Source organism: Sorex araneus, chromosome 5, assembly GCF_027595985.1.
Source record: "Sorex araneus isolate mSorAra2 chromosome 5, mSorAra2.pri, whole genome shotgun sequence".
In the NCBI taxonomy this organism is placed as follows: Eukaryota; Metazoa; Chordata; class Mammalia; order Eulipotyphla; family Soricidae; genus Sorex; species Sorex araneus.
In genome coordinates, this window is record NC_073306.1 from 21,308,164 (window position 1) to 21,445,771 (window position 137,608).

The following is a 137,608-nucleotide window of genomic DNA, read 5'->3' on the forward strand; positions in this document are numbered from 1 at the left end:
TCCTCAGGTATCAGGAGTCCCTTTGCTTGGGGACTGTCTCCTCCCTTTCCCAGCCTGCTGCTGGCTGCCTTCCATGCCACGCTCAAGAGGGCAGGCAAACAGCTGGACTGGCTACTGACCCTGCGTGGTCATTTCTGTGTAAGCCCTGAGTGCTGTCAGGTGTGGGCCTAAGCAATAACAACAAGAAAGACGGATCATTGTAGGACCTGTCTACAGGACAATACTTGGGCCAGAAGTACAGTTAGGAGTCAGACTGTCTTCCTGCTTTAAACGAAGGTGTGGGTTCAGCAACATGAAGGAGGAGAATCCCTGAGCTGAGGTGCAGCACTGTTGAACACAAATCAAAGAAAATTCTTATGTTTTCACAGACATGAGGAATTCAAATTTTTTCTTCTCTATTAGAATTTATTGGGGCGGAAGCAATAGTACAGTGAGTAAGTTGTTTGCCTTGCACGTGGCTAACCCGGGTTTGATCCCCGGCATCCCATATGGTCCCCCAAGGACCTCCAGCAGTAATTCCTGACTGCAGAGCCAGGAGTAAGCTCTGAGCACTGTCAGGTGCGGCCCCAAAACCAAAATAATGAGCACTGTAGCACTGTAGCACCGTCGGACCATTGTTCTTCGATTTGCTTGAGCAGGCACCAGTAATATCTCCATTGTGGGACTTGTTGTTACTGTTTTTGGCATATCAAATATGCCACGGGTAGCTTGCCAGCCTCTGCCATGCGGGTGGGATACTCTTCCATAGCTTGCCAGGCTCTTCAAGAGGGATGGAGGAATCGAACCCAGGTCAGCCATGTGCAAGGCAAATGCCCTACCCGCTGTGCTATCGCTCCAGTCCAAAACCAAAATAATAATAAAAACAAAATAACTTTATTTCATGTCAGTTTTATTATCAGATCTTTAAGTAAAACCCAGTCTTGGTTTTAAGACTGCTTTATTTGCAGTTTTGATAGCAAATCAAAACTGTTACTTTGTTTAATGGGCAATTGAGTCAATACTATAATTGTATAGGTTTTTTTAATCTTTTAAGTTCCGTGAGACAAAACTAACAAGGAATTAAAAATCTAAGAAAAAAATCTAGTTGGTTGGTGAAAAGGAGAGGAAGCATGAAAAATCTTAGAAAAGCTAAGGCATCCCATAATAATTACTTTCTGACTTTATGGGAAAAGAAGTGCCTATAAATCAGGCTTGTTTCAGCACATTAAAGCTTCATGGAAAGCTTTGTCACTAAGAAGAAATGTCTGGTCTTCTTAATGCATGTGTGAATAACAATGTGCGTATCCTAAAATTGTTTCGAAATCCTGAAGACTGATAAATTCTGATTAGCTCTGGGTATTATATGTCACAACTGAACAAACTTACTTACCAACTGTACTGTAATAAGATATTTAATTATGAGCATTCTAAGACCTTTCGCATTTGTAGAATTGCTCGAATGCCTTATGTTTGCCGAAAGCTGTGGAGGAAAGTCTCTGACAGATATGCCAGAGTGAAGGCTGGTCATGGAAGTGAAATTAATTATTCAGAGCTTTTGAAAAATATGTACAAACTTTAAAAATTGCAGGAGAGGAGCTGGAGCGATAGTTCAGTGGGTAGTTTTCTTTGCATGCCGCCAATCTGAGATCAACCCCTGGCATCCCATATGTTCCCCCAAGCCTGTCAGGACTAATCCCTGAGTGCAGAGCCAGGAGTAAGCCCTGAGCACCACTAGGTTAGCCCAAAAACAAATCAAAAAATTGCATGAGATAGAGAGTTTCCACACAAGACAGAATAGATGATTGATAAAAATGAAAAGGCTCTTGAAATACAAAAACCTGTTAAATTATGTCTTGTCATAAGTAAAACTGAAACATTAATTATTTTCTCTTCCTGACATCTTTAGTGTTTTTAATATTTCATGGCAATGTCTTGTTTGCATAAACACAGGAAGACAATCTTGTCTTTGTAATGAATCATGTGGAGACTCATATTTCAGGGACTTTGCCTGAAATGTCAGGGACTTTTTTCTATCAAGTTGTTCACTTTACATTTATGACATTTAATATTCCAACACCAGTGTCACCACCATTACACTTCCCACCACCGTATTTCGAACATCCCCACCCCACCACCCCAAAGCCTGTCCCCAAAGCCAGACCTAAACAATTAATTTTGCTATGAATAATCTATTAGAAATAACCCAAAGAGTTTCAATAGAGGAGATTAACCTGAAGCCATTAAGCCCTTGTCTTGGTACATCAGTGGTGTAGAATATGAGATGTCGTGCACCCCAGGAATTTAGCTGTGACTATGGTAGCTCATGATTAAGTTCTGGAGGTTTTTGGCCGCTGGGGCTCTATTGGGGCATTTGGGGGACTCACCTGCCGCCCCCCTCCCAGTTGCCCCAGATGAGAGAGTGAGAGAGTCTGGCTCGGGGCCTGGAGGCATCTTTGTGTTTTTTTTTTTTGTTTTTTTTTTGCTTTTTGTGTCACACCTGGCGATGCACAGGGGTTACTCCTGGCTCTGCACTCAGGAATTACCCCTGGCCGTGCTCAGGGGACCATATGGGATGCCGGGATTTGAACCCGGGTCGGCCGCATGCAAGGCAAATGCTCTACCCACTGTGCTATCTCTCCAGCCCCATCTTTGCAGTGTTTTGCTAGTGTTACTCTCTTCCTGTCAGGGTCTGTCCCCTCACTTTCCCCGCCTGATGCTGGCTGCCTTCCATGCCACTCTCAAGAGGGCAGAGAAACCGCTGGACTGTCTACTGACCATGTGTGGTCACTTCTGTGTAAGCCCTGAGTACTGTCAGGTGTGGGCCTAAAGAATAGCAAAAAAAAGACTGATCATCTCAGGACTTGTCTTACAGGTCAAGACTTGGGCAAAAGTTCAGTTAGGAGCCAGACTGTTTTTCCGTTTCAAATGGTTTAGTTAAGATTAACCTCAGTGAAGAAGAAAGGGCTCCAGCATGCTTGCAGGGTAACAAAGAAACCCCTTGAACAATTTGAAACCTCAAGGATTAGGTCATAAGTAAAAGGGGAGCCGGCGGAGGAACCCAGGTGTGCGGGACCCGGGCTGAGATCTCCAACGCTGCTCAGATCGGGACTCGGCCTCCCAGATCCTCCATTTTCTAGTAGCTAGGCAGTCACACCCAGATCCTCCATTTTCTAGTAGCTAGGCAGTCACACCCAGAGACTGCCCCCGGTGCCATGTAATCCCATCAATGGCCAACATCCAGAGACTATAAAACCAAGCTCCCGGAAGTGACATCTAATAGCCTAGTTCTCCCTCTTGGAGAACCTGACAAGCTACAGGGAGTCCATTGCCCACTTGGGAGAGCCTGGCAAGCTCCCCGTGGTGTACTGATATCCAAAACACAGTAACAGATATATACATACCTCTCGGAGAGCCCGGCAAGCTACTGAGAGTATTCCGCCCACACGGCAGAGCCTGACAAACTCCCCGTGGCATATTCAATATGCCAAAAACAGTAACAATAGGTCTCATTCCCCTGACCCTGAAAGAGCCCCCAATAGTTGGGAAAGACGAGTAAGGAGAGGCTGCTAAAATCTCAGGGCCAAGTGTAATAGAGACATTACTGGTGCCCGCTCGAATAAATTGACGAACAATGGGATGACAGTGATACAGTGAAGGATTAGATCATTAACCCCCAAATAATATGCTGCCATTGGATCCTGATGGTAAATAATATTTTCCATCAGGATCAGAGCAATAGTACAGGTAGGGCATTTTGCCTTGCACGTGACCGTTCACAGTGGCGAGGTATACTGTGGATTGCACTGGAGGGCTCGCTTGGTCCAGAGCAGGTTGCTCTGCAGCTCTGACTTTGACCTGGGAGAGTCTGAGGGTTTGAAAGGCATACTCATAAAAAAAAAAGTAGGACGAGAGCAATAATACAGTGGGTAAGGTACTTGCTTTGCACATGGCCGACCCAGGTTTGATCCCCAGCATCCAATATAGTCCCCCAGCACCGCCAGGAATAATTCCTGAGTGCAGAGCCAGGACTTATCCCTGAGCATCACTGGGTGTGGCCCCCAAAAGAAAACAAGGTATAGTTGAGAGGCTGGAAAGATAAAACAGCAGGTCGGGTGCTTGACTTATATGCAGCCAAGATAGGTTCAATTCCCAGCACCACATATAGTTCCCTGAGCCCTGCCAGAAGTGATCCCTGAGCACAGAGCCAGGAGTAAGCCCTGAGCACAGCTGGGTGTGGCTCGAGATCTCTCTCTTTCTTTCCCCCCTCAAAAAGATATCATTGGGGGGCTGGAGCGATAGCACAGAGGGTAGGGCATTTGCCTTGCACGCGGCCGACCCGGGTTCGATTCCCAGCATCCCATATGGTCCCCTGAGCACCGCCAGGGGTAATTCCTGAGTGCAGAGCCAGGAGGAACCCCTGTGCATCGCCGGGTGTGACGAAAAAAAAAATGTATCATTGGTAGAAATATCTTATGATAAAGGCTCTAATCAGACAGATGAAATATGATGCATCTCTTATCTCCAAAACCGAATAGGGTTCTTTGGGGTTAAGTAATGGACAATACTAGTCAGTAGAGCCCAATTGTGAGAAAGAAAAGGGATCTGACTCCTGAACTATGACTGTTCTTCCTGTGTTTATGCAAGAAAGAATCTGGCTAAGTTTCTTAGAAGTAGGTAATCTATTACTGTGATTATTTAGTGGATTAGCAGTGAAGGAAGAGAGAAAATGGGGCTTTAGCAACATGCCTTCTGTGAGGGCAGAATATGTGGTTAGCCCCAGATCCCTGGTCCCTGCCTGGAGTGATGGCTGAGGCCCTGTTCCACCAGAAAAAAATCTCTCTCCTCTCCTAGAGTTGCCTCCTTCTTCTCCCAAGCTTTCTTTTCCCTTTTTGGGGGAGAAGCATTAAGGAGTATTTGAGCCACACCTACTGTGTTCAGGAGTTACTCCTGGCAGCCATTACAATAGCTAAGTTTGGGTAAGTTTTGATGTAGCAGATAGAGATCATTCATTTCTTAATATTGCTATGAGATCCACCTACTCTGACAACAGCCAAACTCCAGAACTTATCTCAGCCAACTCATGTGAAATAATGGAGGAAAAGGGCACCCCGGAAGAGCTAACCACTGTGCTTCAATGACCAGGACACTCTTTTTACTCACTCTCCTAGTTGTCTCGAAATGTCCAACCCCTCCACTAGGGAGAGATACAATGCACACCTTGAGCCCTGCCGTCCAGCCTTCCCTGTCCTGGAAAATAGTCTTTTTGGGATTTCTGGCACTTAATCCAACCCAGCAGAATCTTGCACGGCAGAGCCTGGCAAGCTACCCGTGGCGTATTTGATATGCCAAAAACAGTAACAATAATGGGCCTCATTTCCCCGACCCTGAACGCAACAGGGACAAATGGCGACGTTACTGGTGCCCACACAAGCAAATTGATGAGCAACAGGATGACAGTGACACAGTGAAACCTACCCAGAAGTCCCATATCTACTTCCTGAGATTAAAGATGCTGTAAATCTGAGGTGGGACTAGGGAATACCCTGACACGCTCTAAAAGCCATTCTAAAAGCCATTCTGGGGAGGATCATTCTCTATTTGAGGGAGGAGAGTACGAACAGGGAGGTGCTCAGGGATTACTCCTGGCTCTACACTCAGGGATCACTCCTGTAGGGGGTCAGGGGACCATATGTGGTGCTGGGAATCAAATCCAAGCATGCGAGGACAGGAGCAATAGTACAGCGGGTAGGGCATTTGCCTTGCACATGACCAACCCAAGTTCGATCCCCGGCATCCCATGTGGTACCCAGAGCACTGTCAGGAATAATTCCTGAGTGCAGAACCAGGAGTAACCCCTGAACTTCAGTGGGTGTGACCCAAAAAGCGGGGTATGGTGGGGGGGATATGATCCTTGCATTCAAGGCAAGTGCTCTTCCCGCTGTCCCTTGCGGTACCAGCTCTTGGCCCGCCAGGCTTTCAAACACAGCAGCCCCCACCTCACCCTCCATCCCTGGAGAAATCACAACTGAGCCTGCCGCCATCCAAAGGACTCCGTGGTCCTCTTGAGGAGATGTCACAAATGGAGATGCCTTTGTTGTGGAGGCTCCCTTCCCTCCTCTGGGAGCGACTTTCATGGATGCAATCAGCAACTAGAAAAAAGGATTCTCAGGAGATATTTCCAAAGTTCCAGAGGAATCCCAGGCTCTAACACCCTCTTTGGAGGTAGCCTGTGTAGACGTGCAATTTGGTCTAATTGTTGCACCACTGAAAAGAAAGGGAGGATTAGCATAGCTTACCCAGGCTAACCTACACGGGCCCGAGCCAAAGAGCCCCAGAAGGCAGACCCTAATAACCGTGGGGTTGATCTCGGTGCCTCGAGCTGCCCAGATGGGGACTGGCAAGGCTGTGGGGACAGGAGACTGAGGGACCATATGATTACCAGCTTAGTGGTGGAGCCAAAAAATATGCTTTGTTTAAGCTGCTCATTATAGTAAGTTAGAGGAAGTCATGTAAGAAGGTTGAGGATTCAGTCCTCTTCCTGAATAACAGAAGCAATGAGGAAGTATGCAAACACGGACCCTCACTGGGAGCCAGAGAGAGGCATCATGGTTTCTCATTTCAGGAATCAATATGCCCCTGATCACTTGGATCACTTGTCATCCCGTTGCTCATCGATTTGCCAGAGCGGGCGCCAGTAACGTCTCCCATTCATCCCTGTCACGTGCCTGTGTAGCCCAATGGCATCTGCTCACTCCAGGAACAGGAAGAGCCTCAAACCATTCGTTCAAGGTCTTGACAAAGAAGGCTGACCATCTCTCAGGCGTTCTTTTGACGTCCCATAGAATCTAGTCGGTAACAGCTCTAGTCCAGCGGTCGTCTCCAAATCGCATTATGTGTCCAGTCCATCTGATTTTTGACGCCTTGGCAAACGAGACAGCATCCCTGATTCTCAATAATCAATGTAAGGAGGAAAATCCAAAAGTCAGCTAGCTCTGGGACCCCCAAGCACCGCTGAACCTGCTTATTGATCTTGCTTTGGGTATATTTAACAATAGAGAACATGTGAAGAAAATGAGGAACCCAAAGCAGTGGGTTTAAGCAGCAGTAGCAAGACCAAATGATAATAGCGACTGCAGTGAGCGGTGCCCTGTGCTCCCCCGAGAGCCTGCCCTAGTTGCACAAAGGGAGGCCATTGGGGAAGGGTCTCCCAAGTCACAGCGAGGGGTCAGCTCAAGCTCTGTCCCTAAGCCACTCTACACGAAGACTGAGGTCACATCCAGCAATATACTCTGATCGTCATTACAGCAGCTAAGTTTGGGTAACCTTTCGTGTAGCAGTTAAGGTTGTTCCTTTATTAATGCAATCCACCTACTCTAATGATAGTTAAATTCCAGAACTCAGTCAACTTGTGTGCAATAATGGGGGTTAAAAAGTTAGCTTTTACACCATATGCAGTGCCGGGGATAGAATGAGGGTCTCCCACTGTACTCTCTGGGCCTTCGAGAGGATCATTCTTTTTTTCTTCTCTTGCTTTTTGGGTCACACCCAGTGATGCTCAGGGGTTACTCCTGGCTCTGCACTCAGGAATTACTCCTGGCAGTGCTCAGGGGGCCATATAGGATGCCAGGATCGAACCTGGGTCAGCAGTGTGCAAGCCAAACCCCTACCCACTGTACTATCGCTCCAGCCCCAGTGAGGATAATTCTTTAAAAAAAAAAAAAAAAAAAAAGCCTACCCACACAGATAGCAATCTCTCACTAAGCCAGAAGCAAGGACAGGCTGCTGCTCAGAATAGCCCAGGGGCCGTTAGTACCTGGTCAGCACCCTTGCAATAAGCCCAATTTTCCAAGAAATGAGCCGAGCGGTGAGTACAGGCTAGTGCCCTGACCGTGGAGCAGCCAATGGCGCCGTCTTGCTGTGCATGGCCTGTGTCTTCCCTGCCCAACAGTCCATGGCTGCAGTCTTTTCCCTTGCCCCTTCCTGTACAACGCACTGTTTTAAATCCCAGGCAGCGTCCATAGCACTTGACGTAAAAGAGGAAAGAAGCAATTGATTTTACATCCCTCTGCTCTCTTACTCCCAGTTCTTTTTTGTCTTTCAATGAACAAACTCTTACTCTAACAAGACAAGTTCATCTAGATGATCCTTCCCCAGGGCTTTAAAGAGAAACCCTAGCTTTTAGGAAAGGATTTCGAGAGTTACAGCTTGAAAATGAAGCCGCATTCCAATACATAGGTGGTATTCCTTTTTGTTTGTTTGTTTGTTTTTGTTTGGGGGCCATACCTGGCTGTGTTCCTGGTTTATTCCTAGCTCTGTGCTCAGAGATCTCTCCTGGAAATGCTCAGGGGGTGGTATGTATTGCTGGGGATCAAACTCAGGTCGGTCACATGCAAAGAAAGTGCCGTACCCTCTGTGTTATCTCTCTGATCATATAGATGATATTCTAACTTGCAGTCCAAAATCAAGAAACTTCTAAATATTACATTTTGGGGGGAGGACAAGGATCAAGAACCTTCCCATAAACAGTCTAACAAGAAGTTAAATATTGGATCCAAAGATATAGTACAGGAGGGAAGGCACTTGCCTTGCACACAGCTGACCCAGGTTCCATCCCTGGCACCATATATAGTTCCCCAAGTACCTTAGAAGTGATGCTTGAACCTAGACCCAGGTGTAACTCCCGCCAAGAGTTGAATATTTATGATATATACATAGGCCTAAGGTCACTCACTATCCAGTGACCCCAGGGAAGCCAATTTCAAACTCATGGCACCTCAAGCAAAAATGCAGCTGAGAAGTTTGGGGGGACTGACAGGATTGTGTAGAATTTGCACCCCCAACTATCGCCTTATAGTCAAACCTTTAGTTCTTGTTACCTGTTTTCTCATCCCCTCAGTGCAAACTCCAGTTTATACACCATTGTAACATGGTAGCTATTCTCAACGGAGAAAATTTACATTATATTCACATTTTCAAAATACCAGAATGGGGGCTGGAGTGATAGCACAGCAGGTAGAGCATTTGCCTTGCACGTGGCCTACTTGAGTTCAATTCCCAGCATCCCATATGGTCCCCCAAGTACCGCCAGGGGGAATTCCTGAGTGCAGAGCCAGGAGTAACCCCTGTGCAATGCCGGGTGTGACCCAAAAATAAAAAAGAAAAATACCAGAACATCTGTCTTTGATAAGGAAATGGTCGTTTCTAACATCCTGACTGACCAGGGAAAATGCAAAACCCTTGCTCTGTGCTCAGATCTTTGTCTGAAGACAGACTCCATTCTGGGTATAAGGACGCAGGAAATAAGAGATGAAGAACTTGGGTGAGGCCTTGAGGAAGAGCAGGACCTGAGAGCACCTGCCTTGTGAGTGTACGGCCCCAAGTTCATGTCCCGAGGGCCCGTGTGCGAGGGTAAGATCCTGGCAGCTCTGCTGTCTGCAGTCCCCGGCGATGCAGGCCAATGTCCGGCCCCCGGCGGCCACTTTGTGGAGTGTATAAGTATCACAGGGGTGAGACACCCCCCCCCCCGTGAGCACCGTGACCATAACCTGTGTGCCCCAACTAAAGAACACAACCCTCTGTGAGCGCACGAGCCAGTACCACAGCTCAGGGCTCCCAGCCCTCGGTGGGCTCCATCCATGGCCAAGTGCGGAAGCCCTGTGACTGGGGTGCTGCCCCCTGGAATAGCACAATGGAGTGTGGGAGCACACTGCCAGGTGTGTGTGTAATAAGCCCCCCACCCCTCACTGCAACAACAGCTAAGTGAAGTGGGAGTGAGGAGGGACCGAGAAAGAACCTGGGTTGGAGACTGACCAGTCGTACACAGGTGAAGGCACTTGACTATATGCAGCCAAAGCAAATACAAATCCTGGTACTACGTATGGTTCCTTGAGCACCACCATGAGTGATCCCTGAGCACAGAGGTGGGAGGAAGCCCTGAGCACCGCTGGGTGTGGACCCTACCACCAAAAATTTATTTTGAGAGACACACTGTGAATCCCAGAGGGCAGCAGCTCGCTGGAGTTCTCTCTGGACCCCGTACCGAGCCAATTCCACCAGGGCACCTCAGATGGAGCGGGTGTGCCCTCTCTGCCCACTCCAGGTGAAACCCCAGTGGCCACATGCTTCCAGAAGAAAATCCCAGGTATGTGGGTTCAGAGACTAAGACTCCAGGCCACAAGGCAGGAGTGGAGATGGGCCGGCCCTTCCATCTCTGCACCCCGCTTGGGGTCCTGGCTGTCAGACCCACGATCTGCCTCTGGGCGCCATCTCAGTGCACCAACAGCCTTGATGCGGAGACTCCCAAATGAATCTCAAAATGGATTAGCTCCCTACAGAGATGTCTCTGGACCCCAGTCATTTACAATTTTAGAATTCCAGAAGCAAGCGGCCACAAAAGCGGCCACCTGACCTCTCATGATATTCATAATAAGCGATAGAAAATAAATGATCTAGCATCTGTCCCTGGCAGGCAGGCTGGAACAGGGGTGGGGAAGTTCAAAATAATGGTGGTGGGAAGGTGTAATGGTGGTGGATTGGTGTTGAAATATTGAATGTAATCAATTAATGTGAACAACCTTATGAAAATAAAATTTATTTTTAAAAACAAAAAAGATAAATAAAACCAAAATTTATCGTGAAAAAGAAAGCACTTGAGCGATGGACCTTAGCAAATGTTGGTCTGGTCACTTCCTGCGGACGCAGCAGTCACCAAGGGACTGGAAGATGAACAGCCCAGAGCCTGGAAAGGAAGTGCTTCTCTTTTATTAAAAGAACACTTGGCAAACTCACCAACCTTCTACCCAATTTCATCCCCAAGTTGGCATGTAGTATATGTTTTAGGGGAACAGCTTCACACCTCTCCCAAATGTGTTGTCACCCCTCCACACCCCTCCCAACCCTCTCCTTCCCCTCTGATAAATAGCCACGGCTCTGCAGTCAGAGCCCACGTGCCCGTTTCCGTTTCATCTTGAGCAGTTCTTACCCCATCGTGGCCTACCTGACACCCACTTACTCTTCAGGTTGCAGATTAAATACCTTGAGCAAATGGCTGCTTCTTCCCTCATCAAGATCTTGTGAAATGCAGATTATGAGCTAGGGAGCTGGTTCAAAGGACTGGGGTGAGTGTTTTGCATGTGGAAGTCCTGTGTTCAAGTCCTGGCACCCCACGCCCCCCCCCCACTCCAGGACCTTCAGGGCTAGCACCCCCTAGCACCAGCAGGTCCAGGCACTGAGCCAAGGTGGCGCTGTCCCTGGAGTGGCCCCCATGGCCCCTGAGCACTGCTTTGGAGACCCCCAAACAAACGAACAAAATGCAGGTTCTGATTCAGTGGGTCTGGGGCAGTCTGGGAGTCTGCATTTCTACCAAGCTCTCACAGGGCGCTGTCTGCCCAAAGGCCCCACCCTGGGCTGAACCCAGGGACCTTCTGCTTCCCCGTCTGCCTGCACCCAGGGTGGAGTGACCCTAACTGCCACCGGGAGTCTATGTCCCGGGGCCTTTCCCAGGCCTTGCAAGTGTTTTGACATCGAAACATCAAAAGTGGGTGGAAAAACCTGGCACACCGAAACATTACACAGACAGAGTGATCTGGGTGCAACGTTGGGGGTGACCAGGGTGACAAATCCTGCTGCACCGGGGTTCCTAAGAGGCGATGTCTATCTTGCCATTTTATCTCTGGAACCTGGCAGAGGTGCTGACTTGGAGTACAAAATAGGTTCAAAGTCCCTGCCGCGGCTCTTTGATTCTCCAACCTGATTCTAAAGGTCTCTGCATGCGCGCGCGCGCGCACACACACACACACACACACACACACACACACTCACTCTCTCTCTCTGTCTCTCTCTCTCTCTAACGGTCTCTGTAAGCGCACGCACGCACATACACACACACACTCTAAAGGTCTCTGAGTGCACACATGCGCACACACACACTCTAAAGGTCTCCATGAGCACACTCAGGCACACACACACACACACAGAGTAAAGGTCTCCATGAGCACACGCATGCACACACACATACACACCATTTAAACAGGAACACACGCTGGTGGTCTCTGTGTCAAGGGCCCATTCCAACCACTCTCTAGATGCTCGTCAGAGAGTTCACGGCCTATTATTCCTATTATTCACGGTCCTTGAAGGAGACCATTGATCAATGGGATCTGCCCTCCAGGCCACTGCTCCACAGGTGCTGGCCAACCTGAGTGCAGAGAAGACAGACTGCGAGCCCTGCCCCGCGCATGAGCAGGAGCCTCGAGGTTCCGCACAGGTGCTGGAACACAGTGGCCGCGACTCCCACAGCTGGTCCAGACCTGCGCTTAGTCCTTCCTACCCCCAGGTCACTGGCTGCTGGGCAGCCCGGCAGTGGGAAGGAGCACACGGCTGAGCTTCTTTCAGACTGTTCTTTTGGGAAGGAGGGAGGCTGAGAACCACCCAGCAGCGCTCAGGGGCTATTCCTGGCTCTGTGGTCAGGAGTGAGCCCTGGCAGTGCTCGGGATCCAAACTGGGGTGGGCTGCACGGGCAGCCTGCACCTCAGCCCCGGTGCTGCCTCTCCCCAGGGCGAGCGGTTCCTAAACAAAGTACTTGGGAATGCGCTGAGAAAAATAACCCCGCCAAGTGGCACCCACAGCGACAGCGTCTGAAATTCCTCCCGTCTAAACAATCATGAGACAACATGGTGCTGTAGGTGCCTGGAGAAGCTGCTATTCTTACAACCTGCGGGGAGCATTTTGGGAGAGCAACTTGGCATAGGTTTTTTTTTTTTTTTTTGCTTTTTGGGTCACACCCAGCGATGCTCAGGGGTTACTCCTGGCTTTGCACTCAGGAATTACTCCTGGCGGTGCTTGGGGGACCATATGGGATGCCGGGGATCGAACCCAGGTCGGCTGTGTGCAAGACAAACGCCCTACCCGCTGTGCTATCGCTCCGGCCCCAACTTGGCATAGGTTTTTAAATATAAAAAGAAATATTATGGAGAGGACATAGGGATGTAGAGCGGGGAGGACTCTTGCCTTGCATGAATCCAACTGGGGTTTGATATCCAGCATTCCATATAGTCCCCCAATATCACACACACACACACACACACACACACACACACACACACACACACACACACACACACACCCGCCACCCAGCACAGAGCTAGGAGTAATCCCTGAGTACTGCCAGGTGTGGCTCAAAAATCAAACAAAAAAAAAATTATGGAGAGAAAGAATGCTGCTCCCTTGATGTTCTTCTAAGGGTGCTTGGGTGGGGCAGGCTCTCCCCGGGAGGCTGCACCTAATTACCCCCCACCCGCAGCCCAGGGCTGCACCACCAACTCCCCGCACACTAGACATTAGGGGTTCAGCACAGGAAGTGAGGGTGTGGCGCTCAAGCATCCACCCCACCCTACTTCTCTTCTGTCCCCTCTCCGCTCAACCTTTATTCTCTGCCTGGCTGAGAAGTGTCGCCTCTGTCTAGTCGTTCAAGCAAAACATCCAAAACTCCTCTTGGACATCTCTCGTCTCTTTCCTGTCTTACCCCTTGATCTCTCCGTGTCTCCGACTCTCTCTCCGGCTCTATCTGTCTCTGACCTTTCACGTCCTTTCCATTTCTACCTGTGCCGTCTCAGTTTTGTAACTACCGTAGTTTTGTAACCTCATCACTTCTCACCAGATCGTTTTTTTTTTTCTTTTTGGCACCACTTGGAAGTGCCTAGGGCTTATTCCCACGTTGCTGTTGAGGGGTGACTCCCTGTGGTGCTCAGGGGACCATGTGATGCTGGGGATAGACCCTAGGGGTCCAGCATGCAAGGATACACTTCCGACTGTTGAATTCACCTGAATTTTTGTCATTTATGTCCTACCTGGTCTCAGTCCTGCTCACTGATTCTTTCTCTTTCTGCAACCAAAGTGATCATCCCCAAAGGTACGAATGATGACAGTTCTCTCTTCTGAAATACGCCAGTGTGTTCCCTGTTTGCAGGGCACACCATAAACTCCTTTGTTACCCAGTATCACACCCACCTTGTTCTGTTTAGGGTTTATGCCCCTGGCATTCACCTCCTGGAAGACTGCTTAGTCCTCACTCCATCTGGGAAGCCCTCCAGGATTGTACATGAATCATCTCTAGATGATTCCATGGGACGGGGTGGGAGGCAAAAATCAACATTTTGGCCAACATTCTGATCTGGAACATTTTCAGATAAAATTTGAAAAAAAATCCATTCTAAAACCAACATTTTATATTGGTGGTGTTTAACACAATAATGCAAGGAGCAGATTCAAATGTCGGCAGGAGACTTACCTGTTCACCTAAGATTTTTGATCAGGCACGTCACTTAACCTCTTCAAATGTGAAAGTCTCCATGTGTGAAAACGAAATACAGAATTGAGTGTCAGAAAGATAGCATGGGGTAAAGGTGCTTGCTTTATATACAGCTAACCCCAGTGCAATCTCTGGCACAGCATATGACCCCTCAACCATGGCCAGGAGTGATCCCTGAGCACGAAGCCAGGAGTACTGCTTGGGTCCAACCCTGTGCTCCCCAATAAAACCCCACAAAAATCATAGTTCTTTTTGAACTACCCTAGAACAGTGTAGAAGTACTATACAAATACAAGAAAGTGCATTTTGTTAGAACTCTGATATTTTTTGAGCTCCCGAATAAAGCAACGTCTTTATATTCATTAGGCTCTAGTTTTTAAGAAAGAAATGGGGACTCACATTTGTTGGTGATTGCTACATAGTCAAACTATAAAAGGGATTTTCCCCCTCCAGGTTCTTTTTCTCCCTCCCTTCTTTTCCCCCCTCTGTTGATGTTGTTGTAATGACGGGGGCGGCACACAGGTTCAGTTAGGGTGCTGGCACATTTGGTTGTTGTGCTTGCTGGAGTCACAGGTCAAGTTGTGGTGTTTGCACACTTGGCCATGGCACTCGCTGGTCACTGTACGCTTTAGTTGTGGTGTTCACACATGAGCCCAGGTGAACAGGAGGTCACATCCCTTAGTCATGGGCTTGTACACACATGGCTGTGGGGGAGGTTGAAATCACAGACAGTAAGGGGCTGGGGCAATAGCACAGCAGGTCTGGTGTTTGCTTTGCACACGCCCAAATCAGGTTCGATCCCTGGCATCCCCTATGGTTCCCCAAGTCCCTCCAAAAGTGATCCCCAAACACTGAGTCAGCCCTAAGCACAGTCAGGTGTGACCCCAAAACCAAAAGAAAAAAGAAAGAAAAAATCAGACAGAAACATAATAAATTTCTGGACAGTAAGACTGCTGGGAACAGACAGTGCGACTGTCAGACCCAAGCTTGAGGATGACACTAGGGCTTGACTTGAGGGGATCAAACTCTCAGCCTCAAGCCTTCAGGAAGGTGCCCTGGCCACTGTGTTGTCTTCTGGCCTTTGTAAAAGAGAGTTTTTGTGGAGACATAGTAGAGCAGCTAAGGTGCTTACCTTACATGGAGCCAACCCATGTTTGAGTCCTGGTGCCATATAAGGTCCCCTGAGCACTGCCAGGAGTCATCTGTAAGCACAGAGACAGAAGTAAAACCTGAGTACAGTCACAAGGGGCCAATTTTAAACCCCTGTCCTAGCCAAAAAAAAAAAATTTGTTTATTCAATGTGCCAAAAACAGTAACAACAAGTCTCACAATGGAGATGTTATTGGTGCCTGCTCGAGCAAATCGATGAACAATGGGATAACAGTGCTACAGTGCTAATTTTCAGTTAACCTGAGAACTTGTTAACTGAAACATCCTACTCCTCAGCATTCTGCTTGAGTTTTTGTGTAGTGTACATTTACTAACAAGAAGGTAATTTTATTAGTAGGAATTCTGTCAAAAGACATTTCCTTGATTTAGACAAAACTTAATGGTCTCAACAGTCACAGAGTTGTGGGAAATATTTGCAACTCATATATCTGATAAGGAATTAATACCATATATAACCATTAAAACAACAGAAAAAATAAGGAATGGTCATATTATCTCAGTGAATATTTCTCCAAAGAAGCTAAATGGTCAACAAGACATGAAATAATGCTCAGCATCACTCATTTTTAGGGAAATATAAATCAAAACCATAGTGAGATGTCTCCCTACATCCATTCAATAGTTATAATAAAAAAAGAAATTAAACAAGTAGTGGTGAGGATGTGGACAAATGGGAACTCATAGGTACCATCGGGAGGGATGTAAAATAGTATAACCTCTGTAGAAAACAGCATGAGGGCTGGAGCGATAGCACAGCAGGTAGGGCATTTGCCTTGCACGCGGCCGACCTGGGTTTGATTCCCAGCATCCCATATGGTCCCCTGAGCACCGCCAGGAGTAATTCCTGAGTGCATGAACCAGGAGTAACCCCTGTGCATTGCCAGGTATGATCCCCATTTGAAAGGCAGAGAGTAGAGTAAGTTGGACACTTGCCTTGAGGCAGTCAATCTGTGTTTGATCCCTGACATCCGTGCCCTGATCATAGTCCAGAAAGATCTCTCGGTACAGAATCAGGAGCAAACCTTGAACACAGTTGGGCAGCCCCCCCCCGAAAACAAACAAAAAGAATCACCAGATGAACTAATAATTCCAATTCTGGGTACCTACTCACAGGAATTGAAAGTCGGGTCTTGAGAAAAGCTCTTCGTACACCACATCCTAGTAGCATAATGAGATGGAAAAGCAATCCAGGTGCTCGGGATCAATGAATGGATGGACACAGTGTTCTACATTCAGTTGCCAAAGCCTGAAATATTTCATTTCAGAGCAAAAAAAAAAGAATCATTCTAGATTCTTCCGGGCTCTTTCTGTTTAACCTAGGTTGCCTATCTTTCAGTTGTTTGGGGGGCCACACTCAAGCATGTGGGGGGCTTCTATGTGCAAAGCCATGTGCTCGGTCATTGGGCCATTGGGCTGTCTTCCGGCTTTTCTAGAGGCTCCACGAATGAACATCAGAAGGATGGGGATAATTCAGGAGAAACGCATTAATGATACATACACTTCTTGTACCCAGCAGAGAGACCCAGCAAAGCTGAGTAATTCATTCACATGACAACAGACAGGTTAAAGCAAGCTTAGCGCAGAGGATCATGGGAAGAAGGAAGGCCAATTAGGAAGGTATAAGCACAAGAAACAGAGGTGGGCAGATGTGAGTTCTTCTGGGGGGAATGGGTGGGATGTTAGGCCAAAACCCAGGGCACAGGGCTTTCTCCTGTCAGGGATCACTCATGGCAGTACTTGGGGACCATAGGTGGTGCCAAGAAATCAAACCTGGGTTGGCTGTATGCAACAGGGAAGCACCTGAACCCTTGCACTATCTCTCAGACCCACAGATTTAAGTTCTGCCTTCTCCACTAATTAGATCTGCCCTGCTGCAGTGGGGCAGACACCTGTTAAGGAGATGTTTATTACGTGTAAATATCTTTTACAAGATAATCTCCACGCTATCTCCAGGGCCCTTCCCATAAAATTAACCTTTTGCCAAAGACATATTTTAGACCGGCAGTTTTGCTCGCCTACAACAGAAAGATAAGCACTTTCACTGTGCGTTAATTAAAAAATAAAACCAAGCAATTGACCCAACACAAGGTTATTGATTTGCTTGCCTAGATAATAGCAACCCAAAGGACTGAGATTGATGGAAAAAGAAAAAATATATAAATAGCCAGAGATACAAGAGTGAGGGGAAGGGAGCCTATGGTGTATTAAACAATTGTCTGAGCACTTTTCATTCTCTTCTGAGAGTCGGGCCCTAAAAATTAGTTTTATCTCCTTCTTGGGGGCTTGCTTCTCTGAGTGCTTTCCACTGCTTCCACCACAGACATGAAACATTGTAGTCCGATGCTAAATTTTGGATGAAAATTATTCTCCAGATCCCTCTTAGCCCAGTAAGACTCAGAATCACTCTGCTTTAAAAGCAAGACTCTCTAAGATAGTTTACTCACTTGAACTCAGACCCTCAGGGGACAGGAATGTTCCATGGAGGCTCTACTTTTTAGGCTTTCAGTGTCCTATCTAGATTGGGGATTTTTCTTTGATTTATTAATTTTAGGCCACAACGGGTGGTACTCAGGCTTACATCTGGGTTCTATTCCCAGGGGGACCGTATGCGTTGCTGAGGGCCTAAATCAGGACTTGACTGAGTGCAAGGCAAGTACCCTAAGCCCTCTGCTTTCTCTCTGGGCCGGTAACTGGAGTTTCTTTTTATTTTGTTTGTTTTTAATTTGGGCCACACCCGGCAGTCTTTAGGGCTTACCTTGGCTCTGCGCTCAGGGATCACTCCTGGCGAGGGGCTTGGGGAACTGTATGCATGATAGGGATTGAACCCGGGTTGTCTGCGTGCGAGACAAACGCCCTACCCTTTGTCCTATCAATAACTGGGGTTTCTTCAGGTCAAATGATAAACAAATCTATACCTGTTAATATTCAATAGCTATTTTAACCCAACATATCAAAACATTTCATTTCAATATGGAATACACAAAAAAATAACCCCCCTAAACTTTAAGTTCTTTTTCCCTTGGCTTTTTTTTTTTTTTGTACTAAATCTTTGAAATCCAGGAGCTGCTTCAGTCGTAAAGGGCCTCTCAGTTTGAACTGCCGTGTCTGGGAACCCAGAACTGCTGCTTAAAGAGACAGGACAGGTCTGGACGGTCTGATTTTGAAGTCCAACGCAAACAGCCTCCTACTATTTGAACTTGGATCACTATTAAATATTTGAGCTGCTGACTCCCTTCTTCATTCCTCCCTGGGTGAACACACGTTATTGTGTCTACCAGGCCACCCGACAGGAGGCTCGAAACTGGGAAGACATAGTTTGCCCCGGAGCCCGGCCTGCGGGGGTGAGAGGCACATAACGAGACACATAAAATAATGGGACAGCGGCACGGCATTGCTGCATGATTTTACGAGCAACTGAAAGCGGAAGGAGGTGCCATACATGGAGATTGAGACTTGGCCCGGCGCAGGGTCCCAGGCTGAGCAACAAGCTCTGAGCAGGACTGAAATCGGGGGAGGCGACTTCTGTAAGAGCACAGAAAGGAGGAGAGGGGGGCCCTAGGGAGCCCTCCAGAGGGCACGTGAAGGCAAGGATGACAGCAAGGGCAGTACAGAGGTGGCAAGGCTCGGGCATCGCTTCTTCCGTGTTATAAGTGGCAGCCTGGAGGCAGAACCGAGGTCCAAGGCGGAGGACCCTGAATTAAGCGAGGAGGCTTTTGCTGCAAACCTTCCCTGCTCAGGGCGGGACAGGCCACGTGGCCTTTGTCACCAGCTCACCCCAGGACTGGAAATCCCGCCTGGCACAGGGAGGGACACCCCACCCATCCCACCCCTGCCCCCGGCATGTCCACAAAAGGCTCGTCCCTTCCTGCCCCTCTAGTCTCCCCGCCTCGACAGAGTGGCCGAGGGGGACCGGCCAAAGAAGTGACACTCCTAAAGTGCCCTCGAGGTCAGGGCCAGGAGGCTCCAACCTTGGGCGACACCAAGCCATCCCCTCCCCCCGCTCCGTGGGGGTTCCTGGGTGCCCACCACCGCCCCCCCAGCCCTGGGACCGACCAGAAAGCATGCAGAGGGGACAAGCGGGCCCCGAGCGGCCAGCCCCAGGGCCACCAGGGCCGGACTTCCACGCCCACCCCCGCGCGCCCGGGATCCTCGGTCAAGGTTCGGGAGGACCGCCCGAGGTCCGGGGGCGCCCCCACCCCTCGGGGAGGAAGGGGCACGCGCGGCCGCCCGCCGACCGCGCCCGTCCGGGTGGGGCGGCCCGCGCCCCGCGGAGCCGAGCTGACCCCAGCGGAGCCCGGGTCCCGGGCCGCCCCCTCCCTCCGCGCGCGTCGGCACGGAGCAGGGGAGGGCGGAGCCGCCCGGCCCGGCGCAGCCAATAAGAATAGCGGGTTCCTGGTCCGATCCCCGGCGCGGCTCGCCATTGGCCGCCGGCCGGGTCTCGGCCCACCGAACCTTCGCGACCTGCGCCAATCGCGAGGCGGCGAGGCGACCCCCCGGGCCGCGGCGGGCGGCGGCGGCGGTGACAGGCCAGGGCAGCCGGCGGCCCCCTCGGCAGCGCGGCCCCAGCCATGGAGCCCGCCGTGTCGCTGGCCGTGTGCGCGCTGCTCTTCCTGCTCTGGGTGCGCGTCAAGGGGCTGGAGTTCGTGCTCATCCACCAGCGCTGGGTGTTCGTGTGCCTCTTCCTGCTGCCGCTCTCGCTCATCTTCGACATCTACTACTACGTGCGCGCCTGGGTGGTCTTCCGGCTGAGCAGCGCGCCGCGCCTGCACGAGCAGCGCGTGCGGGACATCCAGAAGCAGGTGAGCGCGCCTAGCGGTGCCGGGCCGCGGGGGGCGCCGCCGCCGGGGGATGCGCGCCGCGCCGCGCCGCGCCGGACCCCCCTCCCCCGCCGCCCCGGGGCCGGGGACTTTCCCGGGGAGGGCCCGGCGCCCGCCGCGGGGGGCTGGGGGGGGCTTCTCAGGGGACTCCACGCCTCTCTCCGCGAAGTTTCGGGAGTGCTCACGCCGTGCGCCGAGCCCGGGCTGGGAAGCAGAGGGTCCCGGAGGGAGGGGACCCGTACGCCGGGAGCACCCACCGGACCCGGGCTGTTTGCAGGGAGGGCTTCCGGGAGGTGGAGCTGGCCCCCCCACCCCCACCCCCCCGGGGAAAGGGCGGCGGAGAAGGTGGGAAAGTCTAGGTGGGGGTGGGGGGCGCTGGAGCTGGGAGTTCGCGCCTCGCGCAGACCAGAGGTGGAGGGAAGAAGGTGGCACCTGGCTGGGCTGGCAGAGCCTGGCATCTGGGCCAGTCCGGGAGCTCCCTGCTGGACCCGGCCCCGGGAGCCCCCCCATCTTCTCCTCCCTCTCTCCAGCGACCCCGAGCCGCTGCCCCCGTCCCCACTGTGAGAGGGAGAGAGAGGGGGGACCCTCTTTTCACGCACACGCGCGCGGTGCCGTGGGCTGGCCGGCGCGGGCATTGGGTCCTGGCATTTGCTGGGCTCCCCCTGCCCGCGGCTTAGGTTCCGCTCCGCCTGGTGTCGGGTTGCAGAGAGCTTCTGTTTCCGGCTGCCACCCTCCCGCAGGTGTAAGTTCTGAGCCCCAGCCCCGTGTGAGGCCGGATGTGGCCATGTTCTGAAGATCCCAGGCTCCTCCAAGGATGGCTCAGCCCGGCCGCCCCCGCCCCCTGCCCCTTCCCCACCTTCCCATGGCATAGTCTCAAAGGTGCCTGGATCCACGGCCCCGGGCTTGGCTGGCCATGGTCAGGGCCCCCGACCCTGCCCAGGGCCCCTCTTCCTTCCTAGTTCCATCCACACGGATTCTGCTTCTCTGCTCACCTGCTGGGCCCGAATGGGGGCTGGGGTCCCACTCAGCCCTGGAGCCCGGGGCCCGGCCAGGGAGTGCTTAAAGTTGCCTAAAACTCAGCCAGAGGGTTCAGGGCGGACAGTTCGGGCAGGGCCTGTGCCTCCAGTGTCCGCTGCTTCTGACCTTCACGCGATGAGCCTTAGGTCTGGAACCTGTCCCCAGGGGGGAGAGTTAAGACTCGGACCGTAAGTCCTGGGCCCTCACAGTGCGGCTGGGGGGTGAGCTAGGAAACCGGGCGAGCTAGGAAACCGGACGAGCTCGGTGTCCGAGCCTGAGCACTCTCGTTTCTTCCCGTCCATCTCTGTCCCACCGTCTGTCCATCCACCTGCAGTTCTGGTTCTGTTGCCTCACACCCGGCTGCTGTAATAGCCGCTGACTAATCGCCCTTTTCCTGGGCCCTCCCCGCCTCCCCGTGGCTTGTGCCTGTCACAGAGGCCACTCTCCGCAGCCTCGCCTCTCCCTCCCCGAAATCTCGGCCAGTTCTCTTGGGAATCCCGTGGCGTTGGGGTGTCTGCGTTCCCTTCGCGTGCCTCGCCCTCCGGCCTGAATGCGGCACCCCCCCACCGCCCGCCCGGTGCATCACCCGCCCCTCGGGACTGCAGAGCTGGCGGGGGTGAGACCTGCTCGGTCATGCCACCTCACTGCTCATCGCGTCGCCCATTACTCACCGGAACCCTCACCCCCGGGTCCCCCCCTGCTCCGGGGCACCCTTGGCTGTGGGGAAATCCTTCCCCTGCACGCTTTTCCAGGTGAGCTCAGTGCACAAGCAGTTAGAAACGCAACTGGTAGGGCGAGAGCGGCTTCAGGAACTGGGGTCCCGTGAGATCCGGCCCCTCTCCCTGCCTCCGTCTCTCCGGGGCTCGGCCTTCCCTGGGTGGGGGGCTTCGCTCTCTGGGAGGCCGTCTGCAGGTGGGGGCCCAGCAAAGCAGCTTAGCAGCCCCCCCAGAGGGTCAGAGCGTCCTCGGGAACTGCCCTATGAACAGAGGTTTGGAAGCAGGTGACAGAGACCCGAGGGCGCTAGGTCACAGCTGTCCCTCCCCACCTCCCTCGTGGCTGTCCTGCCGTCCACTGATGCTCCGTGTTTGGTGCTCCAGCCAGTTCCAGCAGTGGCTTTACAAAACCTCTTCTTCCACCCTCCTGGCCCCTTTCCTTCCTCTCCGGGTGACACTTGAGTTAATGTGAACCAACACTTAGAGCAGGCCAGGCTGTTAGTCTGAGGATTGCGGCTGTAAGCCCCTCTCCTGCCGAACGTGGCTCTGGGCTGGGCTGTGCCCTCCCCTTAGTTTCATGACTTCGAACACGATATTTTTGCCTCTGGGTCTCTGATCCACAAAAGGAGGCCGGTCACCCAGACTTCTCGGGGTGTAATGAGCATTACTTTACACAGGGGACGAAAGAGACTTGGCGCATGGGACACACCGAGTAAGTAAGTGATTATCGCTTGATCCCTCATCTAGCTGTTATTCCCAGGACAAATCTTTTCCGGAACTTTCCACTTAGAGGGAATGGATTCAAAGCGCTTTCATCCTGTGTCCTAGTTCTTCCCTTTGCGGCGCAGTAACACTTTGCCTCTTCTTTGGACCTCGCTGCCGGGAGGAAATTGCAGGGGGACAGGCCCGAGCCTGGACGGATGCAGCAGTTCGGCCCCCTCGGCTGAGGACACGCAGGGCTGGAGGCTGGCTGCTCCGGGCTCTCGGCTCAACTCGCCCCAACTCTGTCCTCGGGCTGCAGGTGCGGGAATGGAAGGAGCAGGGCAGCAAGACCTTCATGTGCACGGGCCGGCCCGGCTGGCTCACCGTCTCGCTGCGCGTGGGGAAGTACAAGAAGACGCACAAAAACATCATGATCAACCTGATGGACATTCTGGAGGTGGACACCAAGAAACAGGTGAGAGGCGCCGGCGGCAGGCGGGGCTGGCCCTGGCGCAGGACGCACACTGGGAGGTGGTCTTAGCCAGCTCGAGGCAGTGGTGGTCACACCCGGGGGCCCAGGTCTTTGCAGAAGCTTCTGCCCCCCGGTCCCACCTTCCAGAACCTCAGTGGTCGCCCCATCTCACGGATGGGCAGATCAAGAGTTCATGGGGATTCTTGGGCTGTTAGCAGTTCCATAGGGAGGGGAGAGGGATGGGGAAACTGGGGAGAGGGAGGGAGAGAGAGAGAGAGAGAGAGAGAGAGTCGGTCTGTAGTACAGGGGTTAAGGCACTTAATCTTACACACGATTGACCCTGGTTTTGATCCCAAGCACTTCATATGGTCCCCTGAGCACCATCAGATGCGGTCCAACCCCCTCCTGACCCCTAACCCCCAGCGGAAAGGAAGAGTGAGCCTGTTGACCCCTTCTTGGAAACATTGAGCTGTGGCGGTGGCTCGGCCAGCCCTGCTCCCCGCGCCCTAGGGACACCTCTCAGCCGCGGAACTGTGCCTCACTTAGACACATCTCGTCGTCCCGATCCTGGAAGCCTGGCCTTAGGAACAGGAAGCAGGCTTAAAGCAAAGGCGACACAGGGAAATTGTAGCGTGGATTTCCTTTTTTCAAAATTACAGCTTTGCTTCTGCTTGCTTCTGGAGGGGTGGGGAGGACAGGTGTTGGGACCACACCCACCAGTGCTCGAGTGGTACTCCTCCCTGTTCTGTGCTCAGGGATCACCCTGGGTGGTCTTGGGGAGCCCCGAGGTGCTGGGGAGTCTACCCTGAGCCTCCAGCGTGCAAAACGTGTGCTCGGCCCGTTGAACTCTGTCTCCTGCCCGTCCAGCCACTCCACGCCAACACCGCATTCCGTAGAAGAGAGTCCTTAAATCAAGGACGGCCTCGTGGTGGGTTTGGTTAGGAAGCCCTGGTCAGCCTGCCCGGCCTCTGGGCCTGCCTTCCCCCTCCCCTAAACTGCCCCGTTGACATCCGTTTGGTCTGTGAGCTGTGTATCAGGTGTACGATCTGACAGGAATGCGCCGGGGACACTGTGCCTGCAATCTAGCCCGGGAATCGAGGCGGTCACCTCCGAGCTTCCTTCCCGTGCCCAGGCCCCTCCCTGCTGCTCCCCTCCACGTCCCTGGGCAAGCTGTGGCCTGCTTTGGTCACTCTGCATTAGTGCATGTCAAGCACCTTGCACAAATCAGATCATGCAGGACACACTCCTTTTTTGACTTCTTTCCTTCGCCTAATTATTTTGGGATTAATCTGTGCAGAGGCACGTATGGGGGAAGGGGGGGGGAACCATGGCTGGGAAGTTTTCCCTTGTGTAACGGTATCAGATTATTTTTCCTCTCACCCTCTTGGCCGCCACGTGGGTTATGCCTGGCTTAGGGCTGTCACAAGTAGCGTGGCTGGAACACTGGGGCACATGCTCGGAGACGCTTGCTTCGCTTCTGCCTCAGCGCGCAGGGTGAGGGGGCTGGATGGTGTGGTAGGCGTGTGGTTAACTCTAAGGACCTGCCAGGTGCTCTCCCAAAGTGGCTGAAGATTTTCTGTTCCCAGGAATTGCTGTGCCGGCCATTCCCCGTGTGGTAAATGTGCCCGGTCCTCCACTGAGCCAGTGGCCTCACTCGCCTTTCCCCAGTGGCTCACAATGTTGAGCTCCTCCTCTTGTGTCTCTTTACCTTGGGTATTGTTTCTTGTTCACTTGCTTGTGGTTGTGTTGGGGCCACACCTGGTGGTGCTCAGTGCTCAGGGGGATCCATGTCGTGCCAGGGATAGAACCCGGGGCCTCCTGTGCACCTGGCATTGATCCACCTGCCTGGCAGAGTGCCTGTTCACGTCTTTTGCCGGCATTTTTGGGGAGGTAGGGGAGAGATTTGGGTCATGGCTGGCAGTGCTCAGGGATCACCCTGGAGTGCCCAGAGGACCATATGGGGTGCTGGTGATAGAACCCAGCTCGACTGCATGCAAGGCAAGCGCCCCACCCTCTGTACTACCTGTCTGGCCTCCCCACTTTATTATATCCTTCCTTCCTTCCTTCCTTCCTTCCTTCCTTCCTTCCTTCCTTCCTTCCTTCCTTCCTTCCTTCCTTCCTTCCTTCCTTCCTTCCCTCCCTCCCTCCTTCCTTCCTTCCTTCCTTTCTTCCCTCTTTCCTTCCTTCCTTCCCTCCTTCCTCCCTCCCTTCCTCCCTCCCTTCCTCCCTCCCTTCCTTCCTTCCTTCCTTCCTTCCTTCCTTCCTTCCTTCCTTCCTTCTTTCCTCCTTTCCTTTTTTCCTTCCTTCCTCTTTTCCTTTCTTTCTTCCTTCCTACCTTCCTTCCTCTTTTTGTCTCTTTCTCCTCTGTCTCTCTTTCTCTGTCTCTTTCTCTGTCTCTGTCTATCTCTCTGTGTCTCTTTCTTTCTCCTTTCAGGAATTGAACTGGGTCAGCTGCGTGCAAGGCAGGCCCCTATACCGTACGAGGTTTCTGGTCTTTGCTTTTCCATCGGTGATTGAGAAGGACATTGGCAGTCTGCCTATGATTGTGGATTTTGTTTATATATCTTGCAGGGCTGTCAAGGTTTGAAGCTATGTTATTAATGTCCTCTGAGTTAGTCAATCCCTTTATCATGATGAAGTGACATTTTTATTCCTAGTTATATTTTTTGCTTGGGAAATTTACTTTTGATAAAGCTATTCCCACTTTCTTTTGATGTGTAATCTTGTGATGTCTTTTTCCATTCTCTGAGCTTTGATCTATGTGGATCATTATATTTAAAGTGTATTTCTTTGCATGTGACCAGCCGTGTGCATGGCAAGTGCCCTGCCCACTGTCCTATCTCTCTGGCCCAGCTTTCTATTTTCCCCATTTGTTCTCTGTTTTCTTCTTTTTTTTCCCCTCTCTATCTTTTCTAATTACTGAGCAAGTTCTGATTTCATTTTAATTCTGTGGCTGGCTTATTAGCCAGAGCTCTTTGTTATGCTGGCAGCTGTTTTAGGTTTTATAATAAAGAATCATCACTGTGTAGGGGCAGGGGACAGGGTTTGGCACATCCAGCGGTGCTCAGGGCCTACTCCTGGCTCTGCACGGAAGTGCTCCCACCAGTGCTTGGGGGACAATATATAGTGCTGGGGATCAAGCCCCGCTCACTGCGTTTAAAACAAGAGCTTCACCCCCCCACTACCTCTCTTGCCATCTCGGTTTGCTTTTGCTTGTTCTTGTTTGGGGGCCGTACCTGGTGAGGGTCAAAGGTTACTCCTGACTCTGCACTCTGGAATCACTCCTGGTGTGCTCGGGGGAGCCTATGGGGTACAAGGCGGACGCCCCACCCACTGCACTCCCTCCAGCCCCAGTCTGCTTTTTTTATTTGTTTGTTTGTTTTGCTTTTTGGGTCACACCTGGCGATGCTCAGGGGTTACTCCTGGCAGTGCTCGGGGGATTTGGGATGCTGGGAATTGAACCCGGGTCGGCCGCGTGCAAGGCAAACGCCCTACCCGCTGTGCTATCTCTCCAGCCCCCGCAGTCTGCTTTTAAGTGGGATTCTCTCGGGTGTCCTGATCACCACACTTCCTCCAGGTGGGCAGACAGTCTCATACCGAGCAGCTCTCCGGACACCCGCTGCGTGTCCTGCTCAGTTCTGAAAGTGCTTTCTGGGGGGAGCTTTAGTGTTCCCGGGTTAGCGCTCCGTGAGACTGCCCCGCCCCACCGTCCACCCCCACGAACCCCAGTGTTGACATGGTCGTGACAGACCGACCAGAGCGTGTGCGCTGCTGTGACCTCCTTTGGACTTTACACAGCCGGGGGAAGTTCAGCCGCTGGCGCATCACCACCTCAGCAAGTCCGATTGGTTGGCTGGAGCGACTCCCGGAACTCAGGGAGACCAGCACCCACGTGCTGCCTGAGAATGACGGTGTGATGAAGGGTCCAGGCCAGCCTGTAGGCGAAGGTCGAGGGGCGAGCGTGGACTGCTGGTCCTCCCCGGGCCCGTGGCTCTCCCCAGACCCTCCCTTCTCTGCCAGCCTGGAACTGGCACCAGCCCCTGACACGTGGCCGTCGATGGAGGCGTGCGGCTCTCTGACACTGTGTGCAGGGCCCAGAGAGAGAGCAGGGGTGAGGCGCTTGTCTGGCATGTGACCAAGCCCCAGCTGGATCCCTGCCCCCACGTACGGCAGCCCCTGAGGAAGACGGGGCGGGAGCCCTGGGCAGCGCCAGGGTTTTCCCAGCACCTCGCAGCAAAGCACCGTCTTCAGGCTGCCTTCTCTCTAGGGAGAACGGAGGTTACGGGCTGAAGACCCCCAAGTTTCTGATCCTGGTTCATTCAGCCGTTCGCCGGGACCCAGCGTGACCCAGCGGGCCCCCCAGAGTCGCCTCGTTAGAACAGGACACTCGTACAGGAGCAGATTCTAAGGGTCTCCGCAGCCCTCTGCCAAGGGTCAGAGAGCTGGTGTTAAACCAAGGACCTGGCGAGCTGTCGAGGGTGTTAGGGGCCCGGCGCGGGGGCCAGGCCGGCGTGGCTGCCAGCAGCTCGGAGATGACCCTGGTGGGGTTTGGTTAAGGTACTTGCAGTAGGGGCCGGAGCCATAGCACAGCGGGTCAGGTGTTGGCTTGCGTGGCACACCGCCAACCCAGGTTCAATCCCTGGCATCCCACCCGGTCTCCCAGCACCACCAGGAGTACTCCTGAGTGCAGAGCCAGGAATAACCCCTGAGCATCACCAGGTATTGTGAACAGAAAGGAGTCCCCCCACTCCACCCCTGCCCCCGAAAAGGATATTTACAATAGTAGACTTCCTTTTCTCTCTTCTCTTGGTGCTTCCATTGCCAGATGTATTGATTCGTATTCTTATCTGTGTGTGTACGTGTATATTATGAATTTGCACTTCTATATAAATTCACTTGTATAAGTCCACCACTGCATTATAATTTGATTCATAAGTTGTCTTTCAAAATAATGACAAGAGTCTTACTGATGGCCGGGAGTTCCCTCTCTTGATTATCACACAGGTCTACCTTTCTAGTCGTCTTCCTTCTGCAGGAAGGAACGGTGCGTTTCCTTGGACAGTCTTGCATAGTGGGTCAGCCGGGGCCCCCAGCACTGCCGGGCATGGCCCCCAGAGGTGGCCCCCATACTCCCTGGCACACGGGTGCTGTTTTATCAGCACGGGTGGATGTTTCTTTTTGTTGGCAGTTGGACGTTCTTGCTTCTGCGTGCGGGTAACACCCCTGTCACTTCAGCTCCTGTGCCTTTTACCTTGCTGGGTGCTGGGAGCTTCAATTCCTTGAAGTCCTGAGCTTTGCTGTGGGAGCCTGCGGAGCCCCCCGGTGGGGCAATGTTAGGTCCTGTTGGGTCTTGATGTTTCAGGTGGTTTTGGAATTCAGACTGGTCACTGCCGGGGTCCAGGCCCGGCCGCTCACAGCACACTGCGGTGTCCACTCTGCTGCGACCTGTGAGGGTTCCCAGTCTGGCTCAGGGGAGCTGAGGCGGGGGCCCCCTGTCAGCCTTCCTGGGGGCTCTTGCTTGGCCTCCCCGTCAGATAAGGCCCTTGTGCGTCTGCCCTGCTCTCCTCCATTCATCTTGCAAGGCTGAGACGAAACACTGGCAGAGCCAGAGCCAGGGACTTTGGCCGTCACGAAAGACGGTGAGATGTTCTAGAGAAAGGCTCTACAGACCGGGGGCCGGCCTGCATGCAGGGCCAGGAGTGACACCTAAGCTCCTGCTGCCACATGTATAGATCTGTACTCATACCTATCTACGTGCCTATGTTTATAGTATAAGTTTGTTTTTATATATAAATTTGCATTTATAAGTTCCACTACATTATAATTTTATTCTTTTATAAGTTGTCTTTCGAAATAATGATAAAATTTTTATATACTGCCTGCATGGGTGGGGGCGGGGGACGGTTTGCAGGGGACACCCTCGGGGTCAGCAGGTTCCAGTAGGGCACAACTTGAATGCGCTGGAGTTCCTGTTCCCCGTGCCGCAGCTCTCTGCCTCAGAGTCCTGGTGTCAGAAATAGGCGGCTTGGAGACGCCTCTATTAGGCCCAGAAACCTCCTGTGACCCGTGTCTTTCTTCTCGTGCCACTAGATCGTCCGAGTGGAGCCCTTGGTGACCATGGGTCAGGTGACTGCCCTGCTGACCTCCATTGGCTGGACCCTGCCTGTGCTGCCCGAGCTGGATGACCTCACAGTGGGTGAGGACCGACTGGCCCAGGAGCAGCGCTGGGCACCTGGGTTCCCCCGCTGGTTGGCTCGGGGCTCGCTTCTCTGCCGTTTGGGGACGGGACAGGCCCAGCCTCTACTGGCCAACCCAGAGAGGGGCGCTCGTTGCCTGCCCATGAGTGCCGGCAGGTGACACCCGCCTTTATTTGTCCCCTGGCTGCATCCTTTGCTCCAGTCCTGCCCTCGGGACACGCTGGTCTCTCTGTGCTCCCAGGGAATTCTTGGTCCCCAAAGTCTTACTCTGCAAGGGAGGTGCCCTCGGATCCCATAGTCGTTCCCTCGGGACACGGCCACCCCACCTTCCGTGGCTCTCCCTCTTTTCCGTTGGTGGTTGGTCCACCCCTGGCAGTGCTCAGGGGCTGCTCCAGGCTGGGGGCTGGGGAGTTCCCGGGGTCCGTGGGGAACTGTGCATGTCCGGGGATTGAACCGGGGCCGTCGGCCTGCAGAGCCCACGCTGCTCCACCCTTCCGGCTGCCTGTCAGAGCGCGTGCACCCAGATTCCTAGGGGCACCTGGCCAGCGGGGACAGTGTCGGTGCCACCAGTGGGTCTTCCGCCTGTCACACTCCCCTCAAGGCCCCTGGTCCGCTCCGGCTCCCCAGACCCCCAGAGACCAGCTGTCCCGAGGGCAGGGTCTGTCTCTGCTGGCCCCCTGGGTGTGCCCTTTCCCCTCCTGCCCGAGCCCCCAGCTCAGCGACACATGTTGTCTCTGCAGGGGGCCTGATCATGGGCACTGGCATCGAGTCATCGTCCCACAGGTTCGGCCTGTTCCAGCACATCTGCACGGCCTACGAGCTGGTCCTGGCAGACGGCAGCTTCGTGCGCTGCACGCCCGTGAGTTCCGAGTCGGGGTGGGGGGACCCCATCAGCCTGCCCGGGGGTCAGGGCGGTTCTCCTAGGAGCTGCTTTCAGGGCAGGGATGGCAGGAACCGTAGGGGCTCAGGGGCTATGCCCAGTACTGTCAGAGACAGTCAGAGCTTCAGGCACAGGTGAGGGGTGTTTCCTTTTTGTTCAGGGGGCTGGAGCAATAGCACAGCAGGTAGGGCGTTTGCCTTGCACGCAGCCGACCCGGGTTCAATTCCCAGCGTCCCATATGGTCCCCTGAGCACCATCAGGAGTAAGTCCTGAGTGTGGAGCCAGGAGTAACCCCTGTGCATTGCCAGGTGTGACCCAAAAAGAAAAAAATAAAGAAGGGAGGGAGGGAGGGAGGGCTCAGGCTAGGGTGCACGGGGTATTTTATTGTTCCCTGAAAATGGGGAGGTGGGTCTAGTAAGGCTGGGCCCCACAGGCTAAACTCTTAAGAGGGACTGCTTCGGAGGAGTGAAGGACAAGGAGGCATTTCCCCCCCAGGGAGCAGCAGGGCGGAGCCTTGAAGTCAGGGCGGGTCTCGTCTTGTCCTTCCAGCTCTTCTAGGACGGGCGGGTGGCGGGGCCTGTTCAGGAATCCCCGGGAGGAGGGAGGGGCTGTGGTCCTGGACGGGGCCGGGTGCAGAGTCGCGTTGGTTCAGTGCATTTGCCTCACCTCCAGCCTGTGGGTTAGCAGGTGGCTGACGTCCAAGAAGCACCTGCCGGGCCTCCTCTGGGTACCCCAGCCCCCCTGGCCGTGGTGCTCTGGGGACCACGTCTACTGTTTCAGAGACTCCTGGGCTGTGGCGGCACTGACCGCTCCCTGCCCTCCCCGGCCCACCCGCTCCTGTTCTCGCGGGGCTTTATGGGGACCAGAGTCGCAGCCCTAGGGGCCGGGTGGAAAGTGGTGTCCGTTTCCAGGACTAGTTCCAGTGCAAGAAAGCGATGGAGAGAATGGGTTGGGGAGCAGGGGAGGTGCCATGGGGGGACCAGGTGAGGGGCTGTAGGGGCACTGAGTCTGACGCTCGGCATCTGGCCTGATCCCCGAGCACCACTGCTGGCCCTCAGGGAACCCTCGGGGAGCTGCACTGTTCTCACCTGCTCTGTGAAGGCGAGGTAGGGTGTGGCCACCAGAGACAGAAGTCTCAGTTGCGTTTCAGTGTCCCTTTGGCCCTCCATGCCGATTTAGGGCCTGCCTCTCCTTCCTTTTGGTGGGTCTTTTTTTTCTTCTTCCCTTATATTTTTTTTTTGGTGGGGGGTCATACCCGGCGATGCTCAGGGGTTACTCCTCACTTCGCACTCAGGAATTGCTCCTGGAGGTGCTCGGGGGACCATATGGGATGCCGGGGATCGAACCCGGGGTCGGCTGCGTGCAAGGCAGTCGTCCTACCCTATGCTATTGCACTGGCCCCCGTTGGCGGAGGGGGAAGGAGGGTCAGTGTCTGACTGGGCACGTGGAGGTCACAGCGGGAGGACTCCCCAGGAGCACCATCAGTCGGCCTCCGGGGTGGGTGACGGGGCAGGTCAGCCTGGCGATGGGGCCCGGCGTTCACGCTCTGACACGTGTCGCCCCTCCCCACCCCCCCAACAGTCAGAAAACTCCGACCTGTTCTATGCCGTGCCCTGGTCCTGCGGCACCCTGGGCTTCCTGGTGGCCGCCGAGATCCGCATCATCCCCGCCAAGAAGTACGTCCGGCTGCGGCTGGTGCCCGTGCGGGGCCTGGAGGAGATCTGCGAGCAGTTCACGCGCGAGTCCCAGCGGCCGGAGAACCACTTCGTGGAGGGCCTGCTCTACTCCCTGGACGAGGCCGTCATCATGACGGGGGTCCTCACGGACGAGGTCGAGCCCAGCAAGGTGAGGTACCGGCGGCGGCGGCGGCATGGCGTGCCGGGGAAGGGGGGGCCTGCCGGAGCTGCCTGGGGCAGTGTGGCCGCATCGGCAGCCCCATCCCCGCCGGGCCCAAGCCTCCCGCGAGGGGCCTCATGTATCGGCACCTCAGCCCCCTTATTTCATGTGCTGACCTCGGCGCGACACTGCAGCATTCACGGGCGCCGGCCAGAAGTCCCCGAGTCTCAGTTTCTGCGGGCCGTGTTCCCCGAGCTCCCGTGGCTGCCTGCACGGGCCTGTCTTCCCCCTCCGCCACCTGGCCCCTCCCCGATCCCCATTTTTGGAAACTGAGGCTCCCAGCGATCATGTGAACCTCTGCGAGACGACACAGCCTAGATCTGGATTGTAGGTTGCTTCTGGTCCTGCCTTCAGAATCCAGAACAGGCCTGGGGTGGGGGTCAGGCCAGGCAGGCAGTGGCAGAGTGGCGGGCCCCTGGCGCCCAGAGCCAGACCAGAATCCAGACCACGCCCAGCCCAGCCTCAGTGATTTCCTCCACGCGGGGAGGACGAGCTTATTGCGAGGGACTCACGGGTGTAAACAAGTAGAAGCAAAGAAAAGACCACCGGCACCCAGGGTCTAGAGCCAGCCGTGGCTGAGGTGTTTGGTCTCCTGATTTTCTCTTTGAGCCATGAGCCATGATTTTTTTTTTTTTTTTTTGCTTTTCGGGTCACACCCGGCAATGCACAGGGGTTACTCCTGGCTGTACACTCAGGAATTACTCCTGGCGGTGCTCAGGGGACCGTATGGGATGCTGGGAATCGAACCCGGGTTGGCCGCATGCAAGGCAAACGCTGTGCTATCACTCCAGCCCCAAGCCATGAATTTTTTTCTTCAAGTTTATAAATTCTAAAATACGGAACCTGAGCGATACAGCAGGTATAGCAGGCCCAGTGCTGCTTGCGCGTGGCCAACCTGGGTTCAATCCCCGGCATCCCATAGGGTCCCCTGAGCCCACCAGGAGTGATCCCTGAGCACCAAGTCCGACGGGCACTTTCCAGGTACTTGCTGGATACCTACCTACTTCGTTTTTAAATCGGAAGGGAGGAGGGACAGGGCTCGGAGGTACGCCGCCTCTCGTGAGTGTGTGAGGCTGTGTGTGAGCCCCAGCATTAAAATTGCAACGGAGTTGAAATCCCCTAACACCATCCCCTCTCCTCTAAGGAAATGGGGCCCGCAGGGAGGGGCTTCTAAGGCCACACAGCTGGCGCGGGGCACTTGAGGTAGGGGCCCGACTCCAGGTTTTATGGCCTTTGTGTCAGCTTCCAGGATCTGTCACCCCCGGACGGGGAGGGCGCCCCCTTTCCTGGCGCTGCCCGGCCCCCACTGCCACCCTGGCCCCTCGCACCGAGGCAGGGATGCTGAGCCAGAGGAGTTCCCTGGGGCAAACCCTCCGCAGCTGCCGGGGCCGGTGAACTGAAGGCGAGGCCGAGCGGAATCAGCGTCCCCTGGGCCATCTGCTCTTCTGGATTTACAGTCAGGAGTCGGACTGTGCACCATGGTGTTTTGATGGGGGAAGATCCCTCTCAGACGGGGCTTAGCAGGCCTTCAGGGCTGCACCCCACCACACACGGGGAACCAGGTTTTGTTGAGGATCAAAGCGGGGTCAGCCCCGGCAAGTACCTTAAGCCGGCTGCTCCAGCCCATTTTTGTTTGTTGTTCTGAGGGCCACACCCGGCCGTGCTCAGGGCTGACTCCTGGAGGGGCTCAGGGGACCACACGGGCTCCTGAGGCTGGAACCCAGGTCAGCCGCACGCGAGGCAAGCGCCTTGCCCCTGTCGTGTCCCTCCATCCCTGGACAGCTTTTTTCGTGCCTTAGCCCCGGTTTGGTAGATTCTTCAGGGACCAAAGCCTGACCCAGAGGCCGTCACGGGCAACACTGCGGCGCGGGTGCGGGCCCCAGACTGGACCCCCGGGCATCTGGAGGAGTGAGGCCTGCTCGCGGGAGGTGCCTTTCGCGAGCACATCGAGGAGTCCTTTTCTTCCTTGCTTGGCAGAAGACCTGGGAATTCCGCCCGTGTGCCAGGCCCCGCAGGGGGTTCTGGGTGGGGGGGGCTTCGGGCAGGGGCCCAGCACTGGGATGTGGCTTTCCTGGTGCTGGAACCAGAACTGAGGGGCCCTCCTGCTTCCCCCACCCGGGACAGAGATGCCCTCCAGGTGCACGGCGCCCCCTTGGCCCCTGGCACGGAGGCCCCGCATGGGCCCAGGGACATGAGGCTCGCCAGGTGTCCCCGAGTCTCGATTGCATGGGCCGCGGGGCCGCTGGGGTGCGGGTTTCTGTCAGGTGTCGCTCAGCGGGCAGGGGCCCGCGTGGTGTCGTTGCCTGGCCGGCGTGCTGCACGCTGAAATTGAGCCGGGCACACGGCTCTTCAGCTCCAGTTTCCACCCTGTGTGCCCGCCGGCCTCCCTCCACTCCCTCCCACGCTTGCTGCGCGCCCACTGCGGGATCGCACCAGCCCAGTAAAACTCGGGGGCCACCCCAGGCCTGTGACGTGACGCGGTGCCTGGGCCCCGGCCCTGTGCGTGTCATATCTGATGGGCACAAACAACTCCCTCGAAGTATTTCTGTCTCTCGCCAGCTACAGAGATGAGTACTCAGGCTGAGAGCACATGAAAGTCTAGTGAATGTGTATCTGTGCACGTACATTAATCATAGCCTCCTGCTATTATTGCTATTTTAAAACACTTAATTTGCATTTGGAAATTAAACTGGGCTGGAGTGATAGCACAGCGGGTAGGGTGTTTGCCTTGCACACGGCTGACCCGGGTTCGATTCCTCTGCCCCTGTCAGAAAGCCCGGCACGCTACCGAGAGTATCCTGCCCGCATGGCAGAGCCTGTCATGCTACCCGTGGCGGATTCAATATGCCAAAAACAGTAACAACAAGTCTCACCATGGAGACGTTACTGGTGCCCGCTCGAGCAAATCGATGAGCAGTGGGATGCCAGTGACAGTGCCCAGTTAGGAACAGAGAGTGGCCTGCAGCGGTCACCCGGCTAGTGAGGAAGGGGCTGGGGAAGCCCCAGACACCCTGGGCAGGTGTCCAGACCACCCAGGACCGAGAAGGTCTGGGGTCAGCAAGACCTTGGCCAGGGAGATGACGATGGGGCCGGGCGAGGGGAGGAAGAGCACTTTCCAGTGCCAGAGGAACAGGCTGCCCCTGCTGGACGGGGTGACCGTGCCCCCGTGATGCTGGGGTTCTCGCACGGAGAGGGAGCAGCAGTCGGGACCAGGGTCACCCTGGAGCTAGCCAGGGGGGTGGGTTTCTTCCCGCCTCGCCCCACGCCTCCACCCTCCGCCCCGCCCCAGCACAGCAGGCCTGCCAATCCCTCAGAGGTGCTGACGGACAGGAGCGCTTTGAAGAGCGGAGCGGCCGGCCGGGACCCAGACGGCCGCCGTATCGCCGTTACAGTCTGCTGGCCGCCGGCCGCGCGGACACAGTGAGCTGACACAATGGCCCTGTCATTCCAGCTGAACAGCATTGGCAATTACTACAAGCCCTGGTTCTTCAAGCACGTGGAGAACTACCTGAAGACCAACCGCGAGGGCCTGGAGTACATTCCCCTGAGGCACTACTACCACCGGCACACGCGCAGCATCTTCTGGGAGCTCCAGGTGAGCTCGGGTTTCCGGGGACGGGTGGGGCCTCCCGGCCGGGCGGCCAAGTGCACAGCCACGCGCTTCCCTGAGGGCAGAGACTCCCGGCCCTGCCTGCCTGCCTGGGGAGGAAGCTTCGCTCCTTGTCGGGAAGTGGGGTGCCGGGCCAGCCAGGCTGGGGACAGGGACTGTTCCAGGCCAGACGGGACCTGGCCAGGCCAGCGGGGAAGGGCTGTGAGAACAAGGAAAGGAGGTGACTGACCAGTCACTGGCGGCGGAGCTCCAAGCAGGCAGGGCCAGTGCAGGGGGGAGCAGTGATATCTTAAATCGGGGCTATGGAGGGCCTCTCAGGGGCGACGTGACGGCAGGGAGCAAACGTGCAGAGGGCAGACGCAGTGCCAAAGCCTGGGTCCACAAATGGGTTCTTTTTCTGGTGTGGGAAACCAGTGGCAGATCAGTAAAATGTTGGTTTAAAAAAAATGGTGGTTATTTTTTTTTTTTTTTTTTGAGGTGGCTTAAAATAAGCCATTTTGGTTCAGGGCCCACTGCTGGCAGTGTGTCCGGGAACCAGGCCATGCCAGGTTTAACAGGGCAGCCACGTACCAGGCAAACACCTTCACCCTTACACTAACTCTTCGGCCCCTGACATGAGCCATTTGAAAGCCAACAGTCCAGCAGTATTTGGGATGCTCACCATGTTCCCGTCATTCTGCCACTTCATTTTCTTGTTTATTTTTGGGCCATACACGCATGGCTGTGCTCAGGGCCGACTCCTGGCTCTGCGCTCAGGGATCACTCCTGGCGGTGCTCGGGAGACCATAAGAGATGCCAGGGATCGAGCCTGGGGCCGGCCATTTGCAAAGCAAGCGCCCTTGCCACTGTGCTGTCGCTCCGGCCCGAATGCTGCCCCTTCTGCCCAGTTCCAGGAGGTTTTAATCTCTCTCAGGAACCCCTGTGTCCTTTCATTAATAGTTCCCCCCCCCACTCCACCTGTCCTTGGCAGCGGAGATTGGCTTTGGTCGCTGGGGTTGCCTGTCGTGGACCTTTCACATCAGGAGACCCAAAGAGTATGTGACTCTTGTGTCTGGCTTTTCACTAAGCGTGATTGGGGGCAGGGGGAGGCTTGGGTGCACACCTGGTGGTGCTCAGGGGCTCCTCCTGGCTCTCTGTTCAGGAGGGGACCCCCCGGTGGTACTCAAGGCACGAACTTGGTGCTGGGGATTGACTCAGAGCCAGCCAGCATGCAGGCGCCTTCCAGCCCCTGAGTTTAATGTTCTCAGGGTCCACCCACCCTGGCGTGTGTCAGCACAGGTCACAGGTGACACAGGTCCCTTTCTGATGCTTCCGGTCAGGGTGGACCCGTAAGCAGTGGGGTTGCAGAGGGCTGTGCCGCAGTGCCCACGCATGAAGCAGACGGGCCGTCTCAGCTGATGGAGATGGCCGTATGGCATTTGCGTGTCGTCTGTATGAGATGCTTCTCAGCACATCTCCCCAGCAGCGCCAGCACCTTCCTGGGTGCTTCATTCCTTCCTGGGGTCGGGTCAGTGCTCCGGGGTCTGGGCACATGCCATACGATGCTCCACTCGGCTGTTAATAAGCGTTTGGGCAGATGCCACCTCGAGTGAACATCCGTGCGGGATTATTCAGGAACTCCTTTTCCCTAGCTGGGGGCACGTGCCCGGTGTAGGGTTGCAGCGCTCCGTGACAGTTCTGTGTCTGACTTACTGGGGCACCGCCCAGCCGTCTTTCCATGTCGCAGCCCCAACAGCAGCACGTGGGAATTCCCTTTCTCTACTTTCTTGTCAACGCTTTGCTGCTTGGTTCGTTGTGTTTTTGTTTGGTGGTGGTGGTGATGGTTTGGGGGTTGGGCGTGGGAGGGGGGCGTTGGGTCACACCCAGTGGTGCTAGGGGCTCCCTGCTCTGTGCCCGGGAACTGCTCCCAGCGGTGGTCGGAAGACCTCACAGTGCCGGGCATTCCGCCCGGGTCTCTGGCATGTGAGGCTCATCTCTGCGCTGCCCACTGGGCTCTCCCCAGTCCTCCGTTGGGTTGTTAATGCTGCCCCAGTGGGCGAAGGGCTGCTCACGGTGCTTTTGATTTGCATTTTTCCAATGACTAGTGAGGTGAAGCATCCTTTATATGCTTGCTCACCGTTGGCGGGCTGGTTTCTGTTTTTCTGAGTAGTATCTGTTCAGATCCTTTGCCTCAGTGCAGTCGAGCTGTTTCTCCTTGTTTGTTTTTGTGGAGGTTTTTTAGTTTTTGTTTTTCTTAGTGAATCACCATGATACAGTTACAAAGCTTTCATGTTTGAGTTTTAGTCATACAATGATCGAACACCCATCCCTCCACCAGTGCACATTCTCCACCATCAATGTCCCCAGTGTCTGCCCCTCTCCTTGTTGCTGACTTCTCTGTTTTCTTTCTTACTCTGGATACGTCACTGTATCACTGTCATCCCGTTGCTCATCGATTTGCTCGAGCGGGCACCAGTACGTCTCCATTGTGAGACTAGTTGTTACTGTTTTTGGCATATCGAATACACCACGGGGAGCTTGCCAGACTATGCCATGTGGGTGAGATACTCTTGGTAGCTTGCCGGGCTCTCCGAGAGAGACAGAGGAATTGAACCTGGGTTGGCTGCATGCAAGGAATAAAGCCCTACCTGCTGTGCTATCACTCCAGCCCCTGGATACATGATTTGCAATTTTTTTTTTACTTCACATATTCTCTTTGCACTTTTTTTCTTTCCATTTGCCTGGGGCTGGAGGCTTGGGGGGATCGTAATGGGCCCCCCTCCGCCCCCCGCATCAAAGCTTCTGTCGCAGCCCTTTGAACTGTCTCTCCAGCCCTTTTTTGCCTTCTTGGTTCTCTGATGCACTAAAGCCTTCAGCTTTGAGGAGGTCTGGTTCATGCCTTTACCTCTCCTAGTCCTGTGCTGCTTGTGTTGTGTCTAATAATCTCGCTAAAATGCAGCACACGTGGTGATGTGCTTCCTTGTCCTGCTAAGAGCTCTCGTGGCTTTATTTCTGTTTCCGTGGTCAGCGCTGTTTCCGTGGTCAGCGCGCCTCTCACGGAGCCTTGGGAGCAGCGGTGGGCGCGAGGGGCCGGCTCCTTTGTCTGTCACAGGTCAGGAGTGGGCTCTGCTCGGGAAAGTCAAGGATCTGGATTTAGTTTTGAAATTCCACAAGGGTAGCTGTTGGCCTAGGTGGAGAGCAGACGGCCGTACGGGGCGGGGATGAGTGGGAGGGCAGAGGGAAGGAGACGCTGGCATCTGGAACAGGCCGGGAGGGAGGACAGACCGTCAGGCGGGGAAGCCCCCTGACAGCTGAGCCTCAGCGCAGCCCACCCGGGGGCAGGATTTCAAGGCTCGGAGCCCGGGCAATTGGGTGGCTGGCGGTGCCAGTGGCTGCGGTGAGCGTGGGGAGGAAAATGGGAAGATTGTTCTGGAACATGTGGCTTAGAGGTGCCTTAGACCCGGATGGTGGGACTCAGCCCGGTGAGAAAGGAAGGCTTGGGCCCAGTTTGTTGGGTTGTTTTTTTTGGGGGGGGGGTTCCAGGGGAGGGCTCACCCAGCAGTGCTCAGGATTTACACTCTACGCTCAGGGGTCACTCCTGGCCACACTTGGGGGACCATCCGGATTCCTGGGGTTTGAACCGGCTCGGCCTCGTGCAGGGCTGCCCTCTCGCCTGCCACTCCCACCCTGTTCCGTAGAACAGCACGGTCCCTGGGCCCGCCTTGGGAGAGGTACACAGCCATCAGAACAGAATCCAGGGGCGGCTGGGCACTGGAGACAAAGGGCAGGGGGAGAGGAGAGCAGGGCCAAGGGTGCGGTGCTCCCTGGTTGTCACCATCCTTCGCATGGGGGCCGGGGAGAACCTTGGGTCCCTCGGTGCAAGATGGGACAGGACAGGGCAGGGTTTACGACCCCACTTCCTGAGCCCGAGACTTCGGAAGGGATGTGGTTCCAGAGGCTGCTTAGGGGACCAAAGGGCTGTTTTTAGGGGGGAACGCAAGCGGCTTTTAAACAGAAGCAGAGCAGTGCCGTGTGGCTCACGACAGACCAGTCAGACCCGACGCAGGGGCCCCCTTCCTCCTGAGGGGCGGGTGCAGGAGGCCGGCAGCATGCACGTAGCAAGGGGGCGGGAGGAAACGGCGCCGACTCTCAAGCCAGAATCGGTTCCAGCTGTGCTCACTGTTCGGGTTTCCACTTCCCGGGGGTGCATCTCAGCTCACCGCACATAGGAACACACAAGGCGCGTGCAGAAGGCACACTCGGGGGCCATCTGGGAGGAACCTCAGTGTCCACTGGGGTGGGGCCCAGCCACCGTCAGCACGCAGCCCACCTGCATGGCAGAGGGACACAGTGCAGAGTGGCAGTGTCTGGGGGGAGCAGTGGGGTCGGAGCTGCGGGAACTCGGGCCGGAGGGAAGTGAGGCCCAAGGCGGAAAGGTGGCCCCGCCTGTCTGGACTCCAGCCACTGTCCGCAGGAGACAGCAGAAGCTCTTCCTCACCCTGGCCCACGAGACACAGGGGCCGTGGCTCCGAGCACCTCCCGGGAGCCCGGGGCTAAGTCTGCTCGGTCTGTGACCTCGGCCACTCAGCCGCAGCTCCAGGTCCCTTCTGACCCGCTCAGGCAGCTGCTCCTTCCCTGGGGCCAAGTGCCAGTTCCCAGCCGAGGGACCTGAGCCCAGGGAGCAAAGCAACTGCCCGAGGCCCTCAGGGCCGAGAATCCAGCCCATTCCGACCCGGGAGAGTCCCGGGTTCCGCCGGCCTGGTCCCTGCTCTCCATCACCGGCTTGGTGTCTTGCAGGACATCATCCCCTTCGGCAACAACCCCGTCTTCCGCTACCTCTTCGGCTGGATGGTGCCCCCCAAGATCTCCCTTCTGAAGCTGACCCAGGGCGAGACCCTGCGCAAGCTGTACGAGCAGCACCACGTGGTCCAGGACATGCTGGTGCCCATGAAGTGTCTGCAGCAGGCCCTGCACACCTTCCACAACGACATCCACGTGAGCGTGGGGCGGGGCCTGGAGGGAGAGGGGCGGGGCTTGGTGAAAGCACGGGGCGGGGTCTGGAGGGAGGGGGCGGGACTTAGTAGAAGCGTGGGGCGGGGCCTGGAGGGAGAGGGCGGGGCTTGGTGGACGCGTGGGGCGGGGCCTGGCACAGGCCTGCTCCCTAGTGCCATGGACATGCGTGCCTGCCCGGCCCCATCTCAGTTTAGGGGTCTGTGAGCAACCCGAGGGTGGGGAATGGCGGCAGAGCCTCCCCTTAGGCCAGTGTCTTGCTCTGGGCCTGAGGGCAGTGGGGAGGGGGTGCTTGGATCAGTCACCCGTATCCACCTTCCTCCCCCTGCTCCCTCCAGGTCTACCCCATCTGGCTCTGCCCGTTCATCCTGCCCAGCCAGCCAGGCCTGGTGCACCCCAAAGGAGACGAGACCGAGCTCTACGTGGACATTGGCGCCTACGGGGAGCCGCGCGTGAAGCACTTTGAAGCCAGGTCGTGCATGAGGCAGTTGGAGAAGTTCGTCCGCAGCGTGCACGGGTCAGTGGCCAGCGGATGGTACAGGACACCCCACTCCCACCCCCGGACTCTGCTCCAGGGAGGAAGCGGGAAAGGCTGGAGCAATAGTACAGTGGGTAGAGCTTGCATGCGGCCAGCCCGGGTTGGGATCCCCCGAGCACTGCCGGGAATAACCCCTGACCTCAGACCCAGGAGTAAGCCCTGAGCATCACTGGGCGTGACCCCAAAAACAATTCTTTTTTAAATGAAATGCAGTACCACCTGCCTGAACTCAGTCCCGGGGGTGTTGGACCAAGCCAGCCTGCCAAGGCTGCAGCCGCGTGGGGTCCGTGGGGGGACGCGGGGCAGTGAGTGAGCCCTCCGCCGCGCCCCGCAGGTTCCAGATGCTCTACGCCGACTGCTACATGAACCGGGAGGAGTTCTGGGAGATGTTTGACGGCTCCTTGTACCACAAGCTCCGGGAGCAGCTGGGCTGCCAGGACGCCTTCCCCGAGGTGTACGACAAGATCTGCAAGGCTGCGAGGCACTGAGCCGGAGCCCCCCAAGAGACACGGAGCCGTGGGGGGCCTCCCCGGGCCCATCTTCCCTTCACTCAGGCTTGGCCACTCCCCCAGACCCACACGTCTCCCACATCCCTCCCAGGCTGCCCCCGGCTTTCCCGGCTGTCGGGGACCGGACACAGGAACTCGAGTCCGGCTCATGCTCCGGGCCGCTCTGGGCGTCTCCCGCCCGCCCCCGTCTGCTGAAGGAGGGGTGTGGACGCTTGCCCGCTGAGGGCAGGGGCCTCAGAGCCCTGCCCACAACTACTCTCCGCTCAACTGACAACAGTGCACTGGACGCAGGCTCTCGTCCCCTGGCCCAGGTTTGGCTGAAACGATGAAAGGGCCGGCCCGGAGTTGCTCGCCATGACTTGGGTCTACCGGAGGAGCCCGCAGGGGGGAGGACAGAGGCGCCTCTGCATGGCCGAGGCTTCAGGGGGGGCGACGGGTGGGGACGGCTTGCCGGGCCATGCCAAAGTCCTCGCAGCCGCCCTCAGAGGCCTGCCCCCTCCTCCTCCTGCGCCCAGCGGCGCTGGGGGCCGGGACGCCCGGCGGGGTGCACCGGGCTTTCTGCTCCGAGTCCCATCCCTGCCGTGCTGCCGCCTTACCTCTCACCCCTTCCCCTCCCCCACTCGCGCGTGTGGTGGGCGTCCACACCACGCAGGCACCACGTGAGTCGGGTCCGAGAGGGCCCCCCGGGGGCTGGAAGGAAGGCATCAGTTGGTCTCGCGCCCCCCCCTCCCCGCCCCCTCTCCCCCTCCCCCGGCTGTAGTTCATTTCAGTGCCTTACAAATCCGAAGCTCAGAGAAAGTTCGCTCCCTTCCCCTTCCAAAGGGAAGGGGCCCGCCCTTCCTCTCCCCGCCTGTGAAAGCCGGGAGCTGCCCGCGCGGAGAGCTGGGGTGCCACGCGCCCCGGGTGTCAGGAAGCCCCTGCACTGCTGCCCAGGGACCGAGTCTCTCCTGAACTGCCCTTTCCCGCTGGGACTCACCGGCTGTCTCGGACCCTGGCGTGCAGTCTCACCATCGCGGGGGCAGCCGCAGTTACCCCTCGGAGCTTGTCTGTACCTTCACAAGGCCCCCTGCCAGGACTGAGGCCAGAACCTCCCGGAGGGCCACGCGGCCTCCCCACCCTGCCGGCCGGGCCCCCGAGTCTGGGCCTGGCCCGCAGGCTGGCCTCACGCCTGGCACTCGGGTAGGGCCGGCACCCCGGCCCGTTTCCCTGGCCGCAGGGCCGGGGGGTGGTGAGACGAAACCTCAGGGTCTTGCTCCTCTCGGATGTGGTGCGTCCCCCGGCCGTGCGCTTCCTGCTCGGGCTGACCTCATGATTCTGCTGTGTAGAGGAATGGTTAGTCCCGGTGACAGGCCCAGCGCCAAGGCTCCAGCCCAAGCCGAGGAGAGGGTGGCCCTGGATGCCAGCCTCTCCTGCCTCCGCGCCCCCCGCCCGCACGGGCCGCCCCCAGGAGCTGTGGCCTGGGCTCCGGCCTCGGCGTGCCCAGAGGCAGCTTTTCTGCGCCGTCCTGTCCCCAGCCCTGGGGGACCGATTGTGCAGCCCCCTGCAGAGCCCCCACTTCTGGGCTGCCCGGAGGGTCCCACGGGGCAGGACAGCAGCAGGCTCTGGGTGGGGGGGGCGACCTTGGCCACTGTGGTCCCTTTCCCCATCCCCCCCACCGGGGCCGAGGAAAAAGGCCCGAGTCCCGCTCTCCCTGCTGGGCGCCGTGCCTGCCCCCCGGAGCACTTCACGTCCCTGCGGCTGTGTGGCTGCTGCTTGTGTAAAATAAAAGTGTGACCTGGACGTCGTCTTGGTCAGTGCTTGCCCCGGGGGCCTCAGGTGTGCGTGTGGCTTGGGATGGGCCTCCAGTGCAGCCACTACCCTTCTACCTTCATTTGCATCCTGGCCAGTAGAGGGGTGGGTCTGGCCTGGTCACCACGTGATCCAGTGGAGGTGTGACCATAATCTCAGGGGAACAGGGGAGAAGCGGGAAACCGGAGCTTGACCTGGGTGACTGAGTCACGTGTGGGACATGCTGTTCGAAGCCCCACGTTGAGAGTCAAGAGCTAGGGCTGGGGGGTGGAGTGATAGCACAGCAGGTAGGGCGTTTGCCTTGCACTCAACCGACCCGGGTTCGATTCCCAGCATCCCATATGGTCCCCTGAGCACCGCCAGGAGTGATTCCTGAGTGCAGAGCCAGGAATAACCTCTGTGCGTCGCCGGGTGTGACCCAAAAAAAAAAAAAGCAAGAAAATATATAAAAAGCTAGGGCTGGGGCCAGAGAAACGAGGTACCTTGCACACTCCTGAGGACTGCCAGGAGTGGTCCCTGAGCACAGCTGCGTGCAACCCTAACACCAAAACACAAATAAGGGCTGTCATCCTGACTCTGCCATTTGTACGTGACCCCCAAGACGAGATACTGGAGATGGAGCATTGCCTCTGGTTCCCACCAGGACAGCCACATGCAAACTGAGGAGGGCTCTCGCCAGAAACCAGGCCCACCAGCACTGTGAACTTGGACTTCTAGTCTCCAGAACAGAAATAAATGCCTAGGCCCCCGTCTACGGTCATTTGGTGTACAGTCTATAAAGATTGTTGGATATCGTGGGATCAGAGGGATCCCAGAGGAGTCCTGCCGAGGCCAGAGCGAGTTCAATGGGGAGGGGGTTTACAGTGCACACAGCGGACCCTGGTTTGATCCCCGGCATCCCACGTGGCTCCCCGAGCGAGCCAGGAGTGACTCCTGCGCGTGGAGCCGCCTGAGAACCACCAGGTGTGGCCCAAGATTTTAAAGCAAGTTTTCCAAAGGCCGAATCACGCCTGCATGTCCCCCCTTACTCCATGGAGCTCCCGAAGAAACAGGCACAGTATCTGTTTTTTTTTTTTTTTTCAGGGTTGGGTTGTGTCGATTTGGGCCGCACCCTGAGTGGCTCCCTCCAGCTCTGCACTCAGGACTCACTCCCCGCCGAGCTGCCTGGGGTGTAACTCGTGTCAGCCCCGTGCAATGTAGACATCTTACCCCTGTACTGTCTCCCCAGCCCAGGCTTGGTTTGGTTTGGTTTGGTTTTTTAAATAGGGCATTGTGAGGGCCAGATGGTACAGCAGGTAGGGTGCTTGTCTTGCACACATTCGGCCTGGGGCTCAATCCCCAGCCCTCGTAGGGTCCAGAACCCAACTAGGAGTGATGCCTAAATGCAGAACCAGGAGTAAGCCCTGAGTACAGTCAGTACACGCCCCCCCAACACCCCCAAAGTGCTCCAAGTAATGTTTTTGTCTAGACATGTTCTAGGCTCTCTGTCTCCCTCCCTCTTTCCCTCTCCCCCACCCCTTATCGTCTCATAGTGCCCTATTTTTTTTTTTTTGAGATAGGGGTCACACCTGACAGTGCTCATTGCTCACTCCTGGCTGTGCATTCAGGCATCACTCCTGAAGAGGGCCCAGGGGGTCACATGGGGTGCCTGGACTGGACCCTCATCAGCTGCTTGCAAGGCCAGCGCCCTCCCTGCTGAACTACGCACCCCGGAGCACCTTCTACTGTAAGGTGCCTTGCTGCTGAGAGTTTGACTCGGGAGCCTTCAGCTTACAACAGCGACACTGGGACACATGCAGTGAAAAATAAATAAATAAATAATCACATTTTGCACTGTGGGTTTAGACCTTTCCCAAGGCTAGTGAGTGGCTGGGCCATGGTTGCGAGCCCCCGTTTCCCAGCACCACCCCGTCATGAGCAGACACGCCCCGCCCGCGCCAGGCTGTCTGGAGAGAGGAAAGGCTGACTCCCCTGCAGCCGCCCTCCCAGCCTCCCCCCTCAGCTGCCAACAGTCCTCAGGCCCCGCGCCTCCCCGCCCAGGCAAGCTCCTGGTTTCTGCCTTCGGTTCAGTCTTTAGGAAACTTCCTGAGTGATTCAACCCTCCTTTGGAAAGCAGGCTTCGTGCGAGATGAGCTGCCCAGCAGTAGCCCTGTACGCGTGTCCTGAGCCTGCTTTAGGGTAGGTCCGGTATACTAAATATATTTCCTTGGGCTGGAGCAATAGCACAGCAAACATAGGGCGTTTGCCTTGCACGTGACCAACCCGGGTTCGATTCCCAGCATCCCATATGGTCCCCTGAGCACCTCCAAGGTTGATTCCTGAATGCAGAGCCAGGAGTAACCCCTGAGCATCGTCGGGTGTGACCCAAAAAGAAAAGAATAGATAGATAGATAGATAGATAGATAGATAGATAGATAGATAGATAGATAGATAGATAGATGTCCTGTTTATTTTTGTTGTTTGTTTTTAAGCCTTTGGGTCACACCCGGGTGCCTAGGGCTTTCCCTGGCTCAGGGGTCACTCCTGACTGGGCTCAGGGGCCATAGGGGGTGTCGGGGATCAAAGGCAGGTCAGCAGCATGCAAGGCAAGCGCCTTACCCTATGCAGACGGTTCCTACAGGCATTTCAGTTATGATGAAGTCACTGGGATCTAACACCATCCTTAGTCCAAGGAAGGTCTATACTTAATTCCTGACACCGAGCACCTTTGGAATTTCCTGGGTGTCTTTAGCTTGCTGCTGTTCTTGTTGTACCAAAGGGCCTCTACCTACCGGTGCTGGCGGAGCCATTCCAGGCAGTCTGGACTCGTGCCAGCTGTTGGTGCTACCGTTTGAGTCACATCCCAGCTCATCTTTAGTTTTAACAAGAGAACTTGAAGTGGGCCCTGGAGACTGAGGTGGGGGCTGGAGGCAGGATCTTGAAATCCCAAAGCTTGGATTTTTCAGCCATCTCTCCTCCAGGGATGGAGTTAGGGATTAGTTGTGTGTACTCGAGGAACGTGTGATAATAGTCTGGTAGTGTGGGGTCGGGCGGGCTTACAGGAATGTGGACACGTCCATGTCCAGAAAAGGGGACACACCCCAACTCCCTGATAACAAACATCCAAAATAAGTGAGGCATTCATTCACTATTGAAAGCATATAAAATCTCTCAGCAAGCTAGGAGGAGCATACACACCTTTCTTTTTTTTTAATTAAAATTTTTATTAGCGAATCACTGTGAGGTACAATTACAGACTTAACAACTTTTCATGCTTGTGTTTCAGTCATACAATGATCAAGTACCCATCCCTCCACCAGTGCCCATTCTCCTCCACTGATGATCCCAGTATCCCTCCCTCCCCCCCACCCAATCCCTCTCACCCCACCCCACCTCTGTGGCAGGGCATTCCCTTTTGTTCTCTCTCTCCTTTTCGATGTTGTGGTTTGCAATAGAGGTATTGAGTGACCATCGTGTTTGATTTACAGTCTACTTTCAGCACGTATCTCCCCAGCAGGTCCTTGAACCACACTTTACCTGCTGTTCCCTTCTCTATCTGAGTAGCCTTTTCCTCCAGCATGTGAGGCCAGCTTCCAGGCTGTGGAGCCAACCTCCTGGTACTTACCTCTACTATTCTTGGGTGCTAGTCTCCCATTCTGTTACTTTATATTCCACAGATGAGCGCAATCTCTCTATGTCTGTCTCTCTTTTTTTCTTTTTTTTTTTTTGCTTTTATTTTTTTTGGGGGGTCACACCTGGCGATGCACAGGGGCTACTCCTGGCTCATGCACTCAGGAATTACCCCTGGCGGTGCTCGGGGGACCATATGGGATGCTGGGAGTCGAACCCGGGTCGGCTGCGTGCAAGGCAAACGCCCTACGAGCTGTGCTATTGCTCCAGCCCCTCTCTCTCTCTTTTTGATTCATTTCTACTTAGCACGATACTTTCCATGTTGATCCACTTATATGCAAAGGTCATGACTTCATCTTTTCTAAACCTTTCTTAATCTATAAGAGAGCACCCACGAGTGAGTGCTGGCCACAGTGAGCCTTTTGGGCCATGCACATGGTCTGTCTCTCTGCACCAAACTGTTCCTCAGGTGGACACGTAGAGAGCTGTGGGCAAACAGCAGAGGGAGGCTCGCCAGAGCATGGAATAATATCTCTCCGTTTACTTAGGTCTGAAACTTCTCCCAGTCATCTTTTGTGGGCTTTTTTGGTTTTTATTTGGGGGCAATGATCAGGGGTTACTGCTGGCTCTGCACTCGGGAATCCTGGCGGTGCTCTGGGCATTGACATAGGGGATGCCGGGGATCAAAACTGGGTCAGCCGCAGTGCCAGGCAAGCCCCCTACCTGCTGTGCTATCACTCCAGCCCCTCATAAGAGTTTGGTTTTTTTTTTTTTTTTTTTGCTTTTTTGGGTCACACCCAGCATTGCTCAGGGGTTACTCCTGGCTCTGCACTCAGGAATTACTCCTGGCGGTGCTTGGGAAACCATATGGGATGCTGGAAGTCGAACCCGGGTTGGCCGCGTGCAAGGCAACTGCCCTATCCGCTGTGCTATCGCTCCAGCCCCAGTTTTTTTTTTTTTTAATAGCTTTTAGTGTACAGATCTCAAACATCTTTTATGGTAAGCATTTCCTTATTTTGGTGTCTCATAAACAGGATTTTAAAATTTCTGCTATCTGGCTGCTAGTATTGTGGTTGATTTTGGCATGTCAACCTTATTTCCTAAAACTTTGCTAACCTAGTTTCCACATAGTTTGAGTCCTAAGTTTTCCTGAGGGTTTGTTTGTTTCTTTGTTTGTTTTTGCGTGAACATATAAACAGCGAGTAGACAGTTTAGAGCCTCCTGACGGGAGTGGATGTGACTGCTTTCCGTCAGGATCTGAAGCATTGAGTATCATCATGTGGGTTTCATGCCTGCGGCCCTGGTGCTCAGTGTCCCTTGCTCTAGAAAGCACATCAACCTGCCATCCTATCTCCTTTGTCCTGGACAAGATGTGAATAAAAGCTCAGGCCGTGGTGACCAAGCCCAGACCTATCTCGGGGCTCCATGGGAGAGGGGGTGCCCACAGGCCTGGCCCCAGGGCTGAGCTGGTTGTCCCGGCAGCTGCACTTTGCCTAGAGATCAGCAACCTCCCCTCTCCCCACCCCCAGAATGCAGCCCTGCCCAGTTCCCCTGGACGGAAGTGGAATGTTCCAGAAGCTGCCTTGTGACAAATGCTGTGCTCTGCCACCTCCTTCTGGATTTTATTTTATTTTATTTTTTGCTTTTTGGGTCACACCCAGCGATGCTCAGGGGTAACTCCTGGCTTTGCACTCAGGAATTACTCCTGGCAGTGCTTGGGGGACCATATGGGATGCCGGGGATCAAACCCGGGTCGGCCGCATGCAAGGCAAACGCCCTACCCGCTGTGCTATCGCTCCGGCCCCCTCCTTCTGGATTTTAATGAGCGGGAAGTCAAGCACTTTGGCCCTAGAGTCGAACATGAGAGCGTCCTTCACCCCTTCCCTCGCCCGCCTCTCCATCTGGACTCAACGCGAGGTCGCCAGACCCTCGCCAGAACAACCCCCAGCTGGCCCCACCCAAGTGTGAGGGACGACAGGGGTCTTCGGCACACACTCTCCTCTGCTGAGCAGTTCCACAAGTCTTTTCTTCGTCATCCTCTCCCAGCCCACCCCTTTCCTACCCTCCCATCCCCAGACGTGTCTTCAGGCGTTGGGGCATCCGGTATCGGCCACTCGGGCTGGGCTCGGGCTGCATGGGTCAACCGCAGGTTCTGAACTGTGATCCACGGTGGGAAGGCACCTCCCCGCGGAGAAGGGCGTGATCCGTTCCCTTTAAAGAGACAGAGAGAGGGCTGGAGTGATAGCACAGTGGGTAGGGCGTTTGCCTTGCACGCGGCCAACCCGGGTTCGATTCCCAGCATCCCATATGGTTCCCTGAGCACTGCCAGGAATAACTCCTGAGCATCGCCAGGTGTGACCCAAAAAGCAAATAAATAAATAAATAAATAAATAAATAAATAAATAAATAAATAAAGTTTAAAAAAAAATAGAGAGAGAGAACATGAAACATGGTCCCTTGGAAGGGCTCCCACCGGTTTCTTCATTGGGTCAAAGGTGATGAAGAAACATTATAACCTCTCAGTATGTGTATTGCAAACCATAACGCCCAGAAGAACAGAGACAGAGACAGACAAAGAGAGCGGGGGAGGGAGAAAGAGAGAAAGAGAGAAAGGGAGAGAAAGAGAGAGAGAAGTGCCTGCCATAGAGACGGGCTGTGGAGAGGGTGGCGGGAGGGAAACTGGGGTCCTTGGTGGTGGGAAATAGACACTGGCGGAGGGATGGCTGTTGCAACACTGTGTGACTGAAACCTGACCATGAACAGCTTTGTGACTGTATCTCACGGTGATTCAATTAAAATATAATTTAAAAAGTAACGACCAAAAGTGATCACACACATACATACACACGCATGCACGCACGCACGCACGCACGCACGCACGCAAGGTTTCCCCCACAGAACAACCCCCTCCTAAGGAGACACTTGCCTTGCTTGGCTCACCAGCTGGAGCCTCTACTTTGCCTGTTTGGCAGGCAAAATCAGGTACAGTATCCCAGTGCCCGAAAGATGCAGCCTGACTGAGAGGGGGACCAGGTCGGAGCAGTGGGGAGCTTGTCTGAGGGCCCCTGAATGCAGTCAGGGCTAGAATTCCAGGCCCGAGCCCCAGCCTCAGCTCCTGCCTTCCCCGCTGCTGCGACTCTGTGCTTGGCTGGGCGCCTCGGGGTCCTCTGGGCCCCCCCAGGCTGCATGGGAACATGCATCTCACTCAGGTGTGCGTCCAGCGGTGCGACCGGTCAGCATGCTACACCCTTGTGCTTATGTAGGGCCTGTCTTCCCCACCGAGGCGTAAAGCCGGGGAAGGCAGAACCCTGGTTCTCTATCTGCGTGGGCTCTGCACCCAGGCGCTCCCTCAGGACAGCTGTGAGCAGAAGGCAGGGAGGGGGAGGCTCACCGGGGCAGGGGCACACGAGACAGCCTCTGCTGGTGGTCTCGTGCCTCTGGCTCGTCTCTGCCCCCGCCCCCTGCCGCCCTGGCCTGAGACGGTGCCTGGGACCACAGAGAGAAATGTCCAGCCCCTTCCCCTCCCCGCTACACCACAGAGCACTGGACTTTTTCGTTTGGTTTATTGGCGTTCCGGCTACGCCTGAGCACCTGCTCAGGCCTCAGGGCTGCTGGTGTTATTTATTTATTTTTATTATTATTTTTTTTGCACCAGTAATGTCTCCATTGTGAGACTTGGTACTGTTTTTGGCATATTGAATACGCCATGGGTAGCTTGCCAGGTTCTCCGAGAGGGGCAGAGGAATTGAACCCGGGTCAGTCGCATGCAAGGCAAATGCCCTACCTTCTGTGCTATAACTCCAGCCCATGTTTCAATTTTACATATGTGTGTGAAGGCAGGCTGTAGTCTTTATATACATACATATGTATACGTATATATATATATCTTTTCTACCCAACTTTTATTTCCTGGTTCCATATCTAATTTGCTGTTGTTATTTAGACGGGACACACCCGCAGGTGCTGAGGGTAGGTGCCATAGGGTGCCCAGGATCACACCCAGGGCCCCCGCACATCCAACCACGTCCCTAATACCCCTGGAGCTACCCCTCGGTCCTCTAAGTAGGGTTTGCTTTGGTTTTTGTTTTTGTTTGGGGATTTTTTTTTTTTTTTTGCTTTTTGGGTTGCACCTAGCGATGCACAGGGGTTACTCCTGGCTCTGCACTCAGGAATTACCCCTGGCAGTGCTCAGGGGACCATATGGGATGCTGGGAATCGAACCCGGGTCGGCTGTGTGCAAGGCAAATGCCCTACCCGCTGTGCTATCACTCCAGCCCCTATTTGGGGATTTTTGTTTGGTTGGTTGGATTTGGGTCACACCCAAAGGTACTCAGGACTTTACTCCTGGCTCTGTGCCCAAGGGTCACTCCTGGTGGGCTTGGGGGACCAAATGGAAATTCAGGGATCGAACCTGGGTCAGTTGCATGCCAGGCCTTATCCTGTGTACTATCTCCCTGCCCCTCAGAGTATTAGCTTCTACTGAACCCCTTCGACTGGGAGAAAAGTTTGACAAAACACATATGTGATAAGAAATGTATGTTGGGCTGCAGCGAGAGCACAGCGGGTAGGTAGGGTTTGCCTTGCACGCAGCTGACCCGGGTTCGATTCCCAGCATCCCATATGGTCCCCCGAGCACCGCCAGGGGTAATTTCTGAGTGCATGAGCCAGGAGTAACCCCTGTTACGGGTATGACCCAAAAAGAAAAAAAAAAGAAATGTATGTTCAGAACACATAAATAACTCTCAAAACTTAACACAAGAAAATGGTTTCAGGGGCCAGGGCGAAAGCTGAGAGCTGAAGCGCACGCCCGGCGTGTACCTGGCTCCATATCTGATGCCTGGCGCTGAGCACTGCTCCGTGTGGCCAAAACAGAACGAAAGGAAAGAAAATCAAGTGTTGCTGCCCACCACCTTTTCTTTTTTTGTTTATGATTTGGGGCCACAACCAGTGATGCTCAGGGGTTACTCCTGGCTCTCCGCTCAGGAATCACTCCTGACAGTGCTCAGGACACCATCTGGATGCCAGGGATCGAACCCCGGGCCAGCGCACGCAAGGCCAGCGCCCTATCTATCCATTGTACTCTCTCTCCCGCCCTGGCCACTGTTCTAAGGAAACCCCCCAAACTGGTGCAGGAGGAGGACACAGGATTTACTTTGATCCTAATGGGATCTAAAAGCTGGTTTGCTCTGAGCAATCTGATCCCTGGCATCTGGGGGTCATGCCCTTGCCAACGTCAGAAGGACTGACTCTGGCATGCCTTGGCGTTTCTGAAATGGCTGTGAGGACAGCCTCTCTGCCTGGGTGGCGGGAAAGGACTGTCTGCTCTCTTCTTCCCTCAGCTTTGCAGCAGCCTCTGGGGGCAGCGGAACCGGTCCACAGTGATCCCACATCAGGCATCCCCAGGGGTGTGTGTGTGAGCATTCAGCACCTCTAGGGTCCTTTTCCTTACCAGGAGCTTTTTTGGACGGTTGGTTGGTTGGTTGGTTGGTTGGTTGGTTGGTTGGTTGGTTGGTGTGGGGGCCATGCCCAGCGATGTTCAGGAATTACTCCTGGCTCTGTGCTCAGGGATCATCTGGGGTGCTGGGAATCGAACCCAGGTCCGCCGCGTGCAAGGCAAGTGCCCTCCCTGCTGTGCTATTGCTCTGGCCCCTCTTACCAGGAGCATCTCACACGTCCCCCGCGCCCTCTGTGTGTCAGGCGGCTCCGAGAGGTGACCTGACGGACCCCACCTCGCACAGCCCAGGCATGGCAGAGCCCGGCTGGATGCTCCATCCCGCAGCCCCGCGACACTCACTGCAGGAATCTGTCCCAGAGCGGGTCCGAGGGGTAGCGCTGGCACTTGCTCAGGTACAGGGATCGGTAGCGCTGCCGGTGGTCCTTGGTCTCCATCAGCCACATGTTGAGGTAGCGGCCCACGCCCACCGGGTTCTGCACGGGACAGAGGGCAGGGCGAGGCAGGCTTCACACCTCACCTCACCCCTCCTCGGACCCCAGGCCTCCCCGCACCCCGAGATCGATTCCATCTGTTGAGGGTTCAGTGTGTTCAGCCAAAAAGAACCTCTCTCCCAGCCCCCGGCCCCCGGGACGTCAGAGTAGCCGTAGGGGGAATTGCGGGTGAGTGGTGTGGTGGGGAAGATCATGTCTGTTTGGGGGAGGGGGGAGAGTTTGGGGGTCACATCTGGCGATGCTCAGGGGTCCCTCCTGACTCTGCACTCGGGAATGACTCCTGGTGGTGCTTGGGGGACCCTATGGGATGCTGGAAATCGAACCCAGGTCGGCCACGTGCAAGGCAAACGCCCTCCCCACCGAACTAACGCTCCAGCCCCCAGTCGTGTCTCTCTAAGAGGAACTCCAAGTCGAGAGGGGAAGGCAGAGAACGGACAGGAGTGACGGGATGGAGCCCAGGAGCCGCCACAAAGCCCGTCCCCAGGCTGCAGAGTGGAGGGGTCAGGCCACGCCAGACCTCAGAGCTCTGGCCTGGGTTGAAGGGTGTTTCTGCTGTTCCACCTTAGCGAACACCATGAGAGGGACACCCACCCCCAGGTCCTGGGCCCAGGAGAACAGCAGGACGGCAGGACAAGAATCACCCCCATCTGCAGAGCACTGCTACAGGGCAGGCGTGAGGCTGACAGTAAAAGTACGTGGGTTTAACAATGCAGGTACACAGGGTTAACAAGGCAGGTATGGGGTTAACGAGGCAGGTGTGGGGTTAACAAGGCAGGTACAGGGGGTTAACAAGGCAGGTGTGGGGTTAACAAGGCAGGTACAGGGGGTTAACAAGGCAGTGTGGGGTTAATAAGGCAGGTGTGTGTGTTGCAAACAATAATGCATAAGAGGAAAAGGAGAGAGAGCAAGAAGGAAAGTATGCCATAGAGGGAGGCTGGGGCTAGCGGGTGAGGGGTGGGGGATGGCGGTGGGGAAACAGGGGACTCTGGTGGTGGGAAATGTACACTGGAGGAGGGATGGGGGCTGCATCATTGATGACTGAAACCCAATTATGAACAGCTTTGTAATGGTCTATTTCAAGGATACCCAATTTAGAAAATGTAAAAAAAATAAAAGTAATGTGGCGTTGATGCCAGCTTACGCAGCTTAATCAATGGCTGAATAAATAGCAGTACTCCTACATGGGGCTGGAGTGGGTAGGACATTTGCCTTGCATGTCGCTGACCCGGGTTCGATTCCTTCGTGCCTCTCGGAGATCCTGGCAAGCTACCGAGAGTATCCCGCCCGCACGGCAGAGCCTGGCAAGTCACCTGCGGCATATTCGATATGCCAAAAACAGTAACAAGTCTCACAATGGAGACGTTACTGGTGCCCGCTCGAGCAAATCAATAAACAACAGGAGGACAGTGCTACAGTGCTACAGTGTATTTATGTATGTTTATGTGTGTGTGGACTGAGGGATAGCACAGTGGGTAGGGCTGGTGACAGTGATACAGTGATACTCTTACATTAAAAAGAAAATGCAGGTGTGGAGCTAACGAAACAGGTACATGGACCAACAATGCAGGTACACGGAAATGTGCATTTGGGGACCAGGTCCCACTGGGGCCCGAGCTGGCCTGGCCCTGCCCTCTGCCTGTCCACAAGGCAGGAAAGGTGGGCTGGGGCGACAGCCTGAGCTCCTCGGCCAGGTGTGGGGCTGCCCTCACCAAACCTCCCCGCCCCCCACTCACCCAGGCTCCCATTGTCGTCTGCGAGGCCTTCGGGCGCTGGGAGACGAACAGGAAGGGCGGGTGGCTGACCTTCTTCTTGGGCTCAGGGGGAGGCCACGTGCCGGGCCCGGGCGTGGCCTGCAGGGAAGGAAGGTGGCAGCCGTGGGCACAGGGCTCCAGCCTGGAGGCGCCTGGCACCGGGCAGCTGCCCTCCCGGCCAGTGCCCCTCCAGCGCCACTCATCAGGCACCTGCCCTGCAGGAGGCAGGGGACCCCCAGCCCCCAGGACCACCCCAGCCCCCTCAGCCTGACACCTCCAGAGAGGGGCTCAGCAGAACCACGTAGACCCGGGGGCAAGGCGGGCGGGGGCCCTGGCCACTGTCCCCTCTGCAGGGGAGCCGGGTCACCCCCTTCCCGCCCTGGGCCCAGGCTCCTAGTAGAATGCACGAGAGCCCTCCCTCAGGGCAATAGATACAGACCCCCACCCCGCAGACCTTGGCACCCCCTTTTCTCCTCCTCACCCCCCCTTCCTTTTTTTTTTCTTTTTGCTTTTTGGGTCACACCCGGCAATGCTCAGGGGTTACTCCTGGCTCTGCACTCAGGAATCACCCCTGGTGGTGCTCAGGGGACCATATGGGATGCTGGGAATCGAACCCGGGTTGGCCGCATGCAAGGCAGACGCCCTCCCCACTGTGTTATCACTCCAGCCCCCTCACCACCCCCTTTCTGACCCGTAGTAGTTCCTCTCTGGGGCAGAGGGTGGGCAGAGTCCACTTGGGGGAGTCCTGATAAAGTCAGGGGCCCACTCAGGCCCCCGCCCGCTGCCCCTGCCCTAGAAAGGTGATGAGCATCTCCCCTAACACACCCCTGCCCTGCCCCAGTCTCCCTCCGACCCTGTCTCGGGGAGAGGGGCAGGCAGGAGATCGGCTGGGGTCCTTCCAGGGTCAGGCTCAGTGCCGCAGGTGCTAGCTGGGACCCCATTTCCGTCTTACACCTCTCCCAGAACGAGAGGCCCCGAGTGCGAGGGGCCCCGGGTGGGGACCCCAAGGCTGACATCAACCTGAAACTGACTCCACCTCCGGCAGTCCCCTCACCCCACGGGGCGCCCAGAAAGGAAGGCCACGTGGGGCACTGACCACCTTTGGGGGTCGCTGTCTCGGGGTGGAGCTGTAGGCTCTCTCGCGGGGCGTCTCTGGGAAGCGGGGCGCCTTCAGGAAGACCCCGCGCTTCCTATTGCCCGGCGAGTTCAGCTCATCCACGAAGCTGCTCGGATCCGTCAGCTCCCAGGGCTTCTTCCTCTGAGGGACAGAGAGAAGCTGCGGACCCCATAGAGACCAGCAGGGGCCACCCAGAGAGGCATCACAGCCACCCCGCAGGGCACAGGCCCCCCAGGGTCAGCCTGGCAGGCCTGACGGGTCCCCCCACCCATGTGCCAGCCACTGCCCCCTGCCTTGTGCTGACCCGTCCTTCACACGTTCACCCCTCAGGGGCAGGCTGGGCGGAGGGGCAGCAGCCAGGCAGGGTGGACAGCCGGCAGCTGGGCCTGGCGGAGGGAAGGCCCCGGGAGAGCCAGGCTGTGGAGCTCAGCTCAGGGGTCACCACCGAGGCCAAAGGGCCTCCCCACTTCGCCACCCCAGCCCTTCCCCGAGGCAGGTCTCACCTGGCCCTGGGGACCTGGCCCGAGGGGGCAGAGTGAGGGGAGGGGGGACAGAATAAGCGGGTGTGGCAGAGCTGGGGACAGCGGGGTGCACCCAGGTGTCCAGGACAGCGCCAAGAGCTGGCCACCAAGTCAGACCCACGCAGCAGCATCCAAGCCTCGCTCTGCCCCCGAGTCGCTGAGGGCCAGCCTCAGTTTCCCCCTCGAACAGGAGGCCGCGTCCCCCCCGCCACCCCAGCCCCCACCTCACTGTGCAGGGGGAAGCGGGCAGGAGGGCCAGGGATACCCCAGGCCCTCAGGAGTCAACAGGGGAGGCCACACCTGCACGGCGAAGTGTCCGTAGGGCACGGGCTGGCTGCGGTCCCCGGAGAAGATGTCGTACATGTTGCGCTTGCCCATGGACCGTGCCACGTACATGTCGATGCCTGCCTTCAGGGAGTAGGTTCCAGGCGCCAGCCCGCTCCCCTGGGTCGGAGCACAGAGCACTGTCCCTGCAGGGTCCCCCCTCCCCACGCTCCCTCAGGGGCCGCCCCCAGGGCTGGCCATGGGGGTGGGGGGCAGGCAGGGTGGCCCGGGGGAGGAGTACCTCGTACGCCAAGGGGGGCGGCTTGTTGCTGATCCTGCACATGAGGCCCTCGGAGTGGGCCCGGGCCCAGGCGCTCTCCTCCAGCCTGGTGTAGGGGTTGCCCCTCACCCCATAGTTGCCGGGGCCGGGGTTGTAGTTCTGCAGGGGGGCGCGGGTGGGGGGGGGGGGGGGGGGAGGGGAAGAGGCACACAGAGGCCGTCAGCTGAGAGCCGGGTCCCGCCCCAAGCCCTCTGCACAGATCACGGTCCCAGGTCAGTCCCTACAACCCGCGGCCAGTCCCTCTGGCCTCCTGCTGGGCCCCTCCTCCAGCCCACACTTCAACAGGGGTGGGGCGGGGGCTGCCTGTGGTCCCCGAAACCAGGCCACTGGCCGACCGCCTGGCTGGCTGGCACGTGCTCCCTCTGGAAGCTTCTGGCCCTGCAAGGACAGCTCCCAGTGGTCTCTCGTCCTTCCCCACACTCACTGGGGCGCCTGGGAGATTCCCTCGCTGACCACCACCCCCGCCCCCCACCCTGGGGGCTGTGGTCCAGCCTTTGCACACGGGGGTCCTGAGTGTTCTGTGCCAGAGGGCCCGCAGTCCTGGGTGCGTCCGGGCTGGGTGCCCCCGAGCACACCAGGCCATCCAGGCCCAGGCCCGGCTCCAGGCTGTCACCAGGTGGGGAGGACGTGAAGCACCAACTCTCCGCCAGCTTCCCAGAGAGCAGGGGACACTGGCGCACCGTCCCCGGAGTGAGACCGCTGTGCACCGGGTGGCCACACGGGGTCGCTGCTGCTCCACCGATGGCTCCGCCCCGCCCCCCTCTGCGCCTTGGCGGGCTGCGGGCGGGCAGCCTGGAACCTGGTGGTGCAGCCGGGGAAGCAGCTGTGCTGGGCACCAGCTCCTGCGCATGGCTTGGTCCTCTCAGAGCAACGCGGGGATGGCACACGCCTCCTTCCGGGGCCCGAGGCCTCCGGGTCAGATCAGGGGGAAAGCCCCTGGGTGGGGAGCCCGGTGCCCGGCGTGGGGGTCAGGCATGCCACGAGCACAGGGAGATGCGGTCGCCCCGGCTATGTGGGTAGTGCTGTGGCTCGCTCGCATCTGCAGGGGGGCCCAGCCCGCAGCCGTCTCTGGGGTCCCCACAGGCTCCTGCAGCTTTGGCAGCGGGTGGGTACGGGGGAAGGACCCCGGGAACAGCAGGAACGGACGGACACACTGGGCATTCCCAGACGTGCACATCTGGGGGCACCTGGAGGGACCGGAGATCAGCGGTGGCTTCAGGGCCGGGCTGGCAGCAAGCTGGCCACTGGGAAAAGCGGGTACAGGGAGTGCCCCCAGGCCCCGTGCGCCACACGCCTGCAGCGCCACCTGCTGGCTAAGCGCGGGCACTGCCGGAGCAGACGGGGTGGGGTGCAGAGCTGGGGGCCCCCGTGGGACCAGGCGGCTACAGGGAGAGGCCATGGCTCCTGCCCCCAGCCCAGCAGCACTCAGACGCCGGGACAGGACAGGACAGACGGTGGCGGTGAATTCGTCCTTCAGCTTCTCTGACCTTAGACCCCCTCGCACCCCACCGCAGGCTGCAGTGCACCAGGTGAGCCCAGCCTGGAGACAAATGAGCTCCTGGGGACACCGGGGCTCAATCCTGCCTCTGGGACCCTGGGCGGGGACTTCACCTCTCCGAGCACTGAGCACCGCTTGCTTCTGCAGTGCAGGGGTGGGGGGGAGGGGTTCCCACCAGCAGAGTCCGTGGGGGCTGGGTGCCGCTCAGCCCTCCCTGCGCTACGTGGATGGGGCTGCCTGTGTCCCCCAGCCGCCCCTACCCCTACCCCAGTGTGTGTCCATCTCGCAGCCGTCCCCCCCCCACACCGTGCCTGTGTCCATCCCGCAGCCATCCCTCCCCCTACCTCACCATGCCTGTGTCCATCCCCCAGCCGTCCTTCTCTCTACACCACTGTGCCTCTGTGTCCACCCCCAGCCGTCCCTACCCCTACCCCGCCGTACCTCTGTGTCCACCCCCTGCCGCCCCTCTCCCTCCAGCACCTAACAGCTCCTCGCCTGAGCCCCGCCCGCTCTGCTCCCCTGAGCCTGACCCCGACCTTTCCAGGGTTCACAGGTCTCGCCAGGGTGAGGAGGGGGTGGGGGGAGGCGCGGGCTGGGACCCCCGGCTTTAGCCTCTCTCAGCCTATCCCCTCTGAGCCGCTGACTCTGCCCTGGGACGTTTCATCATATCTAGAACGTTCTGGAGCATCTGGGATCCACCAGACGTGCAGGCACTGGCTCTGCCCCAGGTGCGGGGCCTGGGATTCTGCAGCCACAGACCCACGCGGTGTGGCCCACCCTGGGGTCATCAGCCACCTGAGGGTTCCTTGCGCAGAAGAGGCCACCCATGCCAGGGCACCGGGGACAGAGCAGAGAGAGCAGGCGGCCGAGCAGGGGGAGGCAGCGGGGAGGGGCACTGCCCGACCGCCCTCGCCACCCCGCCCAGCCGGAGCCCACTGGGGCCTCCCCACTCTCCCCTGCACCCCCACACACACAGGCCCTGGAAAGCAAGAGCCCCCCTCCCCACGCAAGCCCGCGTCCAGCCCCACAGCAGCTGGATTCAGGCTGGAGGCCCCACCTTGCCCCCACGCCGGGACCCCCCTCCCTCCCGCTGCACTGCCCCACCCCCACCCCCACCCGAGGGCTTTCTGTCTCTGTCTTCTGCTACCTGGCACACTCTCCCCCAGGTACCCCGAATCTCTGAGGCTCAGGGCTGGCAGGTTCTGTGCAAGGATTACCCCCTCCCAGAGGGCTTCCCTGACCACTCTGTTGATTGCATCTACAAGGTTGGCAGCTCTGCCCCATGTCCCTGACTGCCCACCACCTGCGATGGCCCCTAGGGGCGGAGACCTTGTTTCCAGCACACCTGGGCCTCCTGAGCCAGGCCAATGGCATCATCTCGGTGGTGTCGGTCAGTAGAGGCTGGAGCTAATAATCACGGCGATTTTGCTGAGCACCTAATATATGCTGGGCTCTACTCCTGACCCCCTTCTGCTGCTGTCAGCAGCGGGAGTCAGAGTCTGATGGGGCAGGGTGGGGGCAGTGGAGGGGGGGGCAGGCAGGAGCATTTTTGCCTTTTGGCACAAGGAAAAGTGGGGAGGGGGGTGGATCTGGAGGCGAGTGAGGCCAAGCAGCCGAGGAACCGGCAGGAGGAGGGGTGCTTCCGGCCCCTCCTGGGCGGGCACCCACCCTGTTTAGGGAGCACCTACCCCATTCTGGGAGCACCCACCCTATAGGGAGCATCTACCCCGTCCAGGGAGCACCTTACCCCACTTAGGGAGCACTCACCCCCTTTAGGGAGCATCGACCCCGATGGAGGAACACCAACCCTAACTAGGGAGCACCCACACCGCTTAGGGAGCACTTACCCCAGTGAATCCTCGAAACCGCACCTCCCCGGAGCTGAGCAGCCCCCGCAAACTGCCGGGTCGCTCCTGCAGCTCTTGGAGGAAGTCCTTGAAGTTGTAGGAGCCAGGCCCCAGTTTTTCTTTCTGCCCCGGAGTAGAGCTGAGGGTACAACCAGGCCAGTCCCCCACCCCCAGCCTAGGAAAAGGACGGGGAGTGAGGGGGCCTGCTCAAAGCCTGGGTCTGCGGGGGTCTGGGAGGACGCTGAGGCCAGCCGGGGCTGGGGGAGCAGCGGGGAGCAGCAGGGAGCAGCGGGGGGCCGTGGGGGGCTGTGGGGAGCGGACGGTGGAGGGGGCACACAGCCGGCCTCACCTGCCGCTGCTTCTCCCTCACGGTCACTTGGTACTGGAAGTGGGGCAGCGTCGTGAGCCGGGTGGCCTCCCGCGCCCGCGCCCAGCCCGTGTCCTGCTCCCGGGCCAGCCTGTTCTTGCTGAAGCAGGTCTCCCGGCCATCGTAGACACCGGGGCCTAGGTGGGACTGTCCCGGCAGCCTCAGAGCCAGCCCGGCACCCCAGCGCGGCCCCCAGTACCCACCACCAACCCCTGCCCCGTCCCCCAGTGGCCCTCTGGGCACCCCGCCTGGAACCCCGGGAGCCCTCGGGACCCCAGGGAGGGCGAGACCGAGGCTCTCAGTCCCCGAGCCCCACTGAGGCTGACTTCAGCGCCCCTTCTCCTTCCGAATCTGGCCAGCGGACCTGAAGCTCAGGCCCGGGGCGGGGTGAGCACCGAGAGTGGGGGGTTCAGCGGGAGCCGGGGGCGGGGGGTGGGGGGGACGCCGGGCATGCTCACCACCGCCTGCGTGTGCCTCAGGGAGTAGGGCGCCTCCGTGAAGCAGCCCAGCCGCTTGTGGCTCGGGTGAACCGCAGATACATCGAACCTGCAGGGCCGAGGCCGGCTGAGCGCCGGGCGGGGCAGGCCCCTCCCCCACGCCCGCAGGGACCCGCAAGCCCCTCTCCCACGCTCATCCTCCCTCCCCCCAGCTGGGGCTCTGCTCTCGGGGCTCCCCCACCCCATCCTCCAGCAGTGGCGGCTGCTCCGCCCTTAGCACTGAGCGTTTGTCATTCCCATTTATCATCCCCGCCACCCGCCACACACACACACACACACACACACACACACACACACACGCCCGGCTAGGTCCCGCAGACTAAGTGCATGTCCTGGATGGCATGTGTGATCCGAGTGAGGCGGGGACCCCTCCCAGGCCTCCCGTGTGCAACATTCGCTCAAGGGCTGAGTCCCACCCACTGCGGGCGGGAGAGCCCTCCAGCTGGGTGCACCCCCGCGCGGGGCCTACACCCTGGGTGCTGCTCTTGGGCGGGCTTCCAGGACTGGAGGGGGTGCACCCGGCTGTCCAGCCCCCAGTCTCCCTTGCCTCCTCCCAGCCCGCATCAGGGACTCTCCCCTCCTCGCCCCTAGCCCAGGTTGAAGGAGTCTGACACGGAGAAAGCCCAGGGTCCGGGCGGCGTCCCCATCCCACCTGTGGCTCTGCACCCCGAAGGGTGCCCCGGTAAAACGCTTGTTGGCCAAGTGGCCGACCGGCGCCCCCCGGCGGCCAGGTCCGGAGGGACGCATACTAGAGGACTCCTCCTCCGCGCCGCCTGCCTGCCTGCCCGCCTGCCAGGCGGAGCCCCGCTGCCACGGCAACCGGGGCCTTGTGATTCGCCAGGGGCGTGCGTGGCCGGCCCGGCGCCCAGTGCGCGCTCCGCGGGCGCCTGCAGGGCAAGGCGGCCCCGCCCGGCCGGAACCGGTCGCGGGTTCTCGCCTCTGCCCGGCGCCCTCCGTGGGACCCGGGCGCGCCCGACGCAGGAACCGGTCCCCTGCGTTCGCCCAGGCCCGGGATGGGGGCCGAGGGGACGTGCCCCTCTTCTCATTGCTGCCGGGAGGGACGGAGAAGGGGTGTGTGTGTGCGCGTGTCTGTGTGTGTGTGCGTGCGTGCGTGTGTGTGTGTGTGTGTGTGTGTGTGTGTGTGTGTGTGTGTGAGAAGGACAACCACCGCCTGACCAGGCTGCCCCAGAGAGGGGTTCTGTCCCCATTGTCCCGTCCCCCGCCTCCCCCACTCTCCCACCCTCTTTGCACACATGCCGGGCAATTCCCAGCACCCAGAAGTGGTCTCTCGGTTAAGAGTCTAGTAAGGAAGCCGCACTACAGGGCACGGCCACGCAAGGAGGGACAGCGGCCACCAGCTCACAGCAGGCACACACAGCACACACTTCAGTGTGGGGTTAAGGAAGCTCCTCCTCCCGGAAGCCTACCTTGACCTACTGGCCCACAGGCTGGGCCAGAGCATCAGACTCCACCCTGGGGTGTGTGTGTGTGTGTGTGTGTGTGTGTGTGTGTGTGTGTGTGTGTGTGTGTGTGTGTGTGTGTGTGTGTGTGTGTGTGTGTGTGTGTGTGTGTGTGTGTGACCAGCTCAGTAAAGAAAGGTCTTGAGAGTATGTGGCCCAACCAGGCTCTGCCAGCTGGGTGAAAGAGCCTCCTCCTCCCTGATTCTGCCCCTGCAGCACCCCAGGGTCCTGCTGTGGGTGCGGCCTCAGGAAGGCGACACAGAGAGCACGCCCCTCCCACGGTGCCAAGGACACAGGGCCCAGGGGTCTTGCTTCCAGGAGGAGCAGAAGCAAGGTGGGCTTCCTTGCAGTCTGACGCCCCCTGCCCCTCTGCTATTTCAGTAGCAAGTGTGGGCTCTGGGCCAAAGTCCACTGGGGGTGTCCTGGCCGCCGGGCAGGGCCGAGCAGGCCAGACGAGTCGGCCGTGCAGCAGGCTGCTGGCACCGCTCCACGACAGCTTCCCCACCCAGCCACCAGTGCAGGGCGACTCCCGCACTCCCTGGCACCCCCATTACTCAGAAGAGGAAGCAGAGGCTCTGAACGGGGCGGGGAGGTGCCCGGGCGGTCACAGGGAGGGGTGTGGGGTCACGCAGAGCAGCAGGACTCCTGCGAGGCTGGCACTCACCCTCAGGCAAGGCTGTGCACCCACCAAGGCTCTGGAATCATCTCGTGGCTGTGCAGCATCGAGTCAAACTTCTGGGCCAGGGTTCCGCCCTTGGGGGGGCCATGGCTAAGACTCAGCTGACCCCCACCAGCCAAGACTGCTCCCGTCCCCCCGGCACACACACCAACACAGGCAAGCTTCCAGCCTCCTCAAGAAGTTCTCCTGGGGCTGGAGCAGTAGCACAGCGGGTAGGGCGTTTGCCTTGCACGCAGCCAACCCGGGTTCGATTCCCAGCATCCCATATGGTCCTCTGAGCACCGCCAGGAGTAATTCCTGAGTGCAGAGCCAGGAGTAACCCCTGTGCATTGCCGGATGTGACCCAAAAAGCAAAAAAAAAAAAAAAAAAAAAAAATGAAGTTCTCCTGAAGCAGAGATGAGCCCGCAGCCCCCCAGGCCCCATGACCTCCTCTTCTCTTCAGCGTCAGAGTCTAAAAGTCAAGCTCACCCAGAATGATAGCTGTTATTTCAGAAGGAAGAGGAAATAGCCAGCGTTAGCCGGGATATGGAGAAATCGGAACCTTTGGGCATCGATGGTTGGACTAGGGAAAGGTGTGGCTTCTGGGAAATCAGTACAGAGGTTCTTCCTGAAACTCCGCACAAAACCACCAAAGGACTGTGAAAAATACAAGCGCAGACATGCACGGAAGGGTGATGTGTGTTCTCGGGCTCTTGGGACGGTGCTCTCTCTCTCTTGCCGCTCGCGTTCAGTGCTCTCGAGCCGCTGTGTATGGACCGGATCAGGATGGCTCCTCCTTTGTGCTCCGCTTCTGTGTGTGCCGCTGTGTTCTCTTCTATCTCTGACTCTGTCTCTGTCATCTCTCCTCTGGTCTCTTTGGACCTCTCTCTTCCCTCTTCCAATCTCTCTTCTTCTGATCTCTCTTCTTCCAATCTCTCTACCAATCTCTCTACCGATCTCTCTTCCAATCTCTTCTGCTTCTGTCTCTGGAGCCCTCTGCTTCTCTCTCAATTCCCCTCCTGGGTATGTCCCTACAGGGGCTGACGGCCAGGCTCAAACGGAGGTCTGCAAGCCACACGCACAGCAGCAATAGCTACAGCTGCAAAAGGTGGGCAGAGAGCGGAGCTGCAGCTCAGCGGGACAGCACAGCCCTCGCGTGTGTGAGACTCTGGGTTCGACCCCTTGCACCACGTGGGCTGCCCCCTGCACTGCCAGGCATAGTTTGGTGAGCCCTGAGCACTGGACTTCTCAGGGAAGAGCGCCTCCCCCCATAAGAGGCAAAATACAGCCCGGATATCTATTGTGAGACGAATAGACAAACTGGGGCACATACAACAGAATACTGCTCCGCTTTGGAATAGGTGGGAACCCTGACCCATACTCCAACATGGGTCACCCTTGACAATGCAACACTAGATGGAATGAGCCATAAAAGAACAAGTACTGTGCTTGTTCAAGCATTTGAAGTACCTACAGTAGCCAAATTCGAGAGTAATCAAATTCATAAGGCAGAAAGGTGGTTACCAAGGGAAGGGTAGAGTTTGGGGAAGATGAGAAAGGCCTGGAGTAGGTTTTTGTTCAGGCTTGAACAGCACCTAGAGTCGTTCATTCTATTGAACTGCGCAATTAAAGGGTCAAATGGGGCTGGAGAGATAGTACAGCAGGTAGGGCGTTTGCCTTGCATGCAGCTGACCTAGGTTCCATCCCCAGCATCCCGTATGGTCCCTGAGCACCGCCAGGAGTGATTCCTCAGTGCAGAGCCAGGAGTTACCCCTGACATCGCTGGGTGTGGCCCAAAACCAAAGAAAAAAAGCTAGTCAAAAAGCTATGGGATTTTTTGTTGTTGTTGTTTTTGCTTTTCAGGTCGCACCCAGTGATGCTCAGGGGTTACTCCTGGCTTTGCACTCAGGAATTACTCCTGGTAGTGCCTGGGGGACCATATGGGGTGCCGGGGATCGAACCCGGGTTGGCCGCATACAAGGCAAACACCCTACCTGCTGTGCTATCGCTTGGGCCCCTGAAATGCTACGTTTTTATGTTAAGTAGTTGATACAATAATGAAAAGAGGGACAAAAGCCAAAGACTCGGGAATCCACTCCAGCTCTCACAGCAGATTTAAGCCCAGGCTTCATTTCTCCATCACCAGGAATACATAATAATAATATTTATTAAAAACCATTACATTTTAGGGGGTCAGGTCAATAGAACAGTGGGTAGGGCGCTTGCCTTGCACATGTCCAACCTGGATTTGTTCCCCTGCACCCCACATGGTCCCCAGAGCCTGCCAGGAGTGATCCCTGAGAGCAGAGCCAGGAGTAAGCCCTGAGCACTGTTGGGTGTGGCATAAAAAAGGACACATTTTCTATGTTTTTCCGTGTTCTTTGTTGTTGTTGTGTTTTGTTCCCCCACCCCCACTCCCCAGCTGTACCCAGGGCTCATTCTTGGCCAAACTCAGGATCATATACAGCGCCAGTGTGCAAAGACAAACACCTTACCAGCTGTACCAACTCTCCTGTCCACATTTTCTATTATTATTACTATTATTATTATTATTTGCTTTTTGGGTCACGCCCGGCGATGCACAGGGGTTATTCCTGGCTCTGCACTCAGGAATTACTCCTGGCGGTGCTCAGGGGACCATATGGGATGCTGGGAATCGAACCCGGGCCAGCTGTGTGCAAGGCAAACGCCCTACCTGCTGTGCTGTCGCTCCAGCCCCACACATTTTCTATTTTTAAAGGACAGGAGAAAAGGAGCAACAGAATGTGGTTTGAGTTCACCCCCTTTCTGTTCAAGTCAAATGCTTTCTTCCAATTTACAACTGGCTCTGTTCCCCGTTCAGTCACTGCTGGCCTCTCTTTCAAGGAGAGAAAGCGCCAGGGCGCGTCTGGGGTGCGCAGCCCAGGAGGACTGTGGGGTGGAGGGACTCGCGCTCAGACGCCCAGTGCCTGCCAACGTAGGCAGGTCCAAGCCCGCGCAGCCTGGACCACAGCCCAGCTTTCTAGCGCCAGGGCCCAGCTGCCAATGCTGCCGGAAGCTGGCCAGAGCCAGAGGGCTGCGTCCGGGCACGGCGCGGTGCAGAGTGCAGGGTGGGCTGGGAACCAAGGGGGCGGGGGAGCTGCGCGGCCTCCCGAGCACATCCACAAGGTTCAGGCAACCTCCGCCCCACCCCAGGAGGCTCGTCAACTTCACGCCACAGAAGCAAGTCTGGCTTTATGATACTGCTTGGTCATACATTATTAGCGCCAAGAAAGGGAGTCGAGCCTCACTCACCTGCAGCTCCGCCGGCACCGGGCACTGGAGAGTGCCTGGTGGGGAGAGCTGGAGCTGGGACTGAAGAGAGTACAGCGGGCAGGGCGCTTGCCTTGCCTCTGCCTGGCACCCCAGCTGTGCCCACCCCCCAACCAGCCCCACTAGGAGGGATCCCTGGGCGCAGAGCCAGGAGTAAGCCCTGAGCATCCCCGAGTGTCCGCCCCCCCCATCCCCAAGCAGAAAAAGTGGCAAGGCATGGAGGGGCTCGGGCACGGCCACCCTGCCCAACAGAAGAGGGGTGGCCTAGCTGGTGCCGGGCCAGTAGTAGGGCTCCCCCTAAGTCTCCAGCCCCCGCACCCACGGAGGCAGGGCCCGGCGGGGCTGGCACGCTAGGTCTGCCTCTGCGCCCGGCCGGAGCGCTCCCTTGCGCCTCTGCGCCTTCGCTGCTCCGTCTGCGGAGCTAAGCGCCAACCACGCCGTCCGCGCGCCCCTCTTTGGCAACGCACTTGTTTTTCTGGCACGCCTGGTTGTGCAGGGCGGGCGTGTAAGAGCCGCGGAGCAGCGAAAGCGGAAACACCCACGGGGCGGGCCCGGACCCACCCGCCGGGCCGGAGGTGCCCCGCGCCGTCCGCGCTCGCTCCGCCGGGTGCGCTCCCCCTGCACCCGGCGAGGGCGAGGCCCCCGGGGAGGCCATGGCGGAGCCGGAGCCCCCGGCCGACGACCTGGACGCCCTCCTCGACGACCTGGACTACCTCCCCGGCCACTTCCACCTGGAGCTGCAGCTCAACTTCGAGCCGCGCTCGCCCGCCTCGCAGCGCGCGCGCGCCCGGGACCTGCGGCTGCAGCGGGACAGCCTGCGGCGGGAGCTCGAGCTGGCCGCGGCCCCGCAGCGCCCCGCCGTGCTCCACCTCCTGGGCGCCGTGGCCTTCCACCTGGAGGAGCTGGACGAGGCCCGCGAGCGCTTCCTCGAGGTGGCCCGCGGGCACCCCGACAACCTCAACGCCTGGGCCAATCTGGCGCACTTGTACGGGCGGCTGGCGCAGGAGGACCAGGAGGAGGCGTGTGCCGGGCGGCTGGCCAGCCTCATGGACCTGGAAGCGGACGTCGAGGCCCCGGGCACCCCCGGAGACCCCCAGCTCCGCGCCGCACGCTGCTTGGCCGAGCAGGGCTACGCGCACGGCTTCGACGTGGGCTACGCCAGCCCGGAGGAGCATGAGCGGGTGCTGGCGGCTGGCATCGCGCTCTACGACAAGGCGCTGGGCTACGGGCAACAGGTGCGTGTCTCCAGCTGGGGAATCCTGCGCGGCGCGGCTCAGACGCTCCAAAACCGGTCCTGGGTGCCTCTCCTCCCCAGCACGCCCTTTCCCTCGGCCGTGCCCTCCTGCCAGCTTCCCCGGCTCCTGCCAGCCAGGTCTCTTGTGGCAACGCCGCAAAGTCAACCCAGGCAACGCATCCTGCATCCTCCTTGCTCCCGCAGCGCGGCCTGCCCGGACCTCTCTGTGCGCCCACTTCCTTCCCAACTCCTCACCCCCAGCCCTAACTGTCACCGTCCTCTCTCAGGTCTCTCCTCCCCTCCAGCCTTCACCATTCCCTGCCCATAGGGCAGAGTCACCTCCATCCTGCCGTGTCCCCCCCGCCACCTCCCGCCAGCCCAGGTTAATGAAGCCAAGGCCCTCCAATGGGGAGCGGGTGCCCCTGCCCTCTCTCTACCTGCCTTGTAGCCAGGACTCTGTCCCTGTCCACTTCCTCTTGGCACTGGAGCCAGGCCCCTCCCTGCCTGGGTTCCTGGCGGCTCTCTCAGCCTGCGGAGGCCCCTGCTCCTCCCTCCCTCTCACCTTGGAAGAACCTTCCTGGCCTGAGTCTGGCTCAGGCCTCGTCGCCGCTAGTCTGCTGTCTTCTCGGGCGAGGCCAGCCTGTCTCCCTGGGTGGGCCTGGAGGTCTCCGAGGGTCTGCGGCTTGTCACCCCAGCCATCTGCCTGTGCCCCTCACAGTCCGGGTGGGTCCCGTGCAGAAGGCTCGCCCGGCGGAGGGGGGCAGCTTCTGAATCTGCTCACGCGCATGGAGCCCCCACCCCGTTCGCTAGAAGGGGACCCCTGGGTCCAGCCGGCACCCAAAGGGAGGGCCCTGTCCAAGGGCCCGGACCCCTGCGTCTCACTAGATGGCACACGTGGCAGAGGCAGCAGCCGAGAGGGAAGTTGAGCGTGGCACCGGGACTGTCCAGGAAATACCCCAGTGCGGGGTCGGGCTGGTAACCGGGGGGTGGTAAATGGTTTTGTGCCGTAGTATCTACCGAACGGCAGGTCCTGGGGCTGGAGAGACGTTCCACAGGGAGGCGACTGCCGTGCATGCGGCTGACCGGGCTTGATCCCTGGCACCTGCGTGTGGTCCCTGAACCTTGAATGCAGAGTCAGGAGTAAGTTCTGGGAGGGTGTGGCCCCAAAATAGAAATCATCATCGTCATCATCATCATCATCATCGTCATCATCATCGTCATCACAGCAGGCCTCCCCGCAGGTGTCAGAGCCACCAGCCTCTGCTCCCTCTCCGGGGGTCTTCTCCGCCCCGGCTGGTCCCCGAGGGGGAGCGTGGCTGTGGAGGCCTGGGCCTGAGTGGGGCGGGGCCTGAGTGACTTCAGTGCATCAGCGCGCGGTAGAGGTTATGAGGGAGGCCCGGTGGGTCTGTGCGGCTGGTCCAAGGCCGCCTCCCACCACTCAGGCCTCAGCGTGGCAGGTCAGCCTCCCTCTCTCTCTGTGGGACATGGGACCGAGGTCACCTCACTGTGTAATGGCTGAAAACTGGGGCTCGGGAGCACCTGGAGTGGAGCCAGGGCTGGAAGCTGGAGTCCGAGGCCCTGGCGGCCTGCGGTGTGGACAGTGTGGTCTCGTGGCCCCAGAGGCTGGGGTGGTCCGGCAGCCTAAGGTGTAGACAGTGTGGTCTCGTGGCCCCAGAGGCTGGGGTGGGCCGGGCGGCCTGCGGTGTGGACAGTGCGGTCTCATGGCCCCAGAGGCTGGGGTGGGCCGGGCGGCCTGCGGTGTAGACAGTGTGAGCCCAGAGGCTGGGGTGGGCCGGGCGGCCTGCGGTGTAGACAGTGTGAGCCCAGAGGCTGGGGTGGGCCAGGCGGCCTGCGGTGTAGACAGTGTGGTCCCGTGGCCCGAGGCTGGGGTGGGCCGGGCGGCCTGCGGTGTAGACAGTGTGGGCCCAGAGGCTGGGCTGGGCCGGGCGGCCTGCTGCTCTTCTCCTGTCCGATGTTTGGCCGAAAGGGGTGCAGAGAGTTAACACAGTGGGGAAGGTCCATGCCCGTGGCTGGCCCTGGTTCAGTCCCTGGCACTGCACGGACCCCTGAGCCCCACCAGGTGAGGCCGGGGCCCCAGCACCCGGGGGTGGCCCAGGGAGTCCCTGCCATGTTGCGTCCTTAGGCACCCAGCCCTAGAGGAGAGAATCCCCGGGAAGGGCCACAGGTCTTCTCAGTTCCGCTTGGGGGAGCCCCTCCCCCAAAAATATAGAAGAAAAGAAAGAAAAGAGGGATAAGAGGGTCCTGGAGCCTCTTCAGGCTCCTTCCCTATCTCAGGAGGAAGGCTTCCTGGAGGAGGTGAGCAGGAGGCAGACGTTTGGAGCTCAAACAGAGCCTGCCTCCCACTTCTAGCAGAGAGTGCTGGGTGCTGGGCCCCCTCTTCCGTCCTCTGCAGGTGAGGAGCGACCTGGGCAGGGCAGGAGGGTCAGAGTCCAGCCCCAGCTCTGACGAGTCTGCCAGGTGACCCTGGACAAGTCACTGTCCATCTGTGGCCTCACGGACAGTCAACGCCAGTGACCTTGCTGTCGGGCCGGGCGTGATGATGGGGTGCCCAGCTGCTCGGACCCGGTGCCTGAGGCTTGTCTGAGAGGCTCCCACAGCCCCCCGCAGCTAGAGGGGCTTTCAGGCACCGGGGTCCCACCAGGCAGGGCCACAGAGCGGGGCTGCACTCGTGACGTCACCGCCACCACCTCGTAGGCAGCCCCCCGGAGCCCGGACCCCACCCCCCCACCGGGAACGGAGGCGTCCCCGAGTCCGGGAAGGGATCCCACGCCCCTCGGTCAGCACCGCGGCTCTGTTCTCCGGAGAGCAGTGGGGTGCTGCCCTGAGGCAGACGGCTCGGGTGCAGACGCCCAGGGCCTGGGAATCGGGGTGCAGGCCGTGTGGAGAGGGAGGACGGGGGGACCCCTGGGCCAGGGGGGTCGGGATCAGGACGGACAGGGCAGCAGCGGAGTGAGAGTGAGTCTGGGGAAGGAGGAGGGAGGCAGCAGGGTAGAGGAGGGACCCGACGGAGGGTGTCACCCGAAGGACTCGGCCTGGGGTGGGCAGCCGGGCTCCCGCCTGTCCGGGCAGAGAGGACCCGGCGGGGCTCAGGGGAAGGTGCAGCTGCAGAACCGTGAGCCGTTGGGGCGGAGCCATAGCACGGCGGGGAGGGCGTTTGCCTTGCACGTGGCCGACCCGGGTTCTATTCCCAGCATCCCATATGGTCCCCTGAGCACCGCCAGGGGTGATTCCTGAGTGCAGAGCCAGGAGTAACTCCTGTGCATTGCCGGGTGTGACCCAAAAGGCAAAAAAAAGAAAGAAAGAAAGAAAGAAAGAAAGAAAGAAAGAAAGAAAGAAAGAAAGAAAGAAAGAAAGAAAGAAAGAAAGAAAGAAAGAAAGAAAGAAAGAAAGAAAGAAAGGAGAAAGGCACTTCTGCTCCCCCTTGCTGGCTCCCAAGTAAGCCAGTTGTTTTATTTCCTTCTCCTGCATCCCTCAAAGACCCCTCCTCTAACCCCTATGGGCACGGGCACGCACGTGCCTGGAGTCAGGTCCGCCTGCAGCCCCGGTGCCAGCCTCCGTGGGCGCCTGGGTGCCAGGCTCGGGGCTCGCACTCGGCCCTGCGTGCTGCTGAGCTCCCAGTGTGCCCCGTGGGTGCTGGGCGTGCCAGGCTCCAGGGAGGAACCTCTGCGTGAAGGTGCCCCAGGCCGCACAAACAGAGGTGTGGGAGTCCTCGGGAGAGGGCCTGGCAGGAAGGCAGCGGGCAGCAGCCCTGGGGTCCTGGTGCCCTGGGTGCTGGCACCCCAAGCAGCTGCGCTGCCCAGCGCCCGCACTCGCCCTGACCTCCCTTTGCCCCCTGACCCAGGGCTGCGGGACACAGACCCTGCGGGGACCCCAGGCCGAGGGGAAGCTCCGGCCTGCCCAGGGCACTCAGACCCCACAGCTGAGCCCCCGGGAGCCGGCAGGAGTCGCAGCCTGTGCGGGCGGGAGGAGTAAGGGTCAGTTTCCGTGAGGTCAGTTTCCAGGGAGCGGCCAGACTGCCTCCTAGGGGCGCCCTCGTCCTTCTTTCCACTGGTCCTGCCCCTTCCTGCAGGCCCCACGAGGCCCTGAGGAGACCCCACTGGGGCGGGGGCAGCAGACAAGCCCCCCACCCCCACCCTCAGGTCTCAGGCTCTTCCTGTGCGGGGGATGGGGGCCGGGGTGAGGGGAGGCTGAGGCTGACAGAGGAGGGCACTTCCGGGAGAAAACTCCCTGACAGGCCCAGGGGCAGGGTGACCCCGCAGGGGGTCAGGAGCTTAACTGGCATGTGACCGTTGGCACGGGCTCCATCCCCCGCACCCACCGCCTGGACCCTAAGCACAGAGCTGGGACTAGCCCCCAAGCACTGCTAGCCCCACATAATTTTGGGGTTTTTTTGTTCGTTTGTTTTTTGCTTTTTGGGTCACACCCAGTGATGCACAGAGGTCACTCCTGGCTCTGCACTCAGGAATCACCCCTGGCGGTGCTCAGGGGACCATATGGGATGCTGGGAATCGAACCCGGGTCAGCCGGCCGCGTGCAAGGCAAACGCCCTACCCGCTGTGCGCGCTCCAGCCCCATAATTTTTTTTTAATTTGTTTGTTTGTCTTTGTTTGGGGGCCACACCCAGAGACGCGCAGGGGCTACTTCTAGCTCTGCGCTCAGGAACCACCACACGGTTGTGGGGCCCGGCTGCACGCAAGGCCTTACCTGCTGTACTGCTGCTTCGGCCCCTTCAAAACCAATTTCCTAAAGTTGAGTTTTGTGATTGCCGACAGGTGCTCCATACACACATATGCATGCACATGTGCATGTGCACAGACACACAGAGACCCATACACACACATGTGCACACTCACACACTCCCACTCATCACACAGAGGAGGGAAACTGAGGCCCGGAGAGGGGAGGCCGGGCCCAGGAGCATGCAGCCTGAGCGGCTGGCGGGACTGGGCACCCAGCACCAGCTCACAGCCCAGGGCAGCCGTCCCCAGGCTCTGGTGCCAGAGCCTCCTGTGTTTGCTGCCTCCCCACTCCTTACCTGGCAGGTTTGGGCACAGGGTCTCCCCTCGCCCTTGAGCAAGACCCCCAGGGCCCCGGCTGCCTCAGCACCACTGGTTTTCCATTTGCTTCTGGGAGGGGCCACTGCGGTGGTGCTCAGGGGCTACTCCCAGCTCAGGTTTGAATCTGGGGTCCCCACATGTGCTCCCCTGCACTGTGCCGTCTCCCCGGCCCCCGGGCCAGAGGACGTATGTTCCAGGGACGCAGCCCTGACCCAGGAGCCAGTGCGAGGACCCGCCCGGGGCCCGTGTCTGCAGGATGGAGCCCGGTCCAGAACAGGGTGGCCCTGGGGCGCCACCGCCAGTCTGCTGTGATCGCAAACTCAGGCACGCAACCTGTGGCAGCACAGTGTCCCTTCCCCGAGTCCTGCCTGTGCAGGGGCCTGAGACAGGGACAGGCCCCCGCCTGGACCGTCCCTGCATGTGGGTGCAGCGGCTGAGATCCAGGCTGGCCCCGAGCCTTTCCAGGGTCCCCAAGGGAGGTCGGGGCTGGGAGGCGTCCAGCTCGTCCTCTGTTAATTCTGCGCCTGACCCTGGAGGGGGTGGTCAGTCTGGGCTGGGCATCGCCCAAAGGGCATTGGGTTGTGCGGGGAGGACGCACTTCCGGGCCGGCCACTGGGCCTCTGTTTCCGTGGGGCGGCCTCCAGGGGTGCCTCTGGACTTGAATGTGGCTCTCCTGTGTTAGGTGGCCCGGGAGGCCACACCTGGAGCAGCCACACCATACTTCCTGAGTGCAGAGTCAGGAGTAACCCCTGTGCATCGCCGGGTGTGTCCCCAAAACAAAAATAATAGATAAAAATAAACCCCTTGCTTGGGGGTAGGGAGATAATAGACTAGGAAGGCCCTTGCCTTGGATGAGACACATCCCCGTTCATTGGCTCTCGGGCACCTCAAGTAGTTCCCCCAGGCACCACCAGGGGTCCCTCTTCAGCAGGAATAGCCCCCGAGCAGTGCTGGGTGGCTAAGGCCCCAATGGCCCCCAAATAAAATCTGCTTTGATTTGGGGCCCACACTGAGAAGTGCTCGGGGGTTGCTCCTAGTGGTGCTCCAGGAAACTTGTCGTGCCGGGGATGGGGCTGAGAGCACCCGCCTGCAGAGCCTGTGCCCCGGCCCTTGGTGTCATCCCCCGGCCCTGCTGAAATCCCTGAAAAAGGCCCAGTCCCCCAAAAGGCCACTGCAGCAGGGGGACCTGGGACACAGGCCGCAGGCCCCGCCAGCATCTCTGAGTCCGTGTGCGCGTGTGCACACCTGTCCCACTCCCCGGGGCCGCCGCTGTTGCGGGCTGGGCCACACCCCAAGAACCAATGGGTCTAGGGCATTAGGTGCAGGAACCGCAGCTGGCGGCTGGTCCCCCCCGTGCCGTGCCGCTCGTAAGGTCAGGGCGATGCCAGCCTGTCCCGGGCCCTGCTGGCGAGGCCTGAGGGCCGGCCGCGTGGAGCCACGTGCAGTGCAGGCGCTCACCAACGTGGCTCTGCAGGTGGGAGCTGCCGAGCCCTATTTCCAGGGGCCTGCCAGCCCGAGCCGAGCCTCGTCCCCAGCACGACACAGCCCTGTCCCCCGAGAAGAAGAAGAAGATGAAAAAGACTTGGGGGCTACCCCGGCAGTGCTCAGGGCTCACTCCTGGCTCTGTGCTCAGGGATCGCTCCTGGCTCTGTGCTCAGGGCTCACTCCTGGCTCTGTGCTCAGGGATCGCTCCTGGCTCTGTGCTCAGGGATCACTCCTGGCAGTGCTCCGGGACCATAGCGGGCCCCGGGGGTCGTACCGAGGCCGTCCATGTGCCAGCCCAGTGCCCTGCCTGCTGGGTTATCGCTCCAGCCCCAGGAAATGGGATTTTTGGAAAACACAAAATAATCACCGGGTGGAGGCCAGGTTTCACACCGGCTGTGCGCGGAGGGCGTCGTCTGAGCTGGGTGCCGGAAGGCATGCGTCCCCCACCTTCCACCCCACAAGGGCGCCCCGGGCGTGGAAGCACCCAGTCGGTGCCGAGTGCTGAGCAAACACTGGCTCAGTGCCATGGGGAGGGTCGTGGAGCCCGGCAGGACTGAGCTGAGGCAAGCAGGCCGGCAGCTGCCTCTCTGTGCCTGCGTCTCCACCGTGACCCCTCCGACCCCAGAGCTGCGGGAGGGGTCCCATGCACCCCTAAACCAGCGTCGCTCCCCCCGCAGCGGCCAGGTTTCTACTGGTGCGGGGGGGGGGAGGGCAGAGGCCGACCCCTGAGCTGACCAGCGAGCCCCCTCGCTTGCAGGCTGTGATGAGACCCCACAAGAAGGTGGGTGGGGGGGTCCTACCCCAGCCCCCTCCCGGCCACTGGCGTCCTTCGCGCCCTCCCAGCTGCCTCCAAACATCTGGCCCCTGGGAGCCGTCAGCCCCGCCAGTGAATTCCTCATCGCAGCCAGAGGAGGTTTCACAGCAACTTTATTCTGGGGAGAGTGTGGAAGCCGCCTCCCTCCTCCGGGAGGGGCGGGGGCAGTCAGAGGCCTGTTTAATTTAATTTAACGCACTGTGGCTTGCCAGGTTGCCCCTGGTAACAGCTTCAGCGGCTGCTTCAGTTACAACCAGAAGGATTTTTAAAGAGACAGCCCACTCCAGGGCCAGAAGGAACACAGGAGAAGGAGCGCCTGCACCCTCACCAGGCAGAGGCTGCTGATGCCCCACATGGGCAACAAAACTCGGGCAAATGTTATACTCTGAGTAGGATCAGGCGAGGAGCTGCATCTGAGGTTCCTCACGCAGATGTTACTCAGCGCGCCGTGTCACTGAAAATCCACTTTTCAGTGGAAGGGAAAGAGGAGCCCTGCGGCTTAGGAGTTGCTCCTGCAATTCTGACATGCTGCCACCAGGTGGCAGTATTGCTCCTCGAGTGTGGCCCTAAGCTCCGCGCTCCCGCGTGTGGGAGAAACCCCAGGCTTCTAAGCCCTGATGCTAACTGAGGCGCACGGTCTCAGCAGTCTCAGCAGCCTCAGAGATGCAATCGGGAGAGACTTTAAGACAACTGAGTGCTGCGGGCAGGTGTGGAGCCGGGAGTAAGGAAGCATGGGTGGGAGCAGGCCCAGGCTCTGGCACATGGCTGCAGCCGGGACACCAGAGTGCCTCCAAGCCTGGCAGAGGGGCTCTGGGCGGGCGGAGAGTGGGGTGCAGGGCGTGTCTCTGGGCTTCAGGGCCAGAGGCTGTGCTGCCCCCAAGGGAACTGAGATAGGACTGCATGGGCAGAGCCTCCCCGGCACCCCCGGGGGTCGACCCTAAGCGAATCAGGGTCAGGAGCCCTCTCTAGGGGGCACCCCCAGCAGGCGCTGCCTCACTGCCCCACACGGCCGCTAGCTCACTCCCCTTTCAGAGAGGGACAGGCCTGGCCCACCGACCTGCGCCCAGGACCATGCATGATGCGCTGGGCTTCAGAGTGGTGTGGGGAGAGGGGGGGAGCCGGGCTGCAGGCAAGGCGGGGCCTGAGCAAGCACAGAGCTCTCTGGGGCCTGAGCCCTGCCCTGCGGTGAGCTCCAGGTTGAGTCTGGCAGTCAGGGGCCCCTCCTGAAAGACCCCAACCGGCCTGTCCCCCCGGCACACACATGCAGCCTCACGCATACACACAAACTCATGCTCGTCCACCCGGAGCTCCAGCACCAGTGCGCACACACACGCACACATGTGCACACACACACACACATGTGCGTGCACGCGCACACACATACACTCACGCACATACTCAAAGATGAACTCCAGCACACGTACATACACGTACATACACATACATACACACGTGCTCATTTAACCATGAGCCCCAGCACCAGTGCATACTTACACATGCACACACATTACATGCACACATGTGCATACATGCACGCACGCACACGCACACAGGTGTATGCACACACATGCATGCACGCGTATACACATGCACACACTCATACATATACACACACGTGTGCACACACTCACACATGCACGTACACGTGTACTGCGCCCATGTGAAAATCCCTCTCCTCACTCAGAGCCGGCGGCTTCTCCTGCCCACTGAGAGGCCTGATGCGGGCCCACAGCCCCCCCCCCCCACCATAGCCCCTGATCCTCCTCTGACTGTGTCGCCAGACAGGGGGCTCCTCATGGGAGCCTCGGCTGCCCTCTCCTGCCCCTTAGCCCAGGGGGCCACATACGCCAGAGGACACAGGCGAGCAGGGCAGAGAGCTGGGGTGGGAGTGTGATGCGGGCCTGGGCCAAGGCTCCTGGTGTCTGCCCCCTCCCTCACAGCCTCCCTGCCCCCCCAGCTCACTCAGCGGGGGGCCCCTGAGTGCCTCCTCCCGGCTGACACTGGAGTCTCTGAGCTCCCAGGACGCCCCCGGCCCCCCCCACCCCCCAGCTGGAGTCTCCGGCTCCAGCCCTGCCCTGCCTGCGTGTGAGAGCTCTATTGGCCACCAGCGTGGGGAGGGGAGCGTGGGCTTAAAATAGTTTCTGTTGTTGCATTTCTGTTTTCTGCTTCAGTGCTGGGTTGTTTTTTTTTTTTTAGGGGAGCAGGGGGCTCTCATGAGGTGCTGGGGGGCCCTGTGACACTCCTGGCAGGACTCGGCCTAGACCAGCAGTTCAGTGCTTCGGCCCCGCGGTGCCCTTCCTCTCATGGTGCCAGGGCTCAAACCCAGGACCTCACCCCTGCAAGGCAGGCGCTGAGCTAGACACTGAGCTCTGAGCACGGGTCTCGGACCCTAACACACTGGGCCCGAGTCCAGGCTTTGCTGCTGCCATGCTGTGTGGCCTTGAGCCCGTCGCGGCCTGAGCCTCCGTGTGTTCTGCGAAACGGGGGTGGCTCCTTTGTCAGCGGTTGCTATGAGATTGAGATGAGGGGTGGCAGGCTCCAGGCCGGGGACAGTGATTCCGCCCTGTGATCTGGCTGGGTCAGCTAACCCTGCCCGGCGGGGCGGTAGGGGGGAGGGCATGGCCGGCCCGCGAGTGGGGGCGGGTCTCACCCGGTCTCCCGGCGTCCACCAGAGGGTCTCATGATGCTCAGAAGTGCTGCCTAGGCCCTGGGCCGCAGGGAGGGGCTGCGGGGTGCAAGGGGGGTGGGGAAGAGGGGTCCAGAGCTCCAGCGGCTGTTGCTGGGGGTCGGGGCTGGAGATCAGGAGCGAGATGGATGGGGCGGGCGGGTGTCCCGTGGCGGGGCTGCCGCTATGCACTGGGGGTTTTATTGGCTTTCATTAAAAATTCCTTCCCGCGGCAGGAACAGCTACTCCCATAAATAACGGCATAAATATTTTATCCGGTGCCCAAGCCGGTCTACGTGCAGGCGGGGCTGGCAGGAATAACAAGGGGGTGGGCTTCTCCCCAGCTCACTCCAAGTGGGGGGGCGGGGACGGGGGTCCAGAGCACAGAACAGACAAGCACCCCAACTCCCGCGTCCCCCCCCCCGGGGGCCAGTGGCGGGGCCAGGACCGTGATGGGGATGGGGCGGGTGCGTGCAGCTTCTCGGGGTGCAGTGGTCTTTCGTTTTGCTTTGTTTTTGCTTTTGGGGTCACACCTGGTAATGCACAGGGGTCACTCCTGGCTCTGCACTCAGGGATGACTCCTGGGGGTGCTCGGGGGACCGTATGGGATGCTGGGACTCGAACCCGGGGCGGCCGCGTGCAAGGCAAACAAACGCCCTGCCCGCTGTGCTCTCTCTCGCTCCAGCCCCTCGGGGTGCAGTGCTCTGAGCACTCACTCGCTCGCTCACTGCGGGGCCCTTCTCTGCTCCCCAGGTCCCGGCGGAGGAGAAGAGGGGCTGGTACCTGGGCATGGTCACGCTCCTCATCAGGTCTGGCGGGGACGGCGGGGGGCGGCGGGGCGGGGCGGGGGCGGCGCTGGGGTGGGGGGCGGGAGTCAGCAGCGCCCTGTCCGGCCCCGTCCCCGCAGGCTGGACGGCCTCTCCCCGGCGCTGGGCCGCGAGGAGCAGAGGCGGCTGCCCGCCTTCAACCGCGCGCTGTCCCTGCTGCGCCAGGTGCTCAAGTCCCCGGACGCCCAGCGCCGAGGTAGGCGGCGGCTCCCCGGGCGGGCCCCGCGCGCGGGCGCCCCCTCCCGGCCGGCCCGCGTCCCAGCGCCCCTCTCGCCCTCTCGCCGCCCCCAGCCCTGGCCTGGTGCTACCTGGGGCTGCTGCTGGAGCGCAAGGACTCCTTCTCCACCACGCCCCTGGGCGTGCACGACTGCGGCTTCTCGGGCACCGAGCCCCTGGACTGCTTCGGCAAGGTAGGCGCCCCCTCCCCTGCGCCGGGGGCGGCCCCGAGCCCCCCAGCCCCCCCAGGGCCCGGCGTGCACCCCCTCTTCACCTCCAGCCGGGACTCGAAGCCCCCCAACTGTTGCCCAGTGAGACCCCCAGACTCTGGGGTCCCTCTGGGGCGTCCCACGTGCAGAGAAGGCTCCGCCACAAATGGGGGACCCCCTGGGCTTGTCCCTCAGCCCCTCGACCGGGGAGCTGTCTGCCTCCGGCTGCAGGGCGGCCGGGAGGAAGCGGGAGAGAGTGCCCCTGTGAGCCCCCGTGTCCAGGCAGTCTCAGCCCCTGGCCAGTGTGGGGGCGGCAGGGGCCACTCCGCGCTGGGGTGGCACAGCCCCACCCACGTGGCCTGCTGGGGAGATGCCAGGTAGCGCAGGACGGTTGGGGAGCAGGTCCACGGCGCCAACGCAGTACTCTGGGGTGCCCCAGCACGGGGCGGGGAGCACCAGGCTCAGTCAGTCCCAGCCGGGTGGGGGGATAGGGGGGTACACTCCAAGGAGAGAGAGTTGGAGAGAGACACAGAGGGAGAGAGGGAGAGGGAGAGAAAGAGAGAGAGAGAAATGAATAGAAAGGGAGAGAGACAGAGAGATGGCGAGCCAGAGAGAGGGAGAGAGACAGAGACAGAGACAGAGACAGGGAGAAGGGGAGAGAGGGAGACTGGGCCTCCGGGCTAGCAGGGGGCAGTAGAGGCTGGTTCTGGCCCCTCCCAGCAGCCCTTGGAACCTGGGAGCACCGCCTGGCTGTAATCCCATCCCAGGGGCTTGCCAGGGAACCCTGAACGGGACCGTGACCGCACTGGACTCTCGGGGCCGGGGGCTGGGGAGCGGCACCCCAAGGCCCGTGAGTGCGTGGACTTGCTGGCGGCGTGGCCGCGGCCCTCAGAGAGGGAGCAGGGGCAGGGGTGGGGGGCTGTGCCTGTTCCAGCAAACAAACAGCCTCACATGTTAGCTCTGGCTCCCCCCCCCCCCCGCCCCGCCACCGGCTGTTCCAGGCGATGGAAGCAGCCAAGGACCAGCCCCCCGTCCTTAATCGCCTGGCCAAGATCGTCCACTTCCTGGGAAAGCAGGACATGGCCATCGGGATCTGCAACATGGCGCTCAATGTGCTCCCGGACCCGGCGCTCAACTGGCAGGCCTACTGCACCCGGGCCAAGGTGAGGGCCCGGCCGGGCACCTGCGGGCCAGGGCGAGAGAGAAGGACCCCCAGCACCAGCGGTCGGGGGCAGAGAGACAGTCCGGAGGTCTTGGGGTCGGCCTTGCTCATCCCGGACGGGCCCCCAGCGCAGCGTGGCCCCCAAGCTCTGCCGGGAGCCGGGAGCAGCCCATCATCCCCTAGGGCTGCAGAGGGGGACCCAAAGCCACAGAAAGGGGGTCTGAGGGCTACGTCTGCAGACCGACCTCGGTAGGAGTCTGGCCTCTTCACTTATCCTGGTGGGCCGGAGGTCACAGAGCTGCCCAGAGCTCGCTCCCACCTGGGAAGCCGTGGCTCACTCCCGCCTTGCTTCAGAGTGCCCAGAAGCTGATGCACAGCGTAGGGGGGCTAGCACTCCCCAAATATTCCATCCCCCAGGGGCCTCCAGGGGGCTCCAGGAGAGCCACAGGGAGGGACTCCCTCCACGGCGGCCCGTGTGAGACCAGCTGGTGGGGGCAAGGAGAAAACGAGGCTGCGGGGGGGGGGCCGGAGCGACAGCACAGCGGGTAGGGCGTTTGCCTTGCACGCGGCTGACCCGGGTTCGATCCCCGGCATCCCATATGGTCCCCCAAACACTGCCAGGAGTAATTCCTGAGTGCAAAGCCAGGAGTAACCCCTGAGCATCACCGGGTGTGACCCAAAAAGCAAAAAAAAAAAAAAAAAAAAACGAGGCTGCGGGGGTCACTGTGGGACTCCGGCTCTGAGCACTGTCCAGCCCGGCAGGTGCTTCTGAGAGGCCCAGGGCTGCGTGCGGGTGTGTCCGGGGGCTCCGGGCGGTCAGCGCTGCTCCACGCCTGCCTCACGGCCCGCACAGACAAGCTCCCATCCACTCCGGGCTGGGCGCCGCCCCCGGCCAGCTGGGGAGAGTGGCCCCGTGTCACGCAGCCGTGAGGAGAGTGGTGTCCGGGCCCCTGGCCCTGACGGAGCTGCGACGAGGTGTCCTTTGTCCCGATCACCCCCTCCCGGGCACGGAGCACTGCCTCCGTCGGCCCCCAGGGTCTGCCCCCGGGAGCACCCACAGACCTCCTGCTTGGGGCCAGAGACCCTGAGCTCTGAGCCCCCGAGCTCTGCTCGGGATGTGCAGGCCGGGCCCCCACCCCTGCCTCTCCCAGCTGACCCGCCGCCTGGCTCTTGGTCCCGAGGACGCGGGCGTTTCACCAGCCGCGCTCTGCCCGGCATCCTTCCCAGCCGCGGGCCTGTGAATCCTCGCAGGAAGGGACGTTCCTCCAACACGCGCGTGGGGCTTGTGTCTGCCGCCACCCCGAGGGGCTTGTGTCTGCTCCCCGTGAGGGAAGCAGGGGACCCACGTAGCACAGCTGACTTTAAGAAGTGGAGAAAGGGGCCTGGAGCAATAGCACAGCGGGTAGGGCGTTTGCCTTGCCTGACCTAGGTTCGAATCCCAGCATCCCATATGGTCCCCTGAGCACTGCCAGGGGTGATTCCTGAGTGCAGAGCCAGGAGTAACCCCTGTGCATTGCCGGGTGTGACCCAAAAAAGCAAAAAAAAAAAAAGTGGAGAAGGAGCCTCGCAGCAGCTCGTAAGGTTTGAGGAGGGGAATCCAATCCGGCCCAACTGCCTTTCCCAAGCAGGGTCCCCCCATCCCCCTCCCAGCCCCCCGAGAAGCTGTATTAGAGCCAGAGCCCCCTCACTCATGGCACGCAAGCACGACCCCTTTCTCCCTCCCCTTCCTCCCTCCCCATATCTGGAAACTAGATTTCCCAGAGGCTCCAAGAAGGGGGGCACAGGGGCCCAGAGGATGCAAGCAGGGGTCCAGATCTTTGTTTATGTCTCATAGGTCGGAGTCACTTCCCCTTCCTCCAAGTTATTGGTCTCAAGAATTCTCACGAAATCCACACCACCCTCTTATTCAAAGTAACCCCCGCCACCCCCGCCAACACCCTGCCTCACTTTTCACAGCTCTTTTCCCCCTTGAAATATTCCCTTCTACTTGTGATCATTTTTCCGTTCAAGAACAGCAAAGCCCCCTCGGACGGGGACCCTCAGCGGCGGGTTCCCAGGACAAACGCATGGAGGGAGTGACTGAAGGAACTCACAGCCTTGTAGTTCGGACAGGGAGACAGAGGGCCAGGAAGGGGGCAGGCGGGGCGGGGGGTGGCAGGGTGGCTGCTCCTCCAAGTTCACACCAAACAAGTATGCCAGATGTCAGGGGTCCCGCTTTGGGCCTTCCTGCTACAGCACAGACCCTCCCCAAGGTGCTGCTGAGAAAAGACTGTGGGAAAGAGGGGGAGCCCCATGCTTGGAGCACGCCCCCACCCCCCACCCCACCCCCGGCCCTGTCTGCCTGCTGGGGCCAGGGCCGCACGGTGCTGCAGCACCCTTCCTGTCTGACTCTCCGGGGGCAGGTGCACATCCAGACCTACCTGCACGACCTGGAACGGGCCAAGCTGGGGCTGGGGCACATGCCCGACAGGAACCACCTGGCCTGTGCCAAGGCGGATCTCGAGGAAGTGGTCAAGGTGTGCCCAGGCCTCAAGGTCTACCTGGACATTGGCCAGGTAAGACAGCTTATAGGCTGGACATCTGGTGACTTATGGGGAAAAAAAACAACCAAGCTAACCCCATTTAGGGCTGGAGAGAGAGTAGTAGCAGGTAGGCTGTTTGTCTGTGCCCACCCGGCTTCTATCCCCAGACCCCCGTACGGTCCCTCAGGCCCCATCAGAAGTGAGCCCTGAGCACAGAGCCAGGCGTGAGCCCTGAGCACCACTGGGTGTGGCCCCAAACAAGACATGTAAACTTCTTTACCCTCTGCCCGGCCAGGCCGGGCACTGGGACGCCGGGAGTGAAGGTGGGCCATCTCTCTGTCCCCGAGCAGCTGGGAGGATGTAACTCAGCACCCAGAACTGACCGGGCTCTCTCAGAGATCTCAGAAAACCAACGGCCGGGGCCAGATGTCTTCTGAGTCCAGGAGGCCAAGAGTGCAGGGGCTGGAATTCCATACTGTCCTCTCCTCTTTCCTGGGACCACAATCTTCCACGAGAAAGCCTTGAAGGAGGAAGGCTGGGGAGGAGTGCGTGGACCCTTTTAAAGACAGCCAAGGGGAAGCCCAGCGGGGAGGGCGTTTGCCTTACATGGGGCCAACCCCGGTTCGATTCCCAGCATCCCATGTGGTCCCCCGAGCACCGCCAGGAGTGATTCCTGAGTGCAGAGCCAGGAGTCACCCCTGTGCATCGCCGGGTGTGACCCCCCAAAATAGATAAATAAATAGAAATAGCCGTGGGAAGGGGGCGAGCGGGAGCCTTTGCCGCAGGGAGGAGGCTCACGCGGCCTCGCCGCCCGCCCCGCTGCCGCAGGTCTACTACTACATGGGCGTGGACGCCATGCAGGAGCTGCTGGCCGTGGACGAGGAGGCCCTGAACCAGGCGCTGGTGTTCCTGGCCAAGGCGGGCGAGTCGGAGCTGGGGGCCGCCCTGCCCGAGCTGCAGCTGCTGCGGGGCAAGTGCCTGCGCATCAAGGGCGAGGAGGCCAACGCGGCCGCCTGCTTCAAGCGCGTCGTGGAGCTGGACGACGCGGGCTGCGGCCGCACCGAGGGCTTCGGCCGCCTGCTCGAGGCGCTGCTGGCGCAGTGGGGCCAGGCGCAGCTGAGCGACGGCGAGCTGGGCCGCGAGGTGGACGCGTGGCTGCGCCGCGCCCAGGCCAAGTACCCCGCGCCGTGCCTGCGCCAGGAGCTGCAGCGCCTGTGGCGGGGCCACACGGCCGAGGTGCTGGGGCTCGCGCGGACCTTGGTGGCCCAGGGGCGGCCGGCGCTGGTGCGGCTGCTCTTTGAGACCATGGAGCTGGAGAGCGAGGACGCCGGCACGCCCAGGGGCCACCGGGCTTTCTCCTTCTGATGGGCGCCAGCGGCCCCCCCGCCCCGCCCCATTCCGTCCAGGTCCCGAGCCCCGCCCCGTCCAGGTCCCGCCCCACCCAAACCCTGCCCTGTCCAGGCTCCGCCTTATCTCCAACCGAGCCCCGCCCCATCCAGGTCCCGCTCCACCTAAGCCCCGCCCCATCCAGGCCCCGCCCCGACCAGGTCCCACCCTGTCCAGGCCCCGCTCCATCCAAGCGCTGCCAGTCCCAGTCCTTCCTCATCCCCAACCGAGCCCCGCCCCATCGGGGCCCCTCCCCGTCCAGGTCCCGCGCCACCCAAGCCCCGCCCCACCCAGGTCCCGCTCCACCCAAGCCCCGCCCCGCCCAGGCCCCGCCCCATCCAAACCCCGCCCCGTCAGGGTCCCGCCCCGCCCAGGTCCCACCCCTCCCGAGCCCCGCCCCAATCATGGCCCCGCCCATCCAGGTCCTGCTCCTCCTGCTCCTGCCCCACCTCATTCAGGCCAGTGACATTATTTTTGAGGATTAGAATGGGCAAATTGAGCCCTTTAGGGCAGTTTTTGTCTCCAGATAGGTAGAGGAGCTCGTTTAGGATAGCAGATGAGAATGGGGGCAGCCTCAAGCAAGACACAGCGAGAAGCTGCAGGTTGAAGGGTAGAAGTTTGTAACTGCAAATAAAGATGGTTGCTAGTCACCTACCTGCTGGCCTGCCTCCACCTGGGCTCTTTTTCAAGTCCCATGTGCAGTCCCTGAGGCCTGTCTCTTTGGGTTCCTGATAGGTCCCCTTTACTTTAGTGGGTTGGAGTGGTCTCAGGTCAGAAACGCCATGGCTAGGGGGCAGGGGACAGCGCTGCAGAGTGAGCGAGGTTTATGGGCAGAACCACCCTGGCCCCGGGGGAAAGTGGATAGGGCACTACCCACTAGCATGTGGATGACCCGGGTTCCATCCCCGGCACCCCTTATCGTCCCCAAGCCCCTCCATGAGTGCTCACTGAGCTCAGGGCCAGGAGTCAGCTCTGAATGAAGCCGTGTGTGGCTCAAAAAAAAAAAACCAGAAAAGGGGGTGGGGGTGGGAGCAGAGCCACCGTCTGCAGCAAGTGCTCAGGGCTCTCTCTACTGCCCTAGCAGGCCTCCTCCTGGGTCAGTTTGGCCAGAAAGACCCCAAGACCTCAGGGGAAACTCCTCAATGGAGCTCTTACTTGGCTTCCCTCTTCCAGAGCGCCAGGAGTCCTCCACCCGCGGCCACTCTTGAATATGCTGCCAGAGAATGAGAGAGGAGAACTGTTTGGTTTAAGATTTATTTATTTACTTACTTATTTTTTAAATAGGGAGTTTTTGGGCTGGAGCGATAGCACAGCGGGTAGGGCGTTTGCCTTGCACGCGGCCGACCCGGGTTCGAATCCCAGCATCCCATATGGTCCCCTGAGCACCGCCAGGAGTAATTCCTGAGTGTAGAACCAGGAGTAACCCCTGTGCATCGCCGGGTGTGACCAAAAAAGCAAAATAAATAAATAAATAGGGAGTTTTTATACTTTTTTTTTTAAATTTTGCTTTCTGCATCACACCCGGCGATGCACAGGAGTTACTCCTGGCTCATGCACTCAGGAATTACTCCTGGCGGTGCTCAGGGGACCATATGGGATGCTGGGAATCAAACCCGGGTCGGCCGCGTGCAAGGCAAACGCCCTACCCGCTGTGCTATCGCTCCAGCCCCCTGGTTTAAGATTTAAACTCTCGAGTACCACCAACTCCTAGTGTGGCCAAGCTGCATGTGGTGACACTCACGGTACCTAAAATTCCAGAAAGTTCCAATGTGGATTCTGCAAAATGGTCAAGTCAGGACCCCAAGCCCCTGGGCCGTCCCCACCTCCACCATGGTTTGTGACTTATTTTCCCCTCTCCTTAGAGGGTTTGCTCGCTGCTTTGTTTCCGTCTCTGCTGGTCAGCTAATAGCCGGCAGCAGCCGGCCAGCACCCACTGCAGCTCAGGTCTTCAGTGACAGGCGGGAGACAGACCAGAACAGGCAGGCCTTGGCTCGCAGGGTGCAGATGGGAAATCAGCCCGGCGGGCACGGCTGCAACACCCCGTCACCCCTCTGCACCTCAACTTTCTGCATTTTTCAGGTTTGAAAAAATACTTAAAAACTGATTTATATGAGAGCCTCAAGTGTTTGAGTTCAGGACCAATATGCCGTTCCATCAGGCACTCGAGGGCCAGGGGCCACTGTGGCACTCTGGTGCCTTCCAGGTGTCTGTGGCATCAGGGGTGAGGCCACCACCGTGCATGGTCTTCTCTCTCGTCCTCTCACGTCCAGGAAGGGCGGCCCGCACGCCGTACAGCCTCTGGGCTCCCCGGCAAGATCTGCCCACCCCCCCCACCTTCCCTGGGACCAGAACCGATGACTTTGCTTTCCCAGACACACAGACTGGGGCCTGGGCCGTTTGCCAGGAAGTTGAGGAGGCCTCTCTGTTCCCCAGATTCATTCATTTAGTTATCTATTTCCTCCTTTCTTTCTTTCTTTCTTTCTTTCTTTCTTTCTTTCTTTCTTTCTTTCTTTCTTTCTTTCTTTCTTTCTTTCTTTCTTTCTTCCTTTCTTCCTTTCTTCCTTTCTTTCTTTCTTTCTTCTTTCTTTCTCTCTTTTGCTCTTTCTTTCTTTCTCTCTTTTGCTCTTTCTTTCTTTCTTTCTTTCTTTCTTTCCTTTCCTTTCCTTCCTTCCTTCCTTCCTTCCTTCCTTCCTTCCTTCTTTCTTTCTTTCTTTCTTTCTTCCTTCCTTCCTTCCTTCCTTCCTTCCTTCCTTCCTTCCTCCCTCCCTCCCTCCCTCCCTCCCTCCCTCCCTCCCTCCCTCCCTCCCTCCCTTCCTTCCTTCCTTCCTTCCTTCCTTCCTTCCTTCCTTCCTTCCTTCCTTCCTTCCTTCCTTCCTAAATGGGGTAGTGGCACAGAATCTAGATTGGCTACATGCAAGCAAAATGCCCTCCCCGCTGTATTACCATTTGGTGCCCAGACTCTACATTGGGTTGGGTTGGGTTGGTTCGGACTGGGAAGGCGGCACACCCCACTGATGCTCAAGTGTGAGCTGGTGCTCGGGTGCTCAGCTCCCGGCTCTACACTCTGAAGCTCCTCCTGGCAATGCTCAGGGGATCATATGGGGTTTCAGGGATCGAACCTGGGCCAGCCACAGGCAAGGAGAGCGCCTTACCCTCCGTACTGTCTCGCCACTCCTTAGGGTCTGCTCCCCCTCACACACACACACACACACACACACACACACACACACACACACACACACGCCCTGAGGCCCTGTCCTGCGCCTGGCACCCTGGACAGCTTTGGTGGCAGAGTGTGTCCTCCTGTGGAGCTGAAGTTGTATCTTGTGTCATTGTCACCATCTGATGCCCAGCAGATTCGAATGAGAGGAGGACCTTGAAAAAGTCACTCTGCCCCCCCTCCTTCACTCCTTCCACCCGGGTACCTAGTCTAGTGGGGACGCCCCCTGTGACCAGGCCGAGCTGGGCCCTGGCCTCTGACCAGCGTGGAGCCACGCCTGAGCAGAGCCGTGCCAAGGGCTGGAGGCAGAACAGAGCAGCACCCCCTCACCCCTGCCCCCCCCTCCATCCCGAAACGGCCCCGAGGGAGCACCCTGGGAGATGGCGGTGGCTCGGTGCCAAATGAAGTGAAATATCTCCTTTTTCCAGGCTGTTGACTCTCTTTCTAGTGTAAGGGAGGATAATGACATTTAGCACTTAACAAATCAGCAGCAAAAGTAGCAGAAGGAAACAGATCCCCAGCTTTGCGGCTCCCGGGCTCTGAGGGGACCCAGGGCAAGGCAAGGTTTGCTGATGGGGCCGGGAACAGCGCTCCCGCCCCGCCCCATTCCTCCCCTGGCATGGGTCTTCCTCCCCCAGGCAGCCCTCCAGGATGCACACAGCTTGACACCTGCACCTCCCCCCACTCTGCTTCTTGCCTATGTCCCCATGTTCCCAGCTCGACCCTCCTGGTGCCCCTTCCGACCTCCTAGGCCGGGGTGAGTCCCTCCTCCCTTGTTTGAGAGGGAAGGAGAGGGAGGACGACCGGGGTGTTCTGGGGAGACCACGTGAAACCCCCGAGGAGCTGCCGCCATGTGCCAGCCAGGAGCCAGGGGAGGCAACACGAGCAGAGAAGGGCCCAGCTCTGACGGGGCTGGAGAGATAGAACAGCTTGCCTTACACAAGACTGACCCGGGCTTAATTCCCGGCATCTCGTAGGGTCCCCTGAGCACTGGCGGGAGTGATTCCTGTGTGCAGAGCTCGGAGTTACTCCTGAGCATCACCAGGTGTGCCCACCCCCCAAAAAAACAAATCGTAGTGCACTGAGGACTGGTGTGGGTGTCACAGGATCACACTTTGTAGGGAGCCAACTTACAGAGCTTGGCTCTTATCGTCTAGTCAAGCGGAGGCTGCTTGGGATTCCTGTGATCTTATCATTTCGCCATTTGTCTCTCACTAGCCAACGCCCACGCCTGATCTGCATTCTACTACTGTTCCTATGGGGTCCAAGCATGCATACTATACCACCTCCTCCCAGCAGAGAGGTATAAGTATTGTAACTGCAGTAGAATAAACTCTCTCTCTCTCTCCCTCCTCCTCCTCCTGGCTCTGCGTCTGTTCATTCGGTTGCGTCCCCTCCTTAGCCCCACAAAGGGTCCTCCCTGCTGGACAGGACTGGACCCCCACACCACTTCCCAGGTCTTACCTCAAGGAACCCTCCTGGGCATTGTGCCCATTTTGCAGCTGGGTAAACGGAGGCTCTGGGAGGCTAATAACTGCGCTCACCCACCCACCACCAATTGCCGGGAAGAGCAAGCCAGTGAGAAAGCACTAATGAGAGTCTTCTTCAGAAGTAATGGAACTATTAGGGTTTCCATTACCTTCTCTTCTCTCCCCTGCTCCTGGATAAATGGACCCTTGAAGACTCAAACGCATCTTTCAGGTTACGCTTCAACCCAGACAATGGCTCTGGGTGGGGCTTGTGCTATTTTGGCATGTAAATCGATTCATTAAACTTCTGTTCTTCTGTGAGAGCTTGTTTGTCCTCCACAAAGGGAAAGAAACAAACCGAAGGGCCCCCACTGAGGAGGAGGGGGGCTGCCTCATCTGCCCAGACCCCCCCCTGCCGGGACAGCGCCCCTCTTGCCCCTGGGACACTCAGGCTCCTGCCCACTCTGAGAGGCCACTGAGATTGTCCACAAAGCCCGCCTCACTACCAGCGTCACCTCCCAGCAGGAGTGTCCCGTGACCTGGCTGGGCCCAGGCACCTACCTTGCCAGAGCACTGGCACCTACGGGCGCCGGGGACACAGCATGTTCTGTTGAATCGGCTGTGGGTGGGAGACCCAGCCACAGGTGTCCGAGAGCAGGAAGATAATACTTTAAGCAAGATACTGTGTGTTTTGCTGCAAGACCAGGTCTTGCCTGCTTGCTCCCTCCCACCCCGCCCCCAGCCTACCTGATTATCAGGGCATATTACACACCTCACTCCATGCCACTTACCTGGGGGCTGAGGCCTGGTTTTCTATCTTTTTATTTTTCTTTTTGGGTCACACCCAGTGATGCTCAGGGGTTACTCCTGGCTCTGCACTCAGGAATTACTCCTGGCTGTGCTCAGGGGACCATATGGGATGCTGGGAATCGAACCCAGGTCGGCCGCGTGCAAGGCAAACGCCCTCCCTGCTGTGCTATTGCTCCAGCCCCAGAGGCCTGGTTTTCTAGAAGTTGCTGGCGAATATGTCCTGTGCCCAGTTCTGTCCATCCCTCTGTCACTTGCCAGCTCCCCGTCTCTGTTTCCCAAACAAGCTGCTCACCCCAGAATTCCTGATAGGGAGTCTGCTCAGCTCTGAGCACTTCCATTCCTTATTATTATTATTATTATTATTATTATTATTTTCACTTTTGGGTCACACCTGGCGATGCACAGGGGCTAGTCCTGGCTTTGCACTCAGGAATTACTCCTGGCAGTGCTCAGGGGACCATATGGGATGCTGGGAATCGAACCCGGGTTAGCTGCATGTAAGGCAAACGCCCTACCCGCTGTGCTATCGCTCCAGCCCCTGGGCACTTCCATTCTTCCCTCCAGAGAAGGACTGTGCCCATCTGTACTTATGAAACATGAAATAGGAAGGACTACACGTGTATTGACGACAGGCTGTGTGCCAAGCATTGTGCCAGGGCTCTTGTACTCACTGACCCACTTACTCAGTCATGAATCCATCCAACAAATATGTATCAGGACGGGTGAGAGAGCTCAAAGGACAGGACAGGGAAGCCTGATCCCCACCACGTGATGCCCTGAGCACCGCCGGGAGTGACCCCCAAACACTGAGCGAGGCAAGCCCTGGAGGACCTCTGGGTGTGTGTGTTTCCCGAGGCAAACAAAACGAACGAGGCAGAACCCAAATAATGCGTATCGAGCATTTACAATGTGCCAAGGAAGGATCTAAGCTAGAGGTTGGCAAACTGTGGTCCGCAGGCCAAATCCGGCCTGCCGTCTGTTTTCCAAAATAAAGTTTTATGGGAAGCCAGCCATGCTCGTCGTTTGCATATTTCTGTGGCTGCTTTCGTGGAGTAACAACAGAGTTGAGCGGTTGTGATGGAGAACATATGGGCTGCAAAGCATAAAACAGCTACCGTCTGGCCCTGAGCAGGGGAGAGGCTGGTTGGCTTGGTCGAGGCCCTGGGAGCACGGCAGTGAGCCCCGCCTGCCCATGAGGAGGTAAATCTAACGCGACCTGGCAGGCTCAAGGCCACACGTGCAAATGAGGAAGCAGGCGGGAGTAGCCCCAGTTCTGAAAGCTAGAGGGGGACCCTGCAGCGAAATAGGGGCCCAGGAAGTTCTGACGACAGAGCCTTCCCCGGAAGACAGGATGGAAGAAGGGGTGGGAAAGAGCCATCAGCGGGGAAGCAGCAGGGGCAGAAATATTAGTGTCGGGGCTGGAGCAACAGCACAGCGGGTAGGGCATTTGCCATGCACGCGGCCGACTCGAGTTCGATTCCCAGCATCCCATATGGTCCCCCGAGCACCGCCAGGAGTGATTCCTGAGTGCAGAGCCAGGAGGAACCCCTGAGCATCGCCGGGTGTGACTCAAAAAGGAAAAAAAAAAAGAAGTATTAGCATCGAGGTATTGACCATCGTGAGTCCCACACACAGCCCCTTCCCGGGCAGCCCAGTCGTAAGCTCACCTGTGACTTAAAGCTCTTAAAGAGGAAGCCTCAGTTTCCCCTAGCCAGCTGACAGAGCAGATGGACTGCCTCCATCCTACATTTTCAACATTCCTTGTGAACTTCTGGGCTGTTTTTGCTAAGCAGCAAGTTAACCGTTCCCCCAAACCATAGCTTCTGCCCTAGACCTTAAACTCACAAAGACTGAGACGCAGTGGGTAGCACCTAAGACCGGTGTCCAGATAGATTGTTCCAAAAGACTCAAAGCCAGCCAGAGGGCCCTATAGAATCCTTGCAGTTACTGTAAATGCTCAGGGCTAGGACGAATGGAGACGTTACTGGCGCCTGCTCGAACAAACCGATGGGATGACAGTGATACAGTGATACAGTGATTTACTGTAAACATTCTTGACACTTGATAAGTAGCACAAAGACCCAGCTTTTCTATAACTTCCCCCCCCCCCCACACACATACAAATATACACACAAACCAAACAAAAAAAATTACAATCCGAACTTCCTGAAAATCTGAAAGGACCTGGGAACCAGGAGTGAACCGAGAGACCCACTGCTGCTTCTCTCTCCTCTCGCACACCCTGATTCTGACGGAAGCATGGAATGAGGGGGTTCCCGGGACCCACCCTGACGCAGACTCTGAGTGTACAGAGGGAGCCGGAATGTTTTAGCGGGCCGACATTTCAACGAGGCGACGGACTCCGTGTAGTAGAGCTGAAGGCCGGCAAGTGCCTCTGTCCTGGGCGCGCAGTCAGTCAGCACAGGCTCTGGGAAGGAAAGCCCGAGTCAGTCCGGATCCACGGACTGTATCTTCCTCTCCGTCACCGGCCCTGAGGGGGCACTGCACGCACCACGCTCCATTTTACCCAAACTCAAACGCTGCGACAAAGAGAAATGGCAGAGTCTCACCAGAAGGGCCTCCTGCTTCTCCAGGGTGAGAGACAGCCGGCCCGGCCCAGTCACCTACACCCACTCACTCACCTACACTGGGACTCACCTGCACTGCGACTCACTCACCTACCCTGGGACTCACTCACCTACACTGGGACTCACTCACCTACCCTGGGACTCACTCACCTACCCTGGGACTCACTCACCTACCCTGGGACTCACCTGCACTGCGACTCATTCACCTACACTGGGACTCACCTGCACTGCGACTCACTCACCTACACTGGGACTCACTCACCTACACTGGGACTCAAAACCTATGCTGGGACTCACTCACCTACACTGGGACTAACCTACACTGGGACTCACTCACCTACACTGGGACTCACTCACCTACACTGGGACTCACTCACCTACACTGGGACTCACTCACCTACACTGGGACTCACCTACACTGGGACTCTCCCACCTACACTGGGACTCACCTATACTGCGACTGACTCACCTACACTGGGACTCACTCACCTACACTGGGACTAACCTACACTGCGACTCACTCACCTACACTGGAACTCACTCACCTACACTGGGACTCACCTACACTGGGACTCACTCACCTACACTGGGACTCACTCACCTACACTGGAACTCATTCACCTACACTGCGACTCACTCACCTACACTGTGACTCACCCACCTACACCGGGACTCACTCACCTACACTGGAACTCACTCACCTACACTGGGACTCACCTACACTGCGACTCACTCACCTACACTGGGACTCACCCACCTACACTGGGACTCACTCACCTACACTGGGACTCACTCACCTACACTGGGACTCACTCACCTACACTGGGACTAACCTACACTGGGACTCACTCACTTACACTGGGACTCACTCACCTACACTGCAACTCACTCACCTACACTGGGACTCACTCACCTACACTGGGACTCACCTACACTGCGACTGACTCACCTACACTGTGACTCTCCCACCTACACTGGGACTCACTCACCTACACTGGGACTCACCTACACTGGAACTCACTCACCTACACTGGGACTCACCTACACTGGGACTCACTCACCTACACTGGGACTCACCTATACTGCGACTGACTCACCTACACTGGGACTCACTCACCTACACTGGGACTCACTCACCTACGCTGGGACTCACTCACCTACACTGGGACTAACCTACACTGGGACTCACTCACTTACACTGGGACTCACTCACCTACACTGCAACTCACTCACCTACACTGGGACTCACTCACCTACACTGGGACTCACCTACACTGCGACTGACTCACCTACACTGTGACTCTCCCACCTACACTGGGACTCACTCACCTACACTGTGACTCTCCCACCTACACTGGGACTCACTCACCTACACTGGGACTCACCTACACTGGGACTCACTCACCTACACTGGGACTCACCTACACCGGAACTCACTCACCTACACTGGGACTCACCTACACTGGGACTCACTCACCTACACTGGGACTCACCTACACTGGGACTCACTCACCTACACTGGGACTCACTCACCTACACTGGGACTCACCTACACTGGGACTCACTCACCTACACTGCGACTCACTCACCTACACTGTGACTCACCCACCTACACCGGGACTCACTCACCTACACTGGAACTCACTCACCTACACTGGGACTCACCTACACTGCGACTCACTCACCTACACTGTGACTCACCCACATACACCGGGACTCACTCACCTACACTGGGACTCACTCACCTACACTGGGACTCACTCACCTACGCTGGGACTCACTCACCTACACTGGGACTAACCTACACTGGGACTCACTCACTTACACCGGGACTCACTCACCTACACTGCAACTCACTCACCTACACTGGGACTCACTCACCTACACTGGGACTCACCTACACTGCGACTGACTCACCTACACTGTGACTCTCCCACCTACACTGGGACTCACTCACCTACACTGGGACTCACCTACACTGGGACTCACTCACCTACACTGGGACTCACCTATACTGCGACTGACTCACCTACACTGGGACTCACTCACCTACACTGGGACTAACCTACACTGCGACTCACTCACCTACACTGGGACTCACTCACCTACACTGGGACTCACCTACACTGGGACTCACTCACCTACACTGGGACTCACTCACCTACACTGGAACTCACTCACCTACACTGCGACTCACTCACCTACACTGGGACTCACTCACTTACACCGGGACTCACTCACCTACACTGGAACTCACTCACCTACACTGGGACTCACCTACACTGCGACTCACTCACCTACACTGCGACTCACTCACCTACACTGTGACTCACCCACCTACACTGGGACTCACTCACCTACACTGTGACTCTCCCACCTACACTGGGACTCACTCACCTACACTGCAACTCACTCACCTACACTGGGACTCACTCACCTACACTGGGACTAACCTACACTGGGACTCACTCACCTACACTGTGACTCACCCACCTACACCGGGACTCACCCACCTACACTGGGACTCACTCACCTACACTGGGACTCACTCATCTACCCTGGGACTCACCCACCTACACTGGGACTCACTCACCTACACTACGGCTCACTCACCTACACCGGGACTCACTCACCTATACCGGCACTCTCTCATCTGCACTGGGACTCACTCACTCACCTACACTGTGGCTCTGCCCAGCCCCTACGCGCTCACTTTAACCAGGAGGTGGGCAGGTAGTTCACTGATTGAGTCAGGATGACTGTGTTTCACCTGGCCACATTTTTCAGCAGGGCATTCTTTTTTTCCTTCTTTTTTCTTTTTGGGTTACACTGGCGATGCTCAGGGGTTACTCCTGACTCTGCACTCAGGAGTTACTCTTGACGGTTTTTGGGGGGACCATATGGGATGCTGGGAATCGAACTCGGGTCGGCCGCGTGCAAGGCAAACACCCGACCTGCTGTGCTATTGCTCCAGCCCCGATAGTGAGTTTTTTGTTGAAATATTGAATGTAACCAAAGTAAAGAGAAAGTAAAGTGAAATTTTTCAGTTCGGGTGGGTGTGGGGGCAGGATGGGAGGTATACTGGGTTTTTGGTGTTTTAATTTTTTTTTTTTTTTGGTGGTGGGATATGGGCACTGGTGAAGGAAGGGATGGTTGTTTCAGCATTGTATAACTGAGACTTAAACCTGAAAGCATTGTAATTTTCCACATGGTGATTCAATAAAATTAAGAAATAAAAAAAAAAAAAGAAGAAGAAGAGGCGGGGGAAACCCTGCAAGTCTCCAGGAAGAGTCCCTGCCAGTGGGTGCTTGTAGGAAAGATCCCTAAGGAGGGGCTACTGAGCTCCCCACACCCCCCACACCCTCCATGAAGCTCCAGGGAGAGGCTCCGTTTGGCTGTGGCCCCCACAACCCTGGTGACCAGGCAATGTATATTTGCCACAACCCCGTGGCCATCAGGCTGAGCAGCCAGTGGGCCTCAGAGGAAGCCCTTCCCTCATGAGGCGGCCGCGCCGAGCCCAAGATGAGCTGACCGGCCTCTCCCAGACCTGCGACCTCATCTGCCGAGGGGTCTCGTCTGCTCCTTGCGCCTCACAGCGCGACTGTCAGGGTCCAGCAGACATGGGTACGAAGGGCTTCGTGCCCCCCCCCCCCCGGGACACAGCAGAGCGCTGGCAGCGTGGACCAGGCTGCAGTGGTGGCCAGTGGGCACACGCTCCAGCTCCAGCGAATTTTATTAAAACAAACAAACAAACAAAAAACCTCCTGGCCTCTGGTTGTCTGAACCCTGGACATTGCCCACCAGGCCAGAGGCAGGCTCTGGACCCAAGCAGAGGCCTGGACAGGAGGGAATCAGCACCCCTGAGGACCAGAGGCAGCAACAGTCTCACAGTTCTCTCCTCGCCGTGAGCAGTGGGCTCAGGGAGCCAGGGGGTCCCCCAGAGTCCAGGCAGTCAGAGTCCAGGCTGTACTTTCACTGGTGCCTCTCAGCACCATCACAACCCCCCTCAACGACACCCTCGTGACTTCTGTCCTGCTGATGAAGAAGCAAACCATAACTGAGCGGGGGTCACCCACGGGGAAGGGGCCGGGCAGGGTTCCAGGTCAAGGCCACTCAGGAGACCCCTAGGGCAACGTCCCAGTGACCCTGGGGTCTGTCCACCTCCTTCATCCTCTGCCTCAGTCTGGGCCACAGTAGCACGTCCCTGCTGTCCACTTGTCCACCACCCCCGTCCCCTACCTCAGTCTGAGTTTCTGCCTCAGGCAAGCATCGTTCCGGAAGTGTGGCCTTCCCGGTGTGGTGGCCCAGACGGCCTCGGCTGACTCGGCGCCCTCTTCCTGCAGGGGATTTGACTTGTGTGCACGTAACAAACGGGGCTGCTGCGAGGAAGGCGGAATGTCCCGGGACCTTTCCCAAGGAACTGTTTTGTTTTGTTTTGTTTTTTGTTTATGGGTCACACTCGGCGATGCACAGGGGTTACTCCTGGCTCTGCACTCAGGAATTACCCCTGGCGGTGCTCGGGGGACCATATGGGATGCTGGGATTCGCACCCAGGTCGGCCGTGTGCAAGGCAAACGCCCTACCAGCTGTACTATGGCTCCAGCCCCCAACCCAAGGATCTGTTTTGGGTGAAGCTGCAGATGTGTGTGCATCTGGGAGGGGAGGGGAGGGGAGATGCATTCTTTTATTGGGAGGGGGCGGGTTGGGCCACCCACACCTGGAGGTGCTTGGGGTTCCTCCTGGCTCTGCACTCAGGGAGTGGTCCTGGCAGGGCTCAGGGAACCATATGGGGTGTGCTGGAGGCTGAACCCCAAGGGAAGCACCTTACCCTCAGTGTATCCTCCAGCCCCTGGAAGCTCTTCTTTTTTTTTCTCTCTTTTTGGGTCACACCCGGCGATGCTCAGGGGTTACTCCTGGCTCTGCACTCAGGAATTACTCCTGGCAGTGCTCAGGGGACCATATGGGATGCTGGGATTCAAACCCGGGTCGACCGCGTGCAAGGCAAACTCCCTACCCGCTGTGCTATAGCTGCAGCCCCCCTGGAAGCTCTTCTTGAGCCCAGCCCCGGCCTCTGTCCCGGGCTGAGACAGCCTGAAGCCCGGGAGTTGCCCAGGGACCCGGCCTGCCCAGGTCCTTTCGGTCCATACCCCCTGAGCTTCTCTCGGAGCCAAGCTCTGGGCTCCGGATACACAGATGACGTCATGTGTCCTTGGAGGAGCTCAAGCCCGAGGGAGCAATGCCATCCACTGCCTGATACGTTCCCAGAGCCCTGGGCCTGGCCAGGCTGGGCCTCTGCTCCCGGCTGGAGAGATGGAGAGGAGGTGGACATGAGCCTGCCCCTCGAGGCTTCCAGTCTGGTCAAGGACTAGTGGAAATCCCCAAGGACATGTATCCCCAGAGCTGGGGGGTGACAAGAGAGTGAATGAGATTTTTTTTTCTGGTAGTGATGGTGGTGGTGTGTGTGTGGGGGGCGTGTAGTCACACCCATCAGTTGCTCAGGGGCTGCTCCCAGCACTGTGCTCAGGTCACTGTCGGCAGAGCTCAGAGAAGCAAGACAGCGCCAGGGGTCCAACCCAGGACTCCCGCAAGCAGTGCAGATACTCTGCCCTCTGAGCTGCCTGTCGGCTTAGAACCGGCAGGGCTTGGAACCATGAACGAAGGCACCTAATCAATAATCAAGTGTGTGCATGGTGCCCTGGGTGGAACCCTGGGCTGCCTGCATGCAAGACAACAGCTCTACCACGGAGCCACCCCCGCCCCTCTCATTGATTGCCATGTCCACTGAACCACGTCAGGGTCTTCCACGGGCTGACTGACGTGCCTCAGAGGAAACTGCTGGCTGCATGGAGCTGAATTCAGCGATTCCTGGACTCTCTCTCTCTCTCTCTCCCTGAGGACCAAGACTGTTCTGACTGGGGCTAACTTGAGCCCAAGCTGCAGAGCCTCCTGCAAACGGGTGGGAAAAGCAGCGGTTTGGGGACCGTCTCCCAAGGGGGGCGTGAGCATTAATTAGTTACCATGGGTAAAGTGCTCTGAAGATGCGGGGGTGTATCAACACGGCAAGTCATTAGACCTCGCCACACCACTCCGCTCTGCAGCCTGGGAGCTGCTAATTGAGAAATAATTAACACCTCAGGGTGCAGAGGACGATGCCTGGCTGCTCTGCGGCTGGAGGGGATGTAATGCGGCACGCGCCCCAGGAGCAGGGAGAAATATAAGGCCATTTCGGATCCCAAAATACAGCCGAGATTATTCACCCCGGCCTCCGAGGAGGAGGTGTGGGCCCCCATGCCCGGGGGGAGGCGTGCGGGGAGGTGGTGTGGGCAGCACTTCCTGGGAAAAGTCCCCGCCACAGTGCGCAGTGTGGGGGCGCGGAGCTGGCCTGCTGCCAGTGGTGTGGGGTCCCGTGGTGGTGCTTTCCCTGTGCCTTGAACGGGGACGTTAACATGGGCCCACATCTTTGTTAGGGTGCGGATCGAGATCTCCCTATAATGACAAAGGGACTCCAGAGACTGCAAACAGCAAGCAGGGTTTATTGTAAGACTGGCTAGCCAGGGTCCAGCCGCCTACGTGGACACGCAGGTCCAGCAGGTTGGGCAAAAGACCCCGAGCTTCCCCAAAGGAGATCTTATATAGGCCTTCCCCGGCCGTTACAGCAGAGCCCGCGCATTTCATAGCCAATAGATTTGTAATATTACAAACTTTCTTAACCAATCCATTTAAAAGGACATCACTCCTTAGCCTATAGCTTTAGAGATCAGTATTCGCGCCAATATTCAGGAATGTCCCGGTTCTGGGGGCAGTCCTGGGTCCTGTGATATGGGTCATGTGATATGGGTCTGGTTATCTGGTCTGACCACCACCCTTCTTGCGACCCAGGGTACCCAGGTATCCAAATTCCTTGCTCAGGGACAGATAGACAAGTTATTCTAGAATGCGGGCTCCTGTAAAAAGAGTCTTAAGAAAGCTAAATAGATTCCTGTGATCTGTCCTGAGCCAGTTCCTCACATCTTCCCCCTCCCTGCGCCTGGTTGTCCCAGGCTTTGCCCGTGAGGATGGCTGGGGCCTCTGCCTCTAAGGCTCTCTCTTGCCCAGCTGACAGCCAGCACACTGATCCCAGCAGTCAGGGCTGCTGGCCGCTGCAGGCCTGCGTGCCAGTCCTGGGAAGGAAGCTGTGCACCTTTTCTGGGTCATCCGTTCAGCGGGAAGCTCACCTCCTCCGGGAAGCCCTCATTCCCTCTGCTCACAGCACCTTCACAGCCCTGGAGTACAGTTCCAAGTTCAAGCAGATCCTGAGAGTTCCTTGGGGCCAGGGTCTTCTCCTTGTCTGGTACGTTTTAGGCATCAAGCAAACCAACCCTCTCACCCCAGGACATCAGCATGGATTATTTGATGTGTCCACTCTATCTCGAGATACCTATAAGGCTCTCTCATCTCTAGGCCTTGCTAAAATGTCACCATGGACATTTTGCACTTTAAATAAAATTGTGTTTGGGGCTGGAGAGGTAGTACAGCAGGTAGGGCGCTTGCTTTACTCACGGCTGACCTGGCTTGGATCCCTGGCATCCTATAGTTTCCCGAGTGCACCAGGATCCCTGAGCAGAGCTGGGCGTGGCTCCAAAAAAAAAAAAAACACCAAGCAAAACTGCATTAAAATACTTGGGCCAGAGACATTAGTTCAGTGAGTGATGTCGCTGATCTGGATTCTTCCCTGGACACCAAATATGATCCCTCTCCCCTTCCTCCCCACCCCTCAGAGTCCCACCAGGAGTGATCCCTGAGCACAGCCAGGAGTAAGCCCTGAGATCACTAGGTTTGGAGTCAAAACCAAAATAAGAGTGACAATAATTATAAAATACTATTTATCTGAACAATGGGGTTGTTTTGAGCTCACTGGCATTTCAGAATATGGGTTTATTGACTCTTCTCACTAGAATGTAAGCGACATCGAATATTGAATACAGGAAACTCCATTTGTCTGTTTTGTTGGTAATTTCCAGTTTCTGTAACAAAGGCTAGTCTATGATGATAGCTGCACAAAATACAATCTGGGAATTCAAGTTTTAGAGTCTCTTTTTTTTTTTTTTTCTTTTTGGGTCACACCCGGCGATGCACAGGAGTTAGTCCTGGCTCTGCACTCAGGAATTACCCCCTGGCAGTGCTCAGGGGACTATATGGGATGCTGGGAATCAAACCCGGGTCAGCAGCGTGCAAGGCAAACGCCCTACCCGCTGTGCTATTTCTCCAGCCCCAGAGGTTTCAGAGTCTTAAAGACTTTCTTGGGCCTGTAACAAAGGTGACTTTTTCCAATTATTAAAAACAATGTTAATGTATAAATAGAAAGTCTGTTAAAAATCATCGCGTAGATTGGACCCGCACGAGTCACTGCTGTCATGGTTACACCTTCGCCACCCATTCACCGACCCCGATGGGGGTGGGCCCTGGCAGTCCGAGAGGAACGCGGGACTCAAAAGCACGGTGACGAGCTTTGACCATAGAGTTGCACCTCCCTACCTCCTAGAGGGCACTTCCGAGACGCAGTTACTCGATACTTTGCTGGCCAATCTAGGCTCGGGATCGCTGGCTAAATTCCGGAAGTCCTTTTATGGAGACCTATTTTGGCTGGCCCAGCCCACCCGCCCGGGATCCCGGCACTGCGATTGGCTGTAGCGGAGGAGGCGGGGTTAGGAGGCCGGGCTCTCCCTGGCGCAGGCGCACCGGCGCGGAGGGAGGTCTCGTGGGCCGCGTTCCCGGGACTGCAGTGGGTGAGCTCGGGGCCCGACTGCGCACGCGGAGGCCGGGGCCGGGGAGGCGGAGTGCAGAGCCCGCGTGTGCCGCGCCGGCGTGTGCCTGGGCGCCAGGGCCCGGTTCGCTGCGGGCTGCCTTGCCACGTGCGTCCCGGCCTTGCGTGGGGCGGGCTCCCAGTTGCACCGCCGGACGGAGTCCGTCCTTGGGTGTGTGAGGCCGCCGCCGTAGGATGAGGGCAGCGCGTCCTCCCGCGCCTCCCCCGGGCAGCGGCTGCGAATGCCCTGGTGGCCCTGCAAGAGCCAGCCCCACAGAGCTTCGCAGGGGTCTCCTGCCGGCCCAGCTTTCCTTCCCACTTAACGCGTGGGGAAACTGAGGTCCGGGAAGTGGAGTCATTTAACCAGGGTCTCCCAGCTCGTGGGGGCCCCGCCAGTTCTCAGGAGTAGGTTTGGGGACAGACAGCCTGGGCCAGGCATTGCTTTAAGAGTACTTACCTCCTGGCTGAGCCCCCCCCAGACTTTGCATACAGGCTGCACTGGAAGGACGCAGGGGGTGCTCTGAAAGTTTGTTGCGTGATTGACTCCGGGCCTGGTTTCGAGGTCAGTGGGTAGTGTTGGTCATTGGGATGATAAGCAGTTACTTGTGTATAAGCAAAGAGTTTCAGGATGGCCCCCGCGGTGGGGAGGGAGGGAGAAGACCTGGGGTTCTCACAGTGATCCAGGTAATGAGTAGTCCTCTCATTGCCCTTCACTTAGCTCTACCTGTGTTTGATCAGCAAGCATCTTTAATGGTGAGCGATACCAATACTAGGCATTGCGGTAGCCCTGCCCTCTAAAAGCGTATTCAAGCTGGTGAAGTCGTAGTTTCCTGGAATAGAAGAAGAATCAGCGTTTGGTCCCCTTGCCTGGCACAGAGCAATTTTGTAAAACTTTTTTTTTTTTTTTTTGCTTTTTGGGTCACACCCGGCGATGCACAGGGGTTACTCCTGGCTCTGCACTCAGGAATCACTCCTGGTGGTGCTCAGAGGACCATATGGGATGCTGGGAATTGAACCCGGGTCGGCCATCTACAAGGCAAACGCCCTACCTGCTGTGCTATTGCTCCAGCCCCTCGTAAAACATTTTTGAAAACTGTCCCTGTTCATGAAGAGTTGTGGGGCAGACTGGGCGTTGGGGCAGAGGGAGTGGGGCAAGGAAGGGATCCGGGGTGACGGGCTATGCATCCAAGACCTGGAGGCGGCAGAGGGCTGCGAGGGGCGAAGGGAGTGTGGGCTGGGTTTGTCCCGCTGTGGTGCTGGCAGGAGTCAAATTCTTCCTAGACTCCTACGTATGGTCATTGTTGGCGGTGCTGGAGAATCAAGGAGCAGAGCTGCCGGGATCATGCTCAGCATCTGTGGTGGCCCTGGGGTCAGCTTAGACTGGCAAGGCTGGTGCTTTATCCATGAGCCACCTCTTCACCCCGTGACTGTATCTTTACAAGCATGAAAAGAATTGATTTTTTTACCCCCACATTTAATTCGTCGGGATGGGGGCGGATTTTGCTGGTCCACTCAGGGGATCACTCTTTTTTTTTTTTTCTTTTTGGGTCATACTCGGCAATGCACAGGGGTTACTCCTGGCTCTGCACTCAGGAATTACTCCTGGCGGTGCTCAGGGGACCATGTGGGATGCTGGGAATCAAACCTGGGTCGGCTGCGTGCAAGGCAAACGCCCTACCCGCTGTGCTATGGCTCCAGCCCCTCAGGGGGTCACTCTTGGCCTTGTTTCAGGGGCCACATGTGGTGCCAGGAATGAAACTAGGGTCTGCCATATGCAGGGCAAGTGTCTTGCATGTGGCAGACCTCAGTGTCAGTCTTCTTCTTTGAGGTCAGTCAGCGGTAAGAGGGACAGTCTGCTCTGCGGGGATGGCTGGCACGGGAGGGTGTGCCTCTGCAGGCTCAGCAGCTGTCTCGGGGGCACCATCTCCTGCCCAGTGTGACGACCCAGTCAAGGCTAATTCCTGTACAACTTCTCGTTCCCAGGGCCAGGGCTCATGGAAGGGCTACTGACACGATGCAGACCCCTGGCCGCCCGCAGCCCCCGGCTCTGCCCCGGCCTGCCTCCCAGGCTTCACCACCACTGCGCCCCGGGGAGAGGGAAGCGCCTGGTGCTGTCCCGCATGTTCCAGCCGCAGAACTTGCGGGAGGACCAGGTGCTGTCCCTGGAGGGCAGACCCAGCGACCTGACCTGTAAGAGCCAGCGGCTGATGCTGAGGGTGGGCCTGATCCACCCGGCCGGCCCGGGCTGCTACCACCTCCTGCCGTACACCGTCCGTGCCCTGGAGAAGCTGGTGCGGGTGATAGACCAGGAGATGCAGGCCATCGGCGGGCAGAAGGTCAGCCTGCCCAGCCTCAGCCCTGCCGAGCTCTGGCGAGCCACCGACCGGTGGGACCTGATGGGCAAGGAGCTGCTTCGGCTCCGGGACCGACACGGCAAGGACTACTGCCTGGGCCCCACGCACGAGGAAGCCATCACGGCCCTGGTCGCCTCCCAGAAGACCCTGTCCTACAAGCAGCTCCCGTTCCTGCTCTACCAGGTGACCAGGAAGTTCCGCGACGAGCCCCGGCCCCGCTTCGGGCTCCTCCGGGGCCGCGAGTTTTACATGAAGGACATGTATACCTTCGACGCCTCCGTGGACGCCGCCCAGCAGACCTACGGCCTGGTGTGCGAGGCCTACGGGCGCCTCTTCGAGCGGCTGGGGCTGCACTGCGTGAAGGTCCAGGCCGATGTGGGCAGCATCGGGGGCACCATGTCTCACGAGTTCCAGCTCCCGGTGGCGGTGGGAGAGGACCGCTTCGCCCTGTGCCCCAGCTGCGGCTTCTCCGCCAACACCGAGACGCTGGGCTCGTCGCAGAAGAGCTGCCCGGCCTGCCAGGGGCCCCTGACGGAGACCCGGGGCGTCGAGGTGGGGCACACGTTCTACCTGGGCACCAAGTACTCCTCCGTCTTCAACGCGCAGTTCACCAATGAGCGCGGCGAGCCCACCCTGGCCGAGATGGGCTGCTACGGCCTGGGAGTGACCCGCATCCTGGCGGCCGCCATCGAGATGTTCTCCACGGAAGACTGCGTGCGCTGGCCCGGCCTCCTGGCCCCTTACCAAGTCTGCCTCGTCCCCCCGAAGAGGGGCAGTAAGGAGGCAGCGGCGGCCGAGCTCGCCGAGCTCCTGTACGACCAGATCGCGGAGGCAGTGCCCCAGCTCCGCGGGGAGGTCCTGCTGGACGACCGGACCCACCTGACCATCGGGAACAGACTGAAGGATGCCAACACGCTCGGCTACCCCTTCGTGATCGTCGCTGGCCGGAGGGCCCTGGAGGAGCCCGCGCAGTTCGAGGTGCAGTGCCAGAACACCGGGGAGGTGCTCTTCCTCGGCAGGGAAGGCGTCCTGGAGTTACTGCGCCGTGTGCAGGTGGGCTGAGCGTCCCAGCGAGGCCGCACCCTGCTCTCCCCAGTGCCTCCGCTCGGAGCTGGTCTCTGCAGGCCTGTAGGGTGGCGTCCCTGCTCTCTGCTGGGGGGGGGTCAGCGGTGAAGAGGGGGTGGCTGGTGGCCGAGCCCTAGGCTGCTGCCTTGGACTGTGGGCTTCTTGCTTCCGGACCAGCTGCCCCTCACTTGGACGTGTCCCCTACCCCGCAGAGGCCATCCTGCCCGCCTGACCTAGCGCGGAACTGCCTGGAGGTCCACACAGGATGCTGAGGCGTCCAGCTCTGTCGCAGGCAGGCCTGTCGCCAGGAGCCTCTTTGTACCACTCAAAGAAAACCAGGTGGTCAGGGAAGTATGTGTAAGTCATTTATTGGGGGCTGGGGTGTTGTCGGGCCACAGCCTGCAGTGCCCAGGGACCACGGCAGCTGCCAGCCGCACTGGCCTTGTCTGAGGTGCAGGGAGAGAGCCCAGAGCCACGAGAAAGTGGAGGTCTGGGTCTTGATTCTGTGGAAACCAGGTGGACGGGGCCCCCGCAGCTGTGCCGCCTGCTCTGACTGTCCAGCTCCCCCGAGGAGGAACAGGGTCGTGTCCACGGCCCCTGGACACGACCCTATCTCACATCCAGGTCTCACCGGAACCTGCTGAGGCAAATAGGGCCACAAGAACCTATTAATGGCCGAGGGGCCTGGGCCCTCTCTTTTTTTGCTTGTTTTTTGGGCCCCACCCAGAAATGCTTAGGGGTTACTCCGGGCTCTGCACTCAGGAATCACTGCTGGCGGTGTGAGGGGGACCATGTGGCAGGCTTGAACCCAGGCTGACCATGTGTCAGACAAGCACCCTACGCAGTGTGCCATCTCTCCAGGCCCTCTCAGTGCAGTGCCCAGACCACATGCCAGAGGCATGGGCCCGAGATCTTTGGCTTTGACAGCCAGCCCCCGAGGCCCCTCCTTTGCCCCCGAGGGAGCAGGGGGTGAGGTGGCAGGGGCACTGAACTGGAGGGTACTGGAGGGAGGCTGCCTCCTGGGGATGCCAGGCCCGCTGGGGAGCTGGCTGTGACCCCCAAATTAAAAATAAACCACCCCTCTCCCAAGAAAGAAACGGAGAAACGGATCTGAGTTTCCTGATGGGGGGATTTCTCCTTCACCTGGTGGGAGGAAGTGCTTCCCAGACCCAAGTCAGGGTTGGTTTGAAACAGGGTCTGAACTTTTCTCCCGTGAGACGACCCAGGCACAGAGGCATCCACATGGGCTCAGAGCAGAACTGAAACCTGGCAGACTGGCCACCTCACTAAGGGCCAGTGTGATTCAGCAGGAGGGATCAGATCTGTGGTCGCAGGGGAGCCCACTGGTTCTGTGCCCAGGGATCACTCCTCAGGTGGTGCTCAGGACTGATCCGGGGAAGGCTGCGTGCACGCGGGCCCCTTCCTACAGCACCAGCCCTCTGCCTCTTATTCCCTCTATCCCTCCCTCTCTCTCCCTCCTTCCCCCCCCTCCTCGGATTTTGGGTCTCACTTGGCAGGAATCACTCCTGGCGGTGCTCAGGGGACCATATGGGATGCTGAGGATTGAACCCAGGTCGGCCGCGTGCAAGGCAAACGCCCTCCCCTCTCTCCTACCAGTCGGGCCCTGGACCCTTGTTTTCTTGAGAAAGCCCCAGTCAACATTGACGCCTGCGACTGCTTCTACCTCCTTAGAGGAAAGACGCTTTCCAACCTGTGCCTTCTCTCTTTCCTGAGCCTGCCACGTTACTTGTTGCCATAAATTGATGAAATAGGGATGCTGGCAAAATAACAGGTACAGGCTGTATTATCATTGCTCATTCCTTGGAGAGATCTAGCAGCAACTGGCTGCGAAATATTTAGCAGAATTAATACTTGGGGACAAAGGCTGGTGCATAACAAAACCGTTGTGTAAATCAAGCTCGAATGTAAATCACGGGCTCCATTAATATTCTGTGTTCTAATGGAAGAAACACCTGCTGGGCTATCAATAAAGGGGCTCTGCAGAAATCTGCTGAAATTGTCACTTCCTTAACTCTTTGCCTGCCAGGCCGCTTCTCGGCACTTGTGCCATCCCTGTCTGTACCCTCCAGGGCACCGGGCTGCTGTTTGGACAAAGGTACCGTGCACGCAAGGGCACACAGGCTCTGCTGTAGCTAGGGAAAGGATTTCGTACAAGTTACAAGACTGTAGAAAGTGGGGAATATCTTCATGATGTTTTTGCAAATTTGTGGAATGTTTGAAAACTAAATCTTGGAAGGGGTGGAGGCTAGATAATATAGTAGCGTCTCTGTCCAGTGAGTCACCCCTATGGAGCCCCAGGCCCCGCCTCTTGGCCCGGGTACACACGCCCATCTGCATCCATGGCATTGGAGTGCAGAGGCGGTTCCCTGAGTGCAGAGGCGTTTCCCTCCTGCCCTGCCGACACTGGGAAGAACCCAGAAGGAAGGGCAAGTTCCCACCCTGCACCTCCCGGGTAAAGCACCCTTAAAGGGGCCCAGCCACTTGGCTTCTCTGTGCCACCTCTACGGCATAATGAAGCCTTTCCAAGAAGTGCTCCTCAGCTCCACAGCCACCCCCTCCTGTGCGCCCCACCCGTCACTGTCGCTGTCACTGACATCCCGTTGTTCATCGATCTGCTTGAGCGGGCACCAGTAACGTCTCCATTGTGAGACTTGTTACTGTCTTTGGCACATCAAATACACCACGGGGAGCTTGCCAGGCTCTGCTGTGCAGGCGAGATACTCTCGGTAGCTTGCCGGGCTCTTTGAGAGGGGCAGAGGAATCTAACTCGGGTCGGCCGCGTGCAAGGCAAACACCCTACCAGCTGTGCTATGGCTCCAGCCCCACCCCATTTACACGATTTTCACCGGTGGCCTCCTTGGAATATTCTGAGAAACTGCTCTGAAACCTTTCCATTGCTGCCAGAGTCAGCGAGCACTGCAGTCTGACGCATCTCCCTGACGTGTGTGTGTGTGTGTGTGTGTGAAGCATGGGGGAGTAGGGGGAATGGCAGAATTAGGCTCTCAGCTACCTAGTCATCAAGTAGCCCCTGAATGCAAATTTCTGCAGGGCCGAGCCCTTTCCATCACCTCTGGACCGAGATGCTGGCCCTCCAGATCAGGAGGCCAAGGGCATACAGTGCCCCACCCATCTCTGCCCGGTTCTCTGCACACCTCTGCCCAGGCCCACACACTCCTCCGACAGCAAAACGCAACTGGCTGCCACAGAGTAACAGTTCATCTTTCTGGGCTTGCGGGGCATTTCTCAAACAGCATTACTGACAACTTGGGGAAGCACTCTGTGCCTGCAGTGTGTCCCTGCCTTTTCCCAACCCGGGCTGTGGCATCCCAAGCTATGGACTACGCTGCCCAAACTCCCTGGAGTTTGAAGACGACGCTGAGGCTGCCCTGGGAGAGACTCAGCCAGCCACGCTCTGGTCTGTGTGAATGAACCGCTGGATATTACCCGCTGAGGAGCTGGTCACCGAGGGCCAGAGGGTTCAGTGTGCTGAACAGAAGCATGTGGGAGTTCCAGGGCCAATCCCCAGCGTGTCAGTCCCCTGAGCACCACAGGGGTTGACCCCTGGGCAGAGCTGGGAGTAGCCCCCACTCCCCAAAGAGCTAGTTACTAATAGCCAGGCAGGGGGTGGGGCATTCTGCATTCCTCATCTGCACACAAGTGCCGGGACAGCCCCTGTGGTGGGCAGGGGCCCCCATACGTGGCGCCCATTGTAGTCGGCACCCATCCTCGGTCTCTGGGTCCTCCCTCTGCCCTCGTCCCCCTGCTGGCTGAGGGGCACTGGGGGAAGGGGGGAAGTGGTCCCAGCACATGGCCCTGGGAGCCCGGTGCTGGGCAGGAAGGCAAACGCCCTCAGGCAGGCATGCGCAAAGACAGAGCTGGCTCTGGGCGTCTCGTCACAGCCCCAGTGTACGTCTGGGAAGGCAGGGCAGCCAGGGACTTAGATGAGGAGGGTGGTGCGCTGGCATCCACTCTGCCTGGTGAGAGGAGGGGGCCTCAGGGGGCAGTGTGGCTGCTGGGGTGCAACTAACACACATACCCGGCCTAGGGAGTGCCGAGTTCTCATGGTCTAGTGGGGAAACTCAGAGGCTGGGCATGTTTCCTGGCCCCACGTGGCGGTGGGCCTCGATCCTTCTAGATCTGGAGGGGTTGCCTGGGAGGTCTAAGACCCCAACACAGCCCCCACACGTGCCCTCTGGGAGCCGCTGTGGTCAGTTCGGGTGTGCCGGCTGGGCACGAGGAACAGAAGCCCCCCCTTTCAGTGCTTCTACAAACGTTTATTTCTCGACATGGCATTCGTGTGGCCACTCACCACTCGGGCTCCTGAGGCACAGCCTCTTAAACAGTGCTCACGGCGGAGAGGGGAGCCGGTGCAGAACCAAACCCCAGCTGCAGCGTGTCCAGGCAGAGGCCAGCGGCCCCAGGGCGTGTCTGTACCCTCAGTGCCCTCCTCGTCTCAGGGCCGGCCACTGGCCACAGCCAATGGCACATGGTCACTGTGGGGAAGGGGGTGGCCACCGCCCCACCTCGGCCTATGCTCCGCCACATATCAGGCTCTCCTCTGCAGGAGGCACGGGTCCCGGAAACTCGGGCAGGAGAGGGCTCACAGCCACCCTCCGGGCATCACTGGCCGCCAGACAGCGGCCTGGGAGTCCTGGCGACAGCCGAGGAGTCCTGGAGAGGCGTAACTGCAGAGGCCGGAGCCAGCCCTCCTGGGCACCGACAGCCCCCGAGGGCAGTCCTCTGCTCGGGACGCAGGTGGGAGCCTCACTGTGAATGCCCCAACGTGCGCATGGCTGTGTGTGTGTCTGCACCAAGGCTCAGTCCTGGAGCTGGGTCCCGAGTCCGTGAGGCCAGCCGCTGTGGACTGTCGTCCACGGTCCCTTCAGAGGCAGCACACAGCTGGCAGTGAGTCCCAGGTGGCACTCAGCAGACAGCACAAGACGGAGCAGGGGGACTGTCCCCACGGCAGGAAGGAGGGTCCCCAGCACGGCCAGCAGCTGCCAGGGTGTCGAGGGTGGGCTTGGGGGCACCAACCCCGCAGCCCCGTGCAGTCACTGAAGTCACTGGCGCACCGTTCTGCCCTGCAGGTAACTCCTGCAGAAAGGCGAGGCGCTCACGCAGACCAGGAAGGCGGGCGTCAGCGCTCTGATGTGGTACCTGCAGAGGGCACAACAGGAGGCCTTCGTCACCTGCCGGCCTCCCAGGGCCACCGGGAGCCTCTAAGGCATGGCAGCGTCCAGCTCCGCACGCTCACCCGGCAAAGCACGGGCCCACGCCCCACACCCCCGCACCCAGCAGCTGCAGGCCAGACACGTGCACAACAGGAACACGCGTCAGCGCCTTCATAGCGCAGGCTGAGAGGCTGGGGCGGGGGAGCAGCCCGGAGGGACACCCCGACGCTGGGTACCTCAGCAACCACCAGTCCTCCCGCTGCCCCAGAAGGGACAGCAGGAGCCAGCACTTGCTGGAGCAAGGCCACAGCCCGAGCAGCCCTGGGTCACCCACTACTGAGGCTCCGTGCCCTGGGCCTCCCCTCAGGCCGCCCCCAGCAACTCCCCTGGGCAAGGCTGCACCCTGGGTGGTGTGAGGGGCGGAGCGAGGGCGCTTACCTGGGGTGCTGCAGCACGGGCAGCAGGGCGCTCTGCAGGGGCACCCGGTACAGCTCCGCCCCGTCCTCAGCCTCAAAGTAGACCTTCGTGATGGAGCACAGGGGTGAGCACCTGGAACCCCGGGGCTCCCGAAGCACAGACAGGGAGGCCAGGCGCATGGAGGCAGCCCGGGCCACCGACAATGTCATCCAGGGACCCACGCCCATAGACACTCGCAGGCCCTACTCCACCTTCCCTTCCCGGGTTCACTCCTGAAGCCCTGAGCAGGGATGGGCAGAGCTGGAAGAAGATGCCCACAGAGGGCTGTCAGCGCATGGGCCCTCACTGGGCTGCCAGCCTAAGTCAGGAGAAGCACTTCCTGTGACACAGCTGCCAGGGTCAGGGGTCAGAGGGCACATGGGCAAGGGGGCATCCAATATGGGATGTCAGGGCAGCCGCTGTGGGGAGAGCGGCCAAAAGGGGTTTGTGCAGGGGTCCGAGTGCAGGATGAGGAAGGACCCATGGCAGAGGGGACAGGAAAGATAATAGGGAGGGGACTGGACACAGCCATGAGGACACTCACATGTCCCTAGAGTATAAATTCACTCAAGGACAAATCGGAATGTGGTGGCTGGTCACTGGTGACACTGGTCAGTGTCAGGTCACAGCAATGACAAGCTGGTGGGGTGTGGGCACTGCCCCGTGCCCTGGGCCACATGCTGAGAAGGTGAGATGATGGCACACTGTCCCTCGGCACAGCCAACACGCCTCCCGCCGCAACACCAAATCCCACGGAGGAGCAAGATGAGACATGTCTTACCTCTAACTTCTCAGGACGGTATTTTTGCTCTAAGTCCCAAGAGGGCGTTTCACCAAACATCACCATCAGATGATCAATAAACCTAAGAAAAGACACATCCCTTTTGGGCCTCAAGAACTCGGGATCCGGGGCTGGAGCAATAGCACAGCGGGTAGGGCGTTTGCCTTGCACGCGGCCCGACCCAGGTTCAATTCCCGGCATCCCATATGGTCCCCTGAGCACCGCCAGGGGTAATTCCTGAGTGTAGAGCCAGGAGTGACCCCTGTGCATCGCCAGGTGTGACCCAAAAAGAAAAAAAAAAAAAAAACTCGGGATCCTTCAGTCCCAGGGGCGTGAGCGCTGGGCCTGTCCGGGAAGGCAGCCTAAAGCCGACTCAGGCTTGGTCACACCTGCCACTGCAGCCGGGCCCTGCCTGCAGCGTCTCTCTCCAGATGCCAGCTGTCGTGGGCATGCTGTACTTTCTAATGGACAGCCACTTCCTCACAGCGCACAGCGCTGCATCCCGCTGAGGCCAGACGTGGCAGGTGAGCCCACTAGCCAGGACACTGAGGCCGCGTCCTTCCCTGACGTGAGCTGGCAAAGGGAGAAACGCACTCCAGGAAAGAGACGTCGTGCCACCCCCAGGTGAGACTGTTCTGCACCCCCCTCCCTCATTGCAAAGTCCCGACCGGAGAGACAGAGAGCACCTGAGCAGGGCAGAGGCTTAGCGCGGGAAGGTACCTGGAGTCCTCGTGGAAAGCAGAGATGAAGTCTGACTGGCCATATTCCGGGTACAGGAAGAGCACGGGCCAGCTCAGCCGGCCCTGCTCGTCCATGCTCAGCCTGGCTCCGCAGGGGTTCTCAGAGCTGAGCCCGTCCAGGCAGAGCTCACCGGGGCCTTCCGAGTCCGAGTCTTCCTCCTCGCCAGCAGCCGCAGCGGCGAGCCTGATGCCGCGAGCCTGGGTTGAACAGAGATGCACAAGCCTGAACGTGTGGGGTTAGCAAAGCCAGTGGAGTCCTAAAGCAGTGACGCCTCCCCATCATCCCCGCGGCCAGGCCACTTGCTCAAATGCCCTTCGCCAGGCATGGGTGCTGGACACGTGGGACTGAGAGAAGACAAGCAGGGCCCCAACCCCAAGGCGCCGCACGGTCCCAGGGAAAGGCATGGAAATGAGTGCGGAGGAAGATCGGAAGCAGGCGGAGAGCCAAGAGTAAGGAGATCCACCCAGGGGCTGGCTGACAGCCGAATGCGGGGCCTTATTTAAATAAGGCCAGTGAAACACAAAGTGGGGGTGGAGGAAATGTAACCTCCCCCTGCCCCCAACCTCCTAAAAAGCATCGCTAGGCACAGGAAAAAACAAGAGTCTGGTATGTATAACCATGGGGCATGTTCTGGGTACTGGAGACAGAGTGCGGCCTGCCTCAGAGCTGAGGACACGCGGAGGTCCTCGGCCCAGGGTGGTAGCAGAGGAGAGGAGGCCACAGGCTACCACAGTGACCTTGATGATGTCCTTAAGCAAGGGTCAGGTAACAAGTTACTTTAAGCTCTGAGGAGCCAGGGTGATCGTCCAATGGGGAGGGCATTTGCCTTGCACGTGGCTGACCTGGGTTCGATCCCCAGCACCCCATATGGCCCCCAAAGCACCACCAGGAAAGACTCTTGACTGCAGAGCAACCCCTGATCATTGCCAGGTGTGGCCCCCCAAAAAACACAAAAGCTTTGAAGCCTTGATGATATGAGCAACATGGCCTGGTGTGTGCAGGTCGCCGGCCACACACGTGCAGCCTGGATCACCAGTCACTCTCAAACCCAGTTGTCTACAGGATGTACAGCTTTGTGCACACGACTGCGGACAGCAAACGCGGGGGCCGAGGACGCACCTCGGTAGCAGAGCACTACACAGGGAAGCCTGCGAGGCAGAGTCAGACTGAGAGGCCCCAAATCACTGACGTCCGGGCAGTCCAGTGTCGCACACTCCCCACAGGGCCCGACTCCCCGATGGCTGAGGAGAAGCAGGAGCCAACGTGCTAAATGCGGGTCTGTGGAATCTGTTCCCCCGCGCTACCAGAGGGCCCACAGGGCAGGCCAGTGGAATTAGTTCTCGGGGTCAACAAGGGACTTGAGTGGGGCTGATCCACCTCCACGATGAAGATCTAGAACCCCACCTCCACCACCCCCACACGGCAGGCGCTAGCTTCCAGGCGGCCAGAAAGCAGGCTCAAGCAGGCCACGAGCTAGGCAAGGAGGGAAACGCCACATGGTCCAACAACAGACGAGCATTCACAGCGCAGGACCGAGCAGCACGGAGGCAGCTGGGGCAACCCTAGAAGCCCAGGTTCTCGGGGTACGGCAGAGAGCGCGGCTGAGAGCAGGCCTGCTGACACAGGTCAGCGGCACGAGGCTGGGTCTCTTCTCAGCGACCCTGCCAGCATCCGGTATGTCAGGAGCAAGGCCTGCTTCGGAAGGCCAGCGCGAAGACCAGCACCAACCCCCCAGCAGCTGTCTGAAAAAGGTTCACTGGCCCCAGACGCACGAACAGTATGAGACAGCATGCGGGGTCCCCCCGCCGCCGCCGCCGCCACCGCCGCCGCCTCTCACTCGTTTCCCCATAAAGCTGAAAGAAAACGAACAATTCTTCCCGGCAGCGCCTCCCGACAGGCGCCCTCAGCTCTGTAGGAGAGCAGGGCCGGGAGGGCCTCGGTGTGAGAACCCACCTGGACGGCCTGGAGTAAAGCTTCATTCTTACTCTGCTCCTTCTTCTCGTTCACCTTCGCTTTCCGCATATCCCTCTGTTGGGTTCGCTGCAAGTCAGAGTGAGACACGTTAGCCCCAGGAGACGAGCGTCCTCCCCATGAAGCTGGGAAGAGATGCCAGGGGCAGGCGCGGCTCAGTGAGCGTCTGAAATGCTTATGTCAGGTGCACAACCGTGAGAGCAAAAATGAACACACTGACAGTGCCCTGGAGCTCAGTCTACTGGAGGGACCGTTAGGTGTCATCTCCGGGGGCGGTGTGAGTCAAGAGCCTTACAAGAAAGGCGGCCCAAAGAGACAGTACAGCGGCAGGGCATCTGCCTTGCACGCAGCCGACCTGGTTTCAATCTCTGGCATCCCATATGGAGCCCCCCAAGTCCAGCCTAGAGTGATCCCTGAGCTGCGAGTCAGGAGTAACCCTGAGCACTGCCGGGTGTGGCGCAGAGGAGGGAGTGACGGGCTCGGCAGGAATGACCCCTGAATACAGAGCTGGGAGTAGCACCACCGGGGAAGGCCCAGATCCCAGCCCCCAAATGATAATGTGAAAACATTCTTAGTTCACGGAATATACAGATACAGGCCACAGGCTGGCTGTGGCCTGTTCGCTTCTCTAAAACAAAGCACCCATCACCCTCATGGCTAGCTTCTTTTGTCACATTCAAAGATCATCACACGGAATAGTTTGATATTCTTGGTTACATATACATAGTAAATTTCTCCTCCCATATCACGGATTACTTTTTTCTTTCTTGGTTTTGTTTTGTTTTGGGGACACACCCAGTGGTGCTCAGGGCTTAATACTGGCTCTGCACTCAGGGATCACTCCTGGAGGACTCGGGGAACGACACTGGGTGCCAGGGATCAAACCTGGGCCAGCCACATGCAAGTCAAGCGCCCACCTGTTGTCCTGTCTCTCCAGCCCCTAGAATAAAGCCTCCTCAGAGAGTTATTTTATGGCTTTGGTGGATTCACATACATTTGTAAAAGATAGTGCCTGAAATAAACACCCAGCAAGTTACAGTGGTTGCAGAAGGAAGGAAGGGGTCCAGGAAATTCAGCTAACTGGTCCATTTAAATCGTGCCTGCCCCAAAGCAGTCAAGACAGAGTGAAGCTGGGGCTGGAGTGATAGCACAGCGGGTAGGGCGTTTGCCTTGCACTCGGCCAACCCGGGTTCGAATCCCAGCATCCCATATGGTCCCCTGAGCACCGCCAGGGGTAATTCCTGAGTGCAGAGCCAGGAGTAACCCCTGTGCATCGCCAGGTGTGACCCAAAAAGCAAAAAAAAAAAAAAAAAAAAAAAGACAGAGTGAAGCAGTAGGGGCCAAAGGGGAGCCCTGGTCAGCCAGCTCCCTCCGTGACCCCTCACCGGTGTCCAGGCAGGCAGTCTCAAGAGAGCACTGGGTCTCTCCAACGTGCAGACGACCCCAGGAACACAAAGGGCGAAAGCGCTGCTGGGCTCCAGGCCCGAGAGTCAGGCCTGAACCTGGGGAGGAGCAGCCTTGGAGCTCCAGTGAGACTAGGAGGACCACAGGAAAATGGCAGAGGGCATCAGTAGACAGAAGAAACCAGCATGAACTTCGAGGGACGGTATATATGGAACCAGCGTGAGGCCAGGACACAGAACACTGGGGACCCAAACAACCTCCCTGAGCAGTTAATAACTATGGCTTCCTACCACCTGGAGTTTTGTATGCCGACCTTCCATGCATCACTCAAGGACCCACCCAGGGACAACCCTGTACTTGTGATGACAGTGTCATCTAACTCTGGGTATTATCTTTGGTAGCAATGGTACTGCATTTATTGTTTTCGCCATCACAGTTGTTGCTTACATGCTGGAAATGAATCACACCACTAGCAAATTACAGGTGTCTTTAAACCTAGCAGGGTTGGAAAAGGGTAACTTTCTTGTCTCAACGCGTTTTCCCTCTCTTCTCTTGTAAGACCCGTACATAGTGAACAGGCTGGACCACAGTAGTCATTAAGCTAGTCCTCACTAGAGGTCAGGCGGCATGCTAAGAGGGTCATCAGAGAGTACAGTGGGTAGGGCATTACCCTGTATACAGCTGACCCCAGGTTCTATTCCTGGGACCCCAGATGGACCCCCAGCCCTCAAGAAGTGATCTCTAATCTCCGGAGTAAGCCCTGCGCACTGCTGAGTGTGGCCCCAACACAAAAACAAGCGAAAAGAGAGATGTGCAAAGAAATATAAACAGAGGCAGACATTATGCCCACTCTCGTCAGGGCAGACGGGAGTGGAAGGATGGAGAGAGGCCCCTGCTGGCTTGCTCGTCAAGCCAGGGCTCTGCCTGCACACGGATCTCGCTTCTTTCTTCGCAGCCCGTGTTCTCTCTGAACACATTTCCCCTCTTTCTCTCTGCTCACATCTTCCCAAGTGAGCCTCAATGAAAACTTTGATTCACTATTAAAAAAAAAAAAAAGGCCCAGGTTGCAGAGTTTTGATTTCTCGTGCCCGGGGTGTACTCCCCCACGGCCCCCCACCTCGCTCAAGTGAGCACACGCCTGCTCAGTTTCCAAGAGATGAGGTTGGAGGTCGCCTCTTCCAGCAAACTTTCTCTGCTACCCCACTTCCACCCTGCCTTTAGCCAGGGCAAAGTTAGCCAACACTGCTATATAATCACACGAATCACGAATCCCCGTTAATCGTCGATTTCTCGAGCGGGCTCAGTAACCTCTCCATTCATCCTTTCCCTGAGATCTTAGAAGCCTCTCTTGGCTCGGCCCTCCCAACAATGTCGATGTCGCACTGGAGGCTCTTTCAGGGTCAGGGGAATGAGACCCAGCTTGTTACTGGATTTAGCATATGAATACACCATGGGAAACTTGCAAGGCTGTCCCATGTGGGCAGGAAACTCTCAGAAGCTTGCCAGTTTCTCCCAGAGGGAGAAGTAGGTTACAAGATATCGCTTCTGGGAGCTTGCTTTTAAGTCTCTGGGTGTTGGCCGTTGATGGAATTACACACACCAGGGTTCCTCTGCCGGTACCTTCATGCGTGAGGCCTGTCCGAACGTGTGGAAAGGGGCCTCGAGCATGGCTGTAGCTAGGTTCCGGTGGTCTTTGGCCGCCGGGAGCTCTGCTCAGGGTGGGGAGGGAAGCTGGAGCCCATCCCCTCCGAGGGGCCCCAGGGAAGATAGCCAGGCATGCAGGCAAGAGACTCTGCTATATAATATTACTGCATATACTCTATAGTCTCGCTTGCTTGCTTCTAACAAAGCACAATTAATTTATTAATCTATTCTCTAGAGTTCTAAGATAGGAACTGGCTTGGTTTTACTTTTTTTTTTTTTTAAAGAATACATATACACATATACACAGATCCACAAGATACAATCTAGAGAATGCAAAATTAATAAATGCAATTTTTTTTTTTTTTTGCTTTTGGGGTCACACCTGGCGATGCACAGGGTTACTCCTGGCTTTGCACTCAGAAATTACTCCTGGCGGTGCTCAGGGGACTATATGGGATGCTGGGAATCGAATCTGGGTCGGCCGAGTGCAAGGCAAACGCCCTACGCGTTGTGCTATCGCTGCAGCCCCGAATGCAAATTTTAAAGGCTAATTAACTGATTTTCTGACCCACCTTCAGCTTGTCGGCTTTAACTCTCACTTCCAGAAGCTTCTTCTCTGTAGGATCTATCTGTAGTCCCTCATCACACCAGCTCACCGCCTCAGTGAAGTTTTTCAGTTCCAGATGGCATAAGGCACCTGCAAAGCCCAGAAGGACAACATGCAGGGCAACGCATTCCCTGGGCAGGACACCACCACCCCCTGCCCCAGCACCCCCAGCTACCATCCTGCTACACTGAAGGGCGGAGACAGTGAAGTCCTTGCACCCTCTGCACCCCCAGACAGGCGCAGATCTGCTCCATCTCAGACCAGGAAGACCGCTAATGTCCATTCAGCCCAAGGCTCTGGCAAACCTCTTCCGAGGACTCGAAAAGGAGGGAATATGGCAGAGAGGGAAGTGGCAGAGAGCCTGGGCTCTGAGTGTGGGCCTGGTCTGGAAACCCGGCCTGTCATTTATCAGCCTGACAACAGACTAAAGAGTCGGGCTTCTCAATAAAGACTAAAGCTCATGTGAGATGATTTTCAGACACAGAAAGCAGTTTTCCTTGGCAGTTCATCAAAAAGAAGCCTGAGTACGTCCCTCTGCTAGTTTCTCTCCAACCTGCCTCTTTAGGCTTCCCACAGAATTTTGAACTATCGGAACTGTGAGGGCGTGGATGTCAGCAGAATCCACCTTCAGAAATGGGTTAACTGAGGCTCAGAGCGGTTCTTGCCAGGGTCTCCTGAAAGCAGAAACTGCCAACTCAATCCAGGGTCAGAGATTCCCAACCCGAGGTGCACTCCACAACACTCCAGATTTGCTTAATGCTCCCCTCTGCTCAGTCAGCGCCTTCTCTCCCCAAAGATGGGGCCAGGGGTCAGCAATCTTCCATACCACAAACCTCTAAGAGGCATATATCTGATAAAAGTTTTAAGTTGGGGGGCTGGAGCGATAGCACAGCAGGTAGGGCCGTTTGCCTTGCACGAGGCCGACCTGGGTTCGATTTCCAGCATCCCATATGGTCCCCCGAGCACCGCCAGGAGTAATTCCTGAGTGCACAAGCCAGGAATAACCCCTGTACATAGGGAAAAAAAAAGTTTTCACGTTGGGCTGGGGATATGGCTCAGTACAAAGTGCATGCATTGCATGTATGAGGCCTGGGTTTGATCCCAGCACTGCAAAAAATAAACATTAAAAATGGAGTTGATCCATAGGGATACAGGGAAGATTAATATATGATGAATAAACTAAAGTTTGCAAAGCACCTTTGAGTTTACTTATTAAAAAAAAATGACGTATCGAAGTAATAAAAGCACTATTATTACACAGAAAGGTCAAACTACAAGAGAAGAAATAATCTGGGAACATCTCAGCATTAGAGTGATCTGCAAAGGTCCCAGGACTTATCTTTTAATTAACATTAACGTGGCATTTAAACATCTTTCCTTTCAATCAGCTAATTTGGGGAAAAAATTAGAATGTGGTTTTGGAACTGCTTCATTCTAATTAATTTTATTCTTTATTAATTTAAAACGAGGAGTTTCAATTTCTCTACAAATTCTTAAAAGACAAAAAAGCGTTCGATTTGTCTCAGGAATTTTTTCACAAATGGCATGCTGCTGTTGATAAGGAACTTAACACCATGATGGCAGAAGCTGACTTCATTGGTATCTTAGCAGCTTAGCATTAAAGCTTAACCTGCCTCGATTTTCACTGCAACCTTTCGAGACCAACAATCGCACAGCAATCCTACATGACTCACCTCTGATTACTGCTTTGAGGTGGTTCGGTTTCAGCTTCCTCGCAGCTGCCACATCATTGAGAGCTGAACGAAAATTGCCTGTATCAAAAGCCAGTTAGTGAAAAAAAAAAAAAAAAAAGTTTTGAGATCAGAATATTTCCAAAATTTTATGCACAGCAACAAACACTCTCATACAATCTGAAATGAAAATTTGAGCAACTTTCAAATTCTTATTTTTTAAAATCTAGATACATGTATACACACAATATAAATATACATGTCCACGCACATATAATACATAATTGCAAGTGCATGAAGAAAAGGTATTGCAACCTTCATATACTAGTTATGCTAACTAGTAAGACAAGCTAAATATCCTGCTTAAGAATATTAAAAGTCATATCATTAAATGGAAGAAGTAGTAGTCAGTTTAAGGGTTATACCTCTGAAACACCCTCAAACTCTCCAGTAACTGTCTCAATGGTTCTGTCCTAACTTTATCCTTCCTTCTTAATAGGGGCACTTCCCAGGGGGGCTTGGGGACCACTCCGGTGACGCCAGCCTGGCAGGACAGGCCAGGTGATAAGAAGCTCAGACACGGTCATGCAGTGGTACTTGGTCCCAATACTGCAGCGACCAACAGGGCCGTGCTTACGAGGCATGAGGTGGTGGGGGTCAAACTCAGGGCTTTGTGGGTGCGCCAGCCCTTTGAACTATCTCCCCTCGCCCCCGTAGCAGTGGTCCCGAGGAAGCAGTAGGTGAAGGGCGGGATTACCGAGGTAGAAGTGGGCTGCGGCCCGGTTGGTATAAAGGACAGCGTTCAGATCCGGGTCTGTACACTTCTTCTTCAGTCCTTCAGTGTAGGAAACCACAGCTTTTTTATAGTCCTTTTCTTTAAAATAATCATTGCCCTCATCTTTATAGGTCTTGGCCTGTTCTGCAAAAATAGGAATAATCACTCTTTCCAATTTTTTTGAAAAAGGCTTGTTTAGTCTAAATCCTATAACGTAATATAAATTAAATAGAAGACATCAATTGGGTTAAGAAAACCAGAAAAATGACTGCTACAAAACTGGTTAACAACATGGAGAAGCCAAGTCGCACATACAATTACAAATACCATATACAAAGCAGATTTCAAGTGCTTATAAGAAAAGAAGGTACAGAAGGCCTACGTGATAGTACAGTGGGTATGGTGCCTGCCTTGCATGCAGCCAAGACAGGTTCAATCCCCATCACCCCATATGGTTTCTCGAGCCCCACCAGGAGTGATCCCTGAGCACAGAGCCAGGAGTAACCCCTGAGCACTGCTGGGTGTGCCCCCCCCCTCGGCAAAGAGGCAAAGTATAGTTATTGTAGTAGCACTGTCGTCCCATTGTTCATCGATTTGCTCGAGCGGGCACCAGTAACGTCTTCATTGTGAGACTTGTTGTTACTGTTTTTGGCATATCAAATACGCCACGGGTAGCTTGCCAGGCTCTGCCGTGCTAGTGGGGTACTCTCAGTAGCTTGCCGGGCTCTCTGAGAAGGACGGAGGAATCAAACCTGGGTTTGCTGCGTGCAAGGCAAACACCCTAAGCGCTGTGTTATTGCTCCAGTCCAGTTACTGTAGTACTCTTAAGAAATTACTTTTTAGAGGCCGGAGCGATAGCACAGCGGGTAGGGCGTTTGCCTTGCACGCGGCCGACCCGGGTTCGATCCCCGGCATCCCATATGGTCCCCCAAGCACTGCCAGGAATAATTCCTGAGTGCAAAGCCAGGAGTAACCCCTGAGCATCGCTGGGTGTGACCCCCCCCAAAAAAAAACGCAAAGAAATTACTTTTTAGGGGCCAGAGCAACAGTATAGCAAGTAGGGTGGTTGCCTTGCATGCGACAAACCAAAGTTCCATCTCTGGCATCCCATGTGGTCCCCAAAGCATCACCAGGAATAATTCCTGAATGCATGTCAGGAATAACCCCTGAGCATAGCTGGGTGTTAACACCCACCCCCCCAAAATTTTTTTTTGAAAGATTTTTTAAAGATTTGAAAATCCTTTTCAAAGATTAGTGAAGAGATGGGAGAACATTATCCTTTTGCTTTCACTTATGCTGATTTAGTCTTTGCAGTCCAGACTCTGATCAACAGCAGGAGCCTACAAAATTGTAAAGGTTCGGCTGGAACATCCACTCCTACCCCGGACTTTCAGTGGCATTTATCACACACACCTTTGTCCTCACTCCTTAGGACAACTTGGCTACACTCTGTAGTGTGATCTCTGGGGTAGACAGGCAGGGTCCAATGCCTGGCGTGGAGCAGGTACCCAAAGACGTGAGACAAACAGTGACGCGTTCGCTTGGACTGCCCACTCCTCATCAGAATATTTGTTTTGGGGGGGCCACCCCCAGCGGGTGGGTGCTCGGGACTGACTCCTGGCTCTGAGCCCAGGGATGACTCGTGGCAGAATCAGGGATCAGGCTGGGCCCTGGGCAGGGCCAGCACCGGACCCGCAGTACTCGCTCTCTCTGGCCCGGTCACCAGAACCTGCGGCTCTCTCTCCTGGACCCCCAAAACAGCCGCCGGTGGTGGAAGGTACCTTCTGGGGACCTCTCCTCGTCAAAAATGATGGACTGGAGGCAAGCCAGGTCGGGGTTCTCCTTGGGATCGATCTCGGACGGCGCTTTCTTCATAAAGAGAGGGATCTTGTCAAATTCCTGGGGAGCAGAGAAGACGGCACGTGAGGCTTCCCGACCCGGGCCTGATTCCCGGCAAGCCCTACTGACCCCGGCCCTCCTCCCCTCAGCTGTGCCGGCCAGTGCCCCGGCTGTCAGGGGGAGGCTCCCGGGCGGCCGGCGGACGGAGGGTCTCGGCGGCGGCGCCCTGGGGCTGGGCTGGGCGGGCGCGGGGGGCGCGGGGGTGCCCTGCACGGGCGGGCGCGGGCGCCGACCTCCGGGGTCCCTCGGGGCGCGGCCCCCACGCGGAGGGCGAGGCTGCGCCGAGGGGCCCGCGGCGACCCGACGCCGGAAGCTGGACCCCCCACCCCGGCCATGCGGCCCACCTCCTCCCACCGGTCCTCGCGGAAGCCGCCGCGATAGGGCTGGCTCTGGAACTTCTCCAGAAACGAGTCCATGGCGTCGTCGGACTCCGCGTCCGGCCGAGCCTGCTCCATGACAGCTCCTGGGGCTCCCGCCACGCTCCTCGGGGCCGAGCGGTCACTTCCGGCGGGACGGCGCGCTCCCCTCCACGCTCCGGGCGGCGACGGGCCCGCGCGCCTCGGGTTCCGCCGGCCTGGGGGCGTGGCCCACCTGCCGCCCAGCCCCGCCCCTCCGGCGCAGGCACCGCCCACCGCCTTTCCCGGGACGGCAAGGCCACGCCCCCGTATAGGCTCCGCCCACATCCCCTTGGGGGTGCAGTCACGCCCCTCCAGTGTAGGCTCCGCCCATCTCCTTTCCGACAACTGTGAGGCCACGCCCACACTTTCCGGGAATGGTAAAACCAGCCTTCCACATACACGTGCTAGCACAGCCACGCCCCTTTATCGTAGGCTCCGCCCACCTCCTTTCAGCGCAGCCACGCCCCTCCAGTGTAAACTCCCAGAAACACCTTCCAAGGAAGTCACTCCCCTAACCCAGGCTATTTAAAAAAATTTTTTTTAATTTTATAAAGTAGTTCACAATATTTGATTACATTTAATATTTGAACACCAGTTCCACCACCATTACCCCTTCCCACCACCATATTTCGGATGTTTCCATCCCAAACCCTAACCCCTGCCCCAAAGCAGAACTGAAATAATTTATTTCGTATTGTTATGAACATTTTTCCGTTCATCCCATATGGTTCCCCAAGTACCGCCAGGAGTAATTCCTGAGCACAGAGCCAGGAGTAACCCCTGAGTATACCTGGGTGTGACCCAAAAAGTTAAAAAAAAAATCCACCAGGCAGTGCTATGCTGGGGGCTGACCTCTTGGTGGAGAGGACCACAAGCCTGGCAAGCTCCCCGTGGTGTAGCCTATATGCCAAAAACAGTAACAAGTCTCACAATGGAGACATTACTGGTGCCTGCTCCAGCAAATCCATGAACAATGGGATGACAGTGCTACAGTGTTATGAAAAAACACTGAAAATGTTCCCAAAACCTTTCCTTAGAGGAAAGAGTGTAAAGATTGTTGTATTTCGCCCAGGGGCCATTAAGCCCTACAAGAGATCACTAACATACTAACATGTTGTTAAAAGTTGAGCCTTGTGTGCTTATGTGTGTGTGTGTGTATAAAAAGGTACTTCCCACTGAGGTTGGTTACCTCCTACTTTAAACCCCATCAAATGTAGTGCAGCACTCTTGGAGTATGGGTGGTGTGAGGTATGAGTTTGCTGGTCTCTGTAAGCCCCAGGACTCTGCAACCCTTCTTTGACTCAATTTTTTGGACTAATTAGCCAGCACATGATTCCTAAACTCTTGTTCTAGTGCCTGGGTCTACAGTGATGGGCAGAGAGCACGCAGAAGTCCTGCCTTTAGTAAGAGGTAGCTGGGAGAGAGTGAGTGGGTTAGTTCAGTCCTCCGAAATACTGTGGGCCTGGACCTGCTGAGGGATCACAGACCGTCTGAACGGGGCTTGAGAGCCAAAAAGAACAGTATAAAAAAATGATAAAATATAAACATGAGAACTTGTGGAGGAGAGAAGTTTCATCTGGCTGAGGGGCTAGAGAGATAGAGCAGGGGGTAAAGTGCTTGCCTTGCACGGGGCTGACCTGGCTCCATCCCTGGCATCTCTTATGGTCCCCTGAGCCCTGCCAGTATAACAGGATGTGCAGGCACTGCAGGGTGGTGGCCCAGAGGGCACCTGGGGACAAGGTGCAGGCAGGTGGGTGGGCGGGGGCAGAAAGGGAGGGGAAGAGCACTAGAGGAGGGAAGCAGATGGACAGTGATCCTGAGGATGCAGCTTCTCCTTAGGGCTGGGAAGTTTCTGCAGCTTGAAGAGAATTTAGGGTCTGTTTATTTGGGGAGGGGGTTGGGTCACAGCCAGCGGCATTCAGAAATTACTCCTGGCTCTGTGCTCAGGGACATTCCTGGCAGTGCTCAGCGGACCATAGAGAATGCAGGGGACAGACCCCAGGCTGGCTGCGTACAAGGCAAGTGCCCAGCCTACTGTAACATTGCTCCAGTCCAAGGTCTATTTCTGAGGTTAACCGCCTCCACCCGCTGTGAGAGGGAACCGCCCCCAGCCCAGGGACGGCTTCCATGGCCGTAGGGATATCCAGCGGCCTTGGGGTGTCCGCTGCCTGGCTAGGAGGAAGAGCCAGCCTGAACTGGAGAGTCCCCCCCCTGCAGGGGTGTGGGGCACAGGGTCCTGGGTGTTTCCCAGAGAATTTAGGGAGGCATGCCAGAGGTGACCTCACTGTCCCCCGGAAGGGCCAGAGAGGTGGGCGCTGAGGGTCTGACTGCTCCAGTGGGCTGTCACCTGCAGAGGGTCGCAGCCTCGGCCAAGCAGCTGAGGGCGGGTTCATCTCAGGGAAGGCGGGCTGAAGGGTGGGAGCCTGGGGCTCAGTCTCTGCATGAGGAGACTGAGCAGGAGGATGCTGGGGGCATCGTAGGGACCAGAGTGAAGCTGGCTGGCGGATTCCCGAGACACACAGCAGCCTCCGGGGCCAGGACAGGGTCTCCACCTCCCAGCTGGCCCAGCCGTGGCCGAACTTGGTCCACGCAGCCGCGCACTCACCCACACTTAGCTCCCTAACCAGAGTTGCTTGCTCCCCTCCACCTTGCAGGTCCTCGTTCACAACCCACCGCGTGCCCAGCTCCCACCTCTCTCCTGCGATGTGACACTCTCCGCCAGCCAAGGACAGGTGATGGGGACTCAGGAGAGACTTGCTGTCCGACCACGTGACGCCCTGACCACTCCTAGCCTTTGTTGAGCTTTAAGCCCCGCCCCCAACCACCGGCCAGGGAAGAGACGCCCAGTGTGCGGGGTTCCTACATGTGAGAGCAGCAGGGTCTCTGGGAGGACCTCGACAGACCCCCGCCTGCACAGGCCCCACCTGCCCTGGAGCCCCTGTGCGGGCAGGGCAGCCAGGCTGCCTCCCCGTCTCCCTCCCCGTCATCCCCATCAACGTGCTTGAAAACGTTCTTGGTGATGGGAGCGGTTACACAATAGCGCCCCATTTCCTACCCTCTCTGGGCCCAGCAGTCCCTGGGGGAGGTGGTGTGGACGATGCCCCGTCCATTGCAGCAAGAGCTGCCCGGGAATCACCTCACTCTTGGAACAGGTGAACCCCAAATTTCTCTCTCTAGACGAGCCCCACCCACACAGCTGGTCACCTGCTGCATGTCCAGTGAGCACATCCGGCCCTGAGCTGACCACATCCACAGCCGCTCCTGGATCCGGGCGCCCCCACCGTCCCCCTCCCCACCGGAAGTCTAGGAGCCATCACTGACAGGTGGGCATTCCTTCCGAGCCCCCCACCCTGTCCTGAAAATCCTTCCGTCAGCTCCTGCCAGCGCCTTCTCCAACCCCCTCTGCAGCCAGGGAGGCTCCTGTCTGTCAGCTCTGATCTACCCACCCACACACCACCCCCATCCTGCCCCTCCAGTTCCCCTTCTCTGCCCCAGAGTCCTCTGTACCTGCTCACCACTCTGCTTTAATGTGTGCTTTCATTTCTCATTATTATTTTTATTCATTTTTAAGGAATGTAATCTTACGACTTAGAAAGATGGGAAGGGAAGGGGAGGAATATGTGTTGGAGAGAGCATGAGCTTGAGAGCAAGCAGGCAGGAGTGACAGGGACACGCAAGGGAAGCTGAAGGAGAACACGGGCTTGAAGCAGCCACCATGCATGGCTGGAGCCATAGCACAGCGGGGAGGGTGTTTGCCTTGCACGCGGCCGACCCGGGTTCGGTTCCCAGCATCCCATATGGTCCCCCAGGCACCACTAGGAGTAATTCCTGAGTGCAGAGCCAGGAGTAACCCCTGTGCATTGCCGGGTGCGACCCAAAAGCAAAAAAAAAAAAAAAAAAAAGCATCAGCCAGTTGTTTTTTTAAACCCCTTGGTTGGGGGCTGTGGGGCCCACCTCCAGGGATGCTCAGGGGGGCTGTGGGCAGGGGTAGGGCCACACTGACGTGCTGGGGACCCAATCCAGAGGCCCACACAAGCACGGCAATGCGCTGTCCCCCTCAGCCACACCCCGGGCCCCAAACACAAGACCTCCCGTGCAAATGTTGCTGCTATAGTTTGTCACTGGATGTTGGCCAGGGAACTGCCTGCCCCCACTCTTTCTGAGTACTGGGTGATGTCACACGCCCGCTGCTTCCCGAGGACGCCACACACGCTGCCTCCCTGCTGGGCACCCCAGTCACGCTGTGGTCTTATTCCTCCCCCCTGGTTCCAGGCCAGCGGGCCCAGGCCCTGCAGGGAGAGGTGTTCAATCCCACGGGCACCTTCCCCCCAAGCAGCCACCCGCCAGCACTTCCCACCAGAGAGAAACTTCCTGTTTGGGTCTGGGCCACACCTGCTGACGCTCAGGGATTGCCCCGGCTCTGCACTCAGGACTCACTCCTGGGGTGCTCGAGGGAGTCTCTGAGACGCAGGGTCGGCCGCATGAATACAAAACACCCTACCCACCGCTCTCTCTCTCTGCCCCTGTTTTCTTTTGGGGGGCCCCAAGCAGGGCTCAGGAGGCCCCAGGGGCCCGTGCAGCAGCCCCCCATCCACCTGGCCGGGGGATGTAGTGTTGCCGGCCCCGGTGGTACCAGGCATTACCAGGACACCCCGGCACCGCCCGCCCAGTGTGCCAGGGCCCACACCAGGGTCGGCTGCATGCAGGGCACGTGCTCTGGGCCCGGCGCGCTCTCTGGCTGAGCATCCTGCTGAAGCAGACACCCCCCTACACCTCTCGCCCGTTGGATACCCCTGGGGGCCTCCCTCCGTAATCTGACCTCCAAGGCTGCTGTGAGGGGCCCTACCATCCGGCTCTATAGCCCCATAGGCCTGCCATGCTGCCCTGCTCTCCACAGCCCCCACAGAGTCTCTTTCCAGACTTTTCCGGAAGGGGGCTGCTCCGAGGAGCCTCCCTCACCCCCCATTCCAGCCAACCAATGTGCCACTGTGACCCCAGAGCCCCCGGCTCCCCCTCCTCTCCCCTGTGGGGCTGTGGGCATCTGTTTGTTGACTGACTTACTGATGATTTGGCTCCCACAACAGTGCTCGGGGGCCTCTCCTGGAGACACTGGGCCAGCTGGGCCAGACAGTTCAGTGTGTGGTCCTGCCCGTACGGCCCCACTCAGCCCAGCAGTGTCCGCCACCAGGGTGACACCCGATGGTGCTGAGGAACCACATGGTGCCCGGGTTCGAACTCAGGTGCCCTCTCATGCCAGGTGTGTGCCCCAGCCCCTGAGCTATCTCCCCACCCGAGGCTGATATCTTGGTTTTCATGTGTGCGGGGCCGTTCCGGGCCCCTCCCTCTGAGCGTGTCCCAATCCCTGTGGGCGTCTCCGCCGCCGCCGCCCGACAGCCGGGATGCTGGGTTTTTGCTGTGGGTTGTGCCTGTGCCCTGGGAGGTGTTGACGGCCTCTCTGGCCTCTCTTCACCAATGCCAGTCACACCCCCGAGTTGAATCAACTCACTTCCAGACACTACCGAGTTTCACCTGGGGGTCAGAACTCACCCCCCGGCTCCCCGCCTGAGAACCTCCGCGTCTGCCCATGAACTTCCCAGGCCTGGTCTCGAACCATCCTCGTCCTGGTGTCCAGAGCAGGCCTGACTCGAGCCTCCTCGGTGCCGCCCCGTGAGTGGTGGGTAATCTCTCCGGGCGGAGACCTCCAGGTGGGACTCGAGACCAAGGCTCTGGGGTCTGCACAAGGCCAGCCACCCACGACATCTCCTCGAGGGTGCGGGGACCGCTGAGATGTGCTGCAGTGCTGTGTGGCTCGGAGCACGCTGTGGGCCCTCTCTGGGCCCCGGAGTCCCCAGGCACCAAGCGGAGACCACACCACCTACGTGAGCACGTCATGTGGCCGGGGCATGCCGCGAGTGTGCTCCCCTCGGCAGCCGGGTGGTGGCTCCCCGGGGTGGGGGGCCTGGTCCCCCCTACAAGGACACCCGGGCCAGCGGGAAGCCACGTGGCGTTTATAGTGAGGCTCGGGGCCGGGGCGCTCACTGCTTCCGGGCCATCCTCCAGGAGCCCAGTGCCTGCCAGAGCCAGGAGTGCCGCTGGTGGGAGGTGGGCTGGCCCTCGGGCTGCGAGCTCCAGCAGTGCGTGGTGGCCAGGCCGCTCGCCCACGAGTCCCCGGGCAGCAGGGCCCAGGAGTCGTGCCAGCAACTGGCCACGATGTGGTCCTGGGCCTGGGCTGCGCAGATGCACACTGACGCTTCCGGGTCGTGTCTCAGGTCGCCCAGAGCTGGGCCCGGGAGAGGGAGAAGCAGCTTGTGAAGATGGGGTCCCCCACACCGCACCCTTCTCACTTTATGGCAACACTGTCCTAGCCTGCCTCCTCCAGGCAGCCTTCGTAGATTGCCCCAGTCTATCTCCAGGCTGCTCTGAGGCGGGGGGGGGGGGGGGGCGTCAAAAAATTAGTCTGTTCCCTTGTGTACATGTGCGCATGCACAGACACACACACACACACACACACACACACACACACATACACACACACACACACCCTAAAGTGTCCAAACTACTCGCCCAGCACTCAAACAGCTCTTGGTCTTGTTTCTTGAGGCTGATTCCCCGTATTGTCAGCTCCCCTGAGGCTAGAATCCCACACGCACGCACTCACGCACACACGCACACGCACGCACGCTGTGTGTGGCCCAGCTAAGGACCAGCTCAGCTGAGATGGCTCAGAGAGAAGGCTCAAAGGAAGCGGGAGCACAAGGATGGGAGGGAGCCTGGGTCAGCGCCTCAGCTCTGGGCGAGGTTTCTACTCCTGGGGAGGACTGGGGTGACCCCACAACTTAACTTTTCAAACACAAAGGTTGCCAGGGAGGCCAGCGCTGGCTGAGGGGCTGAGGGGAGGGAGGTTCCGATTCCAGGGCTCGGGCCCATGTGACTCACCAGCTTTGACTTCGTTCCAGTGATCTTCCGTCATGACTTTGTGTATGCAGGGGACCAGGGACCCTGGAGCATGATCAGAGAGAGCCCGTCTCCCTCCGGGCCCAGCCCACCCACCCACTCTGATGTCTCCTCCTCAGGGAAGCCCCTTGGGCTTGCTCCTCATGTGAGGGCCCGAGAGGAAGCCAGGAGGGAGGTGGCAGCAGGCAGAGGCGGGGAGGGCGCCGGACCTGGCCGGGCTGGCTGCTGCTGACTCTCGCGGCCAGCACCGCCTCCCCTGCTTGTCCTCACCTGAGACCCGGCCAGGTGCTGCCCCTGTAGTCGTGGGGCCGCGAATATAGACAGGGCACTGGGTCACTTGCAGACGGAGCCCTGGGACAGGCTGCTCAGCCTCTCTGTGCCCTGCCTGATGCCTGGCGGCAGGGCCACTGTCCTGGGTGGGTGGGACCTCTCCCCCCAGAAGCCCGCCTCACGGTGCCAGCGCAATCCTGCTAGCCCTGAGCATGACCATTCCTGCACACGCATGTGTGGCTGAGGCCTCCTGGCCACATGCCCTCTACATGGCTTTGGGTGCAGTGCGCTGGGTCCCCCGGGCCGACACTGACGGTCATCCAAACCACAACCGGAACGACTCTTCCCAGGAGAGACAGAGCAGGCGTTGCCCTACTCGGCCTAACTCGTCCCAGAGATCCCGCTCCGCCCCCAGGCCAGGTGACCGGGTCCACGGCATTTGGGTGCTCCTGTCTGTGTAGACCGGGCTCTATTTAACCCTGGCCTGTGACTGCAGGCCAGAGCCAGCCTTGGGGTTCTTACAGGCGCCCAGACGAGGAGACACCCGTGCGCTTTTCCAGGGCACGCCTCACTCTCGCAGGGGTCTCAGCCAAGACTAGCCCCCAGCGGCGGGGGACTGGAGTGGCCAAGGGGCGCTGTCAGCAGGCAGGTGTGGGCGCTGCCCCGCCCCGTCTGCCTGCGTGGGCCTGGGGCAAGAAGACTGGGGTGGGGGTGTTTAAACCCTGACGTTTTCACAGGCGATGGGGTGGGGGATGCAGGGGTATCGGCATCCAGGGAACCATCAGCGTGTGGACCGACTCTGGGTAGGGCCCCGTGTTTTGAGGCGTCCCCCCGTCCCTCTGATGGTGGAACTGGCTGGCCCCAGCCCCACCACCAGCCCCCACAGTCCCTCGGGAAGGTTCTGAGTTTCTCTGGACAGGGATGGGAACGTCCAGCCCGCGGGCTGTGAAGGCACATGCTCCGGCCCTGGCCTGTGATGGGACAGACACACACCATTGCCGGCGGCCCACGAATGATGTTCTAACAGCCAAGCCGCCCTCGGTGGCGCCAGCGCCCAGCTGGCTCTGGACAGCGAAGCCAGCACCTGACTGGGAGGATTCGCCCATGAGGGCTGAGAACAAGGCGGTGAGCAGTGAGGGGGTGGCGAGAAACAGCCCCGGGGGCACCCGTGGGGCTGAGGGCCAGCCCTGCAAGGTGGGGGGCTGGCGACCCATCCCTCCAAACCTCCCTGCAGCAGGGCCCTGGGCCCGGTGGAGGGGGGTGTAGGGTGTGGGGGCTCCTCATCCGTGGGGGTGGGCAGGTGTGTGTGGTGGTCCTTGTCCTTGGGGTTGAGGGCATGTATGGGGTATGGGGGCTCCTCGTCCATGCGGGTGGGCGGGTGTGTGTGTGGTGGTCCTCGGCCTTGGGGTTAAGGGTATGTATGGGGTGTGGGGGCTCCTCGTCCGTGGGGGTGTTTCGGGGGAGGCAGGCACGCAGTTGCGAGGAGGAGACGCGCCACGTGTGGGGACGCGTGGGATGTGGGAATCCATGAGCTTTTCTCCGGGAGGTGCAGCGGGGCATTGGGGTGCAGCCGAATGCCCCCACGTGCTGGCTGTGCCGCTCTGTAGCTCGCCCGCTTCCCGTCCACGGGCACGAGGCAGTTCCCCGCGGGGCCAGAGAAGGGGACCAGAGAACTGAGCTCTCACTTCTGAGGCCCCTCCCGTGAGCGCCCCCCCGGAGCAGCGGGTCTGCCAGGACAGCTGTGGAGGGCGGGAGTCCTGCCCCCTCGAGGGGCCCCGGGATGGTCTGTGGCCCTGCCCTGGAGGGAGGCCGGGGGCCGGGGGCAGCTGCTCACCCAGGAACACGGCTGAGGACTTGCGCAGGGAGGCCCGCGGGTTCTTGGCGAACTCCAGGCTCTGGCTGAGGAAGGTGACGGCGCTCTCTTGGTGCGTCCTCACCTGGGACGAGAGAGGCCCTGAGGGTCGCGGCCCAGGCCGGACACTCTCCGTCTGCCTCTCCCAGAGCGGGGCTGGCGGGCAGCTGGCCCTGGCCCCAGCCTCCTGTGAGGCTCTGCTGTCCAGCCCGGCCCCACTGGACCCCTAGGGGCCAGGCCTCACCTTTCTGTTTCCTGTTGTTGCTTTCTTTGGTTTGGGGGCCACACCCAGGGGTCCCCAGAGGTGACTCCCAACAGTGACTGGGGACCCTGCGACACCAGGGATCCAGCTCAGGGCCCTGCAGGCACAGTCCGGGCTCCAGTCCTTTGACCATCTCCCAGGCACCTCATCTTTTTGTTTTGTTTTGTTTTGTTTTGTTTTGTTTTGTTTTGTTTTACCTTGGTGTTGGGGTCACACCTGGCGATGCTCGGGGTGGACTCCTGACTGCACTCTGGGATCAGTTCTGGCAGGCTCAGGGACTGTATGGGGCGCTGGGGATCAAACCCGGGGTGGCCTCATACAAGGCAAATGTCCTGCCTTCTGTATTATCCCTCTGGCCCCACTTTATTTTGCTTAAGAAATGGCAACAACTGCTTTGGCAGGCTTCCTGTCTTTCCCGCCTGAGTCTCTCCCCCAAGTCACACACACACACACACACTGGCCACAGCGGAAAGGAATGTTCTAATATGCAGGGGTAGCGCGCGCGCGCGCACACACACACACACACACACACACACACACACACACACACACACACTGGCCACAGAGGAAATGAATGTTCTAATATGCAGGGGTAGCGTGCGCGCACACACACACACACACACTGGCCACAGCGGAAAGGAATGTTCTAATATGCAGGGGTAGCACACACACACACACACACACGCACACACACACACACACTGGCCACAGGGGAAAGGAATGTTCTAATATGCAGGGGGAGCCAGCGGTGAGAATGGATGCAGCCCAAAGCCAGGATGAGAGAATCCCAATTGTGGAGCGGTGGGGAACAGAATGGGGAGTTAGAAGGGTCTCAAAGGCTCTCCAAAGCCAGCAGGAACAGTGCTTCCTTATGCAATTGGGGAAAAAAGGAAGCCAGCTTTCATTTGTGTTTGGGCAATGGCAGGGCTGGGCAAAATAGTGGTATTCAGGATGGGGTTGATCAAGGAGAAACAAGGGAGCAGTGTCCCAGAGCAGACTGGTGAAGAGGAAATCGGATGGGCGTTCTCCCCGACGAGCCCTGCACAACAGCGATGAATCCTACAACACCTGCAGGTCCCTGCACTGCCCCATTTCCTCTCACGGCTTCTCCTGTGGGTAGGTGATACCTCGGTCCTGAGCTCCGCTTGACCCTGTCTCCAGGCCACAGTCACCACAGGTGTTTGGATCGGCCACCTGGACAGACACTTCCTCCAGGTGTCACCTGCCCGCTGTCCAGTGAGAGAGCAGCCACTGGTGGCAGAGGCCCTGGCCCGCTTAAGGATGGTTATTATCACAGAGTGGTGACCTGTGACTCGGCACCATTTCCGTTGGGCCTCGGGGGAGGGTTCCCGTGGGTCTGAGGTTCTGTGAGTGTTTTGGATTGGGGCCAGTGCAGCAGTGCTCAGGGTTAACTCCAGCTCCGTACTCAGGAATCATTCCTGCTGGCCGTTGCGGGACAGTGTGGGATGCTGGGGATTGGACCTGAGTTGGTCACACAAGGCAAGTGCCCCACCTGCTGCACTATCGCTCCAGCCCCTTGTGTGATTTTTTTTTTTTTATGATAGTTTCCTCTGCCAAAGACTACTGCTGGCCTCAGGTCATGCCCCTTCCCTGGGAACTGGCAGGGGGTTGCGGGGGACCCTCCCCTGAAATGCCAGAGCGCTGGACTTCCCCTCTGCTGCCCTCCTGGGCGCCCGAGAGGGCTCCAAGCCTGACGACCTGCCGCCAGCCTGTCTGTGCCATCTGTGTCCGGGAGCCCAGCCTGGCCACAGCGAAGGTTCCCGAGCCTGTGGGCTTGGCTGCAGACTGCCAGGCTGCCTTTGCCCTGGGCCTGTCACTCTGAGGCTCGAGCTGCCACTGGAGGTCCCGGCATTCCCTGTGGCCCCCTAAAACGCACCCTGGGGAGGCCAGGAGCGGGCGAGGCAGGGCGCCTCAGCACAGAGTGCCTGCCGCACCAATGTGCCAGGGAAGAGGCTGGCGCTGCCTTCAGCTGAGCTGTCTTCAGACTTCTCTCCCCTCCACCCCGGGTCAGAGGTGGGCAATGGCTGGGGGGCCTAGGGGAGCCGGGAACTCTCCGAGAGGGAGGAGGGGGCAGGCACCTTCCTGAACTAGTCGGCGTGGGACTGGACCGACCCTGGCAGCCCCGGGAAGCAGACAGCAGCACCCGGTTTCTGCAAGGGCTCTGCCGTCCATCTGGGGACCAAGTCGTCCAGGACGCGCTTCTCGAACACGTCCCTGCGGCTGGCTGAGCCAGGGCACGCCCAGGGCTTGGGGTGCAGTGGGTAGGGCAAGGCTGGAAGGCCCCGTGGACAGAGAGGCCCAGCTGAAGGACATCCTGCCCTGAATGGAGGGCGGCGACAGCAGGGAGAGGAGGGAAGCACAGATTCCGGAGCAGTCAGGAGATTTCAGATGGAACCCGAGTGGAAGGTGAGGGGCAGGGGGGAGCCCCGAGGGGCACGCTCTCGCCTTGCACGCTGCTGAGCGTGACTCCACCCCGGCCCTGCAGGAGCCCCGAGAACCGCCAGGGGTCACTCTTGAGCACAGAGGTGGGAATAGCCCCACGGCACTGCAGGGTGTGGTCTGAACTCCTCCCCATCAAAAAGTGGCTGGTGAGCAGGAGAGGAAGGGACCTCGGGGATTCGGGATTTGGGTGCATGCATCTGGAGCAGAACTGAAAGACGGACAAAAGGGGCAGGCGGAGCCCGAGGGGCTGTGTGACCCCCCCACCCCCTGACATCTGAGGGAAGGGAAGGGGCTTCCCCCGACAATGCTCCGAGCTTGCCCCGGAAGCACTCACGATGTAGCGGCACACTTTGTCCACCGCCTGCCGCTGGCCGTGCCAGGGCTTCCGGCTGTACGCGCCTTTGGGGAGCTCCCAGGTCATGAAGCAGGAGCAGCGGAAGAGGGTCTTCATGCACTTCTGGGGACCACAGGGGAGAGAGCATGCCGGGGCTGTGGGATGCTGGGACCTCTGGGAAGGGACCCCCACAAAAGACAAGTGCCTCAGACAGGATACGGGCCCGGTTGGTGCCAAGTGCAGTCGGCCGTGCGGAGGGCGGGTCCCTAGAGGCTCGGGGCCCCACTGAGTAACCGGCCCCACCCTCGGGACAGGAGTCTAGCTGGACTTCCGAGAGGAAGGTGCCCTCGGGCCTGGAGCCATCTCACCCGGCCCACCTGGCTGAGCTCACCGGCCCTGCTCTCACCTGGCCTGTGCTCCCCTGCCCCACCCAGCTTGCTCTCGCCGGGCCCTCGCTCACCTGGGCCACCTTGGCGTTGCCCTCTTGCATGACGAGCAGCAGCGGCACCAGCGTGCTCTTGAGTTGCTCCTCGGCGGCCGCAGAGCGCGGCAGGCGCAGCTGCTGGACCACCTTGCCGTAGAGGTCGACGCACGAGCAGCGCACGGCCTCCCGGGGCTGGGGCAGACCCGCGGCTCAGGCTCGGACCCCGCCCTTGGCGTCCCACCGCCGTCCTTGCACTCACGGGAGAGGAAGCACGCCTGCCCTCACGGGGACCCCCACGACAGCCCGGCCCGCTGCTCCTGGCCAGGACCTCACCCGCTAGGACGGGCCCCGCGTGGGTGGGAAAGTGTTTCCTCTCCGTGTGTCCCCTCGAGGTGGCCCTGTTTTTTTTTCCTTTTGGATCACACCCGGCCGATACTCAGGGGTCACTCCTGGTTCATGCACTCAGGAATTACTCCCGGCAGTGCTCGAGGGACCCTATGGGATGCTGGGGATTGAACCTGGGTTGGCCTCGTGCAAGGCTAACGCCCTCCCCGCTGTGCTATCGCTCCAGCCCCCAGCGGGCCCATTGCAGGGAGGCAGCCTTCATCCTGAACGAGGTCCCAAAGGCACAGGAACTTTCTCTGAGTCAAACAACTACAGACAGGGCTGGGCCAGCCAGACCAAGGCACCTCCTGCCTGGGCTGGCTGGGTCTGCTCCACCCCAAGAGTGCCTGAGAGCCGAAGCTACCGCACGCCCTCCCCCCCTCTCCCCTGCAGCAGCAGCAGCCCCCGGGGCTCCTCACATCAGCAAAGTGTGGCAGCAGCACCTTCAGCATCTCCACGGACACCGAGCTGTCCGCCACCTTCCGGTCCTGCCCCTTGAAGATGCGCTTGAGGCTGTGGCCCGCCTCCGCCACCAGCTCCCCGTCCAGGTTCTTCAGGCCCTTCACCATGGAGGGCAGGAGGGCCTGCACCTTGGCGGTCTGCGGGCAGGAGTGTTGGGGATGCGGAAGCCTTCCGGGGTGAACCGTCGAGGCGGTGACCCGGCTGAGGCCAGGTCCGGTTTCGCTCCCCCCCTTCTGTCACCCCACAGGGCCCTGCTCTGGCTCTGGGAACCAAGACCCTAGTCTGGCCTCTCCTGGGCCCCAGGGAGAGGGACGCCTGTGTTCTCAGCCAGCTTCCCGAGCCTTGGTCCCGTCCCGGCTCCAGCACGTGCTGCCACAAGGCCTGGCAGAGAAAGACAGAGCACTTTGAAACGTGCTTGTGAGGGTCTGGGGGCCACCAGCAGGCCAACCTGTACCTGCGGGGCGAATGCATCAGCAGCCTGATGGTGCCTTCAGACTTCCTGATTCCCCAAAACTGCCACTACGCCTTTAGCCGGATCCCAACAACTTGGGGGCCAAGTTTGCCAAGAAATTAAACAGCAAAAAGTTAGGTGTGTGCGGGGGGCCAGAAGGAGGAGGTGCCGCCAGCACACCTTCTCCAGATGGAACCCTGGCGACACTGAGCAGCAACTAACACGGCTCCAGGATTCGGGACTGGGACACATCCGAGCCGCGCGGACCTTTTCTAAAACCTGAAAACATACAATCTTTGAATGGAAAACTAATTATCAAATGCCTCCTTATTAGGGTTATCTTGTTTGGGTATATAACTCCCACAACAATAGTGAGTTTTGTGTTGAAATATGGAACGTAATCAAGGTGAAGAGAAAATAAAGTGAAATTCATCAGTTATACAGTTGGGGTGGGGGACGGGGGGTATACCGGGGATTTTGGTGGTGGAATATGGGCACTGGTGAAGGGATGGTGTTTGAATACGGTATAACTGAGACATAAACCTGAGAACTCTGTAACTTTCCACATGGTGATAAAATTTTTAAAAAAATAAAAATTAAAAAAAAAAGTTAGGTGTGTGGGAGCCACACCCACAATCCACCTCCGGCTCAGCTATACAAGCTCATTTATTGGCCTTATTTCAGAGACCCATAATTCTCAAAAGGGATCAAAAGCCGCCATCAGGGCTGGAGGCGTTGCCCTGTGGGCAAGCGGGCACACCCTGCAGCGCATATGCCAACCGTTTATTTCTCTGGAAAAGATGGAGAAAAGGGCCAGGATCCAGAGGCTCACAAAAGAATCTCCCAACCAAGCAGCTCGCTGCAGAGATGCCTCTGGACTTTAAGCCAGGCCGACTTCATCAGGGTGCCTCAGACGGGGGCAGGCGTGGTCCCTCCACCTGACCCCTAACACCCCCGGTGGCCGCTAACTTCCAGAATTCAATGAGAAGTGCAGGTATGCGGGTTCAGTGACAGCAAACTCCAGGCCTCCCTCAAGGGATGGGGTTGGGCCAGTCCCTCTCAGCCCCCATCCCCAAGGGACCCTGGAGGTCACGCCCACAAACTGCCTCTGGCTGCTACTTAAGCTCCTTCGTGGCCATGATCCAGAGACACAAAAGAATCTCCGAACAGAGCGGCTCGCTGCAGAGATTTCTCCAGGCCCTAATTATCTAACATTTTAGAATTCTAGGAGCACACGGCCACTCTTGCAGCTGTGCAACATCTTATGCTATTCATAGCAAGCAATACAAAAGAGAGTATGGGGGAGACTGTCTGCCATAGAGGCAGGGGGAGGGGCGGGATGGAGGGGATGCTGGGAACCTTGGTGGGGGAAGATGTGCACTGGTGGAGGGTTGGGGGATTGATCATTGTATGACTGAAACTCAACTAGGAAAGTTTTGTAACTGTACCTCATGGCGATTAAAAAAAATTAAAACAAACAAACAAACAAAAAACATGCTCGTGACTGAGGCCAGAGTGACAGTACGGCAGAGAGGGAGCTTGTCTTGCACTAGCT

The 137,608-nt window shown here is 58.2% G+C and overlaps 6 protein-coding genes across 10 annotated transcripts in view; 3 read left to right on the plus strand and 3 right to left on the minus strand.

The window, feature by feature from the left end:
* The first annotated feature begins 19,936 nt into the window (after positions 1-19,936).
* DHCR24 (24-dehydrocholesterol reductase) lies at positions 19,937-43,576 on the plus strand. The gene is made up of 9 exons (XM_055139629.1): positions 19,937-20,256; positions 23,026-23,181; positions 29,269-29,374; positions 30,116-30,234; positions 31,837-32,100; positions 35,603-35,746; positions 40,538-40,735; positions 41,089-41,267; positions 41,623-43,576. Exons 1-9 carry the CDS (start codon positions 20,026-20,028, stop codon positions 41,774-41,776), a joined length of 1,551 nt encoding a protein of 516 aa, XP_054995604.1. The 5' UTR covers positions 19,937-20,025; the 3' UTR covers positions 41,777-43,576.
* A 5,695-nt stretch (positions 43,577-49,271) lies between these two features.
* LEXM (lymphocyte expansion molecule) lies at positions 49,272-67,407 on the minus strand. Its single transcript, XM_055138314.1, has 10 exons — positions 67,220-67,407; positions 61,304-61,433; positions 60,828-60,992; positions 60,479-60,601; positions 57,095-57,232; positions 56,830-56,973; positions 55,988-56,149; positions 54,874-54,990; positions 52,989-53,122; positions 49,272-49,405 (listed from the first exon to the last, which is right to left on the minus strand). The coding sequence occupies exons 1-10, from the start codon at positions 67,405-67,407 to the stop codon at positions 49,279-49,281; spliced, it is 1,428 nt and encodes a 475-aa protein (XP_054994289.1). The 3' UTR covers positions 49,272-49,278.
* Positions 67,310-85,273, plus strand: TTC22 (tetratricopeptide repeat domain 22). Of its 2 annotated transcripts, XM_055139589.1 has the most exons (7): positions 67,310-67,987; positions 78,782-78,837; positions 78,936-79,051; positions 79,147-79,265; positions 80,282-80,443; positions 82,845-82,997; positions 83,793-85,273. In XM_055139589.1, the coding sequence occupies exons 1-7, from the start codon at positions 67,406-67,408 to the stop codon at positions 84,327-84,329; spliced, it is 1,725 nt and encodes a 574-aa protein (XP_054995564.1). In that variant the 5' UTR covers positions 67,310-67,405; the 3' UTR covers positions 84,330-85,273. The 2 variants fall into 2 exon arrangements, with proteins under 2 accessions (XP_054995564.1, XP_054995565.1); XM_055139590.1 differs by lacking the exon at positions 82,845-82,997.
* Positions 85,274-101,135: 15,862 nt separating this feature from the next.
* On the plus strand, positions 101,136-106,645 carry PARS2 (prolyl-tRNA synthetase 2, mitochondrial). 3 transcript variants are annotated; one of them, XM_055138900.1, is made up of 2 exons: positions 101,136-101,202; positions 103,203-106,645. In XM_055138900.1, exon 2 carries the CDS (start codon positions 103,214-103,216, stop codon positions 104,633-104,635), a length of 1,422 nt encoding a protein of 473 aa, XP_054994875.1. In that variant the 5' UTR covers positions 101,136-101,202; positions 103,203-103,213; the 3' UTR covers positions 104,636-106,645. The 3 variants fall into 3 exon arrangements, with proteins under 3 accessions (XP_054994875.1, XP_054994876.1, XP_054994877.1); XM_055138901.1 differs by lacking the exon at positions 101,136-101,202 and adding an exon at positions 101,214-101,781; XM_055138902.1 differs by lacking the exon at positions 101,136-101,202 and adding an exon at positions 101,844-101,972.
* A 2,253-nt stretch (positions 106,646-108,898) lies between these two features.
* Positions 108,899-122,377, minus strand: TTC4 (tetratricopeptide repeat domain 4). 2 transcript variants are annotated; one of them, XM_004607111.2, is made up of 10 exons: positions 122,144-122,377; positions 121,682-121,799; positions 119,883-120,044; positions 119,129-119,206; positions 117,400-117,524; positions 113,762-113,848; positions 111,788-112,005; positions 111,068-111,149; positions 110,269-110,351; positions 108,899-109,816 (listed from the first exon to the last, which is right to left on the minus strand). In XM_004607111.2, the coding sequence occupies exons 1-10, from the start codon at positions 122,252-122,254 to the stop codon at positions 109,720-109,722; spliced, it is 1,161 nt and encodes a 386-aa protein (XP_004607168.2). In that variant the 5' UTR covers positions 122,255-122,377; the 3' UTR covers positions 108,899-109,719. The 2 variants fall into 2 exon arrangements, with proteins under 2 accessions (XP_004607168.2, XP_054996601.1); XM_055140626.1 differs by having other exon boundaries at positions 122,154-122,282.
* A 5,855-nt stretch (positions 122,378-128,232) lies between these two features.
* The window catches only part of MROH7 (maestro heat like repeat family member 7), a 31,160-nt gene continuing 21,784 nt past the window's right edge, over positions 128,233-137,608 (minus strand). The window contains exons 14-19 of the mRNA XM_055140241.1: positions 135,560-135,739; positions 134,793-134,948; positions 134,333-134,455; positions 131,256-131,358; positions 129,134-129,196; positions 128,233-128,477 (exon numbers count right to left, since the gene is read on the minus strand). Coding sequence (XP_054996216.1) covers positions 128,233-128,477; positions 129,134-129,196; positions 131,256-131,358; positions 134,333-134,455; positions 134,793-134,948; positions 135,560-135,739 — 870 coding nt within the window. The remainder of the gene's footprint in view (positions 128,478-129,133; positions 129,197-131,255; positions 131,359-134,332; positions 134,456-134,792; positions 134,949-135,559; positions 135,740-137,608) is intronic.

Coding starts and splice junctions, on each gene's coding strand:
- DHCR24 (XM_055139629.1), top strand. CDS start 20,026: ATGGAGCCCGCCGTGTCGCTGGCCGTGTGCGCGCTGCTCTTCCTGCTC. Junction 35,747..40,537: donor GCATCTTCTGGGAGCTCCAG/GTGAGCTCGGGT, acceptor GGTGTCTTGCAG/GACATCATCCCCTTCGGCAA. Junction 40,736..41,088: donor CCTTCCACAACGACATCCAC/GTGAGCGTGGGG, acceptor TGCTCCCTCCAG/GTCTACCCCATCTGGCTCTG.
- TTC22 (XM_055139589.1), top strand. CDS start 67,406: ATGGCGGAGCCGGAGCCCCCGGCCGACGACCTGGACGCCCTCCTCGAC. Junction 67,988..78,781: donor CGCTGGGCTACGGGCAACAG/GTGCGTGTCTCC, acceptor TCTGCTCCCCAG/GTCCCGGCGGAGGAGAAGAG. Junction 80,444..82,844: donor CCTACTGCACCCGGGCCAAG/GTGAGGGCCCGG, acceptor CTCCGGGGGCAG/GTGCACATCCAGACCTACCT.
- LEXM (XM_055138314.1), bottom strand. CDS start 67,407: ATGGCCTCCCCGGGGGCCTCGCCCTCGCCGGGTGCAGGGGGAGCGCAC. Junction 60,602..60,827: donor TGAGGGAGAAGCAGCGGCAG/GTGAGGCCGGCT, acceptor ACTCCGGGGCAG/AAAGAAAAACTGGGGCCTGG. Junction 49,406..52,988: donor CTCTGGGACAGATTCCTGCA/GTGAGTGTCGCG, acceptor GTCTCTTTAAAG/GGAACGGATCACGCCCTTCT.
- PARS2 (XM_055138900.1), top strand. CDS start 103,214: ATGGAAGGGCTACTGACACGATGCAGACCCCTGGCCGCCCGCAGCCCC.
- TTC4 (XM_004607111.2), bottom strand. CDS start 122,254: ATGGAGCAGGCTCGGCCGGACGCGGAGTCCGACGACGCCATGGACTCG. Junction 113,849..117,399: donor TTAAAGCCGACAAGCTGAAG/GTGGGTCAGAAA, acceptor TCTGACTTGCAG/CGAACCCAACAGAGGGATAT. Junction 112,006..113,761: donor CTTTACTCCAGGCCGTCCAG/GTGGGTTCTCAC, acceptor TGTTCAACCCAG/GCTCGCGGCATCAGGCTCGC.